General features: G+C 39.3%; 1 non-coding gene and 1 pseudogene across 1 annotated transcript; both read right to left on the bottom strand.

Annotated features, from left to right (window-relative positions):
- Nucleotides 1-9,902: 9,902 nt before the first annotated feature.
- On the bottom strand, nt 9,903-10,009 carry LOC131235878 (small nucleolar RNA R71). The gene has a single exon (XR_009166394.1). It is a non-coding gene; the product is annotated as a small nucleolar RNA R71 (small nucleolar RNA).
- Nucleotides 10,010-52,323: 42,314 nt separating this feature from the next.
- LOC131234624 (5'-3' exoribonuclease 3-like) lies at nt 52,324-94,482 on the bottom strand (annotated as a pseudogene).
- Nucleotides 94,483-144,179: the final 49,697 nt, after the last annotated feature.

Raw genomic sequence — 144,179 nt, 5'->3', positions numbered from 1 at the left:
AATCCATATCAATGCCATAAGCAATCAATCCAAATATATCCATACCATAAGCAATCAATCCAAATATTTCTCCCCCTTTTTAGCACAATATGACAAAGGAAGAAGAAGAAAAATGGAAAAGGATAAGAAACAGGAGTAATAAAGGATTAACTAGACAAGATATAAGAAAATTAAAGTCCACATACCATTAACTAGTTTAAACAAAAGTCAGTAAACCAAATAAAGTTCACAAACCAATACAAGTAGACTTAAAGTTATTACAGACCAAAGAGTAAAGTGATTAATTAGATCCTAAAGAAGGTGCAGGAATGGTAAGATCAAGTTGATGAAGGCCCCTGTTTAAGCGCCTAAGATACTTGCGCATATATTTAAATTGTAAATCATGGGCCACATTCATATTCTCTACCTTCTCTTCTAGAGCAAGAAGATGAGCATCAAAATCAGATGACTTATAGTCAAGATCATTAGCAGAATCAGATTCAATTTCATCAAAAATATCATCCATATTTATATCATTAGGAGGAAGATCACCAGCCTCTTCTTCATTCCCTGATTTAGTCTACCACCACCCACATCCACTTGGCCAGGAGCCAATTCCAATTTCATCTTGTTAGTATTCGAATTATTAAAAATAAGATGATGGATAGGAGCCTCTCCAACAGGCATAGCAAGTAACATGTAAGTAGCTAAAACAGTCATAAGATAGGCAAACAGAATATCACTATGACTTGGATGGAGACGAAACTGAATGATGGAATGACATATCAAAGAAGGAAGACAAACTTTAGTACCAGAGATGACATAGTGAAAAACCCAAACCATAAAGGATGTCAACTCTATTTTATTAACAAAACGCGGATACAGATTTGAAATAAAGATTCTGTGGAGAACCCTGTATCTGGGTAACAAGTACTTTGAGGGGAGCGCATTCCCTTTATGAGTCCATTGCACATTCATATTACATAGATCTCTAGTGAGCATGTGTTTTTCTGATTTTGAGGGTTTCTTAGCTAGAGTATGAATACGAATACCTCGTATTAACAGGTATGTCCATTAGTCCTGAAATCAGATGGCGGTCAATTTCAAATGGATCGTCTCTAGTATCAATTTTAAACGTTAAATTCTCAGTCGAAAAATCAGAGATACATGCAAACATGGAGTGAGCATTAGATTGGTATGCAAGCCCACCCCAATGTAAGATGTTAGCCCATCCTACAGCTTGAAGAAGTGGGAGAATACCAAAAGGAGCAATGTGTTCAAGATCGACAGATCGCTCAACAATAACATTGCGCAAACGCAAATCCCGCACATATGAGGGATCATCTTCGGGTGACCGAAGGTGGCACCGTGCTATTGGAGTAGATCTAGAAGAAGATGGACCACAAGAAGTTTTCTTTTTCCCTCTAGCATCCATTGGCAACAAGAAAATCAATGTACTAAGGAGTTGCAAAAGATGAGGAATGGGTTTTCTTATAAACAGAAATTTGAGAAGAAAACCCCAAATAACTCAACAAAGCTTGAAATCAAGCACTCCAATGAAGAAATTGAAGAAAATAGACCACGAATCTTCAAGTAAGACTGAAAAAATGCACTAACCTTAGTGAATCAAACAGTAGGGTTTGACTAGTCGTGCCACGGCTTGTTGGAGAGAAAAGAAGAAATGAGGAAGATGATGGTTTTTCCCAAATTAAAGAGACCAGCGCACTACACGACCAGTCTTGGGCCGTCCTCGACCGGTCGTACCACAACTGGTCGAGCACAACTTCGACTGGTCGTGTACCAACATAAACATGCATTTTTCATACAAATTTAAAATTTAAATCAATAATTTATCAAATATATATACATTATGATACAGCTATGCATGAATAATCAATTTAAAATGCACATACCAAGATCAAATTTTAATTTATTAAACCTGCTTTTGTCGAGCAGTTTAGTGAAAATGTCAGCAAGTTGAGTCTCGGTAGGAATGTATTCCAAAGATATCAGCTTTTCTTCCACTAATTCACGAATGTAATGATACTTAATGTCAATGTGCTTGGTACGTGAATGTTGGATTGGATTTTTTGAAATATTTATAGCACTGGAATTATCACAATATAATATCATTGATTCTTGTGTAATTCCATAATCGCTTAACATACGTTTCATCCAAACAAGCTGAGTACATGCATTTCCTGCTGCGATGTATTCAGCCTCAGCAGTTGAGAGCGATATAGAACTTTGCTTCTTGCTAAACCAAGAAACCAAAAATTTTCAATATAGAAACAACCACCACTGGTTGATTTCCTGTCATCAATATTACTAGCCCAATCAGTATCTGAGTACCCAGCCAGTTGAACACTAGTATCATATGGATACCAGAGACCAATTTAGCAGTACTTGTGACATATCGCATAATCCTCTTAATGGCTGTTAAATGTGACTCTTTAGGATCAGACTGATATCTAGTGCAAATGCCAACACTTAAAGCAATATCAGCTCTACTAGCAGTTAAATAAAGTAAACTACCAATCATACTAAGATATAATTTAGGATCCACATTATTACCTGTAGAGTCCTTTAAGAGTGTAAGAGTTATACTCATAGGAGTATCAAAATTCTTACTGTTCTCAAATCCAAACTTTTTGATTAAGTTCAGAGCATATTTGGTTTGAGAAATAAAAATGCCATCAGATTGTTGTTTCACTTGCAACCCTAGGAAATAATTCAATTCCCCAACCATTTCAAACTTAGATTTCATTAAAGCTGCGAACTCAATAGTCATGTTAGAACAGGTAGATCCATAAATAATATCATCAACGTAGATCTGCACTATTAAGATGTGATCATTAAGTTTCTTAACAAAAAGAGTCTTATCTACACTTCCCATTTGAAAATCATGACTTAGTAAAAACTTAGTCAATTTCTCGTACCATGCTCTGGGAGCTTGTTTTAAGCCGTAGAGAGCCTTTTTAAGGCGATAGACATGATCAGTGTTCTTAGGGTCTTCAAAACCCATTGGTTGTTCAATATACACTTCTTCATGCAGATCACCATTTAAGAAGGCACTCTTCACATCCATTTGATAAATTTTGAATTTTCTAAAGCAAGCAATGGATATAAATAGTCTGATTGACTCAAGACGAGCTACTGGGGCAAAGGTTTCATCATAATCAATACCCTTAATTTGAGTGTACCCTTGTACAACCAGTCTAGCCTTGTTTCGAATTATATTACCAAGTTCATCAGACTTATTTTTGAAAATCCACTTAGTTTCGATAATATGTTTATCTTTAGGTCTAGGAACAAGATACCAAACATCATTTCTCACAAATTGGTTAAGCTCTTCTTGCATCGCAACAATCCAGTTTTCATCAGTAAGAGCTTCTTTTACGTTTGCCGGTTCAATCTGGGATGTAAAACATACGTAATTACATATGTCTTCAAGTTGTTTATGAATGCGAACACCAGTGAGAGGGTTTTCAAGAATCTGAGTGGTTGGATGATCTTTAATAGTCCTCAGTTCTGAATTATTTTGACTTGATGAAGTATCTGGTTTGTCAATTAAAAGAACTTCATCATTATCTGAACTTAGGGTAGGTGTATTCAAGTAATCGTCTATGACTACATTAATAGATTCTTGAATAACATCAGTCCTTTTGTTTAGTACTCGATAAGCACGACTGTTTGTACTCGATATGTGCGACTGTTTAAAGAATATTCTAAAAAGATCCCTTCATCACTTTTAGTGTCAAATTTTTCCAGAGTTTCACGGTCACATAGAATATAGCACTTGCTGCCAAAAACTTGAAAGTATTTGACAGTAGGCTTTTTATCGAACCACATTTCATAAGCCGTTTTATTATTAGATTTACTTGTATAAACCCAGTTAATTATATAACAGGCAGTATTTACGGCTTCAACCCAAATATTTTTAGATAGCTTCATACTATTCAACATTACATTATCCATTTCTTGAAGCACTCTATTTTTTCTTTCTACAATTTCATTTTGTTGTAGTGTTTTGGGCGTAGAAAATTCATGCGATATTCCCTGATCACTACAAAATTTCTCAAAACTGCTATTCTCAAATTCATATCCATGATCACTACGAATCTTACAGACTTGAGAACCTTTTCCGTTTAAATCTGTTTGAGAACTCCTTTTACATCATTAAGGGTTTTTTATTTATCCCTTAAGAAAGCTACCCAAGTGAATCTGGTAAAATCATCCACAATTACCAAAATATATTTTTTACCACCTTGACTCTTTGTCCTGGTAGGTCCTATAAGATCCATATAGAGAAGCTCGAGTGCTCTTGATGTGGCATTGGAGTTCACCTTCTTGTGAGAGCTCCTTGATTGCTTGCCAATCTGGCATTCACCACATATTTTGTCTATTTTTTATAATTTAGGTAGACCTCTTATTAGTTCTCTTTTGCTCAGTCTATACAAATTATGGTAGTGTACATGTCCAAGACGTTTATGCCACAAATCAGTCTCATCGGTATAGACCATGTAACACGATTGACTAGATGAGCTGGATTCACTAACAATATAGCAGTTTTTAGAAGTTTTGCAACCAGTTAATATTACTGAACCCTTATTATTTAGAATTTCACAACCTTGGTTAGAAAATTTTACACTATGACTATTATCATATATTTGAGATATGCTTAACAGATTGTGTTTTAACCCTTCAACGTATAAGATAATTTTAAATAAAGGGAGGTTATAAAGTTGAACCATACCTTGGCCAATAATCTTGCAATTGCTGCCATCACTGAATGTGACTGAGCCATCAACCATGTCTTTGAGATCGGTGAATAGACCTTTATCACTAGTCATATGCCTTGAGCATCCACTGTCTAGGCACCACTTTGAATGGCTTGTAGCTTTGAAAGCAGTATGAGTAACCGAGCAAGTAACCTTAGGAATCCATTTCATAACTGTTTTGGGTTTAGGGGTATAGTGTCTTCTTTTCTTTGTAGTTGTTGTAAGAGTGACCCACTGAGTTAGATTTTAAGAGCTCCTTAAGTAGATCAACTATTTTTCAGCTAAAGGGTTTCGGTTCTGATTTTTATAGTTGATATAGTTGCTCTTGGGTTTTTAAAAAGTTTTAGTATTTTTAGAAAAATTTTGATTAGTACTTGTACCTTTTGAGTTTGAAGTCTCTCCTTGCACAAACTTGGGAGGAGTATTCTTTTGTTTAGGAGGAATATTTTTATTGTAGCCCAAACCGGATCGATCACCACATTTTCTTAATCTGGATAAAAGTTTTTCTAACTTTGGATCACCTTGGGCATATCTCCATGTATCCTTTAAACTTAAAAGAGAATAGACTTCAAGTTTAAGTTTATCATTTTCAGATTTAAGATTTTTAATCTGGGAAGTTTTAAATTCTAAATTGCATTTGCATTTTTCAAAACAATCTGAAATATAGGATTTTTCTAAGACAAGAGAATCAAAGTTTTCTTCAAGTTTTAAATACTTTTCTTTTTAAAGTTGTAGTTTTACGACAATTTTACAACTTTCCTTGTATAGGGCATTGTAAGCATCTTGAAGATCTTCTTCATTTTCATGATCACTATTCAGATTTTCTTCACTAGTTAAATCATCGTGATCTAAAAAAGTGAACTTGGCTAGAGTCATAAGGGCTTTAACTTCATTGCCCAACTCGGTTTCAGAGTCTTCTGATTCAAATGAGGCTTCAGAGCCAGAAGATTCATCCAAGTAGCCAACATACTCTTCTTTCTGGGTTTGTCCCTTTTAGGACACTTGTTTGCTAAATGTCCATATTCTTGGCAGTTGCAACATTGACTATCTTTCAAAGATTTTGAAGTTTTAGAATTAGATTTAGATCTCTTCTTATCATTTGATTTTTGAAAGTCAACCCTCTTTTTACTTTTGAAAATCTTGTAAAACTTTTTTGCTAAAAGAGTCATATCGTCTTCAGAACTTTCTAAATCAGAATTACTATTGTTTTCTTGAGAAACATTTATAGAAGACTTAAGGGCAATAGATTTACCTTTAGGAGCTTTAAAATTTAACTCATAGGTTTGTAAAGACACAACTAATTCTTCTACCCTCATATTATCTGTATTACGAAGTTCCTAGATCGTAGTTACTTTAGAATTGAACCGTTCAAGGAGTGACCGCAGTATCTTTGCACAAACTTTACTTTCAGGGATTTTCTTGCCAAGACCCCACATAAAGTTCACAATGTTATTTAATCTAGTATAGTAGTCCATAAACATTTCATTTTCTTCCATATGTATTTCCTCAAATTTAGTTGTGAGGATTTGGACTTTAGATTTCTTGACAATTGATGTACCCTCGTGTGTCATTTCTAATATATCCCAAGCTTGCTTTGCAGTATCGCTGGATAAAATTCTTTTAAATTCATCCGGTGATAGTGTGCAAGTGATTGCATTTAGTGATTTTGCATTGGCACTACTCTCACTTTTCTAAAGTGTGGTCCAAGTAAAATAAGGTGAGACTTTCATTGATTTTGATCTATCGATACTAGTTACTTTAGTGGTAGGAGGGGTCCATTCAATCATTGTGGCTTGCCACATGCTTTCATCCATGGATTTAAGGAAAATCCTCATCCTGGCTTTCCAATAGGCATAATTGGTGCCATCAAAGGGTGAAGGCCTAGTGACTGAAAGGCTATCAAAATTTGACATCTTATAAATAGCTTAGATCGATTAGCTCAGGAAATAAATCCAAATAACAATAATTAAAATGAGCTATTAAGCTCTGATACCACTTGAAAAGGCCAAGCTATATGTCCTAGAGGGGAGGGGGGTGAAGTAATGGCTAAATAACAATTCACGTATTCGGCCCTAGTTAAAGCAAAAGTTTAAAGGAAATCAATTCATAATGCAGAAATGAAAAGCAGCCTCAATAATCAAGTATTGAGAGATTGATACAAATGCTATTCTAAGGACAACCTTACACCATAAAAACTAAGGGTGTATGGTAGGACAACCTTATTTCTAGAAAGTTCTTTATATCAAAAACTCAAACTGAAGAGGAATAAATAAATAACAAGGAATAAAAATATTAAAATATTACAACATTGCCCACAATGCTTGAAATGTAAATATTACAACATTCAAATCCACACATACATCCCACAAAATTTGAATGATAAAAGATAGAAAATAAATCACACATCCACAAAACACAAAGAGTTATAGTGGTTTGCCTGTGTGTTCACCAACTGTTAAACAACAGCCACACAGCTTGCTACTCCACTCCTAATATTCTCACTTAGTGGATATTAGTGTTCACTATGAAAATAGGTTTCTCAGGTTCACCTAAAACCTTCACAATTGTGTCTTTCAAATGGGCTTACACAATTCAAAAAACTCCACTTCTGAGTTTTCTGGCTCTCCTTAGATAACCAACAGATTGAGATTTTTCTGGCTTAATCTCAAATAAAACTAAAAGAATAAAATTTACAATAAAGTAAAATTCCTGAATTTCTCCTTTTGTTGTAGCCCGGAAGAACCAAGTCGGAGTAGAAGTTCGAATAGAAGTTCAATGTCCAATACTCACTTAAGAAATGGTTCTAGGTTCTAGATTGATTTTAAATTAAACCAGTTGGGTTAGCTATATTTAATTTTGATTCTAAGAAGAAGGAATATCACAATTCCTCTTTTCAATTCAGATTGGAATATAGAAACAAAATCAAATCAATAAAGCTAAAAAAATAGAATATTAAATATGCACAAATTAGCTTAAAATGAATACAAACTTATCTTAGAGTGATGCCTTGATTTTACTTGAATTGGATTATCAAACTCTAAAATTCATCGTCTATTTATAGTTGCAGAAACTCGTCTACGACTGGTCATAAAAGAAACGGATTTTAAAATTTTAAGCGCGATTAGATAAAACCATTCTACGACTGGTCAAAGGTCGTCCACGACCGGTTGTGTGCCCTCCACGACTGGTCGTGAGGCACCAAGTTTAGTTCTTGGAGTTTGAGTCGAAGGTGCACGACAGGTCGTGAACAAGTCGAGCATTGTTCACACGACCGGTCGAGAAGACTCCAGGACTGGTCGTAACTCAATCAAAAAATTCTAAAAATTTACAACAACTTAGGACTGGTCCTGAAATTTCTTGGACTGGTCGAGCCAGTTCTAGGACTAGTCGAACAGGGTCTAGGACTAGTCTTAGAATAGACCAAATTCATATAAAAAGATTCAATATGAATTATGTATACAAAATGACCTACCCTAAGGTCAATCTAAGGTCAATCATACCTAGAAAGTGAGATATGAACATCAAGACTTTATATGATAGTTGACCTTTAAAGATTGTAAAACTTGGGATCTCTATACTTGATGTAGCATTGAACTTGAGATCTTCTAGAGCTTGAATTACACTTCATTTTGAGTTGTATGATCAGGGTCAAATATTGCACTTGAGTCTTAATAGAGTACTGAGAATGATCACTTCTGGATTCATGATGTCTCCGAGCACGGGATGGACTCCAGGATATCAAAAATGAAGCCCGAGATCTGAGGAAAGCAAGCTAAAGGGGCCCGAAAAGGGTCCGAATGCAAGATCACATGGTTCCCGCTATCCGATCAGTTCGAAACTTCATACATCCGTAAATTAACCGTACATGCCATTGAAGCTGTGTCTTGCCCCTTAAGTATAATATACATCAATTTTGGTCCTGACGGTGCGGTGCGGAAAATCATCACGGTCTTGATCTATAGCGTGTGTACACAACATGTGCAGCTTGAGCACCGAACGGACTAAAGTAGGTCTTTCCGTTTCAGCGCGCGTAACGGACGGAAATCCGTTTTTACGGACCGCTGTGGGCTCCACCGCGTGTAGAAGGGCTCAATATCTACAAAACCATGTTTTCCGTTTATGCTCATGCGTGCACACGTGCGTGATACAGAGGTCTATTTGACATAAAATTTATGTGGGGCCCACCGAGCATCAAAACGGTGGTCGGCTTCGAGAGCTTCAAAACCATGTTGACCTCACCCATGCGTAGTGTGCGGTGCAGACCAAAAGTAGATCGCCGGACGTTCATCGATCTGTATTTTCTTCTCGGGCCGCACTAATGGACCTTCAGATCGAAATTTCGTCAATCCACAGATTTTCTTCTGTGGGGCCCACCCAAAAGAGACCAAATAAAAGGGGAGTTTTGGATGTGGGAGAGTCATTCTGGAGCAAGGAAGAGAAGAAAGAGAAGAAAGAAGAGAGAGAGAGATTGGGATGGGAATTTTAAGAGATTGGGTAAGAGGAATGACAGAAGGCGGCCTGAAAACAATGCTGGCATTCATGGAGAACAGAAATGTATAGAGGAAGAAACAGGGTGCTTTAATGAATGTACATTCTATGTACCCGACCAAGGATATGGGATATGTCATTCATGGCATTGCTTAAAGGAATTAGACAGTTTGTATGCCCGATTAAGGACACAGATTGTTCTTTCTCTATTTAGGATAATTAATTGTTTTTCATAAAATTGTGCTTAGTAATTCATTCCATTATTTGTTGGATTAGTTAAGGAGAATCATAGATTTGAATTGTGACGACCAGTCCTCGTGGGAACGATCTCGTAATACGTACCGTATCTGCATCTGATTCGTATACTTGCGAGTTTAAATATCATTTAAATCGTGTTGGTTTAAATAAAACATCATTGTACACTAACTTGAGTCTTTGAACAAGATCACTTCTTTCATTGTAGCTTGTACTTGCATTTCTTGAAATGGTTTGAAGTAAATCTCCGTTCTTGACTTGAAGCAACGTGTTTAGAGAGGTGATGCAGTGTCTTGATCATATATACCAAAATTTGACAACCAAAGAAGCATAAAACCATAACACTTACACATGACAAGGGAATTCATAAAGAAATTCTTCCCATACCATAAAACGAACACCATCAGAAAGTCAATCATGAACTTCACCCAAAAGGAAGTTGAAACATTCTTTCAATGTTGGGAGCAATTCAAGGATCTTGTCAGTTCATGGCCACAACACGGTTTTGAAACGTGCCGCACAACGAGTTTCTTCCATGAAGGACTAACATATTCTATGCGCCAATTCGTTAAGACAATGTGTAATGGGGAATTCATGAATAAAGATGTCAATGATGTGTGGGATTACTTTCACAAACTCATCGAAACTGCACAATCATGGGATATCTCCCCAAGTCCTAGCACCACTTCTAAACCTACTCAATCAAAGGAGAATGACAAATATATCTTTTGAAAGAGAAAGATGATTTAAATACTAAAGTGGCTGTTGAGGGTCAAATATTGCATATTAGACCCCATTTATTACCTAATTTTATGAACTTGATACCATTTAATGCCCTACTTAGGGTCAAATATTGCATATTAGACCCCATTTATTACCTAATTTTATGAACTTGATACCATTTAATGCCCTACTTTAATTGTGTTTGTGCTGTAAAGTGAAAATAGGAGCTTGGACTGAAAAAGGGTACTAAAATCATGGATTTAATGCTCCGAAGTCACCAAGGCAAGGGACGGACCCCAGGGGACCAAGATCGACGGATTTACATGCCAAAGCTCCGAGAAAATCGAGAAACTGAAGCTCAAGTGGCTTGAAAGTCAGCTAGAATGCAAGATCACAAGGTTTCCACCATCTTTTTGACTCGAGACTTCATATATGGCTTGAGGAGCATAGATTAACTGTACAAGTCAAATTTCAACCGTTGGATCCCTGTGGAAGTGGCACGCCGAACAGATCAACCCATAAATTATTGATTTCAGGCCCACCTGTTATCCGGATATGCTTCAAAATTGGTCTTGATGGGTTAAATGATATGACAGAATGGATGGACGAAGTGGATCTATCAAAACATCATGTGGGACCCATGTACACGGCATGAGTGTGCACGGCACACGTGCACAAGATGTGCACCGAACCAGGGGAGTCGGTCAGCGTACGCTAACCTGACTTCCAGCCTTCAAAAACAGCAATTGCCGTTTCTGCTACCGCAACCGACGCAGGAGGTTCTTTTGCAAAAGCCGGTGGGCCACCATCATGGCCCACATGAACAATCTGAACTGTCCATCATGTAGAGGGGTAAAAAAAGTCAAACCTATTTTAACCGTGTGTAACCCTGCACGCTCACGTGCCAGCCACAGCGACCACAAACAGACTGCCTGCAACATTCAAAACAATTACAACATGACTAATTCAATGGACCGCATCAAAAGTAATCCAAAACCAGTCATTTCGGACCAAAATTCTGAGAGGAATCCGGTGGACGGAGTGGATTTCTCAAAACAAAATTGAAGTGGGCCCCACCGACTTTAACAGCGAACCCATCTTGCGCAAGCCCTATTTTTCACATCCAGACGAGTTCGGGATTTATGAGGAGTAGTGGGTCAAGATCGTTAATCTTTTGAGTGATCCAGACCGTCCAATGTGTCCACAGGGATGCCAATACCCTCCCCATGATGTCAGTTTCGAAATAATTAGATAGTCAGTCGTGCAAACTGAGTTTAAAAGCAGGGTGTTTTCGCTCCTTCTTGCGCAAACCGCCTCTCTGCTGCGTGCCTTGCGTAAAGAGGTCGGTTCTCCAAGCTGACTCTCTCCACCGTCTTCCGTGCCTATAAGAAAGAGAGAGAGAGAACGCGGAGGGGGATCCAAAGCCATTCCTTGGACATGGAGCAGAGAGACAGAGAGATAGTAGAGTTGTTTTTTTCTTTTTCTTTTATTTTGTTTTGTTTAAGGGATCCAGCACATTCATGTTGGGCTGAACCTCTTAGCTAGGGCTAAGAGGAGAAGCTTGTGGAGTGATGGGACTGATTCCTATGGGGCTAGTTTATGTTTGAATGAATTTGATCTTAGTTGATAATTAAGGAATGCCTTTAGTTGTTAATGGTTTGTTGTGACTAAAATTACAATAGATCTGCGATACCTTGAGTATTTCCTTTTCCTTTTTCTGATTATGAAGTCAGGAAGCCCTGTTGTTCACCATCGTCTCCTAGGCATGGTTAGATGACGGTACCCTTCCTACCGTTCATACATCTCTCAGATTGACTGTAGATCGATTTAATTTTGTTGTTTGCTTTGTCTCATGGTCATGGTTTTATGATGGAATCCATTCTAATTTATGTCAATCTTATCTCTTTAAAACTGGATCAAAAGATGTTCAGATTTGATTTTCAGGTTATATCTTCCAACTGGATGAAGATGGGACCCGAAGTCCAGTTGAGTTCATGAATCAACCGTAGATCTCCCTGATCTCTATAAGTGGATCCTCGACACCCTAGTTCCCTACCTTTAAATTCTAGATTTTAGATAATATTTCACCATTATTCCTTAAATTCATTTGATTTAGATTTCATCTTATTCTAGTTCTAATTCTGGTTATTTTCAGATTACATATAGGTTTCAATCCCTTGGGATTCGACCTCGTTCTCACCGAGTTTATTACTACATCACAACCCTATACTTAGGGAGTGAATAGTGGCCAGTCTCACAAGGAAACTTGAGGCTATGAAATTTAAGTAGGATATGGCTAAGGAAGTTGCTTACGGTATTTGTGCTTGCCACGTTCATACAACTAAGAATTGTCCAACAATACCTGCTTTTCAAGAAATACTGAATAAGCAATCGAACACCGTAAATAACTACCAAAGGCCTTTCGAAGGACTCACTTCAAACACATACAATTCAATTTGGAGAAATCATCCAAACTTCAGTTGGAGGAATGGACAAACTGCTACTCCTCAAGGAATCCCTAACTAATTTTTGAATCAAGGGAAACCTCAAGTGGAATTGGTTCAAAATCCCACACAAACTCAAGAGCTTATTGTTGAGACTCAAATATTATAGATTTTTCCCCATTTATATCTTGGTTTTATAAACATGATGCTACTTAATGTTATGTTTTATGCATGTTTGTGTTGCAAGGTGAATCTGAGAGCTTAGATTGAAAAGAATGTTAAAAGCATGGATTTAGTGCTCAAGAATCACCAAGGCAAAGCATGGATCTTAGGAGACCAAGAACGGAGAATTCTTATGTCAAAGATCCAAAGAAACCAAGTATAAAGGATGAAAAAAAGATTGACAAAAGTACAAATTAAATAGTAGAAAAATAGGCAATTTCGGTACTACCTAAGCCAATTTCGGTAGCTACCTAAAGTGCACAAAACAGTTTAGTAAGAAAACAACGTAATTCGGTGCTACCTAAGCTTAATTCAATGCCACCGAAATCAATTTCGGTAGTAACTTTGGTGCTACCTACTACTATCCAAGTACTCTGCACATACAATTTTAGCAATTTTAGATACAACTTCGGAGCTACCTAACCAATTTCGGTGCTGGCGAAATCGCGCAGTGTAACGCGTTGTCTACACGGATTGCGTAAATAGAGTTTGTTTTTCGAAAGTAACCTAGCTAGGCTATAAACAGAGGTTTCATACGGACTTCTAAAGCATACCTAGGGTTTTTTAAGCAAATCTAGGGTTTTTTGGAGAGCTTTCTAGGTTTTTTAGAAAAGTTTCAAGTTTTATAGTTTTAGTTTTTATTTTTCTTTACAAGTTTTTTTTATATCTTTATCTGTTTATATACTTGCTTTTTATTTTCTTTGTTTTAATTATGTCTTTCTAGTTCTCTCTAGCCCAAGTTAGAAGGGAAACACATTGGTTTAATGATTTATAAATTATGATCGATTGATTTATTTTTAATGATGAGATGAATGGTATATGCATGTTATTAATTATCTAGGTTTAGGTTTTTTATCCTCATGTGAGATCCATATTGATGGATAGGCTTAATCTGGATCAATTAGATTTCCTAGATGAAATATGTTCTCAATCTGTTACATTGTTTGATTCATTATCTCATGGATATTGAATGCTTAAAATCACTGGTGCTTTAGAATATATGTTAACGGTCCAAATCCATGTTTCTCTAACCCCTCATGTCATTTATTAAAAAGTTTGAACTGTTTTATTTTTCGATTAGGCCGACCATAGTGCTCGGATCCTAATTGTGATATCAAAATCGTCATGATTTATGAGTTATCAACCTATGTGTGGAACTTTAAAGTTTGGGTGTTGCTTTTAAATTCCATTTAAAAATAAAACCCTCAAAATCATTGCAACCATTAATTAGAATTCTTATAGGTCAGTTTTCCTTAGTTAGTTTTACATTTGATTAGTCATTCTCCTAAACCATCTCCCTGTGGGAGGCAAGTAAACAAGTTTTTGGCACCGTTGCCGGGGAGAGGCGGAGATAGATTAATCTGTGCAAGATAGCTAAGGTAAGTTCTTTTCTAAAACCTCCAAAATTTCTATAGAATTTCTGTTTTACTTTGAAAGTAAATTCAATTGGGTCTTTCAAGCACTAACTATGATATAAGGTTGCTCCTGCTTTGGGATTTTATCACCCAAGTGTTATGGTTGTCCTACAGTTGCTGTTTAATCACAAAGATCATCCGCTGAATCTATTTTCTAGATTAGTATAGTTTAATTTTTTTACATTAATTTTACTTTCTTTTTATTTATTTTGCTTTGTGGTTTGAACCCTTATGGTCGGCTTTGCTTCCTGGGTTGCTGAATAAGTTTTTGTTTTTACTCTAAGTATCATACATGCTATTTTGTGATTTTTGTTATGAGGTGTGAATTGTTTATATCCCGTTGGAGTACGGATCAAAACAATCGACTCTCCTCCGAAGGTGGACTAGTCTCAAGCCTTAATCATTCATTTAGGAGATGCAGTCAACACCACTTGGATTCCATGGTAGACCCAGTTGATAATGCAAATCAAAATCTACTAGATCCAACTAATATCCAAAACAGAGAAAATCAACACAATCCTCTTCTTGAGGATGAGAATGAAGTTCATAGGAATGTATTAAACCAACCATAGACTTAAATGAACATCTACACCCTGAGAGATTGTTGAGGATCAAATATTGCATATTATCCCCCATTTATATCTTGGTTTTATGAACATGATAATGCTTAAAGGGGTGTTTGGCACATGGTATTAGATGGGATTAGGTGGGATGGAATTACATTTAGTCCCGTGCCAATTCCACTCCATGTTTGGGAAGAATGGAAAAGCTTAGAATTAGATTAGATGGAATTGCATTGGGTCCCGTGCCAATTCCACTCAATGTTAGTAAGTTGTGTAGGTCCCACCATGATGTGGGGGCTATATCCACACCGTCCACCCATTTTTCGAGATCATTTTAGAGCATGGGCCAAAAAATCAGGTAGATCTAAAGCTCAAGTGGATCCCACCATAGAAAGCAGCAGGGATTGAATACCTACTATTGAAAACTTCTTTGGGGCCATGCCTAATTTTTAGGCCCATGCCATAAAATGATGTTGAAAAATAAATGAATGGTTTATATATAACACATATGTGTTATTCTTAATAGTTTCAAATGATGGTGGGTATATCCATTCAATGTACCACCGTATTACAAACGGGAGATGAAATTAAGCTTATCCCATGGTAACAGGGGACAATCCCTGCCATGTGTAATAATTATGTTTTTTGAATCCCATCCCACCTAATCCTTCCCAATACCATGCGCCAAACACCCCCTAATGTTCTATTTTACTCATGTTTGTGTTGCAAGGTGAATTTAAGAGCTTGGATTGAAAAGGGTGTTAAAAGCATTGATTTGATGCTCAAGAATCACCAAGGCAAGGGATGGATCTTAGGAGACCAAGATTGAAGAATTCACATGCCAAAGATCCAAGAAAACCTAGTGAGGAATGAAGAGAATCAAAGATTTGAAGTGAAGAAAAGGAATCCTAAAATCGTCCTAAAAAAGCATATTCTGAAACTCTGGGTCATTTTGTGAAATTGCGCAGAGTGAAGTCTATTATAGGAAACCACGCAGAGTGAAGTCTATTTTAGCAAACTGCGTAAATTTGTGGCGGTTTCTAGAGTTTTTCAACTAGGTGCAAAAGTTAGAGTTCTACAACTATAAATAGGACTCCCTAAGATGTTCCTAGGCATCTTTTAGGATTTAAGGAGTGGAGCAAAAGGGTAGAGAAGCCATCGCCAAGAGTTTTTTTTCTTCTTCCTTAGTTGTTTTCATGTTTTTCTTAAGAGACTTTGGTCCAATCATGTCTATGGTCAGCTAAACCTCTTAGTTAGGCTAAGAGGTGAAGCTTGTAGCATGATGAGATGTTTCTATTACTTTGATTCATGTTTATGTTGAACTCCATGGATTCTAATTTGATATTTAAGGAATACTTTCAGTTTTTAATGGTTTATTGTGACTCAAATTACAGTAGATCTGCAATAGCTTTGAGTATCTTCTTTTCCTAATTTGAGATTGTGAAATTAGTAAGTCCTGTTGTTCACTATCGTCCCATGGGCATGATAGGGTGATGGAATCCTTCATAATCTTCACAATTCTCCTACTTTGAGATTATAGGATTAGTTGTTTGCCATTGTCTCTTGAGCATGGTTTGGTGATGGAATTCATGCCAATTATCGTAGTTCTCTTTCATTGAGAATTAGGTCAATAGAAGTTCAGAATTGGTTTTATTGATATATTTTCCAGTTGGATAGGATAGGACTCCAATTCTAATTGTGTTACTTAAATCAAGTAAGAGGGCTCCCCGATCACTACAAGTGGATCCTTGGCACTGTAGTTCCGACCTTTAAATTCTTAATTTTAATTACTCTATTCACAATTACTCTCTCAAATACTTTAGAATTAGTTTCACATCTTCTTCTTCTACTACTTCTAGTTAATTTCAGAAATGTACAAGTTTTAGTCCCTATGGATTCGACCTCGGTCTTACTGAGATTATTACTACATCGTGACCCTACACTTGAGGTTGTGATCAAGTTTTTGGCGCCGTTGCCGGGGACTGACGGTTGCATTTTTTAGATTTGATTAGTTTTGGAATTAGGTTAAGATTAGGATTTTTCTACTTTCTATTTTTCGGTTAGGGTTTTTTCAAAATTATTTTAGGAACTAACTTAGCTTTCTATTTCTAGGTTTAGAAACTTTCCTTTTTTGTTTTTAGAAACTAATTTACTTTCTAATTCTAGGATAGAAACTTTTCTAATTTATTTTTAAAAACTTTTCTAATCCGTTTTTAGAAACTAATTTCCTTTCCTTTTTCTGTTTTTAGAAACTAACTTTTCTTTCTATTTCTAGATTTAGAAACTTTCCTAATTTGTTTTTAGAAACTAATTCTTCTTTCTTTCTATTTCTAAATTTGGAAACTTTCCTAATTTGTTTTTAGAAACTATTTTTTTAAAAAAAATGAATTTGTTTGTAGGACTAACTTTTTGTTTTATTTTTAGGTTAGGGTTTTTTCTGATTTATTTTTAGAAACTAACATTATTTTCTATTTTGTAGGATCCTAAGATAGAACTCTCCAAACCGTTAAACTCCTTCTAACTTCTGCTCTACTTACTTTCCATATTGTTGTAGGGTTTTTCTTTTATTTTGTTTTAGGATTAAGTTCAGGATTAGGGTTTCACCATGTATATGCAAGAGTGGGAACGTCAGTATGCTGAGCTAGTTTTAGAGAATGCAAGAAATTGTGAAGGGCTGTCAGATGATTATGTTAGGAAACAACCTATGTCTCAAAAAATATATTTAAACCATCATTAGGAACCAACCAGAATATAATGCTCCGTCAGTTAAGAAGTCCTTACACGATCATAAGTGGGAGAATAATTACACCCCACACATTAAGAAAACAGTACATGATTGTTGGGGTTATCATAATTATGGGAGTGAGAACTATTATCACCCATCAGACAAGAAGAAAATAATGAGAGATTATATTATGGGTGATAATATGTACCAACAATAATCAGACTCTCCCACCAATGACCCGTACGACTATGATCAGTGAAAACATTAACATTGGAGAGATGAACCAACAATTGATTATAGTGATTATTCTCTTGGATCCCCTACCTTTGAAATCCAATCAGAAATGATCCAAGAGGAATCACGTTTGAATTTCACGGACTATCAAGAATAGTTCAACCAACTTATTGCAGGCATGATGAAATCATTGGAAGTGATTGAATTGCGCCTCGATAAGGTTAAAGAGGTTAGGTTATCATAATCTCAACCTAATTTAGAAACACAATGCAAGGAAAGTGATCCTAACTCGCTTGTGGAGAGTACTGAAATTGAAAATGAAGAGTTGGATTGTGTTAACGAGCGTACGACTCAATTTTCTGAAGAGTCGATCTCAATGACTATCCAAAGGAATGATTAAGACACATGGGTGTCTTTTAAATATAATGATACTGACACACTTTAGTCATATGACATACTTAACTTCAATGAGGAGGAAGAGGCTAGTTTATTCGAGCCTCAACCCAACATAGAAACAGAATGTGAGGAAAGCGATCCCATCCCACTTGTGAACTACACTGAATTAGAAGATGGTGAGTATTAGGATGATAGTCATGAGTTTATAGCCAAATTTCCCTGGAATTGATCTCAAATATGGTTTAGGAAAGTGATCACGAGGTACAGGAAGTTGTTTTGAGGCATGTGTAGACCACTCCCCCTAATTTAGATTATAATATGATTAGGGTGATGGAAGAGTCGCCTGATATGATTCTGAAATTTGAAACTGCACAGTTAAGGCCATCATCTGAGCTGTCAACCCTTAACGATATAGTGCCTCTACTGAGTAGTAGCAATGAACAGAATCTTTACATTAATGCGACTATTGATCCACAATCTATCTATGCAGGGCAGAGCAAGATGTTTCTGGTGACAATTGACTCTCATCAAGGTGAAGAGTAAGAGATCATGTTTCCCTCTATTCTAAGAGAAGAAGGAATCATTGGGCATATCATTATAGACCTCAATGTGGACAATGAGCCTCTCTTAACTCTCTGAAAGATCGCTTGACATATTTTGCATATTCAAATGATCCCATGATAAAAGAAATAATGGATGCCTTGCAAAAAAATACCTCGGTGGTTGTTACTGACCGAGAGAATCCTTATTCTGAAGCCCGTCCTTCCACAGATCTTGAATGCTTACCAGAGGAGGAGCTGAAAGTTGAACCGAAGTCTGAAACTTTGGAATATGTTGGGACTACATCACCTACTGAGAATTTCTTTGAATTTTATCTACTTGTAGTCTCTAATTCACCATGTTGTGCTAACTCTGAAACTTTCTCTATCTCAAGTGAATCATATGTACTTTGGACATCTCAGGAGATTAAAAGGAAACTTTATGTTGTGGTCCACAAATTTCTCTCAAAATTCATGCTCCAGGACATCCAAGCCTATTGCAAAAAGGGCTTTTGAATGATCTTATTGAGAAACATATTAAAAATTTATGAAGATATTGGCCGGAGGAGGAACCTTGCGACATGACTGAGTAGCTTTCCCCTATTTTCCTAGTTAAGTTTACTGCTTTCGAAGAATTTAGGATTAAGATAATTTGTTTTCTACTGTTTTAGGATAGTTTGCTTTCCGCTATTTAGGATAGTTTGCTTATTGTCTGTTGAGTCTTTTGTGCAAACCCATCTTCACACTGAGATCATTGGAAAAGTCTCAAAAATTATTTCTTCAGGTATTATCTTTCCATCACTTCCCTTTTCTTTTCATTACCGCTTTTGCATTACATGTTTATTTCTTTTACATTGAGGATAATGTAGATTTTAGGTTGGGGGTATGGATTAGACAAGCTAATTAGTGTTTTCTTAGTCTTTGAGCAAAAATTATAAAAAATTGGAAATTTTTTGAAAAATTAGAATTACAAGAGGCTTAATGCTGATGTCTTATGTCTTTTGGATTTTAGTCACTTGGGAGATCTTAAAATTAAGTTAAGTCATTGATCCTCGATTAGAAGTTTTAAATATTGATTGAGTCATAATTTCACATGTCACATCCAGCTTACACATTAAAGTGTCAGTTTGATATTGAATTATTAACTTGATGATTATTAAGCATGAAAGGAAGCAACCTGGGGAATTTATCCATCATGTTCAATGGGAAGAATTAAAAAGAAAGAAAAAAAAATACCCAGCTAAAAAAAATGTCGCCGAAAAGGGCTACCTATTAAAGATCTTTAAAAAGATTGACATAGCATGAAAACTATCGATGAAAAATCAAAAGCTGGAGGAATAAAAGAGGGAACTAAAAGATGAACTGTAAGGCAAGTTTCGGTTTAGGTTTTAGTTGTCCTAAATGCACTTTTAATTATCAATGTTATCATGAAAGTGATGAATTAAACCTTTGATTGTGATAAGTCTAAACTTCATTATACACTCATGGAACTCAATGTTTGGAATTGTTCTAATTAGAGGATTAATGCTTTGAACTTGATTATGAAACTTACCAAGTGTTAGAGTTTAGGAGAAGGTAATGCACAATATTGATGTATTTTAGAATTTTATTATCTAGATTGTGTTTTTCTAAACCACTTGAGCTTATATAAATTATCCTGTGGTTCTCGAAATATTTTTTGCATACTTTGCTCGGGACTAGTAAAATGTTGATTGGGGATTGTACTGAGGGTCAAATATTGCATATTATCCCCCATTTACATATTGGTTTTGTGAACATGATAATGCTTAATGTTCTATTTTACTCATGTTAATTTTGCAACGTAAATTTAAGAGCTTGGATTGAAAATGGTGATAAAAGCATGGATTTGATGCTCATGAATCACCAAGGCAAGGGATGGATCTTAGGAAACCAAGATTGAAAAATTCACAGGCCAAAGATCTAAGAAAACCAAGTAAGGAATGAAGAGAATCAAATATTTGAAGTGAAGAAAAGGAATCTTGAAATAGTCCTGAAAAAGCATATTCTGAAACTTTGGGTCATTCTGTGAAATTGCGCGGAGTAAAGTCTATTTTGAAAAACTGCGCAGAGTGAAATCTATTTTAGCAAACTGCATAAATTTGAGGTGGTTTCTAGAGTTTTCCAACTAAGTGTGAAAGTTAGAGTTCCACAACTATAAATAGGACTCCCTAAGATGCTCCAAGGCATCTTCTAGGGTTTAGGGAGTGGAGCAAAAGGGTGGAGAAGCTATCACCATGAGTTTTTCTTCTTCTTCCTAAGTTGTTTTCATGTTTTTCTTAAGAGAGTTTGGTCCAATCATGTCTATGATTAGCTAAACCTCTTAACTAGGGCTAAGAGGTGAAGCTTGTAGCATGATGGGATGTAAAACTCCATGGATTCTAATTTGATATTTAAGGAATACTTTCAGTTTTTAATGGTTTATTGTGACTCAAATTACAGTAGATCTACAATAACTTTGAGTATCTTCTTTTCCTGATTTAATATTGTGAAATTAGTAAGTTCTGTTGTTCACCATCATCCCTTGGGCATGGTAGGGTAATGGAATTCTTTCTAATCTTCACAATTCTCTTTCTTTAAGATTATGGGATTGGTAAATCCTGTTTTTGCCATTGTCTCCTGGGCATGGTTTGGTGATCGAATCTCTATCAATTATCATAGTTTTCCTTCATTAAGAATTAGGTCAATAGAAGTTTAGATTTGGTTTTATTGATATATTTTCCAGTTGGATAGGATAGGACTCCAATTCTAATTGTGTTACTTAAATCAAGTAAGAGGGCTCCCTGATCACTACAAGTTGATCCTTAGCACCCTAGTTCCAGCCTTTAAATTCTTAGTTTTAATTACTTTATTCACAATTACTCTCTTAAATACTTTAGAATTAGTTTTACATCTTCTTCTAGTTCTACTTCTAGTTAATTTCAGAAACGTACAAGTTTCAGTCCCTGTGAATTCGACCCTGGTCTTACCGAGATTATTACTACATCGCGACCCTATACTTGGGGTTGTGAATAGAGATCAACTTTATCATCTTGCATTGTGTTCTCTGCTCACATAGGGAACATTGATTTTAAACCAAGTGTGATTCAATTGATTCCTAAATTTCATGGCTTGGATTTTGAAAGCCCCTACTTGCACCTCGAGGACTTTAAGGAAGTGATTGCAACATTACATGTAAACAATGGCAATAGAGACACACTCAAACTTAGGTTATTCTCATTTTCTCTAGAGGATTGGGCCAAAGTATGGCTCAACTCTCTAGGACCTCACACCATCACTACATGGCAAGCCTTAAGTAGAGAGTTTTTGAAAAAAAAATTCCCAAGCACAAAACAAATGCACTAAAATAGGAAATCATGTCGTTCTCCCAAAATGGAAATGAACTATTTTTCTAAGCTTGGGAGCGCTTCAAAGACCTTCTACTCACTTGCCCACATTATGGCTATGAACCATGGCACTTGATTGATGCGTTTCGAAAGGGGCTCACCATGGATACCCGTCAGTTCATAGAGATGATGTGTGATGGAACTTTTCTTGACAAAGATCATAATGAGGATTGGAATTTTCTAGACATGTTAGTAGAGAATACTCCGACATAGGATGTCTTTGCTAAATCGAACCAAACTAGACCCATTCCTAGAGAGAAAGCGAGGATGTACATCCTAAGAGAGGAAGACGACCTTAATGTAAAATTTGTTGCATTGGCTAAAAAGGTTGAAGCCTTGGAAATTAGGAAGGTTGGTGCGATTAAAGCAAACACCTCCTTAGGTAATTTTTGTAGCATTTGTGGTGGTGCCGACTATGACACAAAGGATTGTCCAACAATCTTAGTTGTACAAGATATCATGCATTAGCATGGGCAAGAAAATGTTATAAATAACTTCCAAAGGCCAGTTGTGCAACCAATGGGAAACACGTACAATCCAAATTGGCGTAACCATCCTAATTTAAGTTGGAAGAGTGAACCACAAATTAATGTGCCCAATGCACCTCAAGTGCCTCCACAAAACAAACTTCTTTGGGGCATCTAACAATGCACCATATATGCCCCCGCCAAAGCGATCATCTGTGGAGGATGCATTGACCGCATTCATGAACTCTCAAACTTAAATGAATCAATCTCTAATCCAATCAAATCAAGAATTAAAGATGATCGTGGCTAGGATTGAGACTCAACTAAATGCTAGGGAAAAAGGCACACTTCCTTCTCAACCTATGCCAAACCCTAGAAATACACATTTCATTGGAGACTCAAATCAAGTGAGCTACATCATAAACAAGCTAAGGTCATCATTCCCTTGAGAAGTGGAAAATAGGTCGATAACAAGATAATGCAACCGGTAGAAATACCGGAGGATGAGTCACCATCTTAAGAGAATGATGAACCAGATATGGTTCAAGAGCCACAACAACAAAAGGATAAAGAGACTAAGTAACATGAGCCTCTAGTTCCGTTCCCATTTAGATTTCAGAACCCGACTGTTCCCATGAAACATCAAGAGGTGTTGGATGTGCTCCAAAAGGTGACTATCAATATTCCTCTACTTGATGCCATTAGACAAATTCCATCATATGTTAAATATCTCAAGGACTTGTGAACTATGAAGAGGAAATTAAACATGCACAAGAAGGCCTTCCTCACTGAAAAAGTGACCGCTATCATTTAGAAAAGGGTCATACCCTAATACAAAGACCCGGGAAGTCCCGCTATTCCCTGTATTATTGGAAATTTCCAAATTGAGCATGCTTTACTAGATTTAGGTGCAAGTGTCAACCTAGTACCTTATTCGGTTTACCAATAAATGGGGTTAGGCGAGCTTAAACCAACCACGATTACACTCCAAATCGTTGACTGCTCCATTAAGGTACCAAGGGGAATTATAGAGGACGTATTAGTCCAAGTGGAGAAATTCTACTTCCCCGTGGGATTTATTGTACTAGACACTGAACCATGTGTAAATACTAGCACTCAAGTTCCCATTATTTTAGGTCACCCATTCCTAGCAACTTCAAATGCAATCATCAATTGTAGGAATGGAATGATGAAGTTGTCTTTTGGTAACATGACCTTCGAGATCAATATTTTTAATCCATGTAAGCAGCCCATTGACAATAATGAGATCCATGAGCTGAATTTTATGGACTGCTTGATAGAGGATGAAGAATTGAAACCTACCTTATCTAAGGAATTGGTTGAAGTTTTTGGGGACTTGGAAAATTCTGATTTAGAAAAAGTGCTCATTGAAATTTATGATAATAATGAGAGCACTACCACCCAGGACATTGGTATATACTGATGAAGACCACGCACTCAAATCCTATTTATCAAGGACTTGTGACCTCTGCCATCACCAACCAATGCTCTAAAGCTTGATCTAAAACCAATACCAAATAAGCTTAAGTATGTATACTTGGGTGAAAATGAAACTTATCCTGTGGTAATCTCTTCATTTTTAGATAAGGATCAAGAGATTAAATTGTTAAATGTTTTAAGGGACCACAAAGGAGCCCTGGACTAGACCATTTCTGACTTTAAGGGTATAAGCCCTTCCATATGCACCCATCGGATCCACCTCGATGAGGACGCCAAACCAATTAGACAATCTCAAAGGCGTCTCAATCCAAACATGATGGAAGTTGTAAAAAATGAGGTGATCAAATTATTAGATGTGTGAATCATCTACCAAATATTCGATAGTGTTTAGGTGAGTCTAACACAAGTAGTTCCAAAGAAATCTAGAATAACTATTATGCAAAATTCTAATAATGAACTCATACCAACACGTGTCACCACAGGTTGATGTGTTTGCATTCACTATAGAAAATTGAATACGGTCACAAAGAAGGATCTTTTCCCTCTACCATTCATTGATCAAGTTTTAGAGAGGGTAACAGGTCTCTCCTTCTATAGCTTCCTTGATGGATATTCCGGATATAACCAAATAGAGATAGCCTTGAAAGACCAAGAGAAAACCACGTTCACTTGTCCATTTGGCACGTTTTCTTTCAAACGGATGCCATTTGGATTATGCAACGCCCTAGAAACTTTCCATTGGTGTATGATAAGTATTTTTTCAAATACGGTTGGAAAGTTTCTTGAGGTTTTCATAGATGACTTCTCTATATTTGGGAGTAGTTTTGAGGAATGTCTCAACAATTTATCTCTTATCTTATCTAAGTGTGAAGAGAAACACCTTGTCTAAAATTGGGAGAAGTGTCATTTCATGGTTTAAAAGGGAATTGTTTTGGGCCAAGTTATCTCTAAAAATAGAATCAAAGTAGATCGCTCGACATTATTGTTAATCTACATATTCCCCGAATTGTTAGAGATATTAAATCACTTCTAGGGCACACCGGTTTCTATAGAAGATTCATCAAGGACTTTAGTGTCATTACTAGACCCTTGACTAATCTTCTTCAAGAGGATGCTCCATTTGACTGGACAAATGAGTGTGCAAGTGCCTTTAATAAAATTAAATTATCCCTTACCACTGTACCTATCATGCGTCCACCAGATTGGACACTTCCTTTTGAACTAATGTGCGATACAAGTGCTTATGTCATAGGGGTTGTTTTGGGCCAAAGGAAAGATAAACGGCCCTACATTATTCACTATGCGAGTAAAACTCTAAACTCGGCCGAAGTGAACTACTCAACAACTAAAAAGGAGTTACTTACAGTAGTTTTTGCTTTGGATAAATTTAGGTTCTACTTGCTGGGATCCAAAATGGTCATTTTCATGAACCACTCAACTTTAAAATATTTGCTATCTAAGAAGGATACAAAGCCGAGACTTTTGAGATGGATCCTCCTACTCCAAGAATTTAACTTAGAGATAAAAGAAAAGAAAGGAGTAGAGAACGTAGTGGCCAATCACCTTTCTAGATTGGTGTTAGATGATTCCACTGATGAGATGCATATCTAGGACACTTTTCCTTATAAACAATTATTTGTAATCTCCAAATTGCCTAGGTATGCGGATATAGTGAATTATCTTGTGACGGGAAAAAATGTCATATCATTAGAAGTCATAAGATAGGAAGCATTTTGAAACCAAGGTTAAGAACTTCTTCTAAGATGACCCGTATTTATATAAATATGAGATTGATTAGATTTTTAGACGTTGTGTCCCAGAGAATGAAGTTCAAAGAGTTATTTCCTTTTGCCACATGGAAACATGTGGTGGCCATTTTTTTTGTTAAGAAAACCACCACAAAAATCCTACAGTGTGGTTTCTACTAGCCCACCATGTTTAAAGACACCCACGCTTTCTATGTTACTTGTGATAGTATCAAAGATTGGGAAGAGTGTCCCGGCGAAACATGATGCCTTTATCCCCTATTTTACCACTAGAGACTTTTGATTGTTGGGGTATTGATTTTATGGGCCCATTTCCATCTTCTTTTGGATTTCTTTATATATTGGTTGGTGTGGACTATGTTTCCAATTGGATTGAGGCAGCTCCAACTAGGACCAATGACAACAAAGTGGTCATACAATTTCTCAAGGAAAATATTTTTTCTAGATTTGGAACTCCAAAGGCCATCATTAGTGATGGTGGGTTTCACTTTCACAATAGGACATTTGAGGCTTTGACGAAGAAATATGGCATCAAGCATAAAGTGGGAGCCCTATACCACCCACAAACGAGTGGGCAAGCTGAGATTTCTCATTGGGAAATCAAACACATTTTGGAGAAAACTATAAGGCTAGATAGGAAGGATTGGTCCCTCAGACTATTTGACGCTTTATGGGCTTGTAGGACTACTTATAAGACCCCGATTAGAATGTCCCCATACAAACTGGTGTATGGGAAGGCTTGCCACTTGCCTATGAAATTGGAACATAGAGCATACTGGGCAATAAAAAAATTAAACTTTGACATGGACCAAGCAAGTAGACAAAGAAAATTATAGTTGAATGAATTAGAGGAGTTGAGGAGAGACTTCTATAAAAACTCTAAAATCTACAAAGAGATGATTAAAGCTTTCCATGACAAAAACATCTTGAGGAAGAATTTTGAACCTCAGCAAGAGGTTCTATTGTACAATTCCTGTCTCCAGTTTTTTCGGGAAAGTTAAGATCAAGATGGATAGGCCCCTTCATTGTAAAGAATATATATACTCATAGGGCTGTTGAAATTGAGAATCCACGTAATGACAATGTGTACAAGGTTAATGGTCAAAGATTAAAGCCTTAGTGGAAAACTTTCATTTAGGAGAGGAGTCTATCCCTCTTTACGAGCTAGAATATTCGGATTGATGCTCCTACTCTGACGAAACAGTTCTATAGGATTTGTATAATATTCATTTTTTAGTGTCACCTTGCAAGTGAGTTCTTCATGACAGGTATTATCCATCCTTTCTTTTATTTTTATTGTTCTCATATTTTCTGCATTATATGTATTATTACATTGGGGACAATGTAGATTCTAGGTTGGGAACGTGGATAGTCATCCATGTGAGTTTATATTTTAGGAATATAGAGTTTATTTATTTTCAAAATTAAATTTTTTTTTATTACAAGAATGTGAATATGATATTATGTGAATTCCAAAGGCAAAGTTAATACTTATTCTAGGTTGATAGTAGTCAAAATTCTAATAACTGGAAATTATAGACTTTAGTTCGATTATCTAATCACTAGTTTAAAGTGAGTTGTAATTTGATACACTGAATTCACAATACACCCTAGCTAACTAAGTGATGAATATGATATGTGAACTAGAATAACAAATTTTGATTCAAAGAAGGTTAAATGAACTAGTACCATTGACATATGCTTAAAGAGAGAATATGGAAGAAGAAAAAAAGTGATGGAAAAAGAAAATTTATGAATGTAATGACCATAACAAATGTGTCAGTAATCCGGAGTAAGGATACCTAAGTATCTAATGTTGTTACCATTACAATTATAATATCTTAGGTTATGAAGCAAACCTGATAGGAATCTTCATCTAAGCGTGGTCTATAATAATGAGGATATGATGATAAAAGAAGAAAGGGCATGAAGGAAATGAGATAACTAGAGATTTCATATTCTTAGGATGATTGAAAGGAGTTAGGATAGGGAACATGCATATTTCTCAAAGTTAGACTAGTGTCACCGAGCACCTAACTATATTGGATCATAACTATTTTAATTTTTAATTAGGTCTCTAAACTCAATGATGTAATGGATTGGAAAATTGAGATTCTAACTAACTTCAGACTTAGGACAAGTGTTGCTTTGTTTTCAAATTCATATGATGAATGGAGGTATAATTGTATAAATTTCTGAGTTTTGAATTATTTTCCATGTTTTTAATGTTTGTGGGTAACATTTTTGAAAACCCTCATGAAACTATAACTCTTCCACTAGGGGAAACCTAGGGGTTTAAGGACTTGTTATATATGCTAAATGCAATCAAGATTACCTGCGAAAGTGGTGTAGTTCAAAATTTTTGTTTTCATTTTGAATTAGTTTTTATTCTTTATTTTAAATTTTTCTTCATTTATTTTGCTCGGAACTAGCAAAATGTTGGTTGGGGGGTGTGATGAGACTCAAATATTGCATATTTTTCCCATTTATATCTTGGTTTTATGAACATGATACTACTTAATGTTATGTTTTATGCATGTTTGTGTTGCAAGGTGAATTTGAGAGCTTGATTGAAAAGAATGTTAAAAGCATGGATTTAGTGCTCAAGAATCACCAAGGCAAGGGATGGATCTTAGGAGACCGAGAATGGAGAATTTTCATGCCAAAGATACAAGGAAACCAAGTACAAAGGATAGAGAAAGATTAGCAAAAGCATAAGTTAAACAGCAAAAAAGCAAGCAATTTTGGTACTACTTAAGCCAATTTCAGTAGCTACCTAAAGTTGACAAAACAGTCCAGTAAGAAAACAGTTTAATTTGGTGCTACCTAAGCTTAATTCAGTGCCACCGAAATCAATTTTGGTAGTAACTTCGGTGCTACCTACTGCTACCTAAGTACTCTGCACATACAATTTCAGCAATTTCATATACAACTTCGGTGCTACAGAAATCGCGTAGAGTGTAACGCAGTGTCTACGTGGATTGCGTAAATAGAGTTTGTTTTTCGAAAGTAACCAAGCGAGACTATAAACAGAGGTTTCCTACGGACTTCTAAAGAATACCTGGGGTTTTTTAAATCAGATCTAGGGTTTTTGGAGAGCTTTCTAGTTTTTTTTAAAAAAATTTCAAGTTTCATAGTTTTTGTTTTTGTTTTTCTTTACAATTTTTTAGATCTTTATTTGTTTATGTACTTGATTTTTATTTTCTTTGTTTTAATTTTATTTCTAGTTCTCTCTAGCCCAAACTAGAAGGTAAACACATGGGTTTAATTATTCATAAGTTATGATTGATTTATTTATTTTTAATGATGAGATGAATGGTGTATGCATGTTATCGATTATCTAGGTTTAGGTTTTTTATCCTCATATGAGATCCATATTGATGAATAGGCTTAACCTGGATCAATTAGATTTCCTAGATAAGAGATGTTCTCAACCTGTTACATTGTTTGATTCATTATCTCATGGATATTGAATGATTAAAATCATTGGCGCTTGAGAATATATGTTAATGGTGCAAATTCATAATTCTCTAACCTCTCATGTCATTTATTAAAAACATTTGAACTGTTTTATTTTTCGATTAGGCTGACCATAGTGCTCGGATCCTAATTGTGTTATCAAAATCTTCATGATTTATGGGTTATTAACCTATGTATGGAACTTTGAAGCTTGGGTGTTGCTTTTAAATGCCATTTAAAAACAAAACCCTCAAAATCATTGCATCCATTAATTAGAATTCTTATAGGTCAATTTTCCTTAGTTTTGCATTTGATTTGTCATTCTCCTAAACCATCTCCATATGGGATCGACCTTGTATTCATAGGATATTACTTACGAACCTCTACACTTGGAGGCAAGCAAGCACTTCCCCAACAAAGTACTCTCCAAGCCTTACAAGAACTTACTAAGACTATACAAAAGATAGACTCTCGTATTACGGTTATGGAGAAATGAATCCTTCCAGCTCAACCTATCCCTAATCCTAAACTGCAATACAAAGTTAGTGAACCTAGCTCTTCGAATCCATTGGAGCAAGACAAGTCTATCACCACTCTTAGGAGTGGAAAAACAATTGAAAAATCTATTCCAGTAAGGGCTGAAAAGTCTAAGGATCCGGAAGAAGAAACAAATGATAGACCTAGCATTATCCCACATGGATTAGAACCAGAACCTTTGAGTAAGCTGATTGCTCCATTCCCCCAGCGGTTGATTGCACCAAAACCCGTAACTAACTTTTAGAACATTCTAGAGATGTTGAAACAAGTGAAAGTTAACATTCCTCTGCTTGATGCTATGAAACAAATTCCTTCGTAGGCTAAATTTCTTAAAGACCTATGCACTGCTAACAGACGGCAAAGTATCAAAAAGAAAATTTTGAGTGCCATCATCAAGCAAGATGTGCCACAAAAAATATAAAGACCTTGGTAGCCTAACTATCACTTGTATAATTGGGAATAATCAAATTGAGAATGCACTTTTAACTTGGGGCTGAGTGTAAATCTGATCCCCTACTAGGTCTACGAACAACTGGGTTTAGGTGAATTAAAACTCACTCAAACTACATTACAACTTGCAAATCGCTCAGTTCGTGTATCTAGGGGGATGATCGAGGATGTGTTGGTCCAGATTGACAAATTCTACTATCCAGTACATTTTATCGTCGTAGATACTCAGCCCATTATAGATATGAGCACTCAAATCCTGTCATACTTGGCCGCCCATTCCTTGCTACGTCCAACGCTATCATCAACTGCAGGAATGGGGTCATGAATTTGTCTTTTGGGAATATGACATTAGAACTCAATATCTTTCAACATAAGCAGACAAGCAGAGGATGATGACGAGGCCTAAGACATTAATATAATGATTCTTTCATGGAAGATAGAGCTCTGATGACCTTATCCTTTGACCCTCTAGAGACGTGCTTGGCACGCTCCCCCAATTTGGATGATGACACAATTAGGGAGATGGATGCTATGCTTGATGCTACACCGGTACTTGAAGTTAACCAGTGGAGGTCACAATTTGAAGAATTACCCCAAACTGATGTAGTGTCTCTACCATCTAGCCTCAAAGCACCGAAGCTTGACCTAAAACATTTGCCCTCTGATCTCAAATATGTCTATTTAGGTTAAGATGAGACATGCCCGATGGTGATTTCTTCCCACCTTGAGCAAGAATAGGAGAGTATGCTTATCTCTACTCTCATTGAGCACAAAGGAGCCCTTGGATGGTCGATTACGGACCTCAAGGGAATTGACCCTTTAATTTGTACTCACCGCATTCATCTTGAGGATAATGTGAAGACCTCCCGGCAACCACAATGTAGATTAAATCTAAACATGAAGGAAGTGGTTAAAGCTTAGGTACTTAAGTTATTGGATGTGGGTATTATATACCCCATATTCGATAGCCAATGAGTGAGTCTAACTCAGGTGGTTCCTAAGAAGTCTGAAATCATCATCGTAGCCAATGCTGATAATGAACTCGTGCTAACTAGAGTTACTACTAGTTGGAGAGTGTACATTGACTATAGGAAATTGAATACCGCCATGAGAAAGGACCACTTCCCTTTGCCCTTCATTGACTAAATCTTAGAAAGGTTAGTTGATCACTCTTACTATTACTTCCTTGACGGATTTTTGGGCTACAATCAGATAAAGATAGCCCTTGAAGATCAAGAAAAGACAACGTTCACATGTCCCTTTGGCACATTTACTTACCGAAGGATGCCATTCGGATTGTGTAATGCCCCAGCCACTTTTCAGCGATGCATGTTGAGTATTTTCTCAGACATGGTGGGGCAATATTTAGAGGTCTTCATGGATGACTTCTCTTTCTTTGGTCCATCCATTAGCGAATGTTTAGAAAATCTGAAAAATGTATTGAAGTGATATGAGGAAAAGAATTTCATCTAAATTGGGAGAAGTGTCATTTCATGGTTCGTAAGGGAATTGTTCTTGGACATATCACCTCATCCAAGGTAATTGAGGTAGATAAGGCTAAAATTGATCTTATCTCTAACCTACCTCCACCCAAGATCATACGAAATGTGCGATCCTTCTTAAGACACGCCAGATTTTATAGACGATTTATAAAGGACTTTAGTCACCTCTCTCGTCCTTTATGCAATCTACTTCATAAGGATGTACCATACGAGTGGACTGAGCAATGTCAAGAAGCTTTTTCTAAGCTCAAAGGCATGTTGACCACCACACCTATCATGTAGCCACCCGACTAGATCATTCCTTTTAAAATTATGTGTGATGCATCTGACTATGCTATTGGGGCGGTGTTAGGCAAGAGAAAAGAAAGAAGACCTATGTTATTCATTATGCAAGTAGAACTTTAAATCTTGCCCAAGTGAATTACTCTACTATAGAGAAGGAACTCTTAGCCATAGTATTCAGTTTGGACAAATTTACGTCCTACTTGATTGGATCTAAAATCATTATATACACTGATCATACGGCGCTCAAGTACCTTCTTTCGAAGAATGATGTTAAGTATTTCTTGATAAGATGGATCCTACTACTCTACGAATTTGATTTGGAAATACGAGACAAAAAGGGAGTAGAGAACGTAGTGGCTAACCATCTTTCAAGACTTAACCTCCCTGATTCCCTTAAGACGACACCTATAAACGACATGTTTCATGATGAACAACTGTTTAAACTCTCCCACTTATCTTAGTTTGCTGATATTGCTAATTATCTTGCCACAAATTTCACGCCAATACATTGGACTGCGCAAGATAAGAAAAAATTATTTGCTGAGGTTCGTAAGTTTTTCTGGGATGACCCATATTTATTTAAATATTACCCAAACCAAATTTTAAGGAGATGCGTGCCAGACAATGAATACCAAAGTGTCATCTCCTTCTATACTCTTAGGCCTGTGGTGGTCACTTTTCTACTAAAAAGACCATGACCAAAATTCTACGGTGCGGCTTCTATTGGCCCACTATGTTCAAGGACACTCATGAGTTCTGCAAAGCTTGTGAGCATTGTCAAAATTTAGGAACGTTGTCCCATCAAAATATGATGCCTCTGAATCTCATTCTGATCATTGAAGCATTTGACTGTTGAGGCATCGATTTCATGGGGTCATTCCCCTAATCCTTTGGGAATCTATACATTTTGCTAGCAGTAGACTATGTCACTAAATGGGTCGAAGCAGTCCCATACGGAACAATGACCATCAAACGGTCATTAGGTTCTTAAAAGAAAACATCATTTCTCAGTTTAGAACGCCTCGAGCCATTATTAGTGATGGAGGTTCACATTTTTGCAATAGGTCATTTGCGAACTTAATGAAGAAATATGGCATCTCTCATAATGTGAGCACTCCATGCCACCCACAGACAAGTGGGCAAGCTACAATTTTCAACGGGGAGAGTAAGCATATTTTGGAGAAAACTGTTAACCCCGATCGCAAGGATTAGTCAATTCGCCTGACCGATGCCTTATGGGCCTACCATACAGCTTTTAAGACTCTCATTAGAATGTCACTTGTCTATGGGAAGGCTTGCCACTTGCCTGTAGAGTTGGAACATATAGCCTACTGGGCTATTAAAAACCTAAATTTTAACTGGGACGACGCTGGCTCATTGCGCAAACTTCAGTTGAATGAACTTAAGGAAATCCAGAATGACGCATATGAGAACTTGAGAATTTACAAGTACAGGATGAAGGTGTTCCATGACAAAAACATCCTTCAAAAATCATTCTTAAATGGTCAAAAAGTCCTTTTATACAATTATCGGTTACGTCTTTTTCTGGGTAAACTCCGATCTCGTTGGACTGGCCCTTTCACCATTACTAATGTCTATCCTCATAGGGCCGTCGAGATTCAGAATCTAATGAATGGCAATATTTTCAAAGTAAATGGACATCGTTTAAAGCCATTAATTTGTTGAGAAATTTTATTCAAAGGACATGTTCATACCTCTTATTGATCTTGTTTACCAGGATTGGCCTCCTAGTCTAATGGAGGTGTAGTTAGGTTTATTATTTTCATAGGATTTAGGACTAGGATAGTTTTCTTTCCGCCTATCTAGTCTTTGTGTTAACCCATCTTCACATTGAGAACTTTGGAAGGGCTGCAATTTGCTTTTTCAAGTACTACCTTTCCTACACTTCTCCTTTCTTTTCGTTGCCTCTTTTGCATTACATACTTATATTTTTTACATTGAGGACAATGTATATTTTAGGTTGGGAGTGTGGATTAGGTAAACTAATCAGTGTTTTCTTAGTTTTGAGTAAAATTTAAATTTTTAAAATTTTCAATGCTTCGAATTGAAATCTGTTTAGAAAATGATAGTTTGTGCACTTAAAGAATGTTGTGAATATGATGATAAGATAGAGATTGAATTTTGAATTGTTAGAGTTTAATCAACTAAGTAGACCATCACTTACGGTTCTTGCACTCAATTGATTAAGAGGAAATTTTAAATATCACATTGATCTAAATCACAAGACACATTCAGTTTGCTTTCTGTGAGTTTCGCTAGAATTTCTTATTGTTAGCATGAGAATCATTGATAAATGTTGAGAATTTAGTCTGGAGAATTTTATCCACCTTAAAAGATGAAAAGAACCAGTTAAAAACAGTGAGATCAAAAAAAAAAAGGTCATGTATGATGAAAAGATTGGAAAAAGTTTGAAAAAGAATGAAAATTTTTAAAAAGAATCTGAAAAGAACGAATAATAAAAAAAAAGTGACCGTCAATATAAAATCAAAAACTGAAAAAAGAAGGAGAAGGGGATAAGTTCAAAATTAGTACTTAAGTTTTTAACTACTCTTGATATGATGAACATGGCTAACATTATAAAATGATAATATTCTCATGGGAAGTAATTTGATTTTCACTGAGCACATTGAAAAACATGATATTGGAACTTATGCTTTGAAGAAATTGATAAAGAACCTATTTGATTGACTGATTATATGATTCGGCTCTAGGTTTTCAAAGGTCCCACTTTCTTGTCTTAATTCTACTCATTCATACTTGTGTCTTAATTCTACTCATTCATACTCAATTGCACAAAAGATTATTTTTTGGAAAAAGACTTGAACTTTGAGAATTAAGAATTACTTCACACATGTTTTGCTCAGGTCTAACAAAATGTTGGTTGGGGAGTGTGTTGAGTGTTAAATATAGCATATTCTCCCCTATTTATATCTTGATTATATGAACATGATACTGCTTAAAGGTATATTTTATGCATGTTTGTGTTGCAAGGTGAATCTGAGAGCTTAGATTGAAAAGAATGTTAAAAGCATAGATTAGATGCTCATGAATCACTAAGGCAAAGGAGGGATCAATTAAGAGACCAAGAATGAAGAATTCACATGCCAAAGATCCAAGGAAACCAGGTACAAAGGATGAAGAAAGGACTTGGAAGAATGCAGAATCTGTAGCATAAAACAGGACATTTTGGTCTGACCTGAGCCAACTTCGGTCCAACCGAAATCGAAGAAAACTATCCAGCAAGAAATCAAGATAATTCGGTCCGACCTAAGCCAACTTTGGCCCACCCGAAGTACTTTGGTTGGAGACTTTAGTTGGAGTCAGTCCAACCTAAATTTGACAGATTTCCTGCACAAGAATTTTCAGCATCAACTTCGGTCCAACCGAAATCGCATAGAATTGTCCAGCGAGAAAGTACGATTTTCAATCTTAATTTGGTCCCACCAAAGCGTAAATTAAGGCGGTTTCGCAACGGATTGTGGAAATTCGAAGTCGGTGCGTAAGGTGGAGCTTCACAACTATAAATAGGAGTCCTTAGGACATTCCTATGCATCATCTAGGGTTAAAGTAGTAGAGCCAAATGTTGGAGAGTCGCCATCAAAAAAAATTTCTTCTTCTTCTTTAGTTGTTTTTATGTTTTGTTTAAGAGTACTTAGTTTAATCATGTCTATGGTTGGCTAAACTTCTTAGCTAGGGCTAAGAGATGAAGCTTGTAGCATGATTGGGATTTTGACTTTAATTTGATTCATGTTTACGTTGAACTTCATTGATTTCTAATTGATTTCAAAGAATACTTTCAGTTTTCAATGGTTTGTTGTGACTCAAATTACAGTAAATCTGTGATAGCTTTGAGTATCTTCTTTTCTTATTTGAGATTGATGGATTGGTGAATCCTGTTGTTCGCCATCGTCTTCAAGGCATGGTTGGGTGATGGAATCACTTCCAATCTCCATAGTTCTCTTTCATTGAGGCTAGATCAATGAGAAGTTCAGAGATTTGATCATCTCTATTTCCAATTGGATAGGATAATACTCTAATTCTAATTGAATCTTTTGAATCAAGTAATGTAGCATCCCAAGTGAATCCTTGGCACCCTAGTTCCCACCTTTAAATTTATAAGTTTCAATTACCTTATTCAACATTATTCTTTCCAAATATTTTAAATTTAGATTTACATCTTCTTCTAGTTTTATTTCTAGTTACTTTCAGAAATGTACGAGATTAGTCCCTGTGAATTAAACCTTGGTCTCACCGAGATTATTACTACATCGCGACCTTATACTTGGGGTTGTGAACACCTATACGAAACATCAGTAACTAACCCTTTTAAACCTAACTAACCCATGCCGAGGTGTCAACACCTTTACAAAACCTAACAAATAATTGACAAAATATGTCACCTCAAGAAACTTTCCCAAAAGAGGTAAAAACCCATTTGATAGGTTGAGAATCATTGCCAAGTCCAAATTTAATTAGGTTACTTAGTTTTAAAAAATTAAACTTTTTTTACAATTACCTAGACAACTATTTTAGGCCATACAACAACCTCTTTAACTTGCAAAGCTTATTCTCTACTCCCTACACCTTGAACCCCTTATGTTGCTTCATCTAAATCTGCTCTTCAAGTTCCCTGTGTAGAAATACAGTCTTCACATCTAACCATTCTAATTCCAGATTATATTGGGCAACCAACGCCAACACGAATCTGATAGATACTTGCTTGACCACAGGCGTGAATATCTCACCAAAGTTGATGCATTCTTTCTAAGCATAGCCCTTTGCAACCAGTGTCACCTTGTACCTATCCATTTTCTCTCAGAAAATATACTTACAACCGATCGCTTTTCGCCCAACGAGTTGCTCCACAAGCTCTCATGTTTTATTCTTGTACGGAGAGTCCATCTCATCATGCATCGGTGATATGTACTTCTCAACATTTATATCTTCTAATGTTTCATGGAAGGTAGACGGATCCCCCATATCTATAATAAGAGCAAACGTAGTATTTGAGTTATTCATGTATCTCAATAGAACCCTGTGATTCCTTGGTGGATTTCTCATGACAGGTGGCTACTCCACCTCATCCTTTACCTTTGTCTGCGGTTCAGCTTCTTCAAGTGTTTTAACTTTATTTGTTTCCACATCAACAACTGATGTTTTTTTCATTTCCTTATGTTCAACCTTCCAAAACAAAGAACCCTCATCAAACTTGACGTCCCGGCTAAATATGATCTTGCATGAAACTTGGTCATATAGTTTGTATCATTTTACACCATCACCATAGGTAACAAAAGTATACTTTTTCTCCATTTCTTATAGCCTACTCTCTCAACTGACAGTACATAAGAATAAGCATTACAATTAAAAAATCCACGGTCTTGAGTAGTCAATTTCTTGACCACTTCATACTTCTTCTAGAATTTTACAGTCAATCAGTGTAGAAAAAGATCAATTTAGTAAATAGAAAGTTGTGTTTACAGTCTCAACCCATAGCTCCTTGCCCAAACAAACATTACTTAAGATACTTCAGGCTCTTTCTAAGAGAGTCTGATTCATACATTCAGCCACACCATTCTACTCTGGTGTATGCCTCACTATATTAGGCCTCATGATCCCCTCACTCTTACAAAATTGATTAAATTCCTTAGAAGTAAACTCTCCATCATTATTGGTCCTTAGAATTTTTACCTTTCACTATTTGCTTTTCGACAATTATTTTCTACATTTTAAAAGTGGTAAAAACATTGAATTTATGTTTCATAAAATAAACCCACACCTTTCTAGAAAAGTCATCAGTGAAAGTGATAAAGAATGACGACCCTCCTCTAGAAACAATGGGCGACTGCTCCCATACATTCAAGTGAACATAATCAGGTTGTCCTTTACTAATATATTTTTTAGTTTTAAAAGATAACCTTGATTATTTCCCATATATGCAATGCTTACGTATATCTAAATTAAAACTTTTAAAGTTATGAATCAAACCACGATCGAGAAGTACCTTTATACCATGCTCGCTCTTTTAGCTTAGGCGTTTATGCCACACACGTGATGACGTAGATTTTTCTATAGACGCTGCATGTGAGACCCATATCATAGCCCTTACCGTTCTGTAGGCTTCCGCGATCCTCCCGGTCGAATTTCGACGACCCGCGACGCGTATACTACATTTGCACGCAACCCTGAGTCGTGTCCCATATTCTAGAGTCGGCTCGACCCAAGACTTGCACCCTTACGACCGCACTATCGCCGTGGTTCCAACACTGCGTCTCGCATGCCGAGGTGATACCCAAGCCAAGAGATGTGGGCCCGCATTCAGTTCGAGAAAAATGCCGCGCATTTGTAATCCCGAGAGAATCTATCAAATCATTCAATCAATCAAGTCAAGTACACTTCCCATCAATCCATACCTCTCTCTTTCCCAAAGTCAACAATACCCATACCTTTCCATCCCATCTCTTACACACCCATCACTCACCCATCACCCATCCGTCTCTCCTTACATCTCTCTCTCTCTCTCTCTCTCTCTCTCATTCTCTAACCATTTCCAAGTACTAAAAGGAGGAAACGTCCGTGGCTTCCAAGGAGAAAAGAAAGAGCTAGTGTGGCCCACCTTCCTACCCCCATCTCTACCATCCAAGCTTCATCTCAACCCTTGAATCATGATCCTTGGGAGCTCTAGAATGTGTTGATGAAAGAAGAAGTCCAAAAAGAAGCATAGGTGGGTGATTTTATTATTTGATTTTGTGATTTGAGGACCCACATATGTGGGACCCATCTTGATGTATGTATTATATAAGAAGGGCCCATAGTGGCAGGGTCCCTCCCCTCCTCACCATCTCTCTCTCTCTCTCTCTCTCTCTCTCTCTCTCTCTCTCTCTCTTTGTGATGGAGTGTGGCCCACCTGATCCAGGCAACCTAGATGAAGGGAAAGTACAACTATCAACTTGATCAGTGGGGTGGCCCACTAATGTGGACCCCACCATATTTGCATGTGTTGTATGGGTACCGTCCACCGTCCAGCAGCAGGCGCTGCTGGACGTAGGCAGAACACAAATTTCAGCTAATCCAAAACTCTGGTGGGCCACACCATGTGGACCCACCCATCTTGTACACGTTGTAGCCATACCGTCCAGATAGCCTGGATGGTTGGGGCCTCTGACGGATGTTTTGTATACACACCGTCCATCTCTGAGACCCTCTCGAGGTATATGTTTCATCCAGTCGTCCATCAAGGGACGTGGCCCCTGCTACTGTGCTGATGTTAGAAATTCTATGGTTGCTGATCAGGAGATATGTATTATATCCTGGCCGTCCATCTCCTGGATGGTGGATCAGCAGCCCAATTAGATGGGTCTGATCTTGCGGATCACTTTAAATCCAGACCATCGATACGTGTGGGACCTACACGTGATGAATATCCATGCCGTCCATGGCATGGACGGTGGGGGCCACCTGGATATATGTGTTTTACATCCAGGCCATCTGTCCAGGCCTAGATGCTGGACATTGCCTTAAAAAAAACAAAGCGAGAATATTATATAATATATATAATAATAGAATATACATGTTATATATATATATATGGGTTGGTGGGCCCCACGTGGGAACCCACCTTGCTGTATGTGATTTACATTCTCACCGTCCATATGCTCTAGACGATGAGACTCCTGCCTGGACATGTGAAATCCACACCGTCCGTGCCTGGTGGACTAACGTGATGTATGGGTCTTATCCACACCATCCATATGGCTGGACGGTGGGCCCTACACTCTAACATATATGTTGCATCTTAACCGTCCATCCATTTGGTGAGCCAATTCTAAGGCTTGGGAAGAAAAATAAGACTGATCTAGTATCATGTGGACACACTTCAGAAAATAGTGGAGTTGATAGTCTACCATTGAAATCCCCTTTTTGGGACTACAAAAGCCTTGAACCAATATGATATTTGTTTTTCCTCTAAATCCAGGTCTTTGTGACCTTATGAACAGACTGGATGGAAATTAAATGCTATGGTGGGCCCAATGGAATTCAACAGTGGAAATCATTATCACCACTACCATTTGTGGTATGGCTCGGATGATCCTTTGGATATGATTCATTTTGTGATAAAGCTCTAAAATGATCTCTAACTATAGATAAATGGTGTGGTTAGTTTGGGCCCATTTGACTTGCCCATTTGATTTGGCTCATTTGATTCGGCCCATTCGACTCAGCCCATTTGATTCAGCCCATTTGATACGGCCCATTGTGATGTATTTATGGCCCATGTGTCGAGGCCCATGGTGATATATATTAGGCCCATGTCATGCGGCTCATTGTGATATGTATTAGGCCCATGTCATGCGGCCCATTGTGATATGTATTAGGCCCATGTCATGCAGCTCATTGGGATGTGTATTAGACCCATGTCATGCGGTCCATTGTGATATGTATTAGGGCCATGTCATGCGGCCCATTGTGATGTGTATTAGACCCATGTCATGCAACCCATTGTGATGTGTATTAGACCCATGTCATGCGGCCCATTGTGATGTGTATTAGGCCCATGTCATGCAGCCCATTGTGATATGTATTAGGCCCATGTCATGCGGCCCATTGTGATGTGTATTAGACCCATGTCATGCGGCCCATCGTGATGTATATTAGGCCCATGTCATGTGGCCCATTGTGATATGTATTAGGCCCATGTCATGTGACCCATCGTGATGTGTGTTAGACCCATGTCATGCGGCCCACTCGTTGTATGTGAGGCCCATTGGTGTGGCTATTGATGCGGCCCACTTGATGTATATTGGGGCCCATGGGTTACGGCTCATTATGATGTATATTAAGGCCCATGGGTTGTAGCCCATTGTGATGTATTTGGGGCCCATGGGTCGTGGCCCATGGTGATGTATATTAGGCCCATATGAGCGGCCCATCGTGATGTACTTCCGGCCCATTTGGTAAGACCCATTGTTGTAAGGCCCATTACGATGTATATTAAGCATTCGTGCGAGGCCATGGGCCCACTATACGTTTGGCTCTATGTGGGCCACTCCTTGGGAGCAATGCTAGTTAAACGTCCACATTGATGGGCAATGATGGCTAATTGTCCACATTATGACATTCCCTTAGGTCCTTTGTTAGGCTGATTATTAAGGTCAATTATCGAGGCAGATTCCGATTGTCGAGGCTGATTCCAATTATCGAGGCCTATTGTTGAGGCCGATTCCGATTCTAATTATCGAGGCTAATTTCAATTGTCAAGGTCAATTCCGATTGTCGAGGTCGATTTCGATTATCGAGGCTGATTCCGATTGTCAAGGCCGATTGTTGAGGCCGATTTCAATTGTTGAGGCTGATTCTGATTGTTGAGGCCGATTCTGATTGTCGAGGTCGATTCTGATTGTCGAGGTTGATTATTGAGGCCGATTCTGATTGTCGAGGCCGATTCCGATTATCGAGGCCGATTGTTTATCGAGGTTGATTCTGATTGTCGAGGCCGATTGTTGACGCTGATTCCAATTGTCAAGGCCGATTATTTATCGAGGTCGATTCCGATTGTCGAGGCCGATTCCGATTGTTGAGGTCGATTCCGATTGTTAAGGCCGATTCCGATTGTCGAGGCCGATTCCGACTGTCGAGGCAGACCACCGAGGCCGATTCTGATTGCCGAGGCCGATTGACGAGACCCAAAGTGATATATATACAGCCCGTATTTGAGGCCCATTGTGATGTGTATTCAGCCTGTGTTGAAGGCCCATTGTGATGTATATTAAGCCTATGTGATGAGGCCCATTGCGATGCATTTGAGGGCCAGGCGATAGAGTCCATTGTGATGCATATTAGGCCCATTGGGAGAGGTCCATCGTGATGTGTATTAAGCCCTTGAGTGGGGCCCATGGTGTTGTATATTAGGCCTTTTGTGAGGCCATGGGTCCACTATACGTTAGGCTCTATGTGGGCCACTCCTTGGGGGCAATGTTGGTTAAATGTCAATATTGTCGAGGCCGATTGTCGAGACCGATTATCAAGGCCAGTTATTGACACCGATTATGAGTATGTGACAGCATAGCATCATGATACATGCCCATATGCATCATCTGCATGTTTATTATGAGATATGATTGACCATTGCATATGCCATAGTGCAGGTGGTTTATGGGACTCCCTGATAGGCGGAGTTATCCTACATGAACGCACAGTATGCACAGGATTGATGCATGATTGGACTGTGTGACTCATGCATCTCGCATTGTGTGATGGTAATTACTGTACACCCTAGCGACATCAGGACTGTATCCTTCACAGTCATGTCGTGGATGGCCAGATGGGATACCGAAAATCTGTTACTAGCATCGGGCCGCCATAGATGGCCCTGGGTGAAAATTCCTAAATCCTCTTAGTACCAGAGGACGCCCCAACGTCGAGACTGAGTGGATATATATATATATATAAGCTCATGAGGTCTGTATACCAGTAGGTCGTGTCTCCACTGTCTCGTGGTCGGTTGAGAGGGGATGTGGCCTTATCCGCCCGAGTGAGGGGGCTATAAGCTAGGCTGAGTCTGACCAGCTCCTAAATGGGTCCACTATCGACGAGCCAAGTAAGCATTAGTATACTACTGGCAGGCGGGTAATGAGGTCTTTTCCACTCGCTGGGCTACGCGGCCTGCAGAGGCGGTAGCTAGTTTGGAGTGTACTAGACCCCGGTGATGATCCCAGAGATGTATAGTATTATTATATGGGCTTATTGAGTAGGAGTTGTATACTCATTCATTCATTCATTCACTATCCACTCGGGCTGGTGGTGCGCAACTATTTGTTACGTGTACCTTCACAATGGCCAGGATTTCAGTTAGGGCACGCGACTAACCTGAGATTAGGAGTTTACCACATTGAGTCTGATTATCCAAATTTAGGTATGGGACTGGTTTAGATAGAAGTCCCTTATGGTGGACCCCATAGCCTGCGATACTACGTACTATCATCCCGACTTCACACTCTAGCTTGGTCATTTCATTCGCATCGCATATTGCATTACATCCATAGGCATATGGTATTTTGGGTTGCAATGTTTCTATACTTATATGGCCTAGACGGACTTAACAGGATTTACACATTGCATTGTATCCTTGGCATCTGATATTTGGCTCTCTATGACTCCTCATTTGCATAGTTGATCTGTATTGGGTACTCTGATATTGTATAATTTATAAGCTTACAGTATTTCCGCTTACTCTGATATCGTATGATTCAATGATCTTGCCAATAATTCTAATATTGTATGATTATGGCATTGTATTGGATACTTGGCACTTACCTTACGCACACACTTACACCACCCTCTAAGCTTTTTATAAGCTTATGCACAATAGATGCGTGCAGGTGGCATAGGGTTGCAGCAGTGTCGAGCTTAGAGCATGCAGCCTTCTTCTGGAGCTTTGATTTTTGATATATGTATTTTCCTTTCAGCACTATATTCAAATGTTTATATTAGTGGATATGTGATGATGATGTTGCCTTTGTGATTTGGGTATACTTGTGGTTATGCTTCTTATGAATAAAATGTACATTGAAAAATCCTCTTTGTAGGATCCCAGGATCGGAATCTGGCATATAGACGCCAGGAGCCGAGAATGGGGTACTACGGAGGCTGTCAGCACCGGATTTGGCAATAAAAAATTTTGTAAGCCCGGTTTCCAAGTTTAGGGTATGACACTGCAACTCCACCCGATATTGTTCTCCCGATCAACCTATAAAGGTTTCTACTCCGTTGTACCTTCATAACAATGAGTGCCCCTTTAGAAACTTGTAGGACATTTTCGTAGTCGACGAAATTGCATCTAAGTGCCTTAAGAGCTCCTACAAATATCAGATTCTTTATTACGTCAAGAAAGTTCCTCACATTAGTCAAGTATCCTCCACCCCATCATACATTCTAATGCAAACCAAACCAATTCCCATTATATTACAGGCATAATTGTTGCCCATAAGAACTAGGCCACTATCATACTCGTTGTAAGTGATAAACCAACTTCAATAAGGACGCATGTGGTACGATGCCTCCGTATCCAAAATCCACTTGTTTTTATATTCATTGTATAAGTGACTAACCTTAGACACCCACAACATCTCACAACCACTCATTCCTACATCAAATTCTGCTGAATTGGCCTCCTTCGGTGAATCATCTAATTTCTCATCTTTATGGGTTTTGGGTTTTATACAATCATTCTTTATATGTCCCATCCTACCACAATTCCAATACTTCAACTTGCCTTTGCCCTTCGACTTGAACTTCAATAGCGACTTCCCCTTATCTCACTCAGATGTTCTTCCCCTAGCAAATAATGCACCTGTAGAAGTACCTTCCTCACCATTATTCCTTCTCGACTGCTTTGACTAAAGAGATGTGATAACAATATCAATGTCTAAGGTATCCCTACCATGGCACAGAGTATCCACCAGATACTCATAGGAATCCAGAAGAGACGTCAACAAATTTAGGGCTTTGTCTTCTTCGTCGATCTTCACCTCCACCCTTATTAGTTTGCAAATGAATTTGTTGAAGGCGTTGATGTGCTCAAAGAGATATGAGATTTCTGCATTTTCATATTGTACGACTATCTCTTTAGATATAGATGATTGGAGAGTGACTTCGTCATGTAGATTCTCTCCAACTTCGCTCATAGGCCCGCAGTAGTCGTCTCATTAATGATATTATAAAGGACTTTGTTGGCCAAGCACAATTGAATTGCATTAATCATCCTCTGATCAAGTTCATCCCAATCATCTTCTTTTATCAATTCAAGACGTTTCATTTTGCCAAGGAGTGCTTGTTGCAACCCCTACTGAATTAGGAGGGCTTTCATCTTTAACCTTCACAATTCAAAGTTATTTTTACTCGTAAATTTCTATCTCAAACTTCACATTTGATCCCCTCGATATCATGTCTCAGATTCAATATGAAAACCCAACATTCTCTCTGATAACACTTGTTGGGGACGCGACAAGCCCTAACACGACTTGTCTGGTGCGGAAGCAACCATAGACAGAATCACACAATGCAATAGGGAAAGAAAAAGCCAAGCAACCATAGAGAATATACGAATTTTACGTGGAAAACCCTTGCAGGAAAAAGCCATGGCACCAAGTGATAAACAATCCACTATAATTAGAAAGTTACAAGAGATGGAACAACTTACAGATGAGAAACCCAAGCTTCTCCCTCAAAGCCATTAAAAACATGTTAAGTTCCTTTCATTCTACCCTAATTGTGTAATTAAAAGCTTATTTATGCACTTTCATACGAAACTAGAAACAAAAACTCACTTATGCATTCTGATCGATTGCACCTTTGGTTGATCGAGACATCAACAGTCTCTCAGTCAACTGAAACAGATATCGATTGATTAGGAATGTCGCAACATGCTTCGGTTGACCCAAGAATTCCTCGGTTGACTGAACAACACTAAAAGTGGGTCAATTATTTGCACTCAAGATGGAATTGTCTCCTAAATATTTCTCATTCAAAGTTGCCAATTTATAGCACATGAGATTGGGCCATCGCAACCTTTAAAGAATTAAGACATGTTAGGAAAGAGACTCGTCACAGGAATGCCTACTATAAAGTACGATGTGAATCACATGTGAAGCATGTAAATTTGCAAAGGCGACAGACATCCTTTCACACAGTCCATCACCACAGCTCGTTATTTGCTTGAAGTCATTCATAGAGCCCAATAAAATCACATATGCACTTAAGGTACTACTATGTTTCCTCCGTTGATAAGCATTCACATTATACTTGAATCTATTTACTATGCCAAAGATCCAAAGTATTTGAATACTTTAAAGAATTTAAAGCACTTGCGAAGAATCAATTCAATTGAAAATTTAAAAAAAAAAAATCTATGAATTGATAAAGGTAGAGAGTGTATCTAATGATTTCAATACTTTTCTAAAAGTAAATGGAATCAAAAGGCAACTCACTTACCTAGGACTGCCTCAACAAAATGGGATTGCTGAGAGGGAGAGGAATAACTGTCGCATATTTGATGCGGCTCAGGCTATGGTAAATGAAAAGAATTTGCTGAAAGTTAATTAGGCTACAACTATGCATATTGTAGTAGACTTGATCAATTGTATTCCATTACGACTAGATATCGAGGTTCGACATTGAATTCTCTATAAGGAGAATCTAAATTTGACACATTTACGAGTGTTTGGATGCATAACTTATATGAAGCATAATGACAGAAACTATGATAAGGTTGATAAGAAAGCCAAAAGGCATATTTTTCTTAAATATTTATATAAGAAAAAAGCATACCAGTGTTATGATCCGGTAAATCTTCATATCCAAGAGAGTCGTGATGTGAATTTTGATAAGAATTCACAATGGCATCAAGCTTCAAATAGTAAGGTGGAGTTATGAGAGTTTCCATCAAAAGTATGATCGGATATAAGACTATCCACTACACAATCATTAAAGTCAGTGGAAAGACCTCTTAGCCGATTAAAGGAAAATGCAGTTATGTTATTCATCACCAAGTGTTGATGTAAGATGAAGATATCCTATTAGGGAAAAGGTTTCTTATTAAAAGACTTACAAATTATTATGTCACAAATATGCACTATGCTTACATGAAGTAGGTTATGGATTAGAATGAGTTGAATACCTTTGAAGACGTGGTTAGTGATCTTTAATGTCAACAAGCCATGGAGGAAGAGATGGGTTCATTTAAAAAAGAATGACATGCAAGATCGAGTTGAGCTACCATAGGGAAAGAAAGCTATTAGTTGAAAGTGGATATACAAAATAAAGTGAAATGTTACAAGTGAACTGGAGCTTTATAAGGTGCTTTTTGTGGTTGAAGGTTTCTTTTAAAGTTATGGGGAAGACTATGATGAAACAAAGTCTGGTTAAAATCTCAAGTGTATGGATTATTATAGCTTTGGCGGGTGCAAAGGATTGGATGCTTTGGCAGATGGATGTGAAGAATGCATTCTTAAATGACGATATTGATAAAAGGTATATATGGATCAACCAGAGGGATTTAAAAATCCTATGAATCTAAGGCACGTCTAAAAGCTTAAAAAGGTGCTCTATAGTATAAAACAAGTATCTAGAGCTTAGTTGTAAAGGTTAGAGAAATCTTTCTTTAAAGTGGTCTTATTTCCTCTTCCACCAATGCATGCATGATTGTGAAATACTCTACAAAGGGAATGATTATATGTGCCGTCTATGTAGATGTTTGGATAATCACTAGCGATGTTTCACTGGAGGTGGAAAAGTTGAAAAATTCTCTCTCAAAGATTAACATTAAGGATTTGGGAGACCTTCAATACTTTTTGGGTGTTGAAGCGATAAAAGATAAAAGATGAATTTTTATCTTCTAAAAGTAGTTTGGTGTGGACTTGGGAAGTTTTTAGGTTTACAACTAATCGGGATGCCATTTGAAGTGAATTACAAGTTGATGAAGGATGAAGGAGAGCTACACTCGCAAATGCACGTCTTTATCGAGAGATGATGGCTTGATATACCGCACCATTACTTGCCTAGATTTGGAATATCTAGTTAATGCCATCAATTCGTTCATGTGAGAGCTGAGGGAGCCACATGTGGATGTTATAAAGTGTATCTTGAGATATATGAAGGCAACCATTAAGGAAGATGTGTTTTATAAGTATGCTGTACCGATTAAGTTTAGATATTATTGTGATGCAGATGGGAACCCATCCACACGCTCAACATTATGTTTCTCGTTCAAGAGGCATGTCATGGGGAAGCAGGAAGCAAACCATTGTAGCATTGTCTGCTACAAAGGTTGAATATCGAGTTGCGATGCTAGCTACATGTGTAAGTTTGCAGTTGACACAACTACTGAGAGGCTTTGGAGAAAAATCTACTATCCCATTCCAATCAAGATTGACAATGTTAACTCGATCATGGTGGTGGCATTAAATTCGACATTTCATGCTCGTATGAAGCACGTGGAGGTTCATTACCACTTTATTCATGTAAAGGTGATGAGCGAAGAGGTTGAATTGATGCATGTCACTACAAGTGACCAAGCAGAGAATATTTTCATCAAAGCACTCAATGCAGATAAGTTTGACATCTTCAGAAGAAATTTGCAAATGATAAATGAAAGTGGGACTTAACACTAAGTGGGAGTGTTGAGAATCCTTGTGAAATCCCAATTTAATTAGGTTAGTAATTATGCATGCTTTGGTTGAGTCAAATCAAGAAAGTGGTTAATTACGAAATTTACTTCTTAGAGTTGTAGTATTAGTTGGATTGAGAAATGGAAGCCCTCTTATATATAAAGGCCTGACTTATTACATATACAATAGGATATAAAAAAAGCTCTCTCTCTCTCTCTCTCTCTCTCTCTCTCTCTCTCTTACTTTTGAAAAAAGTAGCTTTTGTCTTTTAGTCTTCTCTCTCTCTCCACACTCTCCTCTTCTGTCTTTTTCTTTCTTCTCCATTGACGTCAAGACCCTTCTTTTCATAGTCTTGCTTATGAATTTCTACATGGTAAACCTCAATGTGCTTTATTATCTCAAGGAACTCCTAGTAACATCTCTATCACAAGACCCCGTACTTGAGCAAGTTTTAGCTCTATCCAGAGAATCATTTCTGTTTTACATTTTAAACGATGTTCTCATTTTCATAAGGAATGTTCATTGGATAAATGTCTATGAGAGAAAATGTTAGGTAGGCTAGCTACTAATTGAGACAAGATTAAGTCCACCATGACCTCAAGTGTATGATCAAGTTGATCTCACCCAGGCATGAGGGCTATCCAAGACTAGAGACTGCATGCAATCCTTCGATGAAAGCTTGCAACTAACCCGAAGGCACAAGAACCTGCATTTAGTGAAGAAAATGTCTACAAGAGAAAATGTTAGGTAGGTAGCTTGGCTAGCTAAATTGCAACATTGGAAGATCACACACAATTTTGGACAAGACTGAGTCGCACCACGACTTCCAGTCTAAGGATAAACCTATGCATGATCAAGTTGATCTGATCCAGGCATGATCGGTGTCTCAGACCAAAGACTGCATGCAATCCTCCAAATGAAGTCCTCAACCAAGCCTAAAACATGAGAACTTGCATTCAGTGAATACTTACGCTCTTAAGTATAGTAGCGTTGTTAACGCCTAAAAAAGATGAGAGCCGGTGCATGTGTGTCGATAGCCGGGTAATTAAAAAAATTATCATTAAATATCGGTTCCCAATACCATGGTTGTACAACATGCTCAATATGCTAAAAGGTGTTAAGGTGTTCTCTAAACTAGATCTGAGGAGCGGGTATCATCATATTCGTATTTGACCCAGTAATGAGTGAAAAAAGGCATTCAAGACTAAGGATGGGTTGTATGAGTGGCTGGTCATGCCCTTTGGTCTATCGAACGCACCAAATACTTTTATGCGTGTGATAAATCAAATGTTGAAGTCGTTCATTGGCCGATTTATGGTAGTATATTTTGATGACATCCTGATATATAGTCAGGGTGAGACAGAGCACATAGAACATCTCAGGTAAGTACTACAGGTCCTGGCAGTTAACAAGTTGTAGTTCAACTTGAAGAAGTGCAGTTTTTTAATGGACAACCTATTGTTCTTAGGATTTGTTCTGACATCTATAGGCATCCATGTGAACGATGAAAATGTACAAGTCATCAGAAAATGACTGATCCCAACGAACATTCATAAAGTGAGGAGTTTCCATGAGTTTGTGACCTTCTATCGTCTATTCGTGTGGAATTTCAACACTATAATCACACCCATTACAGATTGCATAAAAATGATCCGTTTTCAGTAGACTGATGAGGCTGACAAGAGCTTTGCTGAAATCAAACATCGATTATTCACAACACCAATCTTGATTCTTCCCAATTTCGACAAGCTATTTGAGGTTAAGTGTGACGCCTCATATATCGAAATTGGATGAGGCTTATCATAGGAAGGTAAGCTAGTAGCCTTTTACAGCAAGAAGCTCGGCGAAGCCCGAAAGAAATAGTTGACATATAAGCTTGCGTTGTATGCTGTTGTTCAAGCGCTGCGACATTGGCGGCATTATCTGATTTAGAGAGAGTTTGTTCTCTACAGTGATCATCAAGCCTTAATATTTATTAATAGTCAGGCTAACGTGAATCGTGTGCATGCTAGATGGGTTGTATTTTTGTAGGAATTCACGTTCGTTCTGAAGCACAAATTAAGGTAATAGAACAAGGTGGATGATGCACTTAGCTGCCAATGTCGATTTCGACTGTCTCAATGAGTTGTATGATGAGCATGAGGACTTCAAGGATGCATGGATGAGGTGCCAAAAGGGTCATCCCAATGACCTACATATGCAAGACAATTTTCTCTTCAAAGGGAATCAACTGTGCAACCCGCAAAACTCCCTGAAGAAGCAAATTATTCAAGAGTTACATGGAGGTGGCCTTCGTAAACACCTTGGGTGAGACAAGACACGAACTGTTTTTGATGAGCGGTATTACTGACCGCAATTGGTACGTGACGTGGGTAAAGTAGTGCAGCATTGTCATGTTTGTCAGACCTCCAATAGGAAGTCTTAGAATACGGGCCTCTACACCCCGTTGCATATGCCTAACGGCCCTTGGGAGGACCTATCTATGGACTTCGTACTTATTTTTCAATGAACACAACGTGGCATAGATTCGATGTTTGTGATGATAAATCGTTTCTCAAAGATAGCGCACTTTATCCCATGTAAGAAGACTATCAATGCAACACACATGACAAACATATTCTTCAGAAAGGTCGTGCGGCTACACGAAGTTCTCAAGACCATTACTTTTCACCGTGACACAAAGTTCATTAACCACTTCTAATGGACTTTGTGGAATCGATTCGGTACACAACTTCAATTCAGTAGTGCCTACCACCCACAGACCGATGGGCGGACTGAAGTTGTGAATCACACGTTTGGAAAGTTCCTTCTGTGTATTTCTAATGACAAATTGAAGAAGTGGGATTTGGCTTTATCTCAAGTGGAGTCTGCATTAAACAACATGGTGAACCGCTCGACAGGAAAGTCTCCATTCCAGATTGTTTATAGTTGAGTGCCCCGTCACACACTTGACTTTCCCTTTTGCCAAGCTCAAATGCATGAGCATTGCAACAGAACATATAGCGGACCGAATCGTGGGCATTCATGCAGATGTACAAGCCAAGTTGTATGCCTCAAACGACAAGTATAAGGAGCAAGCCAACAAGCATCAGTGACAGAAGGTGTTCGAAGTGGGCGACCATGTTATGATCCATCTATGTAAGGAGAGATTCCTGACCAAGACCCAGAACAAGTTGAAGAATAAGAAGATTGGACTGGTACCGATCCTTCAAAAGATCAACGACAACGCTTACATTGTTGATCTTCCAGATGACATAAGATTTCATGTATTTTCAACGTTGCGAATCTAACCGAGTATCATGAACCAAAGCATCTAGTTTTTTTGAAGTGGAGGGGACTAATGTAGATTAGGTCACAAACACCTTCATGGCCAAGATGGACCAGAGAGCCCGATCGGAGGCGGAAGTGATCAGGACCGTCAGAACCTTAAATCATTCGTATCTCAAAAACTAGAATGAGTTTTTGGACATATCATATATGATTTTAGGGTAGGAGAAGCTACTTTAGCAACCCAACCCCGCTATGCCGGGTTGCCCATACCAGATTCGCAAGATTCCATCATATCAACGATTAAAAGTACATTTTATTTTCATTTTTTATATAAATAATAAGCTTTAATTCAATCATAACTTTTGATACGTAGAAAAGGGCTTAGAAAAATTAGGAGAATATCATGGTTAAACAAAATTGGACGCTTACTATTTTTTGCTGAAAACCATGAAATCTAATATGAATCATGACCATATATAAATAGTATGTTTCCATGTTTTTAGGGAGTTTGAGTCTTTGTAAATTCATTTTTTATCATTAATTAATTTATTTCAAATTTATTAGAAATTATTTTCTATTTTCATCCCCAAGTGAACTAAAGGAATCTCTGTGAAGAGTCAGTAGAATTCCATGGAGTTGGAGTAGTTATCCCTGAGGAATGGCAATGGACCTCATCACGTCCTTACCTGCATCATTATGGTCATGATTTGGACGGCCTCATTTTAATAACACATCTGAAACATTGCATTAAGCCAGAGAATCAAACTCCTCCTTGAATTGACATACAAAATGCTATGTTTTCTTTCATTAAACAAGTTGAAGTGCAGTAACATTGTAGTGCAATTGAAGCTTACAACCTTCCATCCGTCAGCCCAGATCAACCCGTTTTAGTCAAGGGTGCTTGAAATACAACATAGAAATACGGAATCGAAATCACCTAACTGTTATGATAGTTTTCATTACCAAAAATGAAACTCCATAAAAAAAGTAAGGCGGCGTTTGGTTGCATCATATATCATGATATTTCACGATTTATCAGTCCATTTTAGTACAAATTTTCCTATTTCAGGAAATAGGGTGCAACCAAACACACCCTAAACCAAAACACAAAAGGAAAATAACTGCCTTAACTACCATCTACTACTCAAAAAAGATTTGCCCAAAACAGCCATGATTGGTGCGTTTGGTTGCACCAAAATCATGATATTCATGATTTATCAGTCTAATTTGGTCCAAAATTTCATATTCATGAAACAGGGTGCAGCCAAATACCCTAAAACAAAACCCAAACACCTTATCCAAGATCTAAAAGAAGATAACTGTCTTAACTACTATCATCAGCTTGAAGAAGATGGCTCAAAACAGCCTCTTCCTCGGCCCCGAGAACTCCGTGTTGCTGAAACCTGAGAAATGGGTCTCCAGCTATCACTCCTCTCAACCCTTGAGCCATTTCCTGGTGCTGATGGAACTTGAGAATTTGATCTCCAGCAATCACCCCTGTCGGCCCTCAAGCCATTTCCTGATACAGAGAAACCGCCATTTCTAACCTGAATTCCGCCAACTGCAACCGAAGTCTGACCAAACCTTGGTTTTTCAAAAGACCGAATTCCTCTCCCTTGGCCTTGACCATTCATACCAACGTCAGGCCGAGTATTGTACTGGCGGCTTCCAATCCCGTCGGCTGACATTCTATTTCTCGGTTGCCAATAACTGCCATTTTGTGCTTGAATTCCCCTGCAAGTCTCAGAATTCTGACTGAAATTCAAATTATTCGAAGAACCTCTTCCTCTCCCACCGCCCCATCCTGATCCCGACCCTTTACACATCTCTCGAACCAATGATGGGTCAGATGAACTGAGTTTTCCAACATTTCTTGTTTCCATTGCAGGCCTTTGCCAATTTTGCACTCTGCCAAGTTTTCATACACAAGTTTAAACAGATGCAACTGAATTTTCGATTTCGATATTTCTCACAAAAGCATCATTATGAGAAAGAAAATTCACCTATTTTGCCTCTGATTGCCATAACATTCATGCCAGAGTGGTCTTTCTTCTATATCTGCTTCAGTGATCATCTGCAGCTTACATTTTTAGTTCAATTAAATTTACACAGATGAATTATTAGATACAAGCAAAATGGAAGTAAATGAGATAAGAATCCGAAAATTCAGTGATATGGTAATTACAGGCTGTGGGGCCCTCCATGATGTTGTACCATCTAACACATCCATTAGATGGGACCACAAATGTTAGGCCCAGATCCCAAAAAAACAGCCGGATTGATAACTCAGGTGAGTACACAAGGGATGAATGGGGGGAGATTGGAGGAGGGGGATGCCCAAGTAGAAAATTCCAGATAGATTTTGGTGTCTGCCTTGTGGTGTACATGTCATCCAACCAATTAATTAGGCCCGTCCCACCAGGAAGAAGGGTCACATCAAAAATAAACTATTGCAAAACTCAAGTGGGCCATAACAAGTGAATGTAGAAGTTTTGAGCTGTGATTGTACATTGCTCAATGTGGTGTCCCACCAGAGTTTTGGAACGAGATTATTCCTGGGATATACAATGAACATGAGTCACACCAGATGAATGGTTTTTTTATTCTACATAAACAACATGGGTGGACCCCACACAGCTCCAAAGTATGGTAATTACCATACATTTAAATGTACAATGTTTAGAAAAGTGTAATTTATATATCCCATAAAAAGTATCTTCGGAACCCAAAATCACAGATTCGATGACAAGAATTGAAGAAAAATCGTTTGCCCAATCAGAGTGACGTAACTCCCTTTGGATCACATGAATTCGACAGAATCCATACAAGGCATGTTTTTCAACCAAGAAATGAGAGTAGGAAGAAGGGAATTGGGGATTTCAGGGGTTTGGAGTGCAATCCATCAACCGAACACCTCTCTAGCAATCACAAACCAATGAAAACCTCCCTCTGGTATCCTTAATTTTCATTACGAAACTCAAAGCTAAGTAAAATTGCAGAAAAGACGGCCTTTTATACAAAAATCAGCAACTAAACCTCTCAACCACCAAACTAACCCATGTTGAGGTGTCAACGCCTTAACTAACAACATAACAAACAACTGACAAAAGATAGAAGTTACCAAAACACCCTCAAGAAACTTCACCAAAAGGGGTAAAAGCCCATTTGGCATGTTAAGAATCACTGTCAAGTCCTAATTTGATTAGGTTACTTAGTAATTACGCACGCCTTGGTTGACTCAAAATCCACTAGAAATCTCACAGTATCTACTATTGGGACTAGATGATATGATACCTAGATTAATCAAATCCTTCCTGTCATTTCCAAACGCCTGATGGAATTTGCGTCGGACCAAATGCAATTTGTTGTGCAAGATGCCTTGGATTCTACCAATCTGCTAGTGCAGAGAAGTCCCATCTCAGTTCCACTGAGGTCATTTTCAGCACGACCGAAAATTGGGTGGATTCTCATGTTGCACGTGGTGATGATTTGCACGTTTTCAGTTCGACCGAAAAGTGTTAGTCAGGTTGGTTTTGTCCTACCGAAGGTTACATCTGGTCCAACCGAATGGGTAACGCGAATTTGCGCAAATCGGGGTTTTTAAGTCTGATCGCAATTAGGGCTTGTTAAGACGAGTGTTTTCTCTGGGCAAGGGTTTTGAGAGGTGAGGGTTTTCCTAGGTGCGCATCGCAAGGAGAGATCCGTTTCTCATCTATAATCGAAAAAGGTGAGTAGTGTGATCTCTATAGCTTTGATTATAATGGATTTCTGTCACTTTGTGTCGTGGTTTTTTCCCACAAAGGTTTTCCATGTAAAACATCTTTTGTTTGGTTGATTGCTTGATTGGTTGGTTATTGTTTATTCGATTGTTCTATCTTCGTTGAATGTGCTTCCACAAAGCGCATGGATTAACGGTGGTATTAGATCCAAATTTCTAATACCTGGGGTTGATCTGGGTTTGTTGAGGGCTCAGAATTTCAACACAATTCCATACCACCTAATCCTACGTTCCAAACAGGCCCTTAGTGGTTTTAGCCTTAGGATATACTGGACATAAAGTATATTGTATAGGGGTACTTTTGTCATATTTGCTTTTATTACTTTAATATAAGAGAATGGAGTGGGGACGTGCAAACCTAAGCCATTATTTTCTTCCTTCATCTTTTCTTCTCTTCTTTTTTTTTTTTCCCTCTTTCCCAACTTTATACCAATCTATGTGGTATCAATGGATGATTATGAGTGATTCGAACCCCACAATCTTCTCCAATCCACCCCCAAGTTGTTGGATTTATCTTTGGGGATCTTTCAAAAAACATAGGGGATAGATATTAAAGGCTTACTAATTTTTCAGGATGTGATGTTTAAAGTCGTTCTTTTATGTTGGTTTTATTGTGTAGGATGTAGTTTTTTGTTGAATATTCCTAACCGAAAAGTAGTATGCGATGTAGGAATGGTTTTGACATGAATAAGAGTTATTCTAAGCCAAAATTTTCTCTGTTATGTGATTTTGGACATGGTTGTGTGTGGATCTAGCATTTAAAATTAGTGTTCTTCATTGGTGTTGAAGTTTATTGTGGAATGTCAATGGAGCAAAAAAAGTGTAGTTGGTGGTTCATCGTCTCTTGAGAAAATGTAGGGTCCTTCCTTTAATGCGTTGATAACTTCTGTCCAGTTGAACGGGAAGAATTACCTTCGAAGGGCTGAGTCCGTCAAGGTTTTTCTCTTAGCCCGTGAAAAGAATCAATATCTCACAGGTCCTAAACCAAAGGAATCTGATCCTAAATACAAATAACGGATGCACGAGGATGACCAAATTTGATCTTGGTTATGGAATAGCATGGATTCTAAAGTGAGCTCTAATATGGCGTTAATAAACACAACAAAAGATGTTTGGGATACTGTAAAGAGTGTGTACTCGAAACAAAATATTTCTTGTGTATCAATTATATGAGATCCAAGGTGTCCCGTATCTGTTACGATCCGGCCGTATTGGCCGATACATATCGGTAACGGCAGTGGTCATTACGCGATACAGGGCCGTAACAGGGCACCCCCCGATTCTATAGCCGTAACGGCCGTTATGGGGCATAACGGCCATTACTGCCCCGTAATGGTCAAGGCGCAACGGTTTTTTTTTTTTTTTTTTTTTTTTTTAAGGCTTTTTTTTTTTGCATTTAAATGTCTGTTTTTTCACTTTTTTTGAAACTTCTTTCTTCCAAACTCTTCCTAAATCATTCTATTGTTATTTTTGACCACTCTTAGCTTGATATTACAGATAAAAACAACTTATATTAAGGATTTTCTTGATTCGAAGCTCCGTGAGCCATTTTCCAGAAATTCATCAAAAATAGGTATTTATATTTTTTATTCAATGTTTTGTTGTTTGAATGGTAGAATATGATGTGTTAATCATAATAGAAGATATTAATATCCATTTTACAGATTGTTGTTGTCATTTTATATTTTTTTTATAATTTTTTTCTATTTACGCACTATTTTCGGCCCTTTTTTTTAAATTCGAAAAATCATTTTTTATTGAATGTTTTGCTGGTTTAATGGTAGAATATGATGTGCTAATCATATTAGAACATGTTAATGTCCATTTTACAGATTGTTGTTGTCATTTTATATTTTTTTATAATTTTTTTCTATTTACACACTATTTTCGGCCCTTTGTTTTTAAATTCGAAAAATCATTTTTTGTTCAATGTTTTGTTGTTTTAATAGTAGAATATGATGTGTTAATCATAGTAGAAGATATTAATGTGCATTTTACAGATTGTTGTTGTCATTTTATATTTTTTTATAATTTTTTTCTATTTACGCACTATTTTCGGCCCTTTTTTAAAAAATTCGAAAAATCATTTTTTATTGAATGTTGTTGTTTTAATGGTAGAATATGATGTGTTAATCATGGTAGAACATGTTAATGTCTATTTTACAGATTGTTGTTGTCATTTTATATTTTTTTATAATTTTTTCTATTTACGCACTATTTTCGGCCCTTTTTATTTTTTAATTTGAATATATTACACATGTAAGATATTTTCATATTACATTCATTCTAATATATCTATCGTTGATAATAGATAGTAAGAAAATTAAATATATGAGTTCTGCAGTCAAATCCAAGTTGTCTGGTTTATAAATTCATCAGACAATCGGATACAACTTCTCACCAAAGAGTGGACCGTTACACTACCATAAACATGTTCCAATTTATAAATGAATGCATATTTGGAATGCTTAGAATATTCCGGATTTAATCCATATTTTTTCATTTTTTTTGGCAAAAAAAAAAAAATTTGCACCATTATGATCCGTTACGCCCCCATATAGCCGTTACACCCCCGTATCCATATCGGTATCAGATGGCACCGTTACGCCAACCGATACCAATACAGGATACCTTGATGAGATCCTCTCTTTTGAAAAGAGGGATAAACCCCTTAGCAAATGCTTTGCAAAATTGACTAGAATGTGGGAAAAGCTTTCCATATTTCATCCTATTATGTCATACGTCACGCTCATGAATAAGCAATGAGAAGATATGAAAGTAGTCAAGCTAGTATCTAGACTGCCAAAAGAGTATCAATCGGCAAATGATCAAATTTTGAGATGAGTTAACATTCCTTCAATGGCAGAGGTTCATGTAAGGCTTTCGAGAGTCTCCTTAAGAAGCGAATTTGATAATGTTAATGTTAATGCATCTGATAAAACTGCATTAGACTCTTCTTCTAGTTATTTTAAGTTATGTGAAGGCCATGGTGGGCGTATTGGGCTTGGTGCTCTCCCCAGTGGAAGAGGTGGTAGACTCTCAGTGGGAGGTAGAGGTAGTCAGTCGAAGAGACAGTACGTTATTCATTGTGGCCTAACAAATCATACTTTTGACTTATGCTAAGATCTTCATGGAATACCCCCAAGGACTAATCAAGCTCTCATAGTAGACTCATCCCATCTCTTCCCAAGATCTCAAAGTTAGAGTGTGAAGCATACAAGCTGCGTAAACATCATAGAGTTCATTTTCTGTCTAAATTTAATTCAAGAAGTGATGTTCCATTTAAATTAGTCCATATTGATGTGTGGGGACAGACTCGATGCTGATCAAGTGCCGTCAAACCTAGTGCTATAGAAGGATTTTCAATGCGATCGATAGGCTATCGATTCGCTCAAAATATTCCCATAAATTCTAGTTTGGTCGTTGGATGTTTTTAGATGTTATCAATTCGATTGACAAAGGTGTTGATTCGATCAATGGTTTGTCAAGTCCTATTGATCCAATCGATAGTTAGATCGACAGTGGATGCATGTTTTGCATGCAAGTGTGGGTTTTGTTTCTAATTTTGTATGAAGTGTATAAATATAACTCCCAAATGGGGATTACGGTTAAGACGAATAGAGCTTGAGAGCTGAAAAGGGTTTTCAAGGGGATCCAGAATTTTCCATCTATAAGTTGTTCAATCTCTTGTAATTCTTCTGATATAGTGGATTGGTCGTCACTTTGTGCCATTGTTTTTTTTTCCACGAGGGTTTTCCACATAAAAATCTTTATGTTCTCTATGTTTGTTTGTTCTTTTTCATTCTCTATTTCTTGTTTGGTTCATTCTAAGGTTGCTTCTGTGCCCATTAAGGGGTTTTAGTGTCCAAAACTCAAGTCCCAAGTTTGTTAGGTTTTAGATACTTGATTCTCTTTATTGATGATAACTCTAGGATGACATGGTTATATCTAATAAAGCATAGGTCGAGAGTCTTTCATGTATTTCAAAATTTTTATAATGAAATAAAGAATCAATTTGGTGCAAAATTGTCTATGTTTAAGTGAGATAATGTCCTAGAATTTATTTATAAGGATTTTCAAACCCATTAACAATGTCAGGGCATTATCCACCAGACCTCTTGTGCTTGTATATCTCTACAAAATGGGGTGATTGAAGGCAAGAATAGACATCTAATGGAAGTGGCTCGAGCCTTGTTACTAGAAATGAATGTTTCACAAATCTTTTAGGGTGATGCAGTTCTTACTACAAGTCATTTGATCAATAGGATGCCTTCATAAGTTTTAGATGGAAAAACAACGTTTTCTATGTTATTTCTTGATCAACCAGCTTATCATATTCCTCCCAAAGTGTTTGGTTGTACTTGTTTTGCTCATATATTTGGGTCAAATCGATATAAATTATCATCTCATTCAACTAAGTGTATTTTTCTGAGATATCCTCATACTCAAAAGGGTTATTGGTGTTATTCCCAACTCTTAACAAGCATTTTGTGGTTAATGATGTAACCTTCTTTGAAGATGTTTCATTGTACGCTAAGATGATCATTCCGTTGAAGCTAAATCTAAGAAAGTTCCTTTGCCAAAGGTATTTCCTTCAGAATTTGATGTTAAGAAACCTTCATCACCTCAGAAGGATTTTACACATACATATTATAGAAAAATAAGAAAATTACAAGTGTTGAATGTGAAATATTGTATATTTCTCCCTTATTATGCATTGGTTTTATAAGTATATGACGTAGGGATGGATGTGATTAGGTCGATCACCGTCTTCCTCGGGGAATAATTACCCCGAATCCATAGAGCTTCATCGGATTCCTCACAGAGATTCCTCGAATCCACGAGGAAAAATAGAAAATAGAAATAAAATATAATAAATTCAAAAATAAATTATTTGATAATAAAAACGAATTTGCAATCCTTTAAATAGTGATATCACAAATAAATTATTTGATGATAAAAATGAATTTACAATCCTTTAAATAGTGATATCAAAAATGAATTTGTAGACGGTCATGGTTTCTACTAGACTTAATGGTTTAAGTGTCCAATTTGGCCTAACCATGTTATTCTCCTAATTTTTCTAAGCCCTTTTAATGTTGGGCATGACTCCCAAAACTCAAAGGATCAAGAGTTATGATTGAACTAAAACTTATTATAAATAGTAAAAATGAAATTAAAATGGACTTTCAGCCGTCGATCTGATGGAATCTCGCAAATCCGGCATGGGAAACCTAGCATAACAATGTTGGTTGGCTAAAGTAACTTCTCCTACCCCAAAATCATATACGGTACGTTGAATAACTCATTCTGGTTTGCAAGATACTGCTTTAGGGTTCTAACGGTCCTGATCACTTTCGCCTCCGATCAGGCCTTCTCTGGTCCATCTTGGGCATGAGAGTGTCCGCGAGCCACTCTACATCAATATAGATGCGCTTAATTGATCTAATTACGTATGTTTTCCTATGCAATGTGATTTGGAGAACTAAGATGAAAAAAATGATTAAAACGAAGATTAAATGCTCAAAGAATGACTAAGTAAAGAGTTGGAGATTTGGAAGTGATAATAATGATTTCAAGTGCCAAAGATCCAAGAAAACCAAGTGCAAAAGAGAGAGAACCGGAAAATCACTAAGTGCAATAACAGAAATTACAGACTATTCGGTTCGACCGAATGTGCACAGAACGGTCCAACAAAAAATTATGGCTTTCAGAGTTAATTTGGCTCGACACTTAAGTGCGACTGAAGCCATGTTTGGTGCCACCGAAAGAGAGTTCAGTGCGATCTAAGAGAGACAGAGCCTTCTCCTTCAGATGGATATTGAAGAAATTTGGCTGCAACCGAGAGGTTAACTCAATGTGACTAAAGTGATATTCAATGCGACCGAAGCGTACAGTCGGTGCAATTGATGCGTAACAAAAGTACATAAATTTGAAGTCGGTGTGGAATTTTCCCATGTAAAGGGCCAATTTTAGCTTTCCTAGATACGAATTAGGGTAAAAAGGATAGAGCGATGAGTTGTGGAGCTTCTTCGGTGTCCTCCTTTTTCTCCAATCCTTCAGTTCTACTTTAGTTTTTATGTTTTTCTTTTGAGTTTTAGTTCAATCATGTCTTTGATTGGCTTATCTCTTAGCTAGGGCTAAGAGGTGAAGCTTGTAGTTATTTTTAATATCTTGGTTTACTTTGATTCATGTTATTGGTTTGAGTGAAGGTTATTTTTAGTTTACTTTCATCCACTGTCGACTCTGGGTACATTGGATGCTTTGGAAAGATAAGAGTGATTGCTTATCTATTTTGCAAGGGATTAATCTGTAAAATCCATTGATCTTTCGTAGACTAGGGGCACATTAGATGCTTTGAATTTCATGCGATTAATATTTTTGTGCATTATGTGAGAACCAATTCAATTTAAGTTCAAATCTATTTTGAGTATATTAATGATGATTTAGCCACTTTATCATCCAGCTTTATAGGATAGGACTTCGATTCCAGTTAAGTTATATGATTGAATCAAGTGAATTAAAACATTAAGGATGGATATAAGTGGATCATTGACACTTTAGCGTTTTATCTCTATTAAATTCCTTCTCAATTACATCTTTATTCTTTATACCAAATTTTAGATGTAGATTTAGTTCTAGTTCTAGTTCTAAAGTATTCCAAATGTTGAGATGTGGAGCCACATCTGGAGGCCGCTTGACCAGTCGAGTGCCCTGCTCGACCGGTCAAGTGGCTAACTCAACCAGTCGTGGACTAGCTCGACTCAAAGTCCAGCAAGCATCAGTTTTTGGGTTCCTAGGTGCTCGACCGGTCGTGGCCCATGCTCGACCGGTCGAGGGGTCCGCTCGACCGCTCTAGCAGTCTGCTCGACTAGTCGAGGTTACGCAGATTCGCTTCCGGATTTGATGCAGACTGCGGATTTTAGAGTCAGTTTTCGCAAGGGTGCGAAAGGGAAATTGCCTAAATTATAAATAGGTGTCCCTAGGGCTTTTCTAGTGTGTGGGAAATAATTCTAAGGTGTGGGCAAAGGATTTTCTATATACTTCCAAGGGAGAGGTTAGTATATTGCCTTGTAATCTTCATTTTTCTTCATAGTGGAAGTTTGCATTCGTGGTTTTTTTTACCCTTGTTGGGGTTTTTCCACATATATCTTGTCTTGTGGTGTGTTTGCAATGCTTTAATTCTTCTTCTAGTTTATATTTCTGCCCGTTTATCGTTTGTGAGTGAGACCGAAGATTGGATATCGGTTCACTGCGTTGTTGGCGTGCTGCGCAACAACTAGTATCAAATCTATTGGTTTAGTTCTATTGGGAGAGATGACGGAAGAAGGGAAGACTAGAATTGAGAAGTTTGATGGTTCAAACTTTGATTCTGGAAGATGCAGATGGAGGATTATCTGTATCAGAAGAACCTCTATATTCCTCTAAGAGGAAAATAGAAGAAACCAGAAAAGATGACAAATGATAAATGGTTTTTATTAAATCGGAAGGCTTTAGGAACGATCTGACTCTATTTGTCTAAGAACGTCGCCTTCAATATATCCAAGATGAAAACCATAAAAGAATTAATGGAAGCCCTATCCTAGCCACCATGTATGAAAAACCCTCAGCGTCCAACAAGGTTCATCTTATGAAACAGCTATTCAACATTAAGATGTCAGATGGTGGGAGCGTGGCTGAACATCTAAACGAGTTCAATACAGTCACGAGCTAGTTGGAATCCGTTGGCATTGTTTTTGAGGATGAGGTCAGGGCATTATTGATCCCATCTAGTTTGCCAGACAGTTGGGATGGTTTGGTGATTGTTGTGAGCAATTCTTCAGGGTCGACAAAACTGAAATTTGATGATGTTGCCGGTCTAATTCTCAGCGAAAAATATAGAAGAAAAGCATCAGGAGTTTCAGGGGATTCAAGGAATGCTCTAAACGTTGAAGGAAGAGGAAGATCGCTGAGCAAAGGAGGCAATAAACAAGGACGTTCTAGGTCGAGGAAGAAGTCAAAGGGACCGAAAGACAAAGACGGGTGTTGGCATTGCGGGAAGAAGGGGCACATGAAGCATGATTGCAGGGCGCTCAAGAAACAAGAAGGAAGCTCTCAAGGTAGGAAGAATTTAGTGAATCAATCTGAGGAGAGTGACACAAAGGAGTTAATCTTGTCTCTTGATGCGAGGAATGAGTCTTGGATTATAGACTCAGTTGCCTCGTTTCATGCCACTTCATGTAAGGAAGTTCTGCGTGATTATGTATTAGGTGACTTTGGGAGAGTCTACCTGGGTGATGATGGGCCATGTAGTATTATTGGAAAGGGAGACGTTCATATAAATCAGAAAGACGGAACGGCTTTGAAATTGAAGGATGTTAGACATGTACCGAGTTTGAAATGGAACTTGATCTCAGTGGGGCAGTTGGCCGATACCGGTTATGTTATGACATTCACTAGTGATTCTTAGAAGATCACAAAAGGTGCCTTGGTGATATCTCGAGGCAAGAAGGAAGGTACCTTGTACGTGACTTTAGGATCGTATAGTTCACTCGCAATCGCATTAACTGGAGTGAATGGGCAATTATGCCATCAGAGGTTGGGACATATGACTGAGAAGGGGATGAAAGTGCTATTGTCAAAAGGAAAACTACCAGGGCTGAAGTCTATTGACTTGGAATTCTGTGAGGACTGCGTGTATGGCAAGCAGAAGAGGGTAAGCTTCAAGAAAACAGGACGCGCTCCAAAGACACATCTGTTGGAGCTTATACACACTGATGTGCGGGGACCGGCACAGATATTATCTCTTGGTGGCTCGTGTTATTTTTTTTCTTTTATTGATGATGCTAGTAGAAAACTGTGGGTTTATTTCTTAAAGCACAAATCTGATGTATTTGATGTATTTAAGAAGTGAAAAGTAATGGTAGAAAATGAGACAAGTAAAACAGTAAAATGTCTCAGATCAGATAAGGGGGGAGAGTACTGTGATAAGAAATTTGAGGAGTATTGTGCAGCAAATGGAATTAAACATCAGAAAACGATTCCAGGGACACCACAGCAGAATGGTGTGGTTGAGCGCATTAACAGGACCATCCTTGAGCGCACCAGGAGCATGAGGTTACATGTAGGGTTGCTCAAGACCTTTTAGGAAGATGCTATGAATATTGCCGCATATCTCATCAATAGAAGTCCCTCAGCATCATTGGATGGTGGGCTACCAGAAGAAACATGGACTGGGAAAGAAGTGAACCTTGCACATCTCAGAGTGTTCGGTTGCACTTCATATGTTCACATTGATGCAAAGCACAGAAACAAGCTGGATGCGAAGTCCAGGAGGTGCACGTTTATAGGTTACGGGCAACATGATTTTGGTTATAGGTTTTAGGATGCAGAAAATCATCAGAAGCAAGGACGTACTCTTTAATGAAAAAGTAATGCATAAGGACAGTGTGCAAGAAAATAAGTCCGAAGAGAAAGAATTCGTAAAGTTGGAAGAGTTACCGGACACGGGTGTTACAGCGCCACAGGATGATCATGCACAAGAGCATTATGAGGCAGAGCCGCATACACCGGTTGTGAGGAGGTTTACTCGGGAGAGGAGACCCACGGTCCGATACTCACCCTCTTTACATTATCTACTGCTGACAGATAATGGTGAACCAGAATGTTTTAAAGAGGCATTACAGTCGGATACACGGGTTAAGTGGGAGCAGGCCATGAATGATGAGATGGACTCTTAAGTCTAATCGTACATGGGAGCTAGTCACTCTACCCAAGGGTAAGAAAGCTCTTCATAAAAAGTGGGTTTACACACTGAAGGAGGAGCACGATGATTCGAAACGGTACAAGGCTAGATTGGTTGTGAAAGGGTTTCAACAAAAGGTGGGGGTATCAAGTTCACTGAAATATTTTCACCTGTGGTGAAAATGTCTACGATTCGTATGGTCTTAAGTATAGTGGCTACAGAGAACTTGCATCTAAAGCAGCTAGACGTTAAGACAGTCTTTCTTCATGGGGACCTTGAAGAAGAGATATATATACATCAGCTGACAGGATACGTGGCACCAAGAAAGGAGAACAAGGTGTGCAGACTGAAGAAGAGTCTATATGGCTGAAGTAAGCCCCGAGGCAATGGTACAAGAAGTTCAACAGTTTCATGTCAGGAAACGGTTTTAAGAGATGTCATGCAGACCATTGTTGTTATTTGAAGAAGTTTGATACGTCGTACATCATCCTTCTTCTGTACGTTGATGATATGCTTGTGGCCGGTTCAAGCATGAAGGACATCTCAGATCTCAAAAGACAACTGTCTAGAGAATTTGTCATGAAGGATTTAGGAGCTGCAAAACAAATCCTAGGCATGAGGATAAAGCATGACAGGGAAAACAAGAAACTGGTTTTGTCACAGGCAGAGTACATAGCCAAGGTACTTGATCGATTCAATATGGGAGGTGCTAAGCCGGTTAGCACTCCATTAGCCAACCACTTCAAGCTTTCTAAGGAGCAAGGTGCAAAGACGCAGGAGGAACGGGACTACATGGCTAAAGTCCCATACGCGTCAGCTATTGGGAGTCTCATGTATGCTATGGTGAGCACGAGGCCAAACATTGCTCAAGCAGTGGGAGTTGTTAGCAAGTTCATGAATAAACCCGGGAAGGAACATTGGGAAGCTGTGAAGTGGATCCTCAGATACCTGGTAGGTACTGTGGATATAGGGCTATGCTATGGTGGATCGGAAATCAAACTACTAGGCTACATAGATTCAGATTTGGCAGGAGATATCGACAGCAGAAGAAGCACTACAGGTTATATCTTTACTCTGGGTAGTGCTGCAGTCAGTTGGGTCTCTCAGTTACAGAAGATAGTATCTACCAGTATGACGGAAGCAGAATATGTTGCGGCTACAGAAGTGTGCAAGGAGATGGTGTGGATGCAAGGTTTCATGGAAGAGTTGGGTAAGACGCAAGCAAATTGCAAGCTGTACAGTGACAGTCAGAGTGCAATACACTTGGCTAAGAATTCAGCCTTTCATTCAAGGACCAAACATATTGCCATCAGATATCACTTCATACGTTCATTACTGAAAGATGGATCGGTTGCTCTGGAGAAGATTCATACAAGTGAGAATTATGCGGAGATGCTGACCAAGGCGGTCACACGGGAGAAGCTGAAGCTCTATTCAGCTTTGATTGGTCTTCAGGCTTGAAGACGGGGAGGTGGTGCACTCCGGATGTAAAAAATGAAGGTTTATGACGATGTGTCTCCAAGTGGGAGATTGTTGAGATGTGAAGCCACATCTGGGGGCCGCTTGACCAGTCGAGTGCCCTGCTCGACGGGTCGAGTGGCCCACTCAACCAGTCGTGGACTAGCTCGACTCAAAGTCCAGCGAGCATCAGTTTTTGGGTTCCAAGGTGCTCGACCGATCGTGGCCCATGCTCGACCGGTCGAGGGGTCTGCTCGACCAGTCGAGGTTACGCAGATTCATTTCCGGATTTGATGCGAACTGCGGATTTTGGAGTCGATTTTCGCAAGGGTGCGAAAGGGAAGTTGCCTAAACTATAAATAGGTGCCCCTAGGGCTTTTCTAGTGTATGGAAAATAATTCTAAGGTGTGGGCAAAGGGTTTTCTATGTACTTCCAAGGGAGAGGTTAGTATATTGCCTTGTAATCTTTCTTTTTCTTCATAGTGGAAGTTTGCATCCGTGGTTTTTTACCCTTGTTGGGGTTTTTCCACGTATATCTTGTCTTGTGGTTTGTTTGCAATGCTTTGATTCTTCTTCTAGTTTATATTTTTTCCTGTTTATCGTTTGTGGGTGAGACCGGAGATTGGATCCCGGTTCACTGCGTTGTTGGTGTGCTGCGCAACACTAAAAATCGCATGAATGTAAGTCCATGTGGGTACGACCTCGATCTGACCGAGTTATTACTACATCGTAGCCCTACACTTGTAACACAAGGATGAACATGATGAGGTCGAGCACCGTCTTCCTCGGGGGGATAACTACTCCGAATCCATGGAGCTTCTCTGGACGCCTCACAGAGATACCTCGAATCCATGAGGAAAAGAAGAAAATAGGAATAATTTCTAAAAATTCATAAATTGATTGCTAATTGAAATAAACAAGTTTATAACCCTTTAAATAGGGATACCAAGCCTTGGAAGAAGTTTCAGAATTAAACTACAACTAAAACTCCTAAAAATCGTGACTTACTATAAATAATAAACTTACTATACTATTTATAGACGATCGTGATTACTACTAGTCAGCACGATTTTCAGCCAAAAATAGTAAGTGTCCTATTTGGCCCAACCATATGATTCTCTTAATTATTCTAAAGCACTTTTCATGTTGGACGCAACTTCTAAAGCCCAAAGGATGAAGAGTTATAATTAAACTAAAACTTACTATAAATTGTAAAAACAAAAATAAAACAGAAATTTGACCATCTGTCTAATGAAATCTCGCAAATTCGGCATGGGAAACCCAGCGTAGAGGGGTTGGGTGGCTAAAGTAGCTCGTCCAACCCCCAAAATCATATATGGCAAGTTGGATAACTCATTTCGGTTTGCGAGATACGTTCGTTTCAAGGTTTTGACAGTTTGGATCACTTTCGCCTTCGATCAGGCCTTATCTGGTCCATCTTAACCATGAAATCATCTGTGACCCGCTCAACCTCAACTTGGGGTTTGCATCAACACTAGGCATTACAAACTATTCCTCTTCAATCCAACAGTTGGCAACTGTACCTACTAAGATTCTTATTTCTTCCAAATCTCCTAAGGTTGTAGATAATCTTCCTACTATGGTCCAGAAAGGTAAGAGTTCTTAAGTTCATCCTATTTCCAACTTTGTCACCTTTACCCATCAATCCACAAATTATCGTTAGTTTACTCTTACCTTGTCTATTATATCCATACCTAAGTCAATCCAGGAGGCATTGTCAATGAAAATTGAAAATGAGCTACGGATGAAGAGATGAACGCCATGAATTCCAATGATGCTTGGAAGCTAACTGATCTTCCTACAGATGAGACTCTAGCCAAATGTAGATGGGTGTACACAATTAAGTTCATGCCAAATGAGTCAACTGATTGTTATAAAGTCAGGTTGATTGCTAAGGGACATAACCAGATTCATAGGATAGAATATTTGGATACATTTTCCCCAATGGCTGCTTAATTCTGTTTAGGTTGTTATATCACTCGTTGAGAATCATGATTGGCTTCTCTTTCAGCTAGATGTAAAGAACGCATTCCTACATAGAGACCTACGTGAAGAAATTTATATGGAGCGACCTCCTGGGTATGTTGCTCGGGGGGAATCTTCTAAACTATGCAGATTAAACAAGTCAATATATGGGTTGAAGCAATCACCACGAGCTTAGTTTGAGAAGTTCAGTAGTGTAGCTATATCGTTTGGATTAAAAAGGAGTTAAGTAGATCACTCAGTCTTCTCAAAGCACTAAACCTCTGGCTACATTCTTTTGGCTGTGTATGTCAACGATATTATAATGACGGATGATGACTTGGTATTAAAAGGTTGAAGGCATATCTTCAAACTCAATTTCAAATCAAAGATGTTGGTTTTCTTCCATATTCTCTGGGCATTGAAGCAGAAAGATCGAAAGTTGGAACAAAATCTCTCCTGCCTTCTTTTATCTTTCTTTCTTCTCTTTTCCATCTTTATACCAATCTACACATGACAATCATTTTTGGCTTTCCAAGACACATTGTGTTATCATCTTCACCCTAAGGACAGAGAGTACAGCTCTACTTCTTGGAGTAGTGAGCAAAGGATTCAAAAACCTTTGGAAGGAGAAGTGATCTTGTTCTTCTTCCTTCCTCATTTCTCCTTGAAGTAGCTACCAAGGAAATCAAGTTCCATCGAAGCTCAATTCCAAGATCAAGCATTGAAGACTTAGGAAAAAGATTGCTTGAAAGCCAATTCACCACATTCCCCTTCCTCTCCTTAATACTCTCTGATACTCCAACTACTCATTTTCTTTTCTTTTATTTTCTTTTTCTTTTTTTACCCCTTTGGGGCCAATGAACCATTGGACAAAATTTCGAAATTCCGATTATGAATTTCATTCTCCTTGAGTAGAGATTGCAATATTGTGAGTGGAGTATGGTACAATATTGCAGGTTTAGGGGGGTGTTTAACCCCTTCGTACTCCATAGCATCCTTACCTGGAAATTGGTGAGAAGAATTTATCTGAGTCAATTTTCCAAAACTCAACAGAATCATTCCTTTCAATTTTCGAGCCATAACAAAGATCTTAGCCTATAGGAACCATACACGAAAAAGGCCTTTTGGCAACTCCAAATTTGACAAAAATGACCCAACCACATATGGCTAAATAGAAAGTGATCGGCAGTCCAAATTCAATGGATGACATGAGGTGGTTGAGATTGTTGTATCAGTGCTTTTTATTTTTTTTAATTTTTTTATGGCTTTGACCCATTTATAATGTGCACATGATTCAGCTGAGCCAGACTGATGTGTGCATATCACACAAGATCATCAGCAATTAAGAATGCAGAATATTCTATCTAATATGAAGTTTACAATAAAATATAACAAAGAAAAAAAAAAGGTAGAAAATGACTTTTAGACAAGTTAAAACAAAACATAAGAATACCTTTTCAGGCATTGTAACATTTTTAGGTGGCTCAGGAATATGATAATCGAATGGTGGGTTCTCGAACATTGCACATCTGCATCAAAGTACGTTAATATTTTATCAAAAAAAAAAAAAAACTCAGATGTTCTTTCCCTGAACAAGGCAGCCAGATGTCAATGCACATGGAGAGTGGAGTGAAAATCCAGCTTGTATTTCCAAATGCATGGGATTTCAAATGCCATTCAGAAATGTGTTCGGCTTCCAGCATATCACCTTGGATGATGATGAGAGGTGTACACTGACTCATTATGCACACTTAAGCCAATAGCAGGAAACTTACACAACATCATTCTTCATAGTGTATTCCATCCCCTTCACAGGAGAGCTGCTATCATCCATGCATGATTGCTCGTTGCATCTGATAAGAAAACCATTCAAGCCACCGCTACAAGGAAACATCAATGTAATGTTAATAAAATGTCCAATATGCAATAAGTGGGTGTGTGCCTTGGAAATGCGTAATCCTGCTTGGCATGTAAGAACACCTTTTCTTACTGTCAATCTTCACTTTGTTTATGATCTGCTCATTCCCTGATACAAGCACACATCGACAACAAAGAGAAGAAACTTGCGATCCTAAATCATGACTGGCCCGAACAAAAATAACTTCGAGCCCCACAGCATTCCTTCGAATTTCTTCGTCCTACAATGTTTGGGGAAAGATAAAACACAATGTCAATATCAAGTACTGACCAAAGCTTCATGTAGACTAATGCCAACGACTGAACTGCTGTTACTGATACTTTTAACTTGTCTTCTAGTTTCTCAATCTCCAGAAGAAGGCGTTTCTCATCAATAAACTTCAGTAATGTAACACCCTGTAAGAAGTAAATTTCATGAAGATTATATCAGTACAAATGTCTAGGATCGATGCCCATGTGAATGAACTAATAATCTTAAAGATTGCATTCATAAACATGCAATTTCACCCACCTGCCACATATACCGCTTTCCGTCTGTATCAACTTCGAAATCTAATCCACACAAGAAATTCAAGATGTTAATCACACTGGCGGTATGGCATGTCCAATGCATATGGAGGAAGGAGAGGATAGAAAAAGAGATGAGGAGAGAATCAGAGAGGAAGGAGAGAGGTAGGGGAATGGTGCAGCAATGGGATCATCTATTATTAGACTATAATAAACATTTTATCGCAGTGTGTAAACCACCCGATCTGTGGGGCCCACCATGTTGTATGTGAAATTGACCCCATCCAACAGGGAAGAACTTTTCTGCTCGCACCGTACATACAAATATCAGAATGATACAAGACTCAAATTACACCTAAAACCTCCTAGTTCACGCATTGTGGCATGCTTGAGTTTTCTTCTTTTCTTTGTATCATCACTTCATCCTGATGATTCACACCTGATGAAGGGGCTTGCTGAAAGATAAACACCACGGTGGCCACATGACAAACGTATGGCTGGTGTTCCATACCAACTGTTCCCTGTGTTGGGGCCCAACTGAGCAGTAAGTATTCTGATTTTTGGCTGCAGGGCCTTGCATCGAGGAAAGCACCCAATGGATAGAGCAGATTTTGCACAAGAAACAATGTGATCCCACAGGCTTTAATGTTTTACATGCTGCAAACTATGCCATCCTTTTTATCATAAAATCACAATGGTTCCCTGCCAAGCAGCTACATTTTTTCTGACAAATTTACCCTGATGTAGAGCAGGTCGCAAACGGTTTCATGGCCAAGATGGATCAGAAAAGGCCCGGTCGATGACAGAAGTGACCCAGACCGTCAAACCTTAGATCGGGCGTATCTCGCAATCCAGAATGATTTACCGGGCATAAAATATATGATTTTGGTGTAGAACGAGCTACTTTAGCCACCCAACCTGCTATGCCGGGTTGTGCAAGCCGGATTTGCAAAATACCCCCGGATCGATGGTCGTTTCCTTATTTTAATTCCGTTTTTACTATAAATAGTAAGTTTTAGTTTGATTATAACTCTTCATCCGTTGGGCTTTAGGAGTTGCGCCCAATGCAAAAAGAGCTTAGAATAATAAGGAGAACAACTTGGTGAAGCCAAATAGGACACTTACTATTTTTGGCCAAAAACTTTGCGCACTAGTAGACATCACGACCGTCTATAAATAGTAAGTTTACTATTTATTGTAAGTCGCGAATTCTAGGAATTTTAGTTATAGTTTGCTTCTGATTTCTCTCCCATTGCTTGGTATCCCTATTTTAAGTGTTGTGAACTCGTTATTTTCATTCATCAATCAAATTACGAATTTATTATAATTTATTTCTATTTTTCTTACTTTCTTTCCTGATGGATTCGAGAAGTCTATGTGAGGAGTCCAGAGAAGCTCCGTGGATTCGGAGTAATTATCCTTGAGGAAGATGGTGATCGACCTCATCACATTCATCCCTACGTCATACCCTCTCTTAACTAATGCGTGAAGACTAAATGTGAGGGTAAAATTGTCCAAATCTATTGCTGTTATATTAGTAGAAAAAACTAGTAAACTACAGTCAGTTAAAAAATAAAGGGTCTTACCAGTGGGGTAGAAATCTATGATATTTGAATCCGGACAAGTCATTAGGGTCCTATATGCTTCTGGAAGTGCATCGGCACTGCACCAAAAGATGTTAAGTCATGTCTAATGAAACACAGAATGATAGAAGAATCCCACAAATGGATACTTACCTTCTTGGCGGAAGGACGGCCATAAGCTGAGTGAACGGTTTAAAAGGAGTTCCCAACTGAAAATTTATCCGCGAACGACCAAGGCCGTTGAAATCAGAAGCAAATGGACAATAGTGGTTATCATAATACCTGAAATCCCAATAACGAACTTCTTTAAACTGGACAATGGACAAGTGCATCTGAACAATTTCTAGGAGAGCTCCATTGAACAACCTATCAACCTATCTTACCAGCTCCATGAGCATACTCCTTCGAAATAATAGCGAAGAACCCAACATAACCCTTCCACATATTTTTGAACCTATAAACCAAAACACAGCAGATTAAAGTAATGGAATCAAACAATTGACCAATGAAAGATGCTGATGTAGTGTTGGTATGGGTAACTATATTAGCTACATAGCAGAAATGAGGACGGTGATTGAATGAAAAATACCGCTCTACTGTAAAATGCTCTTAAATTGAGAAGAAACAGACCAGAACCGATTACATTTTTTTTTTTTTTGAAATTGGAGGTTTTAGATGGGGGGAAAACTGTATAGTGTACTTTACAAAACACATTCGTTTATATTTAGGTGTCATAAGCTAGGAGATACATTGACCAACATGCCAAATGGTAGGATGCCTTACTCAACTCGAAACTTGGCTGAGGCAACTCAACTAGGTAAGATTTCAAGCCAAGTCATTGGGAAACTCAAACTGCACTTGGAGACTCTTTCAGTCAACTGGACATGACTCGGAGGACAGGAATGTGTTTCGAACACCCAACCCTACCTAAGGTATGCAACACCCTTAATCAACGAGGCAACCTAAATTTAGCTATTTCAAATGTCTATTTACATTCCCAATATTTTCAATTTAGGATAATTAAATATCAAAATGATATGGGTCGAGTCTTTAAGTTAACCCACTCTAGAAGAACACCCAGTCAAGTCGAGTCTAGTTTATGGGTTTTTAAACAATGATTGGAGGCTGCAAACAGCTTGTGAAATTAGTTGGCCACTTGACACCAAGGAGTTTGCTTCATCCCAATATGACTGCTAGATGGGATAGTTGTGGAATGCATATATTTGAACAACAGTTATTAGTGCACCATGAAATCATAATATTATTATTAGTGTGACTATTTTCATCTTTTATTTATGAAATAAATCCCAATAGGTGTCTGTTATTCTCAAGCTCCAAAGTTTACTTCATCCTATTATGTCGTTCAATGCGGTTTCGAAGCTTGAAAATGCATGGGTTTTGATTTTCATATGCTTAGATTCAGTTGAAGGGATTATAAGCATTCAAAAAAGGAGTAAACAGTAATTTGTCGATCTATATATCAATGATATAGGGACATTAGCAATTTCCCCAGTGCTTTTTAAATGACTCATCAAATCATCGGTGGGAAGTTGGCAATGACCCCAATGGTATTAAATGATTCATGGAATGGCCAATCATCAATAAGAAGGCAACTTCAAATGTTTGAATATGTAGTTGCACAAAGCGTGAAGTAAAGCTGCAATAGATTGTGGTGCAAGAGTGACACAGGGATGAACGTGATGAGGTTGATCACCGTCTTCCTCAAGGATAACAACTCAGGATCCACGGAGCTTCTCTGGACACCTCATAAAGACTTCTCGAATCCACGAGGAAAGAAAGTAAGAAAAATAGAAATAAATTCTAATAAATTCGTAATTTGATTGATGAATGAAATAAATGAGTTCACAACCCTTTAAATAGGGATACCAAGCAATAGGAGAGAAATCAGAAGCAAACTATAACTAAAACTCCTAGAATTCGCAACTTACTATAAATAGTAAACTTACTATTTATAGACGGTCGTGATGTCTACTAGTGGGCAAGGTTTTCGGCCAAAAATAGTAAGTGTCCTATTTGGCTTCACCAAGCTGTTCTCCTAATTATTCTAAGCTCTTTTCGCGTTGGGCGCAACTCGTAAAGCCCAACAGATAAAGAGTTATAATCAAACTAAAACTTACTATTTATAGTAAAAACAGAATTAAAATAAGGAAACGACCGTCGATCCGGGGGTATTTCGAAAATCCGGCTTGCGCAACCCAGCATAGCAGGGCTGGGTGGTTAAAGTAGCTCGTTCTACCCCAAAATCATATATTTTACGCCCGATAACTCATTCCGGATTGCGAGATATGCCCGATCTAAGGTCTGACGGTCTGGATCACTTCTATCGTCGACCGGGCCTTTTCTAATCCATCTTGGCCATGAAACTGTCCGCGACCCACTCTACATCAAGGAGGGAGTAAGCTAACGTCTATTTCAAACTGTTAGAAGCATAAACAACTACGAAGCAGAGTGAGAGGTCAAGTCCAAAGCACGATTTGCAGCGGAAGCATGACAATGGACAGGATAAACAGATCGACGAATCTCAGCCATTGATCACAAAAGAAAGCAAGGGAACAAGAGGGGATTAGGGAATCCAAGGAAAATCAGAAAGTATTTGGATTGCAACTTACAATCCAAACACTCACCCAAATTCAACAAGGGCTATCAAGCATCTTGTTCCATAAAAAGAAATTTTGTTCAAATTCAATCCAAAAATTCTTTACAACTACTGATGAGAATATTGATGCCAACCATTCATCGTGCCAAGCACCATATGAACAAGTTCCCATAACAGAGTGACGGACCCACTTATACAGTACAATGGGACATCCCACAGAAGTGCACGCAAAAAAAATTGTATAGGCCAATGATAACTGTTCTATGTTGGGTCCACGCACAGAAAGTGTTCACTATTTGATTGAGAAAACAAGTCAATACCAGCAGCAGGTGTTGGCAAAGAAGCAGAACATAAGTACATAACAGAACCACATGATTTCCAATTTCTAATATGCATGCATCGAAAGGAGCACCAATGTACAGAGGAGATATTAAAGGAACGTGTGGTTAGACACCAATAACAAAATCACGGTGGATGAGAACAGTTACAATAATTAAAGACCAGTGTCCAAATATCAAGGCAGATAACATACAATTTCTTTTCGTTTGCTTTCAATTTCATCAGGCTTTTCTACCAAAAATTTTGCCTTATAATATCGAGCTTTCCAACCTTCAGAACAAAGATTGACCTGTAGCAAAGACACACAAACCAATGATCCATTTAGAACAACAGAAGATGGTTCTTGCTTTCATGAATTAGAAAAACTAACATTACAAAACATATACACCACACTAAAGGAGACCTAATCAAAAGATTAGAATCCCACAGTGTATCCAGCCTCATGTAAGAAATTTATGTGATCCCAACCATCCATCATTCCAAAAGGTCGGCCCCACATATACAATATATTGGTATGGGCTGGCCTATGACTCTATTAAGCACTGTATTTTTCCTGACATCAGGCATCATATGTTTCTTTGTATGCATGCAACCCACCTGAAACCAAATGAACCTAACCTTATCTGGGTTACCATTTTTGAACAGGTCCGATTTCTGTCAAAGAATTTCTTTTAGTTTCTGCTTCAATTCCTTGGAATTGTTCAAAACCTAGAAGATACAAAAAGAATCATGTGAATACTAGTAGGAAATTAGGACACATCTCAAAAAGTACTTCAATGGAGAGACTCAGAACTGTTTCACAATATGTGCCTGTCGATATAGAAAGCAGGAACCAAAAACTCGTAAGATGAAGATGGAGAGGGACTGATGGACGTACATCAGTTTCCGAACATCTGATGGTCGAAAGACCATTAGACTCCAATGATGGGGCATTTGGTAGGTATTTAGAATTTACTTCCTGAATAATAATGTACTGCAGCATTAGTTTCATGACACTGCAAATGAAAGGTAATGCACTAAGAGCATGGAGGGTGATGGATGTCCAATTCTCACCCCATTATCCACATCTTCTTCACCCATGGCTTGAAACATCTCACGCACAACACGTTCGAGATTACGCTGCGACACCCAAAAGAGAAAAAAGCATGGATCACCCAAGCTGTCCAAGAAAAAATCCTTTAGGGCCCATTTGGATACCACCAAAAAAGTTACTTTTTCAACTTACAGAGATAGATAAGTAACTTTGAGTTAAGTAAGTTTGGTTTATGATCAATTATAAGTAGCTTTTTTATTTAAAGTTACCTAACCACTTCAGTTTAATTAGTAGAAATCAAGATAAGCTACTTAATGCCTAAGTAGCTTGTCTTAAGTAACTTACGCTCCAAATGTCCCCTTAGCGAGAACAGTGGTATTTTGACTGCAACTATAGAAGTTCTACAATAAATTACAAGAATGTCAACCAAAGAAGATTTAAAAGTTGATAACAGATGATATTTTTTCTTCAAAAAATAAAAATATAGAACCCTCCTTTGAGCTTTACACTACGGTTGGAAGTGATGGCTTCATGTCCAAAAGTGTGGGAGGACACAATCCCACGTAGAGTTCAAGTTTCCCAAGGACATGTACTGAAAAAGTGTCATGGTTCTCCAGAATTTACATTCTTTCAATTATTTTTATTCTGTAACTATATATGACTGTTTAAAAATATATGCACACACTAATAATAATAATTTAATTACTAAAATTTGCATTCACTCAAATAAAGACTTGTTCGATTCTTCAAATCAACCCAACCAAACAAAACATCGAGTCAATCAGAGTTTCCGAGTTTTTGCATAGCACAAGGAATGAAGACAGGAGTGTCAAACATGAATCAGCAAATCTAAAATGCAAAAAACGCAAATCATGCAAAAAGATGTGCATATATGGCATACCTTCCGTATCTCTGATCTTTTCTTGAAAATTTTATCTTCACAAGAACCAACAGCAAGGATTAGCCATTCTACTCTTTTGAATTTTATATAGGCAGCATGTTTATCTCGCAACTGATCATGAACAGAAGTAACATCAATCAGTGTTTTCAACTTCTTGAAATCAATTGCATACAGTCCGTTAATTCCATGGCAAAGCACGGAATGAAAATGTAACTTATGCCCATTCAAACAATGCCACCAAGCATCATAAAACCGGCTTGGAAAGTGCAGAATCCCAGTGCCGCATTGAGTGATTGGAGAAAGTGCATCAAGCTGGCCCGAAGTAGAAACAGGAATCACTAAGCAAGTGGCCAAATCAACCAGATTGGAAATTTCAGCAACCTTCCTACCACACAACGCAAATATAGTAATTATCATGCACTCCTTATAACTACAAAGCACATAAAGATTAGTATTTTACTCTGCATGTATTGATGAGATATCCACCCATGCTTTTAAACTCCCTTTTGTAAACAGCCATTAGCAAATCTATCGCGCCCTAAACAATGCAACACAGCTTCCATTAAATATTCATGAAAAACAAAAAGCAGAGAAGAGAGTTGGCAAATTCAACATTTGGTTGAGTGTGTCAATAGGGTGACCTGCTTCCAACTTACCAAGCATTTGGGGCGGCATAGAAAGAAAACCCCAAGTGGGCTACTTATCATTTTTCTACTTTTCCACCATTAAATAATAATTTTAAAAGTTTTCTCCAATACACTCTGACATGTTGCAATGTGATATGTCCGAATTTTAGTCTTTGAATCTAGACCGTCTTCTAGCAATCAAAACTGATTATACAATGAGTCTCAATTTGTATGGTGGACAGCCACCATCACAAATTGGATTACTTTTCAATGATTTGAAATTGTGCTCTTTTTCTTTCCAAATTGACAGACACCATAACCTTTGTGTAACCAAGGTGTTGAAATATTTCGTTCTAACAACTTTTTTGGGCATCCCCTTCTGAGGGGAGCTATATCACACTAACGATCTGGGATCATCAAAAAGCCACAATGCCAATGCACAAAGTCATGACATATCATATTGCAATGTGTTAGGATGTATTTGAGCAAACCTCATAATTTCATTCATTTTTAATTTGAAACATATAGAATTTTATTTTGACAAAATGAATAAGAAATGTTGAGTGCATTCACTCAATATATGGAGCTGTTGATCCAGAAAGCCTGACCTGAAAATTTATTGGCTGTTTTTTTGTCAATTGAACCAATTTCCGCTTCCTTTTAACCATTAATGTACTTCATACATACTTGGCCCACTTGATGAAGGTGCTGGCCAGATTTTTCAAAAATGTAATTAAAGCCGCGGAGAATACTTGAAGAGCAGCTCATCTATATTACACACATGGCTCATTTCACATGCACCAAGTCCACTTACAAAGTGCAATCGAGAAGCTGTAATTGAACTTGGCATTTAACAAAAGGCATTCCATCTAACCTAATTCCCAAGGAACTTCTATAAAAACCCTGGTATATGAACTTGATCCCATTAAGAACAGACATTCCAAATGCTTCTTCAAAATGCATTAGCACCAAAAAATGTAACTAGGGGCTATTATACAAACCTCATGAATTTCCAACGAAGGCAAGTGAGGCAAAAAATCATTTCCCATGAGGAAACACAGGAAGATGAAATCATCTACGATTCGCTCGAAGTCTATCAAGAAATCTTTGGGAGGTTCAGCAATTGTCATGTCGAGTTCCAAATATTCTCGTAATGTCCAAATATTCAAGAACTGCCAAAATGTACAAAACAAATCAATAAAGAACGATATGGAAGAGTTCACACACACATTCTAAATTAGAGGAATTTAAGGTTCTAAGGCTCCCAATTCTGAACTCATCGTGGGCTGTGGCGGTCACACTTGTTGATCTAATGAGCTGGTAGAGTGTATTTCGATTGGGAGAAAAGAAAGGAAAAGTGTAATGATTATCCAACAATGGATTCGCAAGAATTCCATGGGACTATTCAAACATGGATTCCATTTTTGGGATCTTATTTCGATAGTAAGTGGAAACCTCATTTTTTGTGAGACAAGCTCACATTGTATCTTTTACTCGGGAAATTGACCATTGAAAAGTGCAATGATTTGCTATGCGGAAACCACTACCATTTTTCTTTCCAATCATTGTGTAACATCCCATCATGGGAGAAGTACCTCCTTTTCCTTTTCTTTTCTTCTGTTTTCCCTCAGTACAATCAACCCCAGATGTCAATAGTTAATGTACACATTTTTGTTATATGGGGATTAGGCCAGAGTTCGTAAGGTCACAAACTTCCACTTTGGGAGAATTTTAGGGAAATACCCACAAGAACAAAGATCATAGGGCTAGGATACCTCATCAAATTAATGATACACATAACAGTAAAAATATTTATGTGAAGAATGAAGCAATGGTATTTAGAGAGAGAGAGAGAGAGAGAGAGAGACCTGAAATGGCATCTTAGCTAACGAAGCACCACCATTGGCCTGATGGACCTTACCAAACCACCCTCTTGATTTTACAGAATATACGTTCTGCTTTGAAAGGGATGTTTCTAGGGACAACGTGCAGCTTGGTTGCTGCTCCAAGGTAGCTACATCCTGGTGTATCAACATAAAAAACAATAAATACTCCTTAATAAATGGCTTAGCAAATAATTCACCACTAAGAATCCATACAAAAACTATCTGTGATATGGATTTCCATAATTTCTTGCTCTCTTTGATTTTTGCAGACCGTGTTACTTTTTTTCTAATTTTAAAGTTTTTTCAATGATTTTGGCAACTCAACCAATACAGGGTGAGCCGTAACAGCATCTGCAATACAACTCATTCCTGTACCTCAGTAAGTCCAACTGTAAAACTTAGACCTCAACACCACATCAATGAGGGTGCGTCCATATCTGGACAAGAGTAAGGGAATTGGATTAGGGTCCTATCAAATTTTGATACTTGTATGTTATATGAATTGCCAGATAAAAATCCAATTGGACTGGGATATCCCGCAGGATCCTGTCAGATCTAATTTCAAGCACGAATTACGATACAAAATGGCCTTGGATACAAAGAGGTTCGGAATTAGAATCCCACACCTGAAGATTGCTTTTATATGATTTAAATGATAAATATAATCAAATAAAGGAAAAGACTACAAATTCATAGATCTGATCCCGACCTGATTTATTGTCAGTTCAGGTTTCATAGGCCTGAATCCAACCCCAATTAGTAAAACTGATTAAATTAGGTCAGTCAGTTTGGCTGCACATGCTCCGACATATTCATCCTTAGATTAGCAGATGGCTAAACAGGCCTTCAACCAAGAAACCAAGCATTGAGTCCCATTGAAAGGGTGTAATTACAGTTAGCAGTTTACTTTCGAACCAATTTCCTTAACCTGTTAGTTCACATCACTAGCCTATTTGGTCCTCTAATGAATATCGAAATTTACTTACATTATGTGAAGCCTTTGCTTGCTTTAAAAAAGGAAAAAAAGGACATGTCACGACCTGCCGAACTTTACTGTAAACTAGAAACTAGAGAGAAAAAATCAGTTTATTCGAGACAGTGCGTAGAAACTCGTTTTCACTTCAACAGTAGCAGGTGTGGTAAGGAGTAGACACTAAACTCACCTCCCTCAATATAGAGAAATGAACTTCATGTGTAGCTAAAGCCAACATTATCAGATCCGCATCCTGCAAGTCAAAAAATCCACAACTTCAGTGAAAAGAGTAATTGCCACTGAAACTAGTAACCCATCAATTTATGAGGTGCATTCCAGTGGCACCGGTGCTACTGACAAAAGCTAACGCTGGTGCCAGGCAAATGTGTGGTCCAATGATGCGTTTGCATAAGTCATCCCATCCATAAGATCTGTAACCTCGGAAACCTCCAGAGCCCTAGAAATCATACTGATCCAAAACTCAGATGGGCCACGGCACAGGGAACAAATTCAGAGGGAAAAATGCCTAGCACTAATACGGGTAAGGCACCCACCATGTTGTAAGCTTACTGTGGAACCAGAACCACTGGAGTGTGTCTCTCAAATAATAGAAGCCTACTATCTATAGCTCATTCAAGCAGCACTAAAATCAGTCATACCAGGCCATACAGGCAGTGGCGAGTGTTTGGATTGTATCCATCACGATTCCATTGTAGCCGTATAAATGACATTATCTTATGCTCTCCCTCACCAGAAACATTTGCATCGGACAGTATAACCTAAAAAAGAAATCAATTTGAAGAAAAATAATTTTAATTTGTTTTATGAGCATTCCGAGTAATCCTATGGAGAAAATTGAAGATGACCAACTAGAGTCATACTCAGAAATCCTACTCTCACCAGTCACAATGAGTTCCGACATCCAGGCCATTCAATGCATTCATCAAGCATTAATGTGATGGCAAGACAAATCATCAGGCTGGCCACACGTATAAGAAAATATTGCATGATGTGGCCCACCCAATGACCTGAATGGCGCAATTTCCAAGCCATGGAACAGACACGACAAGGTCCACTGAAAGAACAGCATAGACCTCACAGAGTAGACACCTTAGCACAAGAACCTTAGGGCCTGTTTGAATAAAATTGCACAAAAGGGGGCTTTCAAAGAAGGGGTTTCAGGCTTGCTTTTACCATCAACTTGACAAAAACCAATTGGATTGGTTTTTGTCAAGTCACCATTTGACGCCTATTCTATCAAGCAGGATGATGAAACAGGATTAGCAAAGTGCATCCAAACGCACACCAAAAACCCTAGTAGGGTTGGCTCAAAAGGAGATTTATGCCTCAATGGACTTTTCGAGGTTATGTCCAAACGACTCTTAGGCTCATTCGAAAAAACTCGTACCAACACAGTCCTGATTATTTCAAAATTCAACGCTTTACCAGTTATTAATGAAAAACAGGAAGAAAATTACAATTCCTAATACCATCAATGTAATTCAAAAATAATTTCCAATGTGATTCATCATTAAACCTTGATGTCTTTCCAACCCGGGTCATTGTTCAGCCTCGAACGAATATAGCATTTAAGCACCGTTGACAATTTATCCATGAATTCAGTTCCTGGTGTAATAACATTTGGATCGGAAACCTCAGATTGCATTTTTGGAAGAATAACCTTCCCCTGGAATTCGAACTCTCTTCTTAGTTTTTCCTCCTCGGCTTCCTAAACAACAATATAACTATTTCAAGATTAAGAACACATGTAAGGAAAAAGAACATTTAGTAAGACCTTTTGATTGTTTTCCTTAATTTTCAGTAGAAGAAAAAACAACATCAAATGAGTGCAGCAGTTCTATGGAACTGAAGAAAAACGCACCGCAAGTTCAGCATGTTTGGCAGTCTGGAAGCGGCGATATCTTTGCTGATTCATTTTGGCCCTTGGTGCTACTCCGTCTAGATGCAAATTTAAGACAGTAAACCATTATAACACATACAATATAAATAAATGAAAGCCGTGAGCAGTTCCTTGAAGCAAAGATGGTATGAAGCATTGAAAGAGGATAATAAAAGTAAAGAAGTGTAACAGCGTCTATAAGATGACGAGTGTCATTACACTAACTCTACAATTATAGAAACAAATAACCAATCTGTTGTAGAATCCAAAATGAAGAAGAAGATGAATTGGACCTTCGTTCTAAAGAAAAAATAAAGAAATTACAGGAACACAACTTGCAAATTTACCACTAATATAGTATGAAGTCGAGTTAGTAATTTAGATAGTTAAAAATACAGGTTCATCTCAAATGGCCCCTTCCAATTTGATGTTGCTATGTGAGTAGTTTACTCACCCTCTCTCATGGAAGAATGTTGATTGCACGGTACGTCTACGATGCATTCTTCCAATGGGTACTCATGGGGACAGCTAAACCATTCCCCCAATGGGCCACAACAAATATGAGCCATGCCAAAAGTCAATTTAGCCAGAAAATCCTAAAGAGTTCAATTTGAGAATGCACCCAACTTTTTTTTTGCCTCTGTTATGTCTGAGTATTGGAGCATCCAATCAGCCTGATTTTAGTGGGAGTGCCCCTTTCATGTTGTGGCTTATGGATGAGTGGTCAAGCTAAAAATACTAACCATGGTTTTAAATATTGGCTGATACATATCATGTATCGGTCATGACTAATATGATAAATCGATATAGAATGTATAAAAGAAAAATCACTAGAAATAAAAATAAAAAATACACTATTATGTTATTTTCTTAATCCTTAAACAAAATATTAATGTCATGTATCAATGCATCAAAGTATGTCATGTATCAATACATATTAGTATGTCATGCAACAATACATATTAGTAGTATTTTTTATTGAATACACACACACACACACACACAAGAATACAATATAAAATGTTATTTCAATTTTTTTTTTACCTTCAAAATTTTCACTCCGATATGTCCAATAAAAATCAGTCGTATCGACAATACAAGTATGTATCGTGAATCAGTGCCACCGAGATGAATACAATACCCAATAATTTGAACCATGATACTAACAACTCTTCCTTAGTTGCAATGTAAAACCAAAAACCTTAATTTTAATGTCAACAGCAATTATCTAAAGCAAAATCTCACTTTTTAAAAAAAAAAATTTCAAGAATCCTTAGAGAAAACTGAAATGAGGGTGTGTAACTCACCTATGGCCATATACAAGAGCTTCCTCGGCCTCACTATGCGAAAGAGTCGATATGCGAAAGAGTCGATCAATGTATTCAAAAATGCTTTCAAAGACCTCGTTAAATGTTGTAGGAGGAAATAACTGCAACAACACAATCAAAGACCAAAACAGAAACTCAATACATGATTCTCTCTTATCACCAATTGCATAACACAGACTACCAATTCCCTATCAACAATCAATGCCTTTCTTCCATTTTAGATGATGGTTACAACTATCAGTCCCAAAACCTATGTCGTCCATGTGGGTCAACACCTTCGATCCTTAATCATATGTGGCTCAAACGATGATTGATCTAATCTTTGTCATCGATTTGTACAGTTGGGTTGGCATTGAATCAACATTCTGACTAAACTAGCGATGAAGTTGAATGGTCCAATTTGGACAGTAATGATGGTCAGTAGTGTGATTGGACCAATTCAAAAATGATTATATTACAAAAAAGTTGAATATCAACAATCTAATTGGAGAGATATTGAAGATGAATAATTACTGATTTGATTGTGCTGAAATTGGAGATGGTTCGATTAGACTGATATTAAAAATCAATGGTCCAATTGGACCTATGACAAAGTTGAAAGGTCTGATTCAAAAGATACTCTAATAAACAGTTTTATTTTACAAGTATCAAAGATGAACAATCCAATCAACCAAATTGAAGAGCAACAGGTCAGTCGGACCGTTATTGAAGTTGGAGATGAATGTTCCAGCTCAGCAGATCTTGAAAATCAAAGACCTGATTGGACTGATGATGAAACCAAATGGTCTGACTTGAATGATATTGATGCACAAAAAGCTAATTTGAATGATGTCAAGGATGAATGGCCTTATTCCTCCAAAATTAAAGATCAATGATCCAATCGACCAATATTTTAGAAGAGAAATCTTATTGTGTTGAAACTAGAGATAAATGGTCTGATTTATCAAACATTGAAGATCAGCGATCTAATTTGACTAATGTTTAAGCTGAATGGTTCTGTAGAACGATGCTAAAGATCAACGGTTAGATTGGACCAATATCAGAGATGTACGATTTGATCAGGCCAAAATTAGAAATGAATCATCCGGTTGGGCTGACCCAATAGTGGAGATGAATGATCTAATTGGACCAATGACAAAGTTTAAAAAAATATATATCATTGACCATCAATATCATCCCAATCAGACTATTCGTCTCTAATTTCGTCCCAATCAGACTGCTCATCTTTGATATGTTTTCAATCTAACCATTGATCTTCAAATATCGTTTGATTGAACCATTCGGCTTCAACATCAGTCCAGTCAGACCAATCTATGATATTTGTCCAATCAAACCATTCATCTCCAATTTCAGCACAATCAGATTACTCATCTTCAATATCAGTTCAATTGGAGCATCAATCTTCAATTTTGATCCGATCTGACCATTCATCTTTGATATCAATGAAATCAAACCATCAAATTGGACCATTCAACTACATCATAAGTCCAGGAGTTAATTTTTAATATTGGAACAATTGGACCATCAATGACAAAGACTAAACCAACCATTTTTGTGGTCACACCTATTATTATCGATCAAAGTATGGCCCACATGGACTTTAATTAACTATTAATCGTGTGGGCTCAACAATTGTCTGAATACAACACAGATAGGAGCAAGTCTTGAATATAATCTTCTACAGTTTTTATGTCCATAAACTATTCCTTTACAACATTCAGATGCTCGTGATAAATTCTCTCTCTCTTTCTCTCTCTCTCTCTCTCTCTCTCTCTCTCTCTACAACTCCACGAATCTCCTATTTCCTACCCCTCTCTCTCTCTCTCTGCAACTCCATGACTCTCTCCTTCTCTCTCTCCTCTTTCTCTCTCACGGCTGCTTTGGGATCTCTCCGTAGTATCTAGATCTGCTACTCTCTTGTTTCCTAGGGTTTTGGATCTGTTTTCTGCACTTTGCAAGGTTTTTTGTGCTGTTGGTGAATCTCAGATTCTCAGGTATGATCTATTTTAGAATACTTGATTAGGAATATGTTTTGTTAAATACAAATCCCTAATTAGGGATTTGCGTTGTAGAATCCATTTTTAGGGATTTGCATTGTCGAATCCATTTTTAGGGATTTGCATGGTCGAATCCCTAATTTAGAAGTGCTTATTACATCTGCAGATTCTCGAATCAGGGTTGTTGATGGTGTTGATCTGATTCACAAGTTCAAAGGTATTAGCTAAAACCTTCATATATATATATATATATATATATATATATATATATATATATATATATATATATATATATATATATATATATATATATATATATATAGTCTGGCCTACTCGTTTACAGTGAAATGATTTTTTTTTCATTTGAATTTGCATTCTCCATACGCACACAGCGCCCTACACATCTGCACGTGGGCACATGCATGAGAGGTCCAGATTCTGCATCCAGTGGACCACACTGATTAGATCGTATTCCAGGGCCCACGATTCTACCCTGAAAATTAGGTTGTTCTGCTCCTCAGGCGTGGAAATATAATCAGGGTACTTGATGTTTTCTGGATCTATGATTGTCTCTGTTTTTCCTTTTCATCCCTCTTTTTTATTACTTTGATTGTATTGTGTTTGTTTGTTTGTTTGTTTTATTTTTATTTTTATTTTTATTATTTTTTTGTGCAAAAAAGGGCAATACTTGTTTTTGCTCAGAAAAACCAACCATTTCATAGTAGAATATGTATGATGTTCGTCTGAGAAATGGCTAGTTATATATATATATATATATATATATATATATATATATATATATATATATATATATATATATATATATATATATATATATATATATATATATATATAACTGCATTGCAATAAATCAAGCTGATAAAGAAGGAACTGAACAATGTGGAACTGGGCCCCATATCTGCTACTATGACCTTTAAAATTATTTGGTACACAACTCGAATTGCTTGGAATTGCAACTTGGGCTTCCACCATTACTATGAATTAGAATGGTGCCATGCCAATTTGGAAATTCACTCTTTATTTATCTCAATACAATATAATTGAGCATCCAAACATGCCAATGTGGCTGCAAATCCATCTGCATCAGATACTTGTGAGTTTGGGTGTGAAACCATCTACTTCAGATACTTGTACTATTCAAGATTTTAAGGGGATTAGATAATATGTATTTGGCTCTTGGTTTGTTTAACCTGCATTCTTTTTTGTTCGTCACAACATGAAATACTCATCCTTCTCAAAGGGGATACGACCTCTAGATATGACCTCTTTACATTAATCTTGTATGTGAACTGTCGCCATGAAAATATGTTGATGCATTTGTGGAGCAGGCATGCCTGGCTAATAAAACATGTGGATGATGTATGTTTTCTTTTTGTCATTATAGATTCTTTTCAAGTATCATCCTAGGAAGAGCTTTGCAGCAAATGACATGTTTTTTTTCTCTGTTCGGACCAGGCAAAGGTAAATTGGCTTTGGGTTTTCTGATTTCTGTACCATTAAAAAGAAAAAAAAAGATTCACACATTATGAGTATATTAATGTGTATTTTGTATTGGATTGTACTTGCCTGCAAACAGTACCTTTCAAAATGTAGCATATCACAATATGGTAGCTTGTATTCTATATATTTCATTCAAATGCCTGTATCTCACTTTTGCTGTCACCTTTTCTAATTTGGGATCTACCTTAACTGTTGTTTGCAAATTCAAAATGCAAGAGGTACTTCCACAACCAGCTGAAGCTGTCAAAGCTTTCCTGGACCATGTATAGGAAGCAACATAAGGAGGTGATATTCATTTTATTTCTCTAATTTTGCTTGAGATGGGCCTTCTTGCTTTTTGTTGTGCAATTTTGTCAAGTGGTTTTGCCCATTGATTGGGTGGTGGAAATTAAACTTTGATGGTTCCTCAATGAGGCAACTTAGCACAATACTAGATTGGAGTCTTAGTACATGATAGAGGCCAAAATTGAATGTTCTTTTCTGGCCTCTGTTTTTTGGTGATGCTTTGGAAGCATTGTTGAAGTTTTCAGCTTCCAACTGCTTCTGTATTCCCATTGGAATTTCAAACTTTGATCATCAATGTGGGAATTCAAATGTGTCAACTTAGTGAGTTCTAGATTTATGCTCATGACAATCATGTTTATAGTAGATTTTAGTCATTTTCACTTTCATGTTTGAGAAGATTCTCAATTTGAATCAGTCACATGCTGTTATAAATTCTTCAATCATTTAGGAACTGCTATAGGATGAGGGTGGCAAAAGACCAGTGCTCTCATTAACCTTGGAGCTTTCTACATTGTGGGAATTCCAACTGTTGTTCTCTTTGCTCGTCTTCCATTTTGGTGGAAAGGTGAGCTTTCATCTTTCATGGCTACACCCTTCTTGTAAAGGTTTGCTAATTCAATAGACAACAGACATTCCAACACATGAGAATGTGGCATACATGTGCTACATCTAGGCTGTGCATCAGGTAGACCACCCCAATATGATCTTTTGTGGACCTACTATAGTTTGTATCCGTTTTCTCTTCACTAAGTCATTTTATTACATTTTTTTTTTTCGTTGCAGGGAGTGTTTAGCAAAGTAAATTCAGCAGCTATGGTGGATACTCACAATCTCATGTTCAGGTGAGATATGGTTGCCTTGCATGTTTGTGTGCGTATGTGCTGCTAACTTGAAAAAAATAAAGAAGCTTTGTGTTTCATGTGCATGTTTTCATGGGGAATTTTCTTTGAAGATGAGTCCTTGCTTCACCAAATGGGTTGTTGTATATCATCTTTAAAATTTTAAAATCCCATGAAGTACCTTTGGTTTCAATGCAGACACTTCATTGGTGCCAGCAAAGAACTGGAAGTTTATTATGTTTTTTTATTCCTTGTGTTGAAGAGTCGTTATTATGCAGGTAATGCTTATGACAGGCATGTAACTTTAAGAAAAATAAATCTTGGGTGCGTTGGTTACGCCCGTCGTCACATCCCAGCGCAAGTTAGAACAGCAGCCTTAGTCCTTTGAGTTTCCACACCCGAGCCGAAAAGCCATTTCCCGACTCTTCAACAAAAGCTCGCCATCTTCTTCTCCATCAGACGCTATAAAACGCCCAAACCCCACCCCATCTCGGGCGCGAAATTGCAACGGATGAGATGAGAAAATCAAGCTGCAATTTCAGGTATTTTCTCGCTAGAAATATTTTTAAAAATCGTATTTTCTCATCAATATACGATCTTCAAAGGCGTATCCGACGATTTTTTGAGGTATCGTGGTGGATTTTACGATTCTCATTTTCATAGATTAACTGCTAAAACATCGGAAAATGAGATTTTCTAGTGAAATTCTCGATTTCCGAAGGCGATCTTGTTGGAATTTCATGAAAATTTAGGTTCTCTGCTCTGATTTTTCCATCTTCAAAACGATAGCTTTTTAGTGGATTTACAGTGAGAAAATGGCTGAAAATGAGGTTTTCTACTGAGATTTCTCCTGTTTGATTGTACTGTAAAAGTATGAAAATGAGGCTTTTGGTTTGATTTTTCCATTTTCTAACAGCATAACGAATGACCACTAATCCAATCTCCAGATAAATAATCACATAATAGTGAGAAAATCTACATTTTGGAGGACTATTTATTGTACATATTTTGTATCAGATGGGCATTTATTGATTTAAGTCCAGGCCCTTTTTCTTGGAGTCAATCAGCTTGCTATTTGTATTTGCCGCTGTACATGTAGCATTCATGCATTGTGTGAGACATTCATATTTGATATTTAGCTTGTTCTTCAACCACTGTTTTCATTTCTTCATGACAATTAATATGGTTGTCACAAGGTGTTGGAAGGAATTTTCCACGGACTTGTACCTCCCACATGGATCAGATTGGCGGGCCTGTGCTTTTTTTTTTTTGTTGCATTAATTCAAAAGGGTCGTTATCCAACTTATATTAGGGCCAGAACATTTGTAAGAATTCACCGCTGATGGATTTTTGCGTAAATTTGAAAGGGCTATGATTCAACTTCCATGTGTCACAATTTAGGGCCATTCATCAGGTAGAGTGCACTGTGATAGAGCCACAGTCATCCTAGAAACTTCAACAGTTCAAACTATATGATAGATCATGTTGAGCAGCTGACAATACTGAAGGTGCTTTACTCATATTTTCTATTGTGCAAACTATATGATCTGTAATTTATCTGTGTTAAGAATTTTGTTGGGCTGTAATTTAAAGAATCCTTCACCAGAAGCTGCACATTTACAACTAGAATGTTAACACATACATAGACGCTTATGCGTAATGATTTTCAATACATAGATGCTTCTGATCATCATACCCGACAGATCAGGTCCTTTGCTTCTGCAGACACATGAGCAGTGGGAGGAAAACTCAAGTCGATCTCCACAATCCTACACATAGATAGTAGTATTATAAGCTCTATGTAAACTTTGGGAAATGTAGATAGGCAGATGAAGCTTTTCTAACCTTTTGAATGTATCTTCCTGGTTCTCGGCTTTGAAAGGTGGGACGCCGTAAAGGAACTCATAGCAGAGGATGCCCAAGGTCCAGTTGTCAACTTAGTTGCATGAATCTTCTAACTTGTGTACCAATAACTATGTTTCTTATAGATTACATGTAGAGACTGTCTAAATTGGGTGCCATGTTGGCAAGGACAACAGGGTTTGGTGTCCCATCTGTAAGCAAGGAGAGTTGAGAGAGAATCATTATCTTATTGGTTGGCCACTGCATGTTCATGATAGGCCCTACCTGATGAAGGGCCTGGATCTCGTGCATTGCACCATGTGTTGTGCGAAGCTCCTCTTCAAAAGTCTCACTTGGATCTCCTTTTCTTTGCTTTCTCTGAAGTCTTATTTTGTCTAAAATGTGAGTATGTTGTTCCTGTGGTGGATCTGTTGTATAGATAACCAAGGCTGGCGAGATTGGGTCTTCCACTATGCCCCACAAAGTCAATCCGATTGATTTTGAAAACAGTGAGGGTAACCTGATTGTAGCTAATGGAACTCTAAACAACCTGAGCACGGAGTTATCCATTTCACGTTGGCAGGTAATATAGTTCCGTTTGCATTTCGTTTCTTTTCTTTTCTTTTGTAGTTCTTTCACTCATTGGTGTTGGTCTTCTTATAAAGAAGAGAGTCTTGATCTGGGCTTGTTGAACCTAACCCTTGCAATGGGTTTTTTGTTCCTACTATCTGAACTAATGGTAGGTGCATCTGGAAGTTCCCCATTTATGGTGAGGTGGATATGCTCCATCCTAGCTGCAAGTTGTAGCAACTATTAGCACTTACAATCTGGAGTGGTAAGGTTGGTAAATGGGAGGCTAACATTGTTCCCATCTCCATGGAAAACAGATAGCAGATTTGTTCTGCTGGAATAGTAGAACAAATCCTTATTTCACCAAACTTCCAAATGGTCTTTAAAGCCATGATAAATGGAGGGCATCATGTTTATATTGAAACAGCGATAGCAGTGAGTCTTCTCATTTGGCAAGAGGGATATCAGTGGTCATGTTTAATTTTCTCATTATTTTGTATGCTATTGCTAGCAAGACCTCACAGATTCAACAGTTTTGAGGAATATTGGCGTGGTATTAGGGCATTCCCTCCTTGCCTATAAAAGTGCACTTCAGGGAATTGGGAAGCTTCAGGTGGGCCCCACAAGGATCCACTATGATCCACCAAGCCGCTTCAAGGACACGTGTCATTTCAATAACCAAAAGTCTCCTGCTTGTACTTTTGCTACTATTTTTTTTTAAAAAAAAACTTTTGCAATTTGATTCGGTTGTGCATCCAAACAAAGCTTAAATAGATATAAAATATTGGTTTTATTTTATGGTCAGTGTTAAACTTTTAGCCATCTATCTAATTCTTTGTACAAATATTACCAGCCATCATTGGCTCGACAACAGCAGATGTTGAAAGCTCAATCATTGCAAACTGGTTCTGATATGAGGCATGCCATGGCGGCTTCTGCTCTAGATGGAAGTAATAGGTATGGTTCTATTGATGGCATGCTTACTGTTTGACACTAATCACTTGAAATCCTTGTTTACCATGTATTGATTGATGTAGTGATCTTGAATATGTTTCCTTTTCCTTCCATCTGTTTTTATTTTCGTAAATGAGAAGTGTCAACCTAACTTCAATACATGCTTGGTAGATTAAATCTTTGTGAGGGAAAATGGTGTCAGCCCTATGCTTTTGGGGGTGTAAAACAATGTAAGAACATCATTAAATTGGCTCCAGTTGAAAGTCTAATAAATTTATTTTTCGACCAGCCTAACATCATGTAATTCTAATACTATTTGAATGACTTAGAACCATTTGGTTCTTTGTTGGAAAGCTTTTAGCCCTTTAGTGAAATTGGTGGGAGCTGCTTTGATGGTTTTGTTCATCTTTTCTGGTACAAAAGTGGAAGCAGATGGATCAAATCACAAGTATAAGCCCTTTGTATGCAAACAAAGTGGGTCTTTTTCACATTCCAAGGTAATCTTTCTTTTTTTTTTTTTCTTTTTTCTTTTTGGGTCTTTTGAAAATTATGTAGATCTGTATTTATCTTGTTCTCTTTTCCCAAGACAATTTTTAATGAATTTATTTATTTTTCTTTTATAGACCTCATACTATAAGTAGAGTAACATTGTAACCATGGTTATGCCATTGATGGGAAGCCACGTAAAGCGCCGAAAAACCAACTTCCATGGAGCAGCTAAGGACTAGCCTGGTTCTGGCTATCATAGGAGCAATTTTCAAAGGGCTAATGGTGGGTGATCCACTCTTCTCGTTGCATACAAGTGGGGCAATCCAGAGTTCAAATCACTTCAGCCTTTTGACGCCACTCGTGCTAGGAGTAAGACCATATAGAGGATTTATTTTTATTTATTTATTTACATTCAAGACCATTTATTGTAATATTTTTTTTATTGTGTGGTAATATAAATTTTGTTTAATATTCAGTTTTATTTGTATTGCATTATTTTTATGTTTCAAATATTTAAAAAAACTTACTGGCATGCTAGGGCCTCACAAATCCATACAAAGGCTTCTACCGACGCTTGCGTAGCTTTTTCGCAAGAAAAAGTGTCCACAAACCATTTTTAGCAGTGCTCTAAGTGATTTTTACCGGCGCTTTTTCGCATCGGAAAAACATACAATTATCGGCGCTCAGAAAGGCGCCGATAGAAGTTACCTAGCGCCGCCAATACTTTTAGCGACATACCCATTTATCGGCGCTTGACTAGCGCCAATAATAGAATCACCGGCGCTTTTAGGGACTTATATCAAAGTATGGCCCACATGGACTTTAATTAACTATTAATCGTGTGGGCTCAACAATTGTCTGAATACAACACAGATAGGAGCAAGTCTTGAATATAATCTTCTACAGTTTTTATGTCCATAAACTATTCCTTTACAACATTCAGATGCTCGTGATAAATTCATTCTGGAAAAAATGCTTGCGACATTAAATTGCTACTAAATCAAGTTAAGGAATGAAACAGCCAAAGTCTCTCTCTCTCTCTCTCTCTCTCTCTCTCTCTCTCTCTCTCTCTCTCTCTCTCTCTCTCTCTCTCTCTCTCTCTCTCTCTGTGTGTGTATATATATATATATATAAAAGCAAGATCATGGGGTTTTACGATTCTGATTGAATAACCAGCGTCCCCACCGGTAGCTTGTTGGTAGAAAAAGAGTTTTGCAAGAAACCCAAGAAAAGGTGCAGAAAAAATACGGAACCGTCATGCTTATAGTGAGGCCCATCAATTTGAGGATGCTGATCACATAGCCAGGGTCCACTTTCACTAACTGGGTGCAACAAGACCTTGTGGCCAAAATCTTCAATACCCATCATATAAAACTAACTAGAAATTAACATCAAGAAAAGGAAGAAAGAAGATAACATGGTTATCCGGATGGAAGCAGGGATGGATGATGCCGTTCATGTCGAGATAGAGATTATCGAATTCTATTCCATTTGGGTTGGGCTGAGTTGTATCAACAATCCCATCTCCTCCTCCTTTCTCTTCCCTTGCATTCATTACTATCTTTGGATACTTACTCACCAACCACCTATAGAACGATGGCACTCCCACTCCCACTCTCTCTCTCTCTCTCTCTCTCTCTCTCTCTCTGAGAGACTCCCAACTAACACACTCTTTCTCTCTGACAACTTCTTCCTTTTGTGTACAATTCCTCTCCTTTATAAAGATGATGGGTTTCTATAATTTCCTTCCTTAACCAGGAAAAGGAACAGCTCTCACTCTCTGTTTCTACCAAAGTTATTCCTTCTATGTACCATTACACTCCTTTACCAAGATAAAGGATTGCTATCTTTCCGTGAGAAGGAAAAGCCACAGCTCCCTCTCTCTCTCTCTCTCTCTCTTTTCTCTTGAGAAGCAAAAGCAGGAGCTGGAGATGCAATATGAGTCACAGTAATAGCATCGATACTCACGTGGGAATATGAGCATCTATGGTCTTACACTTCAATCCCAAGCATCCAAGTCTTCGGGGCTGTCTTAGATGAGGCAAAGCCAACGGTTAGGATTTGTTTTCAGATCCTAACCTCTTATTAGTCGGCTACCCTTTGCTGAGTATAAATGGAAAATCTTCTCAAATATAAATCAGACCACCCACAGCATATCAAGCAAATGAATTAATGACTAGAAAATTAAAAATTAAAAAAGATAGTGGCCTATTTACTTTGCTCTTGTGACCCACCTGAATGGTGAAATTGTCTCATTTTTAGGGAAGAATATCATGGCATGAATTCCCAACGTTACAAAGAGCTCAAATCTCAAACACCTGTGTTACAACAAAATAAGAAATTAGTAGTATGGTAATAGAAAGGACCGTTAAAGAATGACCTTAAAAAGATCTTCTTCTTTTTCTTTTAATTTCTTTTTATTTACACCCACACCCTACACACCCACTCACACCACACGAACGCTCAATCCCTAGTATTAGTGTTGAAATAAAGCCTACCTACGAATGAGCCATGGAGTCATGCCCAAAAATTAAGCTTACATCCACTTCTCACGTTAAAATAAGAAAATGATAATAAACTTGCTGACTCAATTAGAAATAGAACATATTAGTAATAATATGTCATCAATGAGCAAAAAAAGGCAAAGACTCTTCATTGTGACAATTGGATGCTACTGCACAAGAAGAAGATACTTGAACTTAAGTCCACCGCCAACCTTTCATCTAATCTACAAAATCTGAACAACACATGAATTGAAGGAAATCATGATATAATGACATAGTTGTGTGATAAATATGCTTATTAAGAGCATGATAGCTAGATTAGAAAGAAAAAAATAATACCAAGGGCAAATGAAAGTATAAAAATGAGCTAAGTTGATAAGTCCTTTTTTTCAGATATTTTGAACTCACAAACTTAAACTTATCAAATAAAGAGGGGAACATGCATGAAACATACATTTAGAATTCCTTAATCAAATCGTCTAAGACACGAGACAAAGATACCTAAAAATTTTCCGACATGTCAGTGAAGAGGATAAATGCCTAATGATTAACAAAGCCATGATTGCCGCCCATAGGAGCTTGCCTAGCCTTAGAAGTATGCCTACCACTCAGCCATAGCTACAGGGGACATATTGTGGATAGTTTGGATATTTATTTTATATCTATTGTTGTTAAAAAGATTGATTAAAAATATTATATATATATATATATATATATATATATATATATATATATATATATATAAGTGTTTTTTGAAAAAATTTGGCAGTTTTGGGAATAGTCTCATATCGAAAAGGACATAAGAAAAAATAATGTTTATATGTGAGGTATGGAGTACCATTATATTTCTTCGGTTGATCCGTAGAGTATCGGGGCTTGCGTGTTCCTGTGTGAAGCACTGGAACACCTGAGCACGTGCTCGGGCACGAGCACGGGCTCGGTGCGATGGCGTGGTGTTAAGGGTCAAATATTGCATATTATCCCAGATTTATATCTTGGTTTTATGAACATGATAATGCTTAATATTCTATTTTACTCATATTGTGAATTTGAGAGCTTGGATTGAAAAGGGTGCTAAAAGCTTGGATTTGATGTTCAAGAATCACCAAAGCAAGGGATGGATCTTAGGAAACCAAGATTGAAGAATTCACATGCCAAATATATAAGAAAATCAAGTGAGGAATGAAGCGAATCAAATATTTGAAGTGAAGAAAAGGAATCTTAAAATCGTCCTGAAAAAGCATATTCTAAAACTATGGTGCGAGTGAAGCCTATTTTGGATAACTACGCCGAGTGAAGTCTATTTTAGCAAACTGTGTAAATTTGAGGCGGTTTCTAAAGTTTTCCAACTAAGTGCGAAAGTTGGAGTTCCACAACTATAAATAGGACTCCCTAGGATGTTCTTAGGCATCTTCTAGGGTTTAAGGAGTGGAGAAAAAGGGTGGAGAAGTCATCGCCAAGATTTTTTCTTCTTCTTCCTTAGTTGTTTTCATATTTTTCTTAAGAGACTTTGGTCCCATCATGTCTATGATTGGCTCAACCTCTTAACTAGGGCTCAAAGGTGACGCTTGTAGCAGGATCGGATATTTTTATTACTTTGATTCATGTTTATGTTGAACTACATGGATTCTAATTTGATATTTAAGAAATACTTTCAATTCTTAATGATTTATTGTAACTCAAATTATAATAAATTTGCAATAGCTTTGAGTATTTTCTTTTCCTGATTTGAGATTGTGAAATTAGTAAGTTCTGCTGTTCATCGCCCCTTGGACATGGTAGGATGATAGCATCCTTCATAATCTTTACAATTTTTCTGCTTTGACATTTTGAGATTGGTAAATCCTATTATTTGCCATTCTCCTGGGCATGGTTTGGTGATGGAATCCCTGCCAATTATCATAGTTCTCTTTCATTGAGAATTAGGTCAATGAAAGTTCAGATTTGGTTTTATTGATATATCTTCCAATTGGATAAGATAAGACTCTAATTTTAATTGTGTTACTTGAATCAAGTAAGAGGGCTCCCTGATCACTACAAGTGGATCCTTGGCACCCTAGTTCCTACCTTTGAATTCTTAAGTTTCGAATTACACACTTCACAATTACTCCCTTTAATTCCAGATTTAGATTCATATCTTTTTCTAGTTTTAGTTGTACTTCTAGTTGCTTTCAGAATATATACGAGATTCGTCCCTATGGATCGACCTCGTTCTTATTGAGATTATTATTGCATCGCGGCCCTACACTTGGGGTTATGAGATCTGCAATCAATCATCCAAGGGCTCCTTTATGCTCAATGAGATTAGAAATGAGCATACTTTCTTGTTCTTTCTTAAGGTGGGAAGAAATCGCCACCAGGTATGTCTCATCTTGACCTAAGTAGATATATTTAAGATCAATGGGCAAAGGTTTTAGGTCAATTTTGAGGGTCAAATATTGCATATTATCCCCCATTTATATCTTAGTTTTATGAACATGATACTGCTTAATGTCCTATTGTACTCATGTTTGTGTTGCAAGGTGAATTTAAGAGCTTGGATTGGAAAAGGTGCCAAAAGCATGGATTTAATGTTCAAAGATCACCAAGGCAAAGAATGGATCTTAGGAGACAAAGATTGAAGATTTCAAGGTCCGAAGACTTAAGAAAACCAAGTGGAGAAGGAAAGAAGTCGAAAGAACAAATGCAGAATTTACATTGACAGAGTCATTGATCACCATTCGATGACATCGAAGTTACCATTCGGTGACATCGAACACGGGTCAATGACATCGAATTTATGAATGTAAACCGAGTTGGTTGCTAGCCAAATTGAAGACATCTTTCGATGACTCGATGGCCTATTCCACGACTCGAAGCCTTGCTCGATGACATCAAAGTCAGTTTAATGACATCGAATTTTCTATGGATTTTTGGTAAAATTCGTTGGACATATTAGGCACCATGTTCGATTACTCGAAGGCTTCCTCAATGATATCGAAGCCTCTTCGATGACATTGAATTTATTGAAGAAATTGAATTAACTCTCTGAACTGTTTTGGACGCATTATCTTTTCCTTAGACAATGTTTGATGACATCAAAGGCCTCTTCGATGACATCGAAGGTAGGTTCGATGACATAGAAGATTACGCAGTCCGGACGAAATTACGGAGCACAGAAAAAGCATGTATAAAAGTCACCACTTACGCAGAGTTGCACGGAATTACGTGGAGTGCGTAAATTTGAGGCAATTTTTGAATTTTTTCAAGCCGGTGTGAAAAGAGTTGTTGCATAACTATAAATAGGAGTCCCCAGGACATCCCTGAGCATCAATCTAGGGTTTGAAGGAGCGAAGCACAAGGGTGGAGAGTGTTGCCAAGCATTTTTCTTCTCTCTTTCTTAGTTTTTCATGCTTTCTTTTGGGGTTTTAGATCCAATCATGTCTATGGTTGGCTAAACCTCTTAGCTACGGCTAAGAGGTGAAACTTTTAGCATGATGGGATGTTTCTATTACTTTGATTCATGTTTATATTAAACTCTCTTTGATTTTAGTTTGATATTCAAGGAATACTTTCAGTTTTTAATGGTTTGTTGTGACTCAAATTACAATAGATCTGCAATAGCTTTGAGTATTGTCTTTTCATGCTTTGAGATTGTGAAATTAGGAAATCCTTTTGTTCATCATTATCCCTTAGGCATGGTTGGATGATGGAATCCCTTTTAATCTTCACAATTCTCCTATGTTACATACTCACACACACACATGTACACATGCAAACTCGGGTCGGGTCTCACAGTGATGGAATCACCTCCAATTCTCACAACTCTCATCCGTTGAGAATTAGATCAATGAAAGTTCAAATTTGATCTTAATTGTTATATCTTTCAACTGGATAAGATAGGACCCCGATTCCAATTGTGGTCTTGAATCAAGTAATAGATCTCCCTGATTGTTATAAGTGGATCCTTGAAAACCCTGGTTCTCACCTTTGAATTCTTAAGTTTTTAATTAAATCTTTCACAATTACTCCCTTTAATTCCAAATTTAGATTTGCATCTTCTTCTAGTTCTACTTCTAGTTGCTTTCAGAATACACACGAATTAGTCCCTGTGGATTCGACCTCGGTCTCACCAAGATTATTTCTACATCGCGACTCTACACTGGGGGTTATGAACAGCAACTCCTCAATATAATTTCAAACCATGAATAAAATGTTACATGTGGCTAGCCTAATAGCTATAAAATAGCTAGCCAGTAAGTCTAAACGGCTAGCATGCAACAATAATTATTCTACATGCACAACGGTCAGAAACTGCCAATAACGACTAGTTTCTCACCAATAGCTAGAAAACGGTCACATTATTAGTTAATGGCCTTGGACTAAAAGTTAGCCACCCTAGCCTATATAAACAAGTGTTTGGATGGTTCAACAGACCATTACCAACACTCGAACCATACTCATGAACTAGAGAAAAAAGCAACAAGTGTACTCCAAGCAGTCAGCAAGGTTCATATGAACCTTAGCCACGAGACCTCAAGAAACAGACCAATACATTGATCTAAATTTTTCTTAATCTCTTTCTGAATCTAGGATTTTTTTTCTTTTTCTTTATCTGTTAGAAAATTGTGTACAGAGTTCCATTCGTGGCTCTTTGTATTTGTTAAACGCAAATCCACACCAAAGTTCGTCGTATCCTAAAAGATGTTTGCCTGGAACCTATCAGCATTCTCAATCTGATTGGGAAGAGGCAAATAACGCTTTAAGGACAGCGTGATAATACGTGCTTCAGCCTGTCCTTATATTTTTATATGGGACATGTCATGGACAGTTTAGATCTTTATTTTATATTCCATGTTGGTATTTTAGTGCATGTATTACATTCATCATTCTTCATCTATGTTGTCTATGGGATGCAGATTGCCTGGGAGTGGTGACACGGTGCTCTGTTGGCCTCATCATGTAGTATGTGTTTTATCGAGCTGTCCAGCTCTTTTTATGGCATGAGTCCAAAAATGAGGTAGTTCCAAATCTCAAGTAAATCACACCACACACACACACAACAAAAAAATTAGAAAAATTGATGGTGATTGAATAAGCACCATTAAAACTTTCTAAGTCCACTTTAATTTTTATCTACCAACCTATTTATAAAGTCTCACCAACTAAAATGAAGTGAAAAGGCAAATATTAGCTTAATCCAAAACTTTAGTGCTCATAGGATTTTTTAAATTAATGGGTGTTTAATTACTACTGTTTCCTACTGCATGGTCCACTAAGATTTGTATCTGCTTCATTTTTTTTATCTCATGCTTTAAAATGAGCTAGAAAAATGAATGGATAGCATGATGGGAGTAGCAGTGTGAGTGGGCAATCCACATCCTTGACTAAGAGGAAGAGGAAATATTGTAGTAATGTAGAGAATCATTCTTACATTATAAGTGGCCAATTGGTGGGGCAGGTATGGATGGATTGTTGTGTGTCTTAAATTTATTTGTAACTAGATCTGTCGTTGGCATCGACAGACCACTCGATTCCATTGAAAAATATCTTAATTTTTGGCCTTTACTCGCTGGACAGTTTCTAAGTCCAAATCAATATGATCGAAAGTGGCTTTGATTATATAGCCAAGTGTTGATGGCACTCGATATGATTGAAGCTCTCATCAACCGACTTTCGGAGGTTTGCGGAATTACGAGATTTATTTTGTATTTCAATTTTAATTCCCTAAAAGGATTTGCAATTGAGGATTAGGGTGTGGAAATCGTGTCTATGAATTTGGTAAAGAACTCAGTTTTCCATTCTAAAACTAAACAAATTAATGTGCGTCATCATTTTATCTGATAAGTGCTAGAGGAAGGTAGTATAATTGTGAGACGTGTATCCTAGCTCGTACCATTCCATATGCCTCCGTGGTCCTCCCGGTCGAATTCCGGTGACCCACATCTGTTATCGGTGTTTGTGCGTAATCTTGAGTCGTGTCCCGTATTCCAGAGTCGGCTCGACCCGAGACTTGAACCCTTACAACCGTGCTGTTACTGCGGTTCCGACGCCGCATATTACCCGCCGAGGTGATACCTGGGTTAGGAGATGTAGGCCAGCGTTCAGTTCGAGAAAAACGCCGCGCGTTGCTAATATCGAGGGAATCTCTATGACACATCACATCAATCCATCATTTCACAAGTCAAGTACAACACCCATCCCCAAGTACAACCACCCTCCCCAAAGTCAAATCTCTCTCTCTCTCTCTTACAACCAAGTATACATCCATCACCCATCACCCATCTCTCACCCATCACACCCCATCACTCACCCATCCCTCTCTCTCTCTTACAACCACTCTCTCTCACATTCTTCCAAGCAATCCAAGCACCCAACGTCCATGGCTTCCGTGGACAAGCTAGTGTGGCCCACCTTCCTACCTCTCATCTCCACCAATCCTCATCTTCCTCCATCAATGTTGGAGCTTTGGAGCTAAATGGTCTAAGGAGTCTAGAAGAAGCAAGAACAGTGGGTGATCGACCGTTGGATTTCATTTTCTTTTAGGGACCACTTATTGTGGGACCCATCATGATGTATGCATTGTATAGGGAGGGTCCATAGTGGCGGGGTCCCTCCCCTCCCCACCGATCTCTCTCCCTCTCTCTCTTTCCCCTTTTCTTTTGGTGATGGGCGTGGCCCACTAGATTCACACCATTCCTGGTTGGGACGGTGGGTCTCCACCATGATATATGTGATATTCCACACTGTCCAGACAGTTTAGATGGCGCTGGACAATTTAGACGATGCTGTGAAGGCCACAACATGATGTATTTGTTTCATCCACACTGTCCAGACAGTTTGGACGGCGTTGGACAGTTTGGATGGTGCTGTGTAGGGCCCCACCACTGATGTATGTGTTATATCCTATCGTCCATCTGGTGAGATTTCACCATGATGTATGGGTTTTAACCCACGCCGTTCGTCCAACTGGGACCCACCATGATGCATGCAATGTCCGTCCATTTTGCCAGATCACGGGGCCACCTGGATGATGTGATCATCCAGACCATCTATATGGGGCCACCTTGATGATATGTTTCATCCAGGCCATCCGTCAGTAGTGTCCAGCATGCCTGGACGAAAGAGAAAATAGAAATATTAGCTTTATGAGAAGCTGGTGGGTCCCACACGTGTGGACCCACTGATGTGTATTGTTTCAATCCATGCCATCCAACGTCCAGGGGTCTGGACGGTGGAGCGTATATATGATGCATGGGTTCGTCCATCCATTTCTAGTGTGGGACCCACCCCACATGTGTTGCACGTGTGGGGATGGGGCCCACCTTGATGCAGGTGTTGTATCCACTCCATCCACACGTGGACGTGGGGCCCTGATGTAAGTGTTTTATCACCACCGTCCATATAACACCCCACCATGATATATGTGTTTTAGCTACGCCGTCCATCTGATGGGACCCACATGATTTAGATGTGTTTATTCCTCACCATCCAGCTGTATGGATGGTGGGATCTAGTGTGACGTGATTGTTCTATCCACGCTGTCCAGATTCTGGACGTGGACCCCCATGACGCATGAGTTTGATCCCTGCCGTCTATGCAGTGGACCCCAAGCTGATATATGTATTTTATAACCATGCCATCCATCCGTTGGGCCCACCTGTTGTATGTGCAGGGCCCACTTTGTGTATGTAAGGCACATTGTGGCCATGAATTTGAGGCCCATGTTTGAGAACCATTATAACGTAATGCGGCCCATTGTGATGTGCTAGAGGCCCATGGGGCATAGCCCATTGTAATGTATTTGAGGCCTAGGTATAAGGCCCATTGTAATGTATTTTAAATCCATGGATGTGACCCATTGTGATGTATTCGAGGTCCATGTGATGTGGCCCATCATGATGCGTATTAAGCCCATGTGATGCGGCCCACCGTGACGTGTATTAGGACCATTTGATGCGGCCCATTGTGATGTGTATTATGCCCTGGAGTGAGGCCCATGGTGATGTATATTAGGCCCTTATGTGAGGCCATGGGCCTACTATATGTTTGGCCCTATGAGGGCCACTCCTTGGGAGCAATGTTGGTTAAATGTCCACATTAATGGGCAATGATGGTTGAATGTCCACATTACAACCTTCCCTTAGGCCCATTCTAGCCAATTCCGATTGTCAAGGCAGATTCCGATTATCGAGGCCGAGGCTAATTATCGAGGCCGATTCCGATTATCGAGGCCGATTCTGATTATCGAGGCTGATTTCGATTGTCGAGGCCGATTTCGATTGTGAAGGCCGATTCTCGAGGCCGATTGCTGAGGCCGATTCTGATTGTCAAGGCTGATTCCGATTGTCGAGGCCGATTCCGATTATCGAGGCCGATTCTGATTATCGAGGCCGATTCCGATTGCCGAGGCCGATTGTCGATGCCGATTATCGGTACTGATTGTCGATACCGATTATGAGTATGTGACAGCATAGCATCATGAACTGTCTATACGCATCATCTGCATGTTTGTTATGAGATATGATTGACCATTGCATGTGCCATAGTGCAAGTGGTTTATGAGACTCCTTGATAGGCGGAGTTATCCCACATGAGCACACGGTATGCGCAGGATTGATGCATGATTAGACTACATGACTCATGCATCTTATATTGTGTGATTGTTATTACTGTACACCCTAGTGACATCAAGGCTGTAACCTCCACAGGCATGTCATGGATGGTTAGATAGACACCGAAAAATTTGGGTTCGAGCATCTGAGCACTTTGGATGTCCGTGAGTGAAAGTGCCCAAACCTCCGAGGCCAAGAGACCCCCCAACGTTTAGACTGAGTGGATACATAAGCGCCCGAGTGCCGAATACCAGTAGGCCGCGTCTCCTACTATGTCGTGGTCGGTTAGGAGGGGGTGTGGCCTTATCCACCCAAGTAAGGGGGCAAAAAAATAGCTCCTAAATGGGTCTATATCGATGAGCACAGTAGGCATTGGTATACTTCTAGTAGGCGGGTAGTGAGGTCTTTCCACTTGCTGGGTTACGGCGCACAACGGGTGACAACCTGTCACGAAGTATACTAGACCCGGTGATGATCCCAGAGAGATGTAGGTGTTAATATGTGGACTTATTGAGCAAGAGTTGCATACTCATTCATTCATTCATTCACTATCTACTTGGGCTGATGGTGCGCAACTATTTGTTACGTGTACCTTCGCAATGGCCAAGATTTCGGTTGGGGCGCACGACTAACTTGAGATCAAGAGTTTACCACATTGAGTCCGACTATCTAAAGTTAGGTATATGACTGGTTTAGATAGAAGTCCCTTGTGATGGGCCCCGTAGCCTTCGATACTACGTATTATCATCCCGACTTCACGTTCTAGCCATATCATTTCATTCACACCAGCATATTGCATTACATCCGTGGCATATGACATTTTGGGTTACTATGTTTCTACATTTATATGACATAGATGAGGCTGATGGTATTCGTAGTTCTTCCGAATTGCATATTATAATGCATCATTGATATTTGATATCTGGTATATTATGTTTCCGCATTACATAGCCGATTTATATTACTTTCTCAGTATATGACATTGGCTTGCTATGTCTTTTCATCGCACATCCTGGATGAGGTTGATAATATTTTTATAGACTTACTAGTATTTCCGCTTACTCTGATATTTACGTGCTTGACACTTATCTTGTGCACACCCTTTCACCACCCTCTAAGCTTTCTATAAGCTTATGCATGAAGATGCGTGCAGGTGATGTTAGGTTGCAGTAGCTTTGAGCATGGAGCGTGCAGCAGTCTTCTGGAGCTTTAATTTTCGATATATGTATTTTCCTTTGAGCATTGTATTCAAATGTTTATATTAGTGGATATGTGATGATGATGTTGCCTTTGTATTTGGGTAAACTTGTGGTTATGCTTCTTACGAGATAAATGTACGTTGGAAAAATCCTCCTTGTAGGATCCCGGATCAGAACCTGGTGTATGGGCGCTGGAAGCTGAGAATGGGGTACTACGGAGGCTATCGGCACCGGATTCGGCGATCGGGAATTTTGTGAGCCCGATTTTTGGGTTTGGGGTGTAACAGGGTTACAACCTCAATAAAATTATGTTTAGCGGACAATTTCCTAGATCAAAAGATAGTTGTAGGGGTATGGACAAAATTGGACAGTTTGTATATGAAGAAATGTAAGATACGTATCCTAGCCCATACCATTCCGTAGGCTTCCGCGGTCCTCCTGGTCGAATTTCGGTGACTCGCAATCTTTTATCGGCAGCTGTGCGTGACCCCAAGACGTATCCCGTATTCCAGAGTCAACTCGACTCGAGACTTGTACCCTTATAACCGCGCCGTCGCCGCGGTTCTAACGCCGCGTATTATGCGCCGAGGCAATACCCAAGCTAGGAGATGATGGCTTGCATTCAGTTCAAGGAAAACACCGCGCACTGTAAATACTGAGGGAATCTCTACGACACATCACCTCAATCCATTAATCAAGTACACATCACACCCTATCACTCACCCATCTCCAAGTACAACTACCCATCCCTAAAGTCAACTCTTCCCATCACCCATCACTCACTCACCATCCCTCTCTCCCATCATTACTCTCCTATCGCTCCTCTCTATCTCATTCTCTCTCTCATTCTCCAAGCAATCCATGCCCCAATGTCCAAGCTTCTCAAGCTTCCCATTAGAGAGCTAGTGTGGCCCACCTTCCTACCTCCCATCCCCACCATCCAAAGTCCATCTAAACCGTTAGAATCGTTCCCTTAGAGCTCTAGGTTGCGTTGATGGAATGAGTCCAAGAAGATCAAAGGTGGGTGTTCATTTTATTTGATTTTGATGTAAGGTCCACATGATTTGGGACCCACTTGATGTGCACATTGTATGGGGAGGGCCCATAGTGGCAGGGTCCCTCCCCTTCACCGATTTCTCTCTCGTTTTCTCTATCTATCTCTCCCTCTTTATGCCTTTTTATTTTAATCTTGAAGATGATATGTGTGTAGCCTACCTGAACCAGATCGTTCAATCATGAGGCCCACTTGTTGCTGGATTTCGGCAGGCCCTAAGTGAAGGGAATCACAAACATTAGCTTGATTTGTGGACCCTCACACGATGTATGTGTGAAATCCACACCGTCCAGGCCTTTAGGCCGTGTGATGCAGCCATGGGGCCCATATTATTTAAGTGTGAGATCCAAACCATCCATCTGCTGCATGCAGAAGCTACTATCTCACACAACAAGTTATGTGCGTCCCATCATGCGGTATGTGTTATATACCTACCGTCCATCTATACGGACCCCACCATGATTCCTGTGTTTTACCCACGCCATGTGAGGTGGCCATGTGTGTAGACCCTACCACGATGCATTTGTTATACCTGGTTGCCACGTGTGTGGACCCCACCACGATGCATTTGTTACATCTACCGTCCATCCAAACGCCCAACGTCTGGTGCGAAAAGTCTTAAAAATATATATATATATATATAATAATTGATATATATATACATATTATAATATATATGATGTATTATGGTGGGCCCCACCGTCCATTAGGGTGGGACGGTGGGACCCACCCGTAATATTGTGTTTTATCCCTGTTGTGGGACCCACGTACGTGTGGACACCACATGCATGTGATTATCAAAGCTGTCCATCTGTCCAGCGTCTAGGTCTGGACGTTGGAACCCTTTTTCAAAAAAAAAAGATAGTATAATAAAGTAATAATATTATATTATATTATATTATATATACTATATATATGTCTGGTGGACCCCATGTGGGACCCACCTTGAGTAAGTATCTTATATCCACATCGTTCGTATTTGGATGGTGGTAAGTGCAGCACACTGTGATGTATGTGTAATCCACTCCATCCATCCATTCACCTGGACTGGTGGGCCACACGTGTGGACCCACCTTGGGATGGAAGCTGACTGGCTAGTGTACCTTACATTAGCTATATAGCAGATGTATTGCTGTCAGCAAGTTCTGTGGGTCCCATCTGAACTGTGGACACCACCTTGATGTATTCATTTCATCCACACCATCTAGATAGTGTTGGATGGTGCTGGACAATATTTGGACGGTGCTGATTTACATAGACAATGTTTGGACAGTGCTGAATATCATTAGTGGGCCATGTGCCCCATAGAATGATAATGTGCGATACCTACAACTATTGAAATGATATTGGTGCGGTCCATGTGATGAGGCCCACCTTAATATATTTGTGATCGTCCATAAGGCCCGCCTTAATGTATTTATGGCCCATCCATGAGGCCCACCTCGATGAATTTATAGCTCGTCCATGAGGCTCGACATGTTGTATATGTACGGCCCATTAGCGCGGCCCACTTGATGTTTATATGGCCCACGTGATGTATTTGAGGGCCTACCTGTTATGTATTTGTGGCCTTTGTTGAGGCCCAATATGATATTTTTTTATGGTCCACCTAGATATATTTGAGGCCCACTTGTGATGTATAATTGAGGCCCACCTGTGATGTATATTTGAGGCCCACTTGTTATGTACATTTGAGGCCCACCTGTTGTATATTTGAAATCCACCTGTGATGTATATTTGAGGCCACCTGTTGGCTATTTGAGGCCCACCTTGATGTATATTTGAGGCCCACCTGTTGGACATTTGAGGCCCACCTGTTATGTATTTACGGTCCATACGTCGTGGCCCATTGTGATGTATTTTCGGCCCATTTGGTAAGGCCCATTGCAATGTATATAGGCCGATTTCGATTTGTCAAGGCATACTATCGAGGCCGATTTCGATTGTCGAAGCCGAGTATTGACGCCGATTTCGATTTCTCGAAGCCGATTATATACACCGATTCAGATTGTCGAGGCCAAGTATTGAGGCTGATTCTGATTGTCGAGGCCGAGTATCGAGGCCGAGTATTGAGGTCGATTCTGATTATCGACGCCAAGTATCGAGGCCGGTTCCAATTACCGAGGCCGATTGTATAGGCCGATTCCGATTATCAAGGCCGAGTATCAAGGCCAATTCCGATTTGCCGAGGCCGATTGTATAGGTCGATTCCGATTGTCGAGGCTGAGTATCGAGGACGATTCTGATTGTCGAGGCCGAGCATCGAGGCCGATTTTGATTTGTCGAAGCCGATTGTATAGGCCGATTCCGATTGTCGAGGTCAAGTATCGAGGCCGATTCTAATTTGTCGAGGCCGATTGTATAAGCCGATTCCGATTGTCGAGGCCAAGTATCGAAGCCGATTCCGATTGTCGAGGCCAATTATTGAGGCCGATTCTGATTCCAATTGTCGAGACCGAGTATCGAGGCCGATTTCGATTTGTCGAGGCCGATTGTATAGGCCGATTTCGATTGTCGAGGCCGAATATCGAGGCCGATTCCAATTTGTCGAGGCCAATTCTGATTGTCGAGGCCGAGTATCGAGGCCGATTCCGATTGTCGAGGTCGATTCTGATTATCGTGGCCAATTACCGATTCCGATTGACGTGATCGATTTGCCGATTTGATTATCAATCCTGATTGTCGTACCCAAGTATCGAGGCTGATTCTGATTCGTTGAGGCCGATTGTATAGGCCGATTTCGATTTGTCGAGGCTGATTGTATAGGCCTATTCCAAGGCCGATTTCGATTCTGATTATTGAGGCCGATTTCGATTGTCGAAGCCAATTGTCGAGACCTATATGATGTATATGCGACCCATAGTTGAGGCCAATTGTGATGTGTATTCAGCCTGTGTGATTTATATGCAGCCCGTATTTGAGGCTCATTATGATGTGTATTCACCCCTTGTTTAAGGCCAATGTGATGTATATGAGACCTATGTGATGAGGCCCATTGTGATGCATTTGAGGGCCAGGCGATAGAGTCCATTGTGATGTATATTATGTCCATGTGAGAGGCCCATCATGATGTGTATTAAGTCCTTAAGTGAGGCCCATGGTGTTATATATTAAGTCCTTATGTGAGGCCATGGGTCCACTATATGTTAGGCTCTATGTGGGCCATTCCTTGGGGGCAATGTTAGTTAAATATCCACATTGTCGAGGCCGATTGTTGATGTCGGTTATTGATACCGATTACGAGTATGTGACAATATAGCATTATGATACATGCCCATACGCATCATCTGCATGTTTGTTATGGGATATGATTAACCATTGAAATGGCCAAGCTATATGTCCTAGAGGGGGTGAATAGGACTATGCCAAATTAAAAATAAATACAAGTGGAATATGAAACAAAGAATAGATAGCACTATTCACCATTAAGAATGGAAAGCAACCTAAAATAGAGAAATAGAAACACAAATTGTTCTAAGGACAACCTTACACCAAAAACTAAAGTTTATGGTAGGACAACCTTATTTCTAGAACAGATAGAGAAACAGAAGCTCAACGTAATAAATAGATAGCCAAAAAGATAATGCTGAAATGTAACTCTAAATTATTACAACATTCCCCACTGAGCTTGAAATGTAAAATTTACAACATTCACATTCACACATACATTCCACAATTCTGAATTATAAAAGATAGGAAATATAAATCACACATCCACAACACAAAGAATTATAGTGGTTCGCCTGTGTGTTCACCAACTGTTAAACAATAGCCACACAGAATGCTACTCCACTCCTAATATCCTCACACAGGGGATATTAGCGTTCACTATCAAATAGGTTTTCACAGGTTCACCCAAAACCTTCACAATTGTGTCTTTTTCAAAGGGCTTACACAATTCAAAAACCCTCACTTCTGAGTTTTCTGGCTCTCCTCAGATAACCAACAACTTTAAGATTTTTCTGGCTTAATCTTAAATAAAACCAAACAAAGTAAATTACACAAATTGTAAAATACCCGATTTTCTCCTTCGTTGTAGCAGCCCAGAAGAACCAAGTCGGAGTAGAGATTTGAATGTCAAAGTTCAATGTCCAATACTCACTTTATAATGGTTCTAGGTTCTAATAGATTTTAAATTAAAACAAAAGGGCTAGCTCTAATTGATTTTGATTCCAGAAAAAGGAAAACAACAATTCCTCTTTTCAGATTAGATTGGAATGCAAGAAACAAAATCAATTAACAAAGCTAAAGAAAGAGAATATTAAATATGCACACTTAGCTTAAATGGAGCACCGACTTATCTCTCAGAAGACCGAATTAATTTAGCTTGAAGTTCTTGTTTTATTCTGAGATTCGTGCTCTATTTATAGGTGAGCAAATCACACCTTCGACTGGTCTAAGGACCTCTATGACTGGTCATAGAACCAACAGATATTTGAAAAATTCGGGCGCGATAAGATTTGGCAGTTTTACGACTGGTCGTAGGTGGTCTACGACTGGTCATGGGTCTCCTACGACTGGTCGTAGGTTTCACACGACTAGTCGAAGCAAGTCGAATTTCAGCGTTGTACATTGAGTCGTAGCTCTACGACAGGTCGAAGATGCAGTCGACACTGTACCTACGACTGGTCGAACAGTCCCCAGGACTAGTCGAAGCCTAACAGAAAATTTTCAATTTTTGTAACAAACTTACGACTGATCCAGGAAATGTTTAGTCATGGCATTGCTAGGACTAATCAAACAAAGTCCAAGACTAGTCTTAGAACAGACCAAAACTCACTTATAGAAAACATATGAATTATGTATCCAAAATGACCTACTCTAAAGGTCAACCTAAGGTCAGTCATACCTCAGGAGTGAAGTAAGGACATTGAACATAGGAGACAAGTGACCTTTGAAAGTAGTGAAGCTTGAAGTCTTGATGGAGCTCAAACTTGAAAGCTTCTTGAGATCTTGAGGTAGAACTTGAAAGCATCTTGAGATTCTTGACTTGTGAACAGTGCTTGTCAACCTAAGTTGATCTTGAGTAGAGCATTGTTCTTCACAGATGCAAGCTTCATAACAGTGTCTTTGGCACCACAAATTTGACAATACAAAGGGCTATAAACTATGGCACCTACAATCATTACATACGTCATAATACGATGATTTATGGGACTCCTTGATAGGTGGAGTTATCCACATGAACGCACGGTATGCATAGGATTGATGTATGATTGGACTACATGACTTATGCATCTTGCATTATGTGATAGTGATTACTATATGCCCTAGCGACATAGGGCCGTAACCTCCACAGCATGTCGTGGATGACTAGATGAGACACCAAAATATTTGGTTCGAGCATCTAGGCACTTTGGATGTCTGTGGGTGAAAGTCCCTAAACCTCCGAGGCCAAGAGACGCCCCAACGTCTAGACCGAGTGGATACATGAGCGCCCGAGTGCCGAATAGCAGGAAGCTGCGTCTCCCACTGTGTCATAGTCGGTTGGAAAGGGGTGTGGCCTTACCCGCCTGAGAGTAGGGGACATAACTAGGCTGAGTTTGACCAGCTCGTGAATGGGTCCGCTATCGATGTACCGGGTAGATATTGGCTGACTACTGGCTAGGTGGATAGTGAGGTCTCTTCCACTTGCATGGTCGCGCATCAGTGGGCAGTGATTTGCATGTAGAGTTACTAGACCCTGGTGATGATCCCAGAGATGAACAGTACTGATATATAGACTTATTAGGCAGGAGTTACATACTCATTCATTCATTCATTCAGTATCCACTCGGGCTGGTGGTGTGTAACTATTTGTTACGTGTACCTTCGCAATGGCCAGGATTTTGGTTGGGGTGCGCAACTAACCTGAGATCAGGAGTTTACCAAATTGAGTCTAACTATCCAAATTTAGGTATGGGACTGGTTTGGATAGAAGTCGCTTGTGATGGACCCCATAGCCTACAATACTACGTACTATCATCCCGACTTCACACTCCAACATGGTCATTCCATTCGCACCACATATTGCATTACTTCTGCGGCATATGACATTTTGGGTTACTGTGTTTCTATATTTATATGGTCTAGTTACAACTGATGGTATTTGTAAACTCATCAGGAATTGCATATTGCATTGCATCCTCGACATCTGATATTTGACTTTTTATAACTCCTCATTCGCATAGTTGAACTGTATTGCGTACTCTGATATTGTTTGACTCATAGACTTGTCAGTATTTCTGCTTACTCTGATATCGTATGATTCATGATCTTACCAGTATTTTTGATATTTTATGATTATAGCATTGTATTGAACACTCGCACTTACCTTGTGCGCACACTTACATCACCATCTAAGCTTTTTATAAGCTTATGCATGATAGATGCGTGCAGGTGATGTTAGGTTGCAGCAGCGTGAAGCTTGGAGCATGTAGCTGACTTCTGGAGTTTTGATTTTGACATATGTATTTTCCTTTCAGCATTGTATTCAAATGCTTATATTAGTGGATATGTGATGATGATGTTGCCTTTGTGAATTGGGTAAACTTATGGTTATGCTTATTACAAGTTAAATGTAAGTTGAAAAATTCTCCTTATAGAATTCCAGGATCGAAATCTGGCATATGGACACTAGGAGCCAAGAATGGGGTACTACGGAGGCTGTCGGTACCGGAGTGAGTCTGGTAACCGAGTCTGGGGCGTAACAAGAAATTCCAGGGCAATTATCTTATCTTAAGAAATAGTTATATAATCTTAAGATGACAGAGAGATCTAATATCAGTGAACACATGAGCACATTCAGTGAATTTCTCTATAAACTAATGAATGGAGAAGTTAAGAACGAATGGGAAGATCAATAATTGTTTCTTTGAATTCGCTTCCACCATCTATCGAAAATCTAGTAGACACACTGATCCATAGTAGGGATATATACTATCGATGTTAAACAGTCATCTTAATCCTCTATGAGAAGTAGCTGATGAAGAAAGACGGTAGTGAGGGTAATTCTACGGATGTGTTGGTTTCTAAGGGAAGGAATCCTAAATAGAAGAAGGGCAATTTCGATCGCAATCCAAATTGAAAGGGAATGGCAAGATGAAGTGCTGAAATTGTGGCATGATAGGGCATATGAAGAAGGACTGCAGGAACCCCAAAGCTCACAAGAGGGAAAAATCTAAGAGTGCACCAAAAGAAGCTAATATGGCGCAATCATGTGAGGAAGTGAATGGTGGTGATGTCTTAACCGCATCTAGATCTAGTTACCTCACTAACAACTGGATTTTGGATTTGGGGGCCTCATGCCACATGACTTCTAACAAAGATTGGTTCAATAGTTATAACGAGTATTAAGATGGACAGGTTTTTAAGAGCAATGACATTGTTTGTAAGATGATTGGTATTGGTTCAGTGTGCATCTGAATGGTTGATGGTATGAAGCGTATGCTGATGGATGTGAGACACATTCTTGACCTTATAAAAAATCTTATCTCTCTTAGGGCTCTTGAAGCACTTGGTTGCAAATTTACCAGTTATGACAGGGTCCCTAAAGTTTTAAAAGGGACACTCGTAATAATGAAAGCGCAGCGGAATGACAATCTTTACAAGTTAATTGGGAATATCATATTGGGTGGAGTTGCAACGTCTATAGTAGAGTCTATATTGGCACATTTGTGGTGTGCTCGTCTGGGACACATGAGCAATCATGATATGAAGGTACTTTTTTATCTTAGCTTAGTTCCTATTTTTAAAAGCATTGATTTTCTACACGTGACCATTGTATATATGGTAAACAATATTGGGTAACTTTTAAGACTGGAAAGTATGTATGTAAAGGGGTGTTAAAATATGTGCATTCAGATATATGGAGCCGTCGCCAGTTGTTTTTTCTAGAGGGTCATCATTTTTTGTCTCATTCATAGATGACTACTTCAGGAAAGTGTGAGTTTATTTCATAAAAAATAAATCTGATGTATTCACCACATTGAATGTATGAAGGCGCAAACAGGGCAAAAACTGAAGGTTTTAAGGACATATAATGATGATGAATTCACTTCAAAGGAATTCAACCAAATTTGCGAGGATGAAGGGTGCGACATAATATAGTTCGACACATATAAGAGAAGAATGGTGCGATGAAACAAATGAATTAGACTCTCTTGGAGAGAGGCCGAAGCATGTTGAGCAATGCCAGTTTGGGCAAGGAATTATGGACTGAGGTCATTAACACGGCTTGTTACCTTGTGAATCAATCCCTATCTACGTCGATAAACTGTAAGATTTATGAAGAAGTGCAGAGTGGTCATGAGGTAGACTACTCATGACCACTCTATTTGTTAGAGAAGCAGAGAAGCAGACTACGATTATCACAAGCTGAATACCTTAAGAAGGCATTGATAAAGTTCGGTATAGACAAGCGAAAATGGTTAGCACACCCCACGCTGCTAACTTTTAGCTTTCTTCTGAATAATATCTTACTATAGATGAAGAAAAGCAGGTAATGTCTCATGTTCTCTATTCGAGAGCCGTTGGTAGTTAGATATATGCCATGGTCTCTATAAGATCATATATTTCACATGTAATGGATTTTATGAGCAGATACATAGCTAACCTTAACAAGCAACACTGGGAGGCGGTGAAAATTGTACTTTGGTATATTCGAGGTATTGTGGACTACGTTATAATGTTCAAAAAGTCATAAGATAAGTTGATTAGCTATGTAGATGTCGATTACATAGGAAATGTGGATAACATGAGGTCGACTTCCGGTTACTCATTTGTGTTAGTAGGTGGAGCGATCAGTTGGATGTCGAAGCTTTAGTTTGTAGTGGCTCTTTTCACAATCGAAGTTGAGTATATGATATTGATAGAAGTGTTCAAAGAAAGTGTTTGATTGAGATGAATAATAAATCATCTTGGGCTCCAGCAAGAGGTCATACCAGTTAATCGTGATAGCGAAAACGTGATTAATTTAACAACGAACTCTGTTTGTCACTCATATCTAAACATATTGATGCTTGTCATCAATTTATCTGATAGATTCTCAAGGAATAGGGCGTGACTCTTGAGAAAATCCACATAAGTGTGAATCTGACTGACATGCTTATGAATGTAGTTCTTATCAAGAAATTCAAGTTCTATGCGACTTCTCTATGCTTAAAAAAGGATTGGTGAAGGTGGATTGTGCATGGGAAAAGATGACAATAGTGTAGCTATGATAGAGTTATGGAGCTTGAAACTGTGATTTGTGAAGATTGAAGACATGGTGAAGATTGTTGTCTAATGTCTTAAATCTTTCTGTAACCAGGTCTGTTGATGGCATTGACAAACTACTCAATCCTATTGAGTAGTTGTAGATCTCATCAACAATCACTCAACCTCATCGAGAAAGTCTCAATTTTTTACCTTTTGCTCGCTAGATAGTTTTTAGGTCCAAATTGATATAATCGAAAGTGGCTCCAGTCATATTGACAGACGTCGATGGCTCTTGATATGATCAAAGCTCTCATCGATTGACTTGTGCAGTTTTGTGAAATTATAGATTTTTTTTTTAATTTCAATTCTAACTCCTTAAAAGAGTTTGTAATTGGGGATTATGGTGTGAAAATTATATTTAAGGATTTTTGGGGAGCAAAAGGTGAAGAAGAGCTAAGATTTTGTAGTGTTTGAGTTATACTCTCAATCAGTAAGCTCGTTCTATCTCTTATGCATTGATTTTATAATGAATTTCAATCTCACTTTGTGTCATTGCTTTCATTCATGAGGATTTTTAACGTAAAACCTTGTATTTTGTTGGTGGTTGGTTATATTGATCTCCTATACATACATACATATAAAAATGGTACCATGAGGTTGACCTCATGGGAAGTTTTCTTGTGCATATATATATATATATATAATATATATATATATATATATATATATATATATATATATATATATATATATATATATATATATGTAACATCCCAGAAAATTTCATGCAAAGACCACCTCAAGCAGAAATCACTCAGGACCGAATCCTTTAGAAATTAGGCAAAGTTAAATAAGTGCTAAACTAGATTAGCTATGAAATTAGCACTAATCACTTTAAATATGATCTACAAGACCTAAAACTTATAGAATCATTACCCTGAAATCTAGGATCAATCTCTAAACCCAGTTGCTCTCGGGAGCGTTATGAAACTCCATATCAGACCTGGATCGCACGTCGATAGTCTGATTACCCCGAACCCGGTTATGACCGCCTTGTTAGAGTTAACAACCATCTCGGAAATCAAGTCCTAATAGTACCTAGAAACGCACAACTTGAGCCCGGAGCGAAGTGCGTGAAAAACGCTAATATCTTTAAAAAATGAACTGAAACTTAAGTGAATTGAGTCGTTCACTTATAGGCCAAATCTAAGGATTCTGACCATCAGAATTTGACCCAATTACACCCTCAGATCAAGAAAAATTTTCAACACAGGTTAGTGTGCTTGTGACCCTGATTGAGCACCGGTGACCGTTGAACTGAAACTGGTTCGCCACGGTCGATCTACAAATTCGATCGGATCAAAAACTTCTCTTGACCTAGATCCATGGTCAGGGAGCTTAAGTCCGACCGCATTCAGTAAAAGGGCCTCTATAAGTGCTCCGTTGGATCGGAACAGACACTATTTGGCTATAACCTAAGTATACCTTGGCCCTGGGGCCATTCCCATCACTTCTGAGCCTATATAAAGGTCTTAAACCCACCTCTCTTCCTCCCATATGAATTTCTAAACCCTAGGAAGAGGAGAGAGAGAAAAAGAGAAGGAAAGAGAGAGAAAGTGAGAGAGAAAGTGGGAGGTCGTTCTTGGAATTCAATCCCACCGCTCCACGTACCTAACTGCCACTTCTGTATCGCTATTCCAGCGATTTTGACGCCATTATTAGGTAAGAAAAGCCTAACCCTAATCTATTTTAGGGTTTCAAATAGTGTAAGTGATGAAATAACTAACCTATTTCATACTGTAGGTTGCCGTTGTGCCGTAGACAAAGACTCGGTATACAAACTGAGTTCGATACTTGTTTACCGGCGAAAGTTGCGGACTATAAACGTTTAGGTTATAGTTTTCAAGGCTTTCAATGTCGGTTAATGATTTATAACTGATTTGGGTGTCATTTTACATGCTAAATGCGATGTTTCCTTCACTTTACAGATATATGAACTATGTTGAATATTATATATCCCATGTGTTAGTTGAAATGATTGCATGTGTATAGAATTTGGATTCGTGCTTGACAAGATTATCCGTCGTGAATATAGGGTTGTTGTATCTGCAACAACCCCTTAGCGAAAAGACTTGTCCTAATACATGTTATGGCCAACATACGTCATGTATGTTATAGTGTGTAGTCTAAATGTTTGTTGAAATGACTGTATGAATATGGATTTATGACTTGTGCCTACCATGTGTATTGAATTTAAGAGCATGATTGATGTGTATTAGACAGCTCCTTGATGAAAGGATTTGCCCTATTGTATGTTGAAATTATACAAATGTCCGAACGAGCAAGTAGTTGGTAAATTATAATTTATAGGGGTGTTGCGATAAGATTCTCAACTACCTTAATTATGTTATGATTCCCTCATTGCAACTTATATTATATTGTCTGTTTTACTTATGGAATGCATATGTGTGAATTTATGTTTATGTTGTATTTCATACAATGCCCAAATGGTTATAGGATTTGAATTGCTTAATCATTACTGCGTTGACTATCTCATATGATTACTTGTTAGAATTGAGCGTGATTGGGACTATGATATAGTCTAGGCAATCGGTAACTGGTCCTGTTTTGGTGGCTGAGGTTGCTTTACCACACGAGACGTGACCGATGAATCTGAACCGTACTTTTATTGTCGGTAGTGGTTAGGCCACACGGAGTGCTTACACACTTCATGTCGATTAACTCGATGTGCGCTTGTACTAGTCGAGCTCGTCAAGTAACCCGATTGACCCAATGTATGTTCACCATATATGGACGCTACTTCTTGAATCTAAGGTACCAAGCTTACCAGTGAGAAGCCCCGTTAACCCTGATACCTCGATCTGCTAATACTCATGAGCTGGACATGGTGGTATGGGACACCGTGGTCGAGCTGTCAGCCTATGCCGGGGTGACGAGCCCACCCGTAGTGGCCAGTGAGCAACCTAAGCTCATGAGCCGAATACGGTGGTATGAGATACTATATTCAAGCTGTTGGCTTACAACTAGGTGACGAGCCACTCGTAGTGACCTCAAGCATATGCTGAGCCTGCGTTGAGGTGACGAGCCTTTCTGTAGTAACTAGAGTATAAGCTAGGCCTGCATCGAGGTGACGAGCCCTTTGTAGTAGCGTGGAACCGTAATATCGTATGAGACTAGTTAGGACTGACGACCCTAGAATAGATCATTGTTTGGGCAAATGATATAAGGGAGGTACCTTGGCTTCCCAACACTGCTGTATGAATCAATCTAAATAAGTATTGGCTAACATGAGCATGCACCGCATTGCATGTGATTTGGCGAGGAAGAGCACTTTCAGGAGGTTGTCATGCGCGCTGTGAGATGAAGACGCTGAGGGAGTGTAGGCGAGGGCATGCATCATTATCGCATAGCATTCTTGCATTAACAAGAGTATTTAAGACTTGAATGATGTATTGCTTTATCATTATTGTTTGATTGAATTGATAACATGTTAACCTTTGCCTCATAGCTCCACTGAGTTGATCACTCACTCCCACATTCTGGGACGGTGTTTTAAACACCCACCAGACTCTTTTGTAGTTTCAGAGGATGACTCGACTTATGAGGCGGAGCCAGACTTCGCGGATGATGAGGCGTTCTCCTATATGCAACTGGCAGACGGGTTATGTAGGCCTGGATTTGCGTAGACGGGGCTACAGGGGTATGGATAGATGACACGACACTTCATTATTTTGTTTATTTTAGAAATACACTTGCAATTACTTAACTTACTGACGTTCATACTCTAGAGACTTACACTCACTTATACGATCTATATACATATCACAGTCTTCCGCTTGCGTTATTTAAATGCCAGTCAAAAAACTTGTTTGGTAACTATAGCTGAAGTCTGAAAATTAAGTACTGAATTTAAAACAATTTATTTGTTAACAAACATCTAAAATGTCTGAAATATATTAATTTGGCACATTTGCCCCTATCTATTTCCTATTTAGAAATGCTTTACATTATAAAGAAATTATTTTTATTAAATGAAAATAAAATTAGCCAGGTCCAAGGCTTAAGTAGACGACAAAGTGGAGATTGAATGTCCACTATTAAAAACTTCTCGTGAGCTAGGGAAGTTTTGGATCAAGCTAATATTTGTGTTTTAACTTCACACACGTTCTACGTGACCTTATGGATAAGTTGAATGGTAAAAAACATCACGGTGGCCCTAAGAAAGGTGTCTATGGTGGGTGTCATTATCACTGCAGCTTCCTTTGGTGTGGTCCACTGGAGCTGTGGAACTACATGATTTTTTAGATCAAAAATTAAAATGATATGAGAAAAGTAATGACGGCGTGGATAACACACTTACATCACAGTCGGCCCCACCGAGCCCTGACCGGACGGATTAGGGGTAGGACGCAATCCGCGTCCAGCTATATAGGTAGTGCAGATACGTGTCGTGCGAAGACACAGCGCCGCTCCGAGCTGTACGAACAGTTCAAAGGAGATCAAAGTTACATGGCCCTACTGTGATGTATTTATTATATCTACACCGTTCATCAAATTTTCGAGATTATTTTAGAATATTAGCTGAAAAATGAATCATATCCACTTGATCCGAAACTTCAATGACCCAAAAGGGTTTCAATGGTAGACATTCAATCCCCCACTGCTTTTTGTAGTGTGGTCCACTTTATCTTTGGATCTGTCTTATTTTTCGGCTCAAGACTTTCGATCAGCTCAAAACATTTATGGATGGTTTGGATATAACAAGTACCTCCTCATGATGGGACCCACAGAATTTGCTGATGGCAATACACCAGCTATAGCTGGTGTGTGTTACAACAGCCAATCCGCTTCCTAATCCCGTCCAGATTTGGACGTGGATTTCCTGCTAAAGGCTTTCTGCGCTGGAAACCTATCTAGGGCCCACCCTGACTTTTGTGAGAAATCCACCCCGTCCATCCCCTTTGTGAACTCATTTTAGAACATTAGACCAAAAAAGAACCGTATCCAAATATTCAAGTTGGCCTAAAAGGTGATGATTGAACGTCCACAGTTGAAATATTCGTGGGACTAAGGAAGTTTTGAATCAGATTAATATTTTAATATTTGTGTTTTCAGTTCATCCCAACAAGAATGACGTATGGACGGGGTGGATTTCTCACGAACATCACATTGAGCACCAGCTAGGTTTCGCAGGAACCTCATGCGAAATGCCTTCAAAGAAGATCCACGTCCATCCAGGAAGCAGATTGGCTGGTGTACGACGGAAGCAGATTGCGTGGTAATTAAAATTTGTGAGGTTCACCATGATTTATGTATATGATCCGCTCCTTCCATTAATTTTATCATATAATTTTAGGACACAAAAATGAAGTATATAGAATGTTCGAATGGACCACACCCACAAGAAACAGTTGAATTGAAGGTCTACAGTTGAAATTTTCTGGGGGGCCATGGAAGTTTGGGAGCAAACTTATATTTGTGTTTTTCCTTCATCCATGCCCATATGGATATAATGAACAAGTCGAATAACAAATAAACATCAATGTGGGGCCTAGAAAGGTTTCAACGGTGGAAATCATTATCCCCACTGTTTCCTGTGGTATGATCCACTTGATCTTTGGATATGCTTCAATTTTGAACTCAATCTTTTTAATTATCTGAAAAAGTTGATGGATGGTGTGGATCAAACACACAAATCATGGTGGGGCATAAAGAAGTTTCACATGTTAAAGGTTAATTTTGTATTGTGCAAACAATTTAAAAAAAAAAAATTTCCATAGTAACTTGAAAAGGGGTACTTTTGGAAGTAAAAAAAATTTGTTTAATGAAAAATTACGGAGCGCATTCTGCATTCACCATTAAGCCAGACTCCTATCATGGAAAGAATTCAGTGAAAAACCACTTAACGCTTTCTGTCTTTCGCGTTAACAATGCATGAACAAACACCACCAAACACGGAAAATTTTCCCCATTCCGCATTAAGTGCAACTTGGTGACGTTCATACTCCGAAGGCTTACACTCACTTATACTGTTTATATATGTATCACAGTCTTCCGCTTGCATTGTTTAAATGCCTTTGGAGTATGACATGCTGTTTTAGCTTAATCCCACTCATGTTTAATGCACTAATACAAACAACATTAAATTATCATTTTCTATATTGCATAAGTGATGTGTTGGAACTCGGGAGTTGAGTCTATGCTCGACCCCCTATTTTCAGGGCGTTACAAGTTGGTATCAGAGCATGATTTGGATTAAACTAGACCTGAGTTATGGTCACACAACGCACACTACGTATTCTGACTTAGGAGGGTGCGACAAAATGTAGAAACAGGCTTAGGCTTCCCAATTTCGCCAATTAGCGAAATCGAACGTCTAGTCAAGGGTTCGAGTACCCATAGGTGGTGAAATCCCACTAAGGCGTGAGTGTGGGGTGTGTGTGTGCGCGTGTTAAAAAAATAGCAAAAACATATTATTATAGTGCAAGTAATATAACACATGAGTATTTATAATATCAAGTTTTATACACCCATATCCATAGCTCAACTGGCAGACCGAGTGGAGATACCTCATTTCAACACTTGAGGTCTTGGTATTTATCCCTAGTGGGGGTGGCTAACATGGAGTGTGTGTACTGACATTGGGTGTATACTAACAAGCTAACCTAAATTAATAATAATAATACTAAGTTTTATATAAGTACGGTAGAAATTATATGTCAAAGATCTAGCCTATCCATCAAATAGGGCATACTAATTATATTTTATCTGTTAAAAATTAATGAACAATTATCATCAATGAAGCCATACATAATATTTTCTCTGCTAAAAATTAATGAACAATTATCATCACTGAAGCCACACATATAAGTTGAATATGTACGGCTGGAATGGATTTCTAATAGTCCCGTTTTCTTGTAAATAAATATCATACCATTAGTCATTAAAAAAAATTATGTCCTTCACTTGTTTTTGAAAAAAAAATCCTATCTAATTAACGGATCAGATTTCTTGTACATTTAGTGCACCCCATAAATACATTATATGTGTGCAGCTTCCTAAGTCATCCCATTTTCTCTTGACATCCATTGCCTAATTTACATATCAACTAACATTAATAAATGTTCTCCTACATTGAGAAGCTGCTCCATGTTGCTTGGCAAAATGAGTACGTACCCAGATTGGGTGGGCCTTACTATGGTGTTAAAGTGAAATCCACCCCAACCATGAAGTGAGTCACCTCATGTTCGAGACAAGGCCAAAATATCCGCCGATCTATGTTTTAGTTGGGCCATACAATTGAAATTTTTTTATGGGAAAATCTCACCCTCTACATTGTTCCCTAAATGTGACTCACTTGAATTCCACGTGAGCTTGATTTTTTTGCGTTTAAGGATATCTTTTGTTTTCGCATCTAATGGGTGTAATGTATTTTACATACACATTATAGTGGGCCCTGTAAAAATCAAGGGTGGATGTCTCTCTCCAAACTATTTTCCTTGGTGTGCCTCAATTGAATAATGGATCATCCTGATTTTTAGTTTACTAGCCTAGCATGGGATTACAAATATAACGGTTGGAGTTGATCTAACATACACATCAAGGTTTGGCCCAGTAAAATATCACTGCTGGCGTGCCTCCCGCACTGGTTCTAGAAAATAGTCTGGTACCAAGAAAAGATCAATTAATTCTAAGATAAGATTGATGTCTTCCGGAATGGACTTAGATTGTGTAGCGTACCACATAGCATGGGCGTGTATAGATGGCAAAGATCCGTGGGCCTCACCATGATGTATGTGTTCTATCCATGCCATCCATCCATTTTCTCATATATCTTGAAGGCATGGTCCCAAAACTGAGGTTGATCCAAAGCTCAAGTGAATCTCACCAAAAGAAACAGTGGGAACAATGATGACATCTTCCTAGGGCCCACCGTGATGTTTATTTGCCATTCAACCTGTTCATAAGGTCATACAGACCTGGATAAAGAAGGGAAAACACAAATTTCAACTTGATCCAAAGCTTCTGTGAATCCCAAGAAGTTTTTGAAGGTAGGCCTTCAAGTGGTCTACTTGAGCATTGAATTTGCTTCATTTTTGGGATCATACCCTAAAATGATTTGAAAATATGTATAGACGGCATGGATAAAACTTATAAATCATGTTGGGGCTGATTTTCAGTCCCTTGATCTAACATTGGGTGATCCACTTGATGGTGAAAATGGATTTCAAATTAACACCATAGTGGGGCCCATCTGAATCTCCAACCCTTTGTGACCTGAAATCACTCATCTCTCGGGCGCCGATTGGATACTGACAAGGTCAGTAGCCAAATCGCTACGGAAGTGATGTCACCAAGCTCTATGGACCCCACCATGATGCATGTGTTGTATTTATACCGTCGAACCATTTGTAGAAATCGTTTTATGGCATTACAAAGAGAATGAGATAGATCTAAATTGCAAGTGGACCCACCATAGAAAATCGTGGGAGCCGTCACACCCACAGTTGAATATATAGGGCCAATAGTGATGTGTTTTTAAGATCCATCATAGAGATAGATGAAGTGAAAATAAAAATATCAGCTTCATCGAAAACTACTGTGACCCCAGAGAAGTTTTGAACGGTGGATGTCACTGTCCCCACTATTTTCTATGGTAGGCTCCACTTGAACTTTAAATGTTGCAAAAAATATTGATTTTATAAATATATATTTTAAAATAAAAATAATATAATATATAAAAAAGTGTTTGAAAAATGCCTTTTTGTGGGTTTTGGGAATAATCCCACATTGGAAAAAGAAGAGAAGAAAAAGTGGTTTATATGAGAATGGTGGAGTATTATAATACTTACCCACATGGTCCAAAGGAGAATGGAACTTACGTGTTCCAGATAGCACTGGAACACCCGCGCGTGCGCGCTCGGGCTCGGTCTCGGTTACAGGCTCAGTGCGAGGGCGTGGGCATGTGAGGCAGTGTGGCTGTAGAGGCACTAGTGGCGCACTTTGCACTTCGTGTTGCAGAGGATCTCTCCTTCGCAACCTTGAGCGAACCGGATCGAGACGTGTGCGAGTTGCAGTGGGACTAAGTGACTAAGGCAAATGGTTGGCTGGACGAAATCTAGAGGATTGAATGAGAGTCCCTCTGAATATATAGAGAGCTGAAAAAAGAACTGCATCGTGTCGCAGAGGGTCGCTCCTTCGGGACCTTGAGCGAACCGGAGCGAGACGTGTGCGAGTCACGGTGCAACTAAGTGGCTAAGACGAATGGTTGGCTGGACGAAATCTAGAGGACTGAATGAGAGTCCCTCTGAATATATATATATATATATATATATATATATAGATATATATATATATATATATATATATATATATATATATATATATATATATATAAAAAAAGAGTCATGCCATTGTAACAGTTGTGCCATTAGTGCAGAGACCGGCTGTAACTACCGCATGACTAGCCCAATAGCTAGAAAACGGCTAGCTGCTGTCTTACAATAGTCAGCATACAACAGATTAATGGCCATGCACAACAGTAAAAAAATGGCCATAAAATGGCTAGTATTTATTTCCCCGGACCATAACCGCCAGCCACCACAGCCTATATAAACAACACCTGGGTGGGTTTCCAAACCATCTCACCACACTCCAGCAATACCAATATGAATCAAAGTATCTCCTCTCCTACAAACCAAAATATCAGCAATATAGTAAGGTCAATTAGAGCCATTGCTTGAAGAACAGACCAACGGTGTGGTCTAGAATGGTTCAACTAAACCAGTGGCTGAAGAATTGACTAGTGCAGTGGTCTAAAATTACATATTCTCTTCTCTTTTCTCTTTTGGAATTTTTCTTGATTGTAATTCTACCAGATAGTGTGTAACAAAGTTCCATTTGGTGGGCCTTCGTGTTTGTTAAACGCAGACCCACACCAGGCTCGTCGTATCCTAGAAACGGTTTGCCTGTAACCTATCAGCATACTCAATCTTTTGAGTAGGGGCAAATAACGCTTTAAGGACAGCGTCTCAGAGGTGCTTCAACCTATCCTTTGTGCAGATCATCTTGATTTTCGAGTTCCATATTTTACAGAAATATTATTGTTCTGTATAATTTCCAACAATCTTAAAGCATTATTTGTGATGGAAGCCGACAGTGTTTCATCTATCAAGCTGATGAATTAGGACTTGATACATCCTTATCGGTTCGATGAAACCAATTTTACGAGATGGTAAGACAAGCTGAAATTTCTTCTAACGGCACTGAAGATCTACTATATATCAGACTAAATCTGCAAGCACTACCTGAAGTATCTGACAAAGATACACCTAAACAGGTGGCTGCTCGCCCCAAAAGAGCTGAAGACGAACTCTTGTGTCGAGGACACATACTGAACACGCTCTCCGATCGCCTGTACGATCTGTACCAACAAACGTTGTCAGCAAAAGAGATTTGGGCTGCTTTGGAGTTCAAATATAAAGCTGAAGAAGAAGGAACCAACAAATTTCTCATCGCCAGGTATTTTGACTTCAACATACTAGATAATAAACCGCTGCTACTCTAAATCCAAGAACTGCAGCTAATAGTAAACAAAATCAAAGCAATCAAAATCAATTTTCCTAAATCATTCCAAGTTGGGGCTATAATCGCCAAATTGCCACCAATGTGGAAAGACTATAGAAAGAAGTTGATGCATAAAACTGAGGACTACACACTGGAACAAATTCAGAAACATTTTAGAATTGAGGAAGAATCCAGTAATCGCAACAGAAAGAGTGATAACGGGAATGCCTTGTCCAATGTACATGCGGTAAAGAACATTAATAACAAGAATTCCGAGAAGGACGGTTTTCTAAAACCCAATAAAGGAAAATTCAAGAAAAACGCCCAAAAGAGGAACGAAAAGTTCAAAGGACCATGCTATGTCTGTGGGAAAACTGGGCACTATGCTCTAGTATGCCGATATCGCAAATCTAAAAAAGAGACAAGTGCAGTAAAAGAAGGCGATATTGTAGCTATGATCACTGAGGTGAATACCATCTAAGGCAAAGTTTCAGGTTGGTGGTATGATATTGCCGCTACGATACATGTGTGATACGACAAATCAACCTTTAAAACCTACGAGGAATTGACTAATGATCAAGAAGTCCAAAAAGAGCTAAATTCATTTGCTTTGAATCCTTAATTCATGTGCCTCCCCTATCATAAGGCTTGCACACCTTTCCCCAGGATATGAGGTGAAACTTTTTCTTCTCTTCCTCTCTTTGCCATAGAAAATGCCCCCTTGACCTTTCCAACCTATCCAACACTGCCTTCAATCGAAAAGGGATATGCTTGTAACAGGATGGTTAAGTTTTCTCTGAATGAAAGTAGCACTTCATGCTTATATGAATCCGCTGGATGTGGCATGATAGACTAGCCCATATAGGGTATAGTACCTTGAAGTTCATGGCTAAGAATGGTTTAATCTCATACACAGATAATGAAATAGATAAATGTGAAGTGTGCATACGTAACCACGATGGAAATAATGATAACGGGAATGCCTCATCTCAAGTATTGGATCTTGTGCACAGTGACATCTATGAGTTAAACAGTATTTTTACTCGTGGAGGTAAATAGTACTTCATAATCTTTATATATGACTGCTCTAGATGTGTGTATGTTTATCTGTTAAAGAGGAAAGATAAAAACATTGAACATGTTTAAAATATATAAAGCAAAAGTAGATAATTAACTAAATAAGAAGATAAAAACTCTCTATAGCGATAGAGGAAGAGAATACTTCTCAAATGAATTCGATAACTTCAGTGAACAATATGGACTAATACATCAATGTACTGCGCCATACATACCTCAACAAAACGAAATAGCTGAAAGGAAGAATAGAACATTAGTAGAGATGGTCAACTCAATGCTGATTAGAGCAAAGTTGTCACTAAGTTTATAGGGTGAGGCACTGCTTACAGAGTGTCATATACTAAACAAAATTCCGTCAAAAAATATATAATATCTTCATATGAAACATGGAGAGGTAGAAAACCTAACCTAGGATATCTAAAAGTGTGGGGGTATCTTGCATATCACAGAATCCCTGATCCAAAAAGAACTAAGTTAGGACCAAGAGCTACTAAATGTGCCTTTGTAAGGTATGCACGAAATGATAAAGCTTATAAACTTTTAAACATAAAGTCTAATACAATAAAGAAGCTATAAATGATGAAATAAAATCCATAATATCAAATCAAACATGGGAACTAGTTAACTTACCTCCAGGTTCTAGACCCATAGGTCGTAAGTGGGTATTTAGAAAGAAATATCACACTGATAGGATTATCCAAACCTTTAAAGCTCGATTTATAGTTAAGAATTTTAGACAAAAAGAATGGATAGATTACTTTAACACATACTCACCTATAGCTAGGATAACATCCATTAAGATATTATTTGCGCTAGCTTCCATACATCATCTTCACATCCACCAAATGGATGTAAAGATCACATTTCTAAATAGTGACCTCAATGAGGAGGTATACATGGAACAACCTTAAGGATTCGTTCTACTAGAAAATGAAAACGAAGTATATAGATTAGTAAAATCATTGTATTGATTAAAACAACCATCAAAACAATGACATGAGAAGTTTGATTCCAAAATAGTATCTTATGATTTCATGCATAATGTAGTTGATGAATGCATACATTTTAAAGTAGATGGTAATTGTATTGTTATTATTTATTTGTATGTTGATGACATGTTAATAATAAGTAATAAAATAGAAGGTATGACTGAAACAAATAGATTTCTATCTTCCATATTCAAAATGAAGGGTCTTGGACAAGTTGATACCATCCTAGGTATCAAAGTTAAAAATATTGTGGGGGTTAAACTTTATGTCAATCTCATTATATTGAGAAGATACTAAACAAGTTTAACCATCTAAATATAAAGGAAACAAAAACCCCATTTGATCCAAGTATCAAGCTAAAAGAAAATACCTGAAGAACAGTTGCATAATTAGAATATGCGAGTGTTAAGGGAGTCTTATGTATGCTATGCAATGCACTAGACCTGATATCGCATATGCTGTGAGTAAACTTAGTAGGTTTACTAGTAACCCCAATACTGAACACTGGAATGCAATTAATAGAGTCCTTGATTACTTAAAAACAACCAAATACTTAAGACAATTTTATTTAGAATTTTCTTCCGTATTGGAAGGATATACCGATGAGAGCTGGATATCGAGTGTAGGGGACAACAAGTCTACAGGGTGAGTATTCACCCTAGGAGGTGCAGCTATATCTTGGGGATCCAAGAAACAGACTTGTATAACGCACTCGACTATGGAATCTGAATTCATAGCCTTGGCTGAAACAGGCAAATAGGCCGAGTGGCTAAGGGATTTTCTATTAGAAATTTCTTTGTGTAAAGCCTATATCGGTTGTGTCACTACATTGTGATAATGAAGCCACACTAGCTAGAGCCTATAGCGGCACATATAATGGGAAACCGGGCTCACAAAATTCCCGATTGTCGAATCCCGCGCCGACAACCTCCGTAGAACCCCATTTTCGGATCCCGGCACCCATTCACCAGGTTCCGATCCTGGGATACTACAAGGAGGATTTCAAATCATCAGTCTGATTCATAATGAGCATAACAAAAGCATAACCCACAAACAATAACCACAAGAACACCACCACAAAATCCACTATGATCAAAAACTTTTGAGTACAATGCGATAGAAAAGGAAAATACAATGTAATAAAAGAAACAAAACTCCAGAAGCTCGTCTGCACGGTCCAACTACGGCTATACTACGGCTACGTCCTGGCATCACCTACACGCATCAATCGTGCATAAGCTTATGGAAAGCTTAGAGGGTGGTGTAAGTGTGTGCGCAATATAAACGTGCTCAAAATGCAAGGTCAGAGTGATGCGGAATCATGGAGATGAGCACATGAATGCAATCAGCCGTACCAAGGCTATGCGGTGCAAGATATGAATGCTATCGGCCATAACACAGCCATGCGATGCGAGATGCAACTCAAGCATGCCAATCCTCAACATGTATCAGTACAGTTCTCATTCTGGATAATCACCGGGGTTCAATACACTCCAAATGGCACTGTCGCTCTCCTAGCCGCACAGTCCAAGTGAGCGTAAGAAACCTCACTATCCGCCTGACCAATAGTCTGCCAATACCTATCCGGCACGTCGATAGCGGACCCATTCGCGAGCTGGTCAAACTCAGCCTAGTATTGCCCCCTACCCTCGGGCGAGTAAGGCCACACTCCTTTCCAACCGACCACGACACAGTGGGAGACGCGGCCTCCTGGTATTCGGCCCTCGTGCGCTCGTATATCCACTCGGTCTCGACGTTGGAGTCATCCTCTGGTACCATCGGGTTTAGGGATTTTCACCCAGGGACGTCTATGGCGCCCGTATGCTAGAACCAAATATTTTCAGTTTTCAATCCTGCCATCCACGATGTCTCTGTGGAGGCTATGGCCCTGATGTCGCTAGGGCATACAGTAACTACAATCACACAAATGCAAGTGCATGAATCATACTATCAGTCATGCAACAGCCTTGTATATACCATGCACTTATATGAGGTAACTCCGCCTATCAGGGAGCCCATAAACAGTCTATCCAAAGGTATATGCTATGATCGGTCATTCCTCACATCAGGCATACATATGGTGCGAATGATCATGAATCATGCATCTATACTAAACATATATAAAGAGATGGGCTCTGCGCATAACGGAGATGGGCCTAGACGGCCTGCTTACCACAAGTATGGGCCTATCAGTGGCCTTAAGGAGTGTGACAATGCGGACATTTAACCAACATTGTCCTTACAATGTGGACGTCAAACCAACATTGTTCCCAAGGCATAGCCCGCCATAAAGTACCATTACACAAACCATAGGAAATCACACATTGCAATGGACTAATATACATCTCATTGGGCCTCGACCCATCTCATTGGGCCTCGACCCATAGTTCTCAGATACATCAAATGGGCCATCTCATATGGGCCTTATATAAATCAAGTGGGCCGCATTAGTGGGCCTTATGTACATTGCAATGGGCCATAACCCATGGGCTTTTAAATACGTTAAATGGTTCGAATCACATGGGCCTTATGTATATACCAAGGTGGGCCTCAATAATGGCCACAAATACACATCCAGGGGGGCCTCAACAACAGCCATATGGTTGAACAACTTGGATGCAACACATGCATCATGGTGGGGCCCATAGAGGCCCACCATCATATATATATATACATATATATATATTATATATAATATTAATATATGTAAATGTATACAATATTATATATAATAATATACTATTATATATATATATACATATAGATATATAGATATATATATATATATATCAATATGTATGTATGTATATCCACACACACACTCACACAAGTGCACACACACCCACATGCATACACACGTGCACACACCCACATGCATACACACGTGCACACACGTGCACACTCACGTGCAGCAGGGAGGGGTCCCACCGTCCAGGAGGACGGTGCGGACGAACACATACATCAAGTAGGCCCCACCGTCCGTCTGGACGGTGGGCATGTAACACATGCATCACTGTGGGTCCCATGTGAGGCCCACCATAGCGTTTATCTTCCATCCGATCCGTTCATAAGGTCACACGGGCCAGGGTGAAGAGGAACAACAAATTTCAGCTTGATCTGGAACTTCTGTGGACCCAGAAAGGGTTTCAATGGTAAAGTTCAATTCACACTGTTTCTTGTGATGTGGGCCGCCCGAGCGTTGGATTGGCCTGATTTTTAGAGGGGGTCCACATCAAATAGTGGCCCACCAAATGGGCGGTGTGGATACAAAATATACATCATGGTGGGGCCCACGGATGGAGCCGTGGGTCCTTGCCTCTTGGCCGCCCGCCCGCCAGCCGCAGGCGCTGCCTGCACGTCCTGCAGCAGCAGCGTCAGCGCTGGCTCTCTCTCTTTTTTTTTTTTTTTTTTTTTTTTGTTTTTCCACGGTTTTTAGTAGATGGGGCCCGCATCGACAAGATCCAATCCGGCCAGGGGTCCCTGTGGGTCGAAAAAGACCGATAGAGTCCAAATTTATGATCTGGCATGTCTTTACATAGTTTTAGATGGTATGGCCCACCTAATGATCAGATCGCCTTAAAATTTTGGCTCAACGCCTAAAGAAGACTGGAGAATAGATTGGACGGTGTGGATCACATACATACATCAAGGTGGGGCCTGCATGAGCAGTCCACCAAAAAGTAACTTTTTCTTCCTTTGCCTTTTTTTTTTTTGTTAGCCACGCCGTACGCCTACGTCCAGCGTCTCTGGACGCTGGACGGTTTGGATAAACACTGCCTCATGGTGGGTCCCACGCGTGAGTGGCCCATGTTCATCAAGGTAGGTCCCACATGATCATGGCCTACCATATATATAAATATTAATAAAATATTATAATATATCATTTACTCTAAATAGGGGGGGTGGATCTTTCCTAAAATGAGGTGGGCCACCCTATTTGATGGATGGAGTAGATTTAATATATTGGTGGGGCCCACTTCATTCTAAGGAAGAGAGAAAGAGAGGGAAAGAGAGAGAAATAGAGAGAGATACACGGTGAGATAGAGGAGGGACCCCGCCACTATGGGCCCTCCATTTCATACATGCATACATCAAACGGGTCCCACCACATGTGGCCCAAAAAAATAGGAGAAATGACGGTGGATCACCCACCTTATCTTCCTTCTCCTTGCTCCCTTGGACTCCTTAGCTCCTTACCTTCACTTTTAATGGAGGTTGATGAAAGATGAATGGTTGAGATTGGAGATGAGAGGGTGGGCCACACTTGAAGTTGAGAGAGAGAGTTGGATGAGTGAAATTTCTCATGGGATTTGGAAAAATTGCTAGAGAATGAGAGGGAGAGATAGAAATAATGGATGGAGGGATGGGTGGAGTGATGGTTGTAAGAAAGGAGTGATGAGAGGTATGGTTTAGTTTGAAATTGGTGGAGAAGAGAGATGGTTGTGGTTGAAAATGAGAAAAAGAGGAATGGTGAGGTGGAAAGATGGTGGACTTTTGGAAAAAGAGGGAATGGGTGAAGTACTTTGAGGTATGGTTGCATTTATGGTTAATTAGTGGGACTAATTGTGTAGAGATTCCCTCGAAATCCGTAACGCACGGTGTTTCTTCGGAATAAACGCTGATCGGCATCTTCTTACCTGGGTATCGGTTCGGTGCGCAAGTCACGGCGTTGGAACCGCGGCGACGACGCGATCGCCAAGACATAAGTTTCAGATCGAGCCGACGTCGGTGCGCGGGACCTGGCTTAGGATCGTGCGCAAACACCGAATACGGTGCGAAGGTTGTGCGAATTTGACCGGAAGGACCGCGGAAGCTAACGGAATGGTACGGATTAGGACACGGGTCTTACAGCTCTCCCCACCAAATAAAAATTTCATCCTCGAAATTTACACAATCAACACAAGAAAAATAAATCATAATAGAAAGAGAAATCATAGCATCGTCATATAAAATCAGAGACAGCATACATGCTACAACATACAATCAATCATCAAAGAGATGGGGATAGTGCTCTTGAATCTCGGCCTCGCGCTCCCAAGATGCCTCGTCAACAAAATGGTAACTGCACTGAACCTTCACCAAGGGAATGACCTTGGTTTAGAGGACATGCTCCTTTCGATCAAGGGTACGAACTGGTTGCTCAATGTAAGAAGCGTCCTCACGGACCTCCAACGACTACCAATCAATAACAGGAACTATGTCTAACCCACACTTCTTCAACATAGAGACATGAAAAATGTTGTGAACACCAGACAACTAAGATGGTAAGGCAAGCCGATAGGCTACAGTGCCAATGCGTTCAGTGATCTTGAAAGGTCTTATGAATCTCGGGGCAAGCTTCCCCTTCGCTCCAAATCGAACTACGCCCTTCATGGACGAGACCTTGAGATACACGTGGTCCCCTACATCAAACTCTAAGGGACGATGCCAGCGATCAGCAAAACTTTTCTGCCGGCTCTGAGCTGTGCGCATCCTCTGCCTGATGATATCGATAACCTCTGACGTCTGCTGCACAAGCTCGGGACCTAGGAGACGCCGCTCTCCAACCTCGGTCCAACAACTCGGAGATCTGCACGGTCTGCCATATAATGCCTCAAAAGGAGCCATGCCAATGGTCGCCTGATAGCTGTTGTTGTATGCGAACTCAGCCAATCGCAGATGCTCATCCCAGCTACCACCGAAGTCAATCACGCAGGCCCGAAGCATATCCTCAAGGGTCTGGTTAACCCTTTCGGCGGCCATCGGTCTGCGGATGATACGCGATGTGCAAATCGGTGCCCATAGCTCTCTGAAAGCTCCTCCAAACCAACTGAGGCGTGAACCTCGGGTCTCGGTCGAAAATGATCGAGACTGGAACGCCGTGCGGTCTCACAATCTCCTCAAGGAATAACCTCGCAAGCCGGTCAAAGGCCAAGTCGCACGAATCGCAAGAAAATGTGCCGACTTCGTCGGATGGTCCACGACAACCGAGATAGCGTCATGACCGCCGAGTCCTCGGCAAACCCATAATGAAATCTGTAGATACGTGCTCCCACTTCCACGTCGGGACGCTCAACGGCTGTAATAGACCGGGGGTCTCGATGATCGGCCTTGACACGCCGGCATGTGTCACACTCGGCCACAAAGCGGCAATCGACGCTTCATCCCCTCCCAATACTGCCGCCTCATATCACGGTACATCTTCGTCGAGCCAGGGGTGGATAGAAAACCGCGATCGATGCTCCTCGGTCATAAGATCTCTACGTAACTCGGGAATATCCGGACACACAATCGGCCTCTAAAGCGAAGTCCACCATCGGCACCAATCTGTTGACTCTCAGATGATGCCTCTGCTCGGTAATCCTGTAACGACTCATCTCTCCGAGCCTCGATCACCCTTGCGATAAGAGAGGGTTGAATCGGCAGGCTCGATAACTGCACATAGAAGACTGCAGACCAAAGTCAAAGTCGTACTCTGCTATATCCTCGAGCATCTTCCATTCTTGAATCATCATATGTGCCACCGGGCCTCGTGGCTGACGGCTAAGGGCATCCGCCACCACATTCGCCTTGCAGGTGGTACTGGAGGTCAAAATCATAATCCTTCAGAAGCTCCATCCAGCGTCTCTGTCTCATGTTCAGCTCAGACTGAGAAAATAGATACTTCAAGCTCTTGTGGTCAGAGAAGAGCTCGAACCTAACCCCATAGAGATAGTGTCTCCACACCTTCAGTGCGAAGACGACTGCTGCCAGCTCCAAATCGTGCGTGGGGTAGTTCAGCTCATGAACCTTGAGCTGACGAGACGCAAATGCTACAGGTCTACCGTGCTGCATTAGGACAGCACCCAACCCAATACGCGAAGCATCGGTAAATACCACGAATCCATCACTCCCAGAGGGAAGAGTGAGGACAGGAGCGGACGTCAGACGGTCCTTCAGCTCCATAAATGCTCGCTCACAGGCGTCACTCCAAATAAACTCTGCGCCCTTCCGAGTCAACCTGGTCAACGGGGCTGCAATACGGGAGAAGCCCTCAATGAAGCGCCGATAATATCCCGCTAAACCAAGGAAACTACGAATCTCGGACGCAGAGTGGGCTGGCCCTACTGACGCACTGCTTCAACCTTCAAGGGGTCCACTGTGACACCCTCCCTCGTCACCACGTGACCGAAGAATCTCACCTCCTCCTGTCAGAATTCGCACTTCTCCAACTTCGCATATAGTTGGTGCGCACGGAGGGTTTGCAAAGTGATCTCCAAATGCTGCATATGGTCCTCACGAGTCCTCGAATATATCAGAATGTCGTCGATGAAGACCACAACAAACTGATCGAGATATGGACGAAAGACCTCGTTCATCAACTGCATGAAGACCGCGGGTGCATTGGTCAGTCCAAAGGACATAACCTGAAACTCAAAATGACCATAACGCGTCCTGAAAGCTGTCTTCGGGATGTCCTCCTCTCGAACACGAATCTGATGATATCCAGAACGCAGGTCAATCTTCGAAAAGAACTGTGCACCCTGCAGCTGATCAAATAAATCGTCTATCCTCGGGAGCGGGTATTTGTTCTTAATCGTGACCCGATTGAGCTCGCGGTAATCTACGCAGAGCCTCAACGAGCCATCCTTCTTCCTAACGAAGAGTACCGGCGCTCCCCAAGGCGAACTGCTTGGACGAATAAATCCCAACTCACGCAACTCGTCCAACTGACACTGCAGCTCACGCAACTCCATCGGTGCCATACGGTACGGGGCCTTCGAGATAGGCGCAGTACCGGGCACAAGATCGATCTGAAACTCGATATGACGGCGAGGAGGCAATCCGGGAATCTCCTGGAACACGTCGGGGAAGTCGCAGACAACCGGCCACTGATCAATACACAAGGCAATAGGCTCCTCGACGGCGCAGGACATCAAGCAAGACAACGGCTCTCCTCTGGGCTCAGCAATGAACTGGAACTGCGGCAAGCCTGGTATGCAGAATGTGACTGTCCTCGCAGAACAATCCAAGATAGCGTGGTACTCGGCAAGCCAATCCATGCCCAAGATAACGTCAAAATCTGTCATCGGCAGCACAAACAAGTCAGCAGGCAAAAAGATATCGCCGACAAGAACCGGGCAAGATGGACAGAAACGGCCCAATACTGTGGTCCTCCCCAAGGGCGTCGATACGGTCAATCCCTCACTAGTAGACTCTGTCGGCAATCCAGTCGATCGGCAGAAACCCTCGGACATGAATGAGTGAGAAGCGCCAGAATCAAATAATACTCGAGCGATGCATGAAGAGACGGGAAGTATACCCTCGACGACTCCTCCGGATGACTGCGGGTCCTGCTGAGCCGCGTAGAATCTAGCCGGGAGGTGCCTGTCCCCTCTCGAGGTCCCCGTGCTGCTGCCGCGGCGGCGGCTATACTCTGCCGCCTGAGGTCTCGGGGCCGAGGTGGCCGTGGTCGCCGCCGATGGGGCTGCCGAGGCCGCCGCCGAGGTCGCCGTGGCCGTGGTGCTCTCGGCGGATGTAGGTGAGGCTGCTGTGATCCTCTCGACTGCTGCAGATGAGGGCGAGGGCACTCAGACAGGCGATGCCCTGTCCCACCACATCCAAAACAAGTCCCTGCAAATGACTGCTGGGGTGGCGCTGGAAGTGCTGCTGGTGCTCTAGCAGGTGGGTGGCTCCTGTACCTCTGTGGTCGTCGCTGCTGGAGGGGGTCTGCCTCTTCTGACCCCTCCTCTGATCTCTGTCGGCCTGCGCGCCAGCCCACTCTGTCTCGTAGATCTGAGCCCTCCGCACTACAGCCTGAAAGGTCGGAAGCTCGTGCCCAATCACACGGCCTCGAAGACCGTAACGTAAGCCGCTCTCGAAACGGCGGGCCTTCCGCCCCTCATCATCAACCATATATGGCGCAAACCTCGATAGCGCCACGAAACGAGCCCGTACTGAGCCACGGTCATGTCTCCCTGCACCAAAGTCTCGAACTCTAGTGCCCTCTGGCGTCGAATGTGGTCAGGGAAGTACTGCTCCTCGAATCGGTCTACAAAATCATCCCATGTCCAGACGTAGTCAGGTCCTGCGACGCGGGTAACCGAGGTCCACCAGTGCTCGGCCTCGCCCTGGAAAAGAAACACTGCCAACCGGACTCGCTGCTCGGTCGTGCATGACATGGTATCAAAAATCTTCTCCACATCAGAGCGCCACCTCTCAGCTGCTGTCGCCCTGGAAACGCGGAGGGTCAAACTGTCGGAACTCTCGAAGTAGGGCACTCGCGCGCTCCTGCTCTGCCTGGGCCGGTGAAACATCCGGGTGTCTGCTCTGCCCCTGAAGTGCGGCCGTCACAGCCTGCAACATCTGCTGCAACTGAGAAGCACTCACGGATACGGTCGGATCCGCACCGGTCTCTGGTGGAGGAGCAGTATCCTCAGGATGTGCGGTATGAATCTCTGGTAAAGGAGCGACATCCTCAGGCTGGGCAGTAGGAATCTCTGGTGGTGGAGCAGGGGTCGTAGGTGGTAATGCGGGAGCCGCAGGTGGTGGAGCTGAAGTATCCGATGGTGGTGCGGGAGTCGATCGGGTCACTCTCCTGCGCGCCATGTCCTACAGGAAAGAGCGAAGGCGCCTATCAACTTTGAAACTCTCGAAGGCACGCTCGTTAAGGGTCGCTAGGCTATCCGAACTTAGGACTTAATCATTCATAGCAGACATGTAATGTTGTTCTTGGTTATTCCCGAGTTATGCTCTGATACCAACTTCTGTCACGCCCCGAACTCGGAAACCGGGCTCACAAAATTCCCGATCGCCGAATCCGGCGCCGACAGCCTCCGTAGAACCCCATTTTCGGATCCCGGCACCCATTCACCAGGTTCCGATCCTGGGATACTACAAGGAGGATTTCAAATCATCAGTCTGATTCATAATGAGCATAACAAAAGCATAACCCACAAATAATAACCACAAGAACACCACCACAAAATCCACTATGATCAAAAACTTTTGAGTACAATGCGATAGAAAGGAAAAATACAATGTAACAAAAGAAACAAAACTCCAGAAGCTCGGCTGCACGCTCCAACTACAGCGAGACTATGGCTGCGACTGCGTCCTGGCGTCACCTGCACGCATCAATCGTGCATAAGCTTATGGAAAGCTTAGAGGGTGGTGTAAGTGTGTGCGCAATATAAACGTGCTCAAAATGCAAGGTCAGAGAGATGCGGAATCATGGAGATGAGCACATGAATGCAATCAGCCGTACCAAGGCTATGCGGTGCAAGATATGAATGCTATCGGTCATAACACAGCCATGCGCTGCGAGATGCAACTCAAGCACGCCAATCCTCATCATATATCCAGTTCTCATTCGGATAATCACCGGGTTCAATACACTCCAAATGGCACTGTCGCTCTCCTAGCCGCACAGTCCAACTGAGCGTTAGAAAACTCTCTATCCGCCTGTCGAATAGTCTGTCATTACCTATCGGGGACGTCGATAGCGGACCCATTCGCGAGCTGGTCAAACTCAGCCTAGTATTGCCCCCTACCCTCGGGCGAGTAAGGCCACACTCCTTTCCAACCGACCACGACACAGTGGGAGACGCGGCCTCCTGGTATTCGGCCCTCGTGCGCTCGTATATCCACTCGGTCTCGACGTTGGAGTCATCCTCTGGTACCATCGGGTTTAGGGATTTTCACCCAGGGACGTCTATGGCGCCCGTATGCTAGAACCAAATATTTCCGGTTTTCAATCCTGCCATCCACGATGTCTCTGTGGAGGCTATGGCCCTGATGTCGCTAGGGCATACAGTAACTACAATCACACAAATGCAAGTGCATGAATCATACTATCAGTCATGCAACAGCCTTGTATATACCATGCACTTATATGAGGTAACTCCGCCTATCAGGGAGCCCATAAACAGTCTATCCAAAGGTATATGCTATGATCGGTCATTCCTCACATCAGGCATACATATGGTGCGAATGATCATGAATCATGCATCTATACTAAACATATATAAAGAGATGGGCTCTGCGCATAACGGAGATGGGCCTAGACGGCCTGCTTACCACAAGTATGGGCCTATCAGTGGCCTTAAGGAGTGTGACAATGCGGACATTTAACCAACATTGTCCTTACAATGTGGACGTCAAACCAACATTGTTCCCAAGGCATAGCCCGCCATAAAGTACCATTACACAAACCATAGGAAATCACACATTGCAATGGACTAATATACATCTCATTGGGCCTCGACCCATCTCATTGGGCCTCGACCCATAGTTCTCAGATACATCAAATGGGCCATCTCATATGGGCCTTATATAAATCAAGTGGGCCGCATTAGTGGGCCTTATGTACATTGCAATGGGCCATAACCCATGGGCTTTTAAATACGTTAAATGGTTCGAATCACATGGGCCTTATGTATATACCAAGGTGGGCCTCAATAATGGCCACAAATAGAACAACTTAGATGCAACACATGCATCTTGGTGGGGCCCATAGAGGGCCACCATCATATATATATATAATTATATTAAGGTATATATATTATATATAATATTAATATATGTAAATGTATACAATATTATATATAATAATATACTATTATATATATATACATATAGATATATATATATATATATATATATATATATATATCAATATGTATGTATGTATATCCACACACACACTCACACAAGTGCACACACACCCACATGCATACACACGTGCACACACCCACATGCATACACACGTGCACACACGTGCACACTCACGTGCAGCAGGGAGGGGTCCCACCGTCCAGGAGGACGGTGCGGACGAACATATACATCAAGTAGGCCCCATCGTCCGTCTGGACGGTGGGCATGTAACACATGCATCACTGTGGGTCCCATGTGAGGCCCACCATAGCGTTTATCTTCCATCCGATCCGTTCATAAGGTCACACGGGCCAGGGTGAAGGGGAACAACAAATTTCAGCTTGATCTGGAACTTCTGTGGACCCAGAAAGGGTTTCAATGGTAAAGTTCAATTCACACTGTTTCTTGTGATGTGGGCCGCCCGAGCGTTGGATTGGCCTGATTTTTAGAGGGGGTCCACGTCAGATAGTGGCCCACCAAATGGGCGGTGTGGATACAAAATATACATCATGGTGGGGCCCACGGATGGAGCCGTAGGTCCCTGCCTCTTGGCCGCCCGCCCGCCAGCCGCAGGCGCTGCCTGCACGTCCTGCAGCAGCAGCGTCAGCGCTGGCTCTCTCTCTCTCTTTCTTTTTTTTTTATTTTTCCACGGTTTTTAGTAGATGGGGCCCGCATCTATCCCACTGTTCTACCCGTCCAGAACTAGTTTCACCTGCATCCAAACTTCAGGTGAGTCCCACCGAGTACTTTTTACGATCTGGCATGTCTTCACATAGTTTTAGATGGTATGGCCCACCTGATGATCCGATCGCCTTAAAATTTTGGCTCAACGCCTAAAGAAGACTGGAGAATAGATTGGACGGTGTGGATCACATACATACATCAAGGTGGGGCTTGCATGAGCAGTCCACCAAAAAGTAACTTTTTCTTCCTTTGCCCTTTTTTTCTTCTTTTTTTAGCCATGCTGAACGCCCACGTCCAGCGTCTCTGGACGCTGGACGGTTTGGATAAACACTGCCTCATGGTGGGTCCCACGCGTGAGTGGCCCATGTTCATCAAGGTAGGTCCCACATGATCACGGCCTATCATATATATAAATATTAATAAAATATTATAATATGTCATTTACTCTAAATAGGGGGGGGATCTTTCCTAAAATGAGGTGGGCCACCCTATTTGATGGATGGAGTAGATTTAATATATTGGTGGGGCCCACTTCATTCTAAGGAAGAGAGAAAGAGAGGGAAAGAGAGAGAAATAGAGAGAGATACACGGTGAGATAGAGGAGGGACCCCGCCACTATGGGCCCTCCATTTCATACATGCATACATCAAACGGGTCCCACCACATGTGGCCCAAAAAAATAGGAGAAATGACGGTGGATCACCCACCTTATCTTCCTTCTCCTTGCTCCCTTGGACTCCTTAGCTCCTTACCTTCACTTTTAATGGAGGTTGATGAAAGATGAATGGTTGAGATGGAAGATGAGAAGGTGGATCACACTTGAAGTTGAGAGAGAGTGTTGGATGAGTGAAATTTCTCATGGGATTTGGAAAATTTGCTAGAGAATGAGAGGGAGAGATAGAAATAATGGATGGAGGGATGGGTGGAGTGATGGTTGTAAGAAAGGAGTGATGAGAGGTATGGTTTAGTTTGAAATTGGTGGAGAAGAGAGATGGTTGTGGTTGAAAATGAGAAAAAGAGGAATGGTGAGGTGGAAAGATGGTGGACTTTTGGAAAAAGAGGGAATGGGTGAAGTACTTTGAGGTATGGTTGCATTTATGGTTAATTAGTGGGACTAATTGTGTAGAGATTCCCTCGAAATCCGTAGCGCGCGGTGTTTCTTGAATAAACGCCGATCGGCATCTTCTTACAGGTATCGGTTCGGTGGGCAAGTCACGGCGTTGGAACCGCGGCGGCACGCGATCGCCAAGACATAAGTTTCGGATCGAGCCGACGTCGGTGCGCGGGACTGGCTTAGGATCGTGCGTAAACACCGAATACGGTGCGAAGGTTACGGGATTTTGACAGGAAGGACCGCGGAAGCTAACGGAATGGTACGGATTAGGACACGGGTCTTACATATAGCGGCACATATAATGGTAAATCTAGACATATCAATCTTTGACAAAATTATGTCAGACAATTAATTTGAGATGGAATCATTGTTATTTACTATGTAAAATCAAGCAATAACCTGACAGACCCTTTCACTAAACCTCTACCGAGAGAGGTAGTAATGGCTACATCTAGAGGGATGAGTTTGAAACTCTTCAACTAAAGTTCCACCAATGATGGTAACCTAACTTAAAGTCAGAAAATCTCTAATTTTGGATTTAATGGGTAAGAACAAGTCACTGATATGTGAAAAATTTTTAGTACTAAATTAGAAAACCTCATCCATAATAGATAAGCGCTGAGCGTTACGAAAGAGGGTTGAGTCTTAGAACTCTTAATGAATTCCAGTCTAAAAGACAAGTGTCTTATAGTAACAAAGACACTGGAAGGATTTCACCTATATGAACGTAAAGATGATGCAGTCTCTCATGAGAGTTAGGAGTTTTCTCTTGGGATCATTCACGAATTAGGGTAAGCACATGGCCATTAATTGTGCTGAGTAAGATTGTGAGAACTCTAATAAACACATAGCGAATATGTGTGTAGTTTCTCCAACTCTTTTATCTAGGAGTAACTGGTTCAAAGCTACGGCTACCAGTCATTTCGATAGAGTTTTGAGATACTTACATTAAGGGAAGATTAAAATCGAAAGATATATTTCTTTATGCATATAACCTGATTATTCTGGCAGAAATGTTTAATCGAAAAAAAATATATTTTAAAAAATCAAGTGGGGGATTGTTGCAAAAATATTGATTTTATAAATATATATTTTAAAATAAAAATAATATAAAATATAAAAAGTGTTTAAAAAACATCTTTTTATGGGTTTTGGGAATAGTCCCGCATTGGAAAAAGAAGAGAAGAAAAATGGTTTATATAAGAGTGGTGGAGTATTATAATACTTACCCACATGGTCCAAAGGAGAATGAAACTTATACGCACTGGAACACCCGCGCGTGCGCGCTCGCACTCGGGCTCGAGCACGGGCACCGGCTTGGGCTTGGGCTTGGTCTCGGTCTCGGTCATGGGCTCGGTGTGAGGGCATGGACATGTGAGGTAGGTAGAGGCGCTAGTGGCGCACTTTGCACTTCGCACGTCCGCATCGTGTCGCAAAGGGTCGCTCCTTCGCGACCTTGAGCGAAATGGAGTGAGACGTGTGAGAGTCGCGATGCAACCAAGTGGCTAAGGCGAATGGTTGGCTGGACGAAATCTAAAGGACTGAATGAGAGTCCCTCTGAATATATAGAGAGTTGAAAAAAGAGCTGTTGCAGCAGATCTGTAACAGTTGTGCAATTAGTGCAGGGTCCAGCTGTAACTGTTCCATGGCTAGCCTAACAGGTAGAAAACGGCTAGCTACTATCTCACAATAATTAGCATGCAACAGCTTAATGACCCATGCACAACAGTCAGAAAACGGCTAGTTTTCTCCAACAGCTAGAAAATGGTCACGGGATTTATTTCCCTGGGCCATAACCCCCAGCCACCACAGCCTATATAAATAAGGCCTGGGTGGGTTTCCAAACCATCTCACCACACCCAACAATACCAATACGAATCAAAACATCTCCTCTCTTACAGATCAAAATATCAGCAATATAGTAAGGTCAATTAGAACCATTGCTTAAAAGACCAACGATGTGGTCTAGAATGGTTCAACTGAACTAGTGGCTGAAGAACTGACCAGTGCAGTGGTTTAAAATCACATATTCTCTTCTCTTTTCTTTTGGAATTTTTCTTTATTGTAATTCTGCCAGATAGTGTGTAACAAAGTTTCATTTGGTGGGCCTTCATGTTTGCTGAACGCAGACCCACACTAGACTCATCGTATCCTAGAAGCGGTTTGCCTGTAACCTATTAGCATATTCAATCTTTTGAGTAGGGGCAAATAATGCTTTAAGGACAGCGTCTCAGACGTGCTTCAGCCTGCCCTTTGTGCAGATCATTTTGATTTTCAGGTTCCATATTTTACAGAAATATTATTATTTTGTATAATTTCCAACATTAGATCTATCTCATTCTCTTTGTAATGCCATAAAACGATCTCTAAAAATGGTTAGATGGTATGGGTACAACACGCGTATCATGATAGGGTCCACAGAGAGCTTCGTGACGTCACGTAGCGATTTAGCTACTGACCTTGTCTGTATCCAATCCGCGCCCTCATCTCTCATGGTATTCATCTCTGGAACCGAGTGGTACCGCCTGCGCAAACAAGCATCCTCCTATTTTTACAAGGCCCACCGTGATTTGTAAGTAAGATTAACTCCCATCATTAGATGCGCGATTCCATTCTGGACCTAGAGCAAAAAAATCATGCCAACCGTTGATTCAACTGAGCCACAACAATGAAAACAGTAGGGAGAGACGTCCACCCTTGATTTTTACCAAGCTTAACATGACAAGCATGTGAAATCCACTCCAACCATTAATATTACACTAAAAATCAGGGGTATATCCGATTTAGGTGGGCCAAACCAATGAAAATAGTTTGGAGGTTGAGTTTTCCTTGTACAATATTTTTAAACATGTGGTCCACTTAAACCATGGATGAGGCTGATTTTCTATTCATATTCTAATACAGGGTGACTCACCCGATGGTTGGGGTGGATTTGGAGGAACACCATAGGAGGTGAACGCACGCCCCTCAACCCTTGAAGAAGTCAGC

The sequence above is a fragment of the Magnolia sinica genome, chromosome 19 (assembly GCF_029962835.1).
Source record: "Magnolia sinica isolate HGM2019 chromosome 19, MsV1, whole genome shotgun sequence".
NCBI classification, from domain to species: domain Eukaryota; kingdom Viridiplantae; phylum Streptophyta; class Magnoliopsida; order Magnoliales; family Magnoliaceae; genus Magnolia; species Magnolia sinica.
This window is presented reverse-complemented; position numbering and strand designations above follow the sequence as displayed.